This window comes from Camelina sativa, chromosome 3, assembly GCF_030686135.1.
Source record: "Camelina sativa cultivar CO46 ecotype springtype chromosome 3, ASM3068613v1".
Classification (NCBI taxonomy): Eukaryota; Viridiplantae; Streptophyta; class Magnoliopsida; order Brassicales; family Brassicaceae; genus Camelina; species Camelina sativa.
This window is the reverse complement of record NC_141882.1, coordinates 25,242,049-25,359,714: the sequence shown is the minus strand read 5'-3', so window position 1 is coordinate 25,359,714 and position 117,666 is coordinate 25,242,049. Positions and strand designations below refer to the sequence as shown.

The 117,666-nt window shown below is 36.9% G+C and overlaps 9 protein-coding genes and 7 pseudogenes across 13 annotated transcripts; 12 read left to right on the top strand and 4 right to left on the bottom strand.

Annotated features, from left to right (window-relative positions):
• Positions 1-2,837: 2,837 nt before the first annotated feature.
• Positions 2,838-7,088, bottom strand: LOC147947681 (receptor-like protein 7). Of its 4 annotated transcripts, none has more exons than XR_015594420.1 (3): positions 4,604-7,088; positions 3,357-3,822; positions 2,838-3,284 (listed from the first exon to the last, which is right to left on the bottom strand). XR_015594420.1 is itself a non-coding variant. In XM_087506778.1 (2 exons), the coding sequence occupies exons 1-2, from the start codon at positions 6,736-6,738 to the stop codon at positions 2,962-2,964; spliced, it is 3,705 nt and encodes a 1,234-aa protein (XP_087362904.1). In that variant the 5' UTR covers positions 6,739-7,088; the 3' UTR covers positions 2,838-2,961. The 4 variants fall into 4 exon arrangements, 2 of the variants coding, with proteins under 2 accessions (XP_087362904.1, XP_087362905.1); XR_015594421.1 differs by having other exon boundaries at positions 2,838-3,230; positions 4,604-6,933; XM_087506778.1 differs by having other exon boundaries at positions 3,357-7,088.
• Positions 7,089-10,471: 3,383 nt separating this feature from the next.
• Positions 10,472-13,723, bottom strand: LOC104777703 (transcription factor E2FC). Of its 2 annotated transcripts, none has more exons than XM_010502000.3 (13): positions 13,185-13,723; positions 12,719-12,905; positions 12,540-12,599; positions 12,352-12,437; positions 12,065-12,153; positions 11,922-11,976; positions 11,647-11,699; positions 11,507-11,557; positions 11,380-11,428; positions 11,233-11,298; positions 11,081-11,154; positions 10,877-10,991; positions 10,472-10,787 (listed from the first exon to the last, which is right to left on the bottom strand). In XM_010502000.3, the coding sequence occupies exons 1-13, from the start codon at positions 13,419-13,421 to the stop codon at positions 10,713-10,715; spliced, it is 1,197 nt and encodes a 398-aa protein (XP_010500302.1). In that variant the 5' UTR covers positions 13,422-13,723; the 3' UTR covers positions 10,472-10,712. The 2 variants fall into 2 exon arrangements, with proteins under 2 accessions (XP_010500302.1, XP_010500303.1); XM_010502001.3 differs by having other exon boundaries at positions 12,719-12,902; positions 13,185-13,605.
• A 7,965-nt stretch (positions 13,724-21,688) lies between these two features.
• Positions 21,689-24,417, top strand: LOC104742289 (uncharacterized). The gene is made up of 3 exons (XM_010463281.3): positions 21,689-22,517; positions 22,660-22,757; positions 23,589-24,417. The coding sequence occupies exons 1-3, from the start codon at positions 22,000-22,002 to the stop codon at positions 24,242-24,244; spliced, it is 1,272 nt and encodes a 423-aa protein (XP_010461583.2). The 5' UTR covers positions 21,689-21,999; the 3' UTR covers positions 24,245-24,417.
• A 9,580-nt stretch (positions 24,418-33,997) lies between these two features.
• LOC104779194 (uncharacterized) lies at positions 33,998-35,561 on the top strand. The gene is made up of 2 exons (XM_010503570.2): positions 33,998-34,592; positions 34,675-35,561. Exons 1-2 carry the CDS (start codon positions 33,998-34,000, stop codon positions 35,544-35,546), a joined length of 1,467 nt encoding a protein of 488 aa, XP_010501872.1. The 3' UTR covers positions 35,547-35,561.
• A 2,505-nt stretch (positions 35,562-38,066) lies between these two features.
• LOC104777699 (AP-2 complex subunit sigma) lies at positions 38,067-40,600 on the top strand. The gene is made up of 6 exons (XM_010501997.3): positions 38,067-38,519; positions 38,627-38,725; positions 38,821-38,871; positions 39,547-39,720; positions 40,143-40,202; positions 40,308-40,600. Exons 1-6 carry the CDS (start codon positions 38,517-38,519, stop codon positions 40,347-40,349), a joined length of 429 nt encoding a protein of 142 aa, XP_010500299.2. The 5' UTR covers positions 38,067-38,516; the 3' UTR covers positions 40,350-40,600.
• A 955-nt stretch (positions 40,601-41,555) lies between these two features.
• Positions 41,556-42,193, bottom strand: LOC104777698 (uncharacterized). Its single transcript, XM_010501996.3, has 2 exons — positions 42,115-42,193; positions 41,556-42,027 (listed from the first exon to the last, which is right to left on the bottom strand). The coding sequence occupies exon 2, from the start codon at positions 42,004-42,006 to the stop codon at positions 41,713-41,715; it is 294 nt and encodes a 97-aa protein (XP_010500298.2). The 5' UTR covers positions 42,007-42,027; positions 42,115-42,193; the 3' UTR covers positions 41,556-41,712.
• A 3,463-nt stretch (positions 42,194-45,656) lies between these two features.
• LOC104779193 (putative F-box protein At1g47790 pseudogene) lies at positions 45,657-46,813 on the top strand (annotated as a pseudogene).
• Positions 46,814-53,811: 6,998 nt separating this feature from the next.
• LOC104782777 (multiprotein-bridging factor 1a) lies at positions 53,812-55,067 on the bottom strand. Its single transcript, XM_010507802.2, has 4 exons — positions 54,966-55,067; positions 54,546-54,629; positions 54,206-54,288; positions 53,812-54,117 (listed from the first exon to the last, which is right to left on the bottom strand). Exons 3-4 carry the CDS (start codon positions 54,251-54,253, stop codon positions 53,998-54,000), a joined length of 168 nt encoding a protein of 55 aa, XP_010506104.2. The 5' UTR covers positions 54,254-54,288; positions 54,546-54,629; positions 54,966-55,067; the 3' UTR covers positions 53,812-53,997.
• Positions 55,068-55,512: 445 nt separating this feature from the next.
• On the top strand, positions 55,513-56,202 carry LOC147947680 (uncharacterized; annotated as a pseudogene).
• Positions 56,203-64,093: 7,891 nt separating this feature from the next.
• Positions 64,094-65,017, top strand: LOC109130731 (putative F-box protein At1g47765 pseudogene; annotated as a pseudogene).
• Positions 65,018-68,837: 3,820 nt separating this feature from the next.
• LOC104779191 (uncharacterized) lies at positions 68,838-72,610 on the top strand. Its single transcript, XM_087507392.1, has 5 exons — positions 68,838-68,986; positions 69,043-69,904; positions 70,037-70,264; positions 70,453-70,735; positions 70,845-72,610. The coding sequence occupies exons 1-5, from the start codon at positions 68,838-68,840 to the stop codon at positions 72,608-72,610; spliced, it is 3,288 nt and encodes a 1,095-aa protein (XP_087363518.1).
• Positions 72,611-72,706: 96 nt separating this feature from the next.
• Positions 72,707-73,249, top strand: LOC147947679 (uncharacterized). The gene has a single exon (XM_087507391.1). It carries the CDS (start codon positions 72,707-72,709, stop codon positions 73,247-73,249), a length of 543 nt encoding a protein of 180 aa, XP_087363517.1.
• Positions 73,250-91,494: 18,245 nt separating this feature from the next.
• On the top strand, positions 91,495-92,284 carry LOC147947678 (protein FAR1-RELATED SEQUENCE 5 pseudogene; annotated as a pseudogene).
• A 2,359-nt stretch (positions 92,285-94,643) lies between these two features.
• Positions 94,644-101,529, top strand: LOC109130730 (putative F-box protein At1g47765 pseudogene; annotated as a pseudogene).
• LOC147947677 (uncharacterized) lies at positions 97,051-98,780 on the top strand (annotated as a pseudogene).
• A 2,552-nt stretch (positions 101,530-104,081) lies between the features above and the next one.
• Positions 104,082-115,743, top strand: LOC109130728 (putative F-box protein At1g47765 pseudogene; annotated as a pseudogene).
• The last annotated feature ends 1,923 nt before the right edge of the window (positions 115,744-117,666 follow it).

The window sequence follows — 117,666 nt, the reverse complement described above, 5'->3', positions numbered from 1 at the left end:
GCAAAACAAAAAGTATTAGCAATTACTTCCTTTTATCCTTTAACTTGTTCTCGGTTAGTTATTCAATATTATTCAATTGCAAAAGTTATTTCCACATCACTTGATATTATCTTTACAATTTTCGAGTTTCAAATAACACCAATATTTTCAACTAACATCCTAAAAAAATATAATAAAATTTTGGCTCTTGTTTAAAATAAGTCTGGTTTGGACATTTAAATCTATGAATATGGTAATGGAGTTTGGTATGGTACCTGAAAAAAAAAATATCTTAACATTCTTTGAATACATTTTTGGATGATTCTAATTGTCGGATCGATTTTAATTCGAATAAAAAACAGATTGCACTAATCAGACCATCATTCATTATAATCTTAGTCGAAATTGATAACTTTCCTATTATTTTGATAACAAATATGAGCTTCTAATGGAATTCTACTATATTAGTTGATAACTACAAATATGAAACTAATTTTATAAAGTGTAAAAAATTACATTGTCATGCCATTAATCTTAACTCTTCAAGCAAATGTTTAATTTTTCAGTAAGAGTAAAAATATAATTTTAATATTAGACTAATAAAATATTTTAAATAATTATTAAAAAATATTATTTTTCACTCTAATTAATTATGGACAAAATTACTAATTAATCTTTCAAAATTGTAAACCAATAAAAGTTTTAAAAATTAATATTTTATATCTAAATATACGATATGGTTATTTTTAATAACTATAATTGGAAAATTTTGTTAAAATTATAAATTATGATTCTCCAATCATATTTAAAAGTTTTCATGTTTAAAATATAATAAAAGGTTTCATGTTTAAAATAAGTTTGATTTGGACATTTGAATGTACGAATATGTTAATAGAGTCTGGTATGGTATATTGGTATCTGAAAAAAAAATATCTTAACATTTTTAATACATGTTAATAGAATTGTCGGATCGGTTTAATTCAGAAAAAAAATCTGATTGCACTAATCGGATCATCATTCATTATTATCTTAGTCGAAATAGAAAACTATCATATTATTCCGATAACAAATATGAGCTTCTAATGAAATCATACTATATTAATTGAGAAGTACAAATATGACACTAACGTTATAGATTGTTAAAAGTTACATTGTCATGCCATTAGACTTAACTATTAAGGCAAATGTTTAATTTTTCAGTAATAAAAATATAATTTTAATATTAGACTTATAAAATATTGTAAATAATAATTAATTACCTAAAATATTATTTCTCTCTCTAAATAATTATGGACTAAAATTACTAATTAATTTTTAAAAATTGTAAACCAATCAAAATTTTAAAAATTAAGATTTTATATCTAAGTATACAATATTATTATTTTTAATAACTATATTTGAAAAAAAAAATATTTTAAGTTATGATTCTCCAGTCACCTTTTTTTTTAATTTCATTTACAAATTGTTTTGAATTATCATATAATACAAATTCCAATAATACGATAAAAAAAAAATATTGTCACAACCGAGGTTCGAACCCTGATCTTATACATGTGGACAGAAACCCTTACTACTCGATCCAGCTCAAAAATTGCAAGATTCAACAATGAGCGTCTTCAGATTTATCGAATTCCGAGAAAACACTTCCATTACCAGATCCACGAGTTAGATTCAAACAAAGAACAAAAATCATAGCCAGAGATTCATTGCTCAAGCTAACGGACTTGCAATCACATGAGAGAGCAAGCTTAATCACCAAATCGAATCCATTGAATATTGACGCCAGGAAAGAGAAAATCTCATCCTTAGCATCTAGAGATAACTGATGACGAGACTGAATTACGGCGTCGAACAGTGGTGGAGGAAGCTCAAGTGAGCGCTGTAGTTGAGGGAGGTAGCCAAAGATGAATTTTGTGCGAGTTCAATTCTTTTTGTTACGTCTAAGCTATAGTTATATGATTGAACAAAAAGTGTTGCATGGGATCCACCAAGTCCGAGATAGCAATGTCCAATTAGTCACGAATGCCATCAAACTTGATATGATCTCCAGCGTCATACATTCCTTTCGACAAGTCGATGTTTGTTTCATTTCCACAAAATCTTACTAGCGTTCCAGCTTGTAAATTAAATAAAAGAAGAGAAGATTAAACTCAGATAACTAATTTTAAACTTGGAACCCTCTGTGTTTTCTGACATGATGCTGACACAAGTTGCTACTAAATTTTGAACTATTGTCCAAATCAGATGGCTGGTAAATGATTCTGAGATTGATGTGAATCTGCTTAAGGAAAAAGATACGGAAGTTGTAGAACGAGTTTGAGGATTAAAAACGCAGCCATCATAAAGTCGTTGTGACGTGCCATGAACTAGAAGAACAAATTCAAAGGTGAACAGTATCAGCTTTACTAGAATGTGAAAGAGCCTAGATGTTCCCATTTCTCGTACTTCTTATGATCAAGTTTTGTGTTAATTAGCCTGGATGTTTTATACGTATATATTTTCACTTTATCCTAGAAACAGAAACACTTCTTTGGTTGCGACGAGTGACGACTGAGATCAAGAGCAAACAGGTAAATTTTCCCATGCTTCTCAACTTTTGTTCCGTGCCAATCACATTTTGCTTACAATATTTCAGCTTCATAAACTTGACTTCCTTTCTGCATTTGGATTCGTGTTCAAGTGGATTCAAATTGAAGCTCATTGCTCACTATACCACCTAGCTACAATCAGTTTAGGTGCATAATTATATCTAATCACAGACACAAAGACAAACAAAACCATGCACATCTATAGGAGATTTGAGTAAACGAAGTTGCTTATCAAACAACTTGTACATTTTAATATTGATGGGTCTGTCATTGAATTAATCTTTTTGCTAGTCTTTGGTTTAATAAAAGTTCAAAACATGTATTATACAAAACATGCGATACAACAAATTATTTATGAACATATATAACAACGATGCGATTAGGAAGAAATAATTTATTGATGAGTGACTTGACAAGTTCTGGTGCTCTGTTGCTTGGTTCGGCCAAAAATCTTCATGAACCACTCATGCTTGTACGAAGTCGTTATGTATCCCATCGCTAGCCCAAATACAACTCCTGGTCCAAAGCCTACACCTGCTGCTACCCAACTCAATGATTCTTCTTCTTCTTCTTCTTCTTTTGTCTCCACCAGTTCGGGTTGTGGTGGTGTTTTGATATCTCCACAAACATCCTTAAGGGAAGGACCATCAAGTCCGGGGTTTCCTTCATAAGAGGAGCAATTTTGTCGTTGAAATTGTGTGCCTTGTGGTATGGAACCTACAAGCTGGTTATGTGAAACGTTTATCCACTCGAGAGAAGAGAGAGTCCCAAGTTCAGAAGGAATCGTACCAGAAATATTGTTTTGGGATAGGTCAAGTGACTCAAGATTCGTCAAGTTTGCCAAAGAAGATGGGATGTGGCCCGTGAAATCATTGCTTGACATGTTGAGAATACGAAGCTCCTTCAGCAGACCAACAGAATCAGGAATTGTTCCATGGAGTTGATTTCCTGAAAAATCGATGGCTGTGAAGATTGTAAGGATACGTTCCATCTCCATTGACACTCCTTTAATCATCAACACAAGTGAAAAGTAGTAGCTTCCTGAACCACTCCGAATGTACTCTGGTTCTATATTATTATCTCTCATGGAGGACATGGCAGTCCAGTTCAAAAAGTAATCAGATGGCAATGTACCAAAGAAGTCATTATATGATACATCAATGATTTTCAACTGAGAAAACCCAAACCAAACCCCATCAGCGTTATGTAATGTGCCATGAAACTTGTTAGAGCGAATGACGAGAACTTGAAGCTTCTGCAAAGAACTCAAGTGGAAGGGAAATATGTCGTTGATTGTGTTGCTTGCCACATTTAAAACTTCCAAGGCTGAGCAACCAACAAGAGAAGCAGGAATTTTTCCCTCTAATCGGTTGTGACTGATGTCAATTGACGTTAAGCTCTTGGCGTTATGAAATATTTCAGGAAGAATGCCGTTGAGTCTGTTGTTACGGAGATTCAGATATGAAAGAGACCTCATGAGAGTCTCTAAACACCGAGGAATTGAGCCTTGGAGATTGTTGTCTGATAGATCAAGAACCTCTAGAGAGCTTAGTCCACATATTTGACTCTCACCCGAAATCATGTTTTGGGATAGGTCTAATGACTCCAGATTCGTCAGGTTTGCCAAAGAAGATGGGATGTGGCCTGTGAAAGCATTGCTTGACAAGTTGAGAATACGAAGCTCCTTCAGCAAACCAATGGAATCAGGAATTGTTCCATGGAGTTGATTTCCTGAAAAATCGATGGCTGTGAAGATTGTATGGATACGTTCCATCTCCATTGACACTCCTTTAATCATCAACACAAGTGAAAAGTAGTAGCTTCTTGAACCACTCCGAATGTACTCTGGTTCTATATTATCATCACTCTTGGAAGACATGGCAGTCCAGTTCAAAAAGTAATCAGATGGCAATGTACCAAAGAAGTCATTATATGATACATCAATGATTTTCAACTGAGGAAACCCAAACCAAACCCCATCAGCGTTATGTAATGTGCATTGAAACTTGTTAGAGCGGAGGACGAGAACTTGAAGCTTCTGCAAAGAATTCAAGTGAAAGGGAAACATGTCGTTGAATGTGTTGCTTCCCACGTTCAAAACTTCCAAGGCAGAGCAACCTCCAAGAGAAGCTGGTATTTTTCCCTCTAATCGGTTGTGACTGACGTCAAGTGTTATTAAGCTCTTGGCGTTCTGAAACATTTCAGGAAGAATGCCGCTGAGTCTGTTGTTAGGGAGATTTAGATCTGAAAGAGAACTCATCACCAGAGTCTCTAAGCACCAAGGAATTGAGCCGTTGAGGTTGTTGTTTGATAGATATAGAATCTCTAGAGAGCTTAGTCCACATACTGATCGAGGTATCTCCCCGGTGAAGTTATTCTTAGAACCCAAAAAATAATTGAGATGCTTTGAAGGTGGGATGAAGAGTGGTCCTTGAAAATCATTTGAGCTTAGATCAACCATAGTGATTTGACTCTCAGGAGAAACTTTTGAGGATCCATTAAAACCGCTGAGAGAGTTGTTAGAGAGATTCACATTGGACAACATCGGTAGTCTCCACAACCAGTCTGGTACTTGACCTTTGATTTTATTGTTGGAAAGATCTAGGTGTTCTAGATATCTTCCGTTTCTTATGAACTCAGGGAACTCAGTGATGTTGCAGCCTCGCAAGTCCAAATATGCCAAATTTGATGAAAAAACAGAATCAGAAGTGATGTTTGCGGTTGAAAGAGGGATGCCCGAGAGAGATAACATCTCCAGCTTCTTGAGAGGCGAGAAGACATTTAAGTCAACAACTCCTGGATCGACGACTTTGTTGTAATTTTTACTTCCAACATAAAAGTCTTCTAAATTAGGCAGCAGAGAGATATTCCCAATCCCAGTAAAGTCGTCGAATTCGTTATAACTCAAACGGATTGTGGTCAATGAGGGAATTTGGACTAGGGATGAAAGGACGGCTCCCGTAAAAGGATTATCATCAGCATAAAAAGACTCTAATTTGGAGAATTGGCTGATGATTGGTGGAAGGGAACCTGTGAACTGATTTGAATAGAGAGAGAGTGAACGTAGTTGGGTAAAATTGAGTATCGAAGCTGGCAAGTTTCCACTGAGCTTGTTATAACCAACATTAAAAGTAGTCAACTGTTTTAGATTGCCAATTGAAGATGGGAGTTCACCAACAAAACTATTAAAAGAGAGATCGAGATAAGAGAGATGAGAAAGGTTCCCAAGTGAAATCGGAATCTTCCCTGAGAACTGGGAAGAGGAAAGGGTCAAAGAAGTCAAATGTTTGAGGCTGATAATGGAGTCGGGTATGTGGCCCGAGAAGCCTGTTCTGGAAATGGTCAGCTCTAGCAAAGAGTTATATTCACGAAAAATAGGAAGATTGCCTCTCAGATTTATATTGTCGCTTAATCTAATGGACTGTAAGCTCGGTATCAGAAGAACACTACTTGGAAATTCACCAAAGAGGCTACAGTTGGTAAAATGTAATGATCTTAGAAATCGCATGTTTGAAAACTGCTGGGGGACTTCTGAAGAAATGTTTACATTGCTCATATCCAGTTCTCTAAGATTCCTCAAATTTTGAGCAAGTAGATGAAGAAAGGATCCATCAATGGATAAAAAAGAAAAATCTCTTGAAGATGAAAGATCGAGAGACACCAACTTGGTTAGCTGAAGAAGCCTGATTGGAATTTGGCCTGATAGTGAAGACTGGGAGAGATTAAGTCTTTTTAGCTGCATGAGTTTGTCAAATTCGGCTGGGATTGGCGAACCGGTGAAGTTGTTGTAAGCAAGGTTCAAATCTCGGAGATGACTCATTCTAAATAGACTGCTCTTGGATTTAAGCGGGCCATGGAGGTTGCTAAAACTAAGGTCTAGCCCGATCAGTTTGCCCGACTTAGCAGCACATGTGATACCATCCCAAGAGCAGCAATCACTTTTATTCACCCATGATTCTGTCTTCGGATAAGAAAACACATATGAATCGTGCCAAACAGGCTTCTGGATCAAAAACTCACTCTTGAACTCAAGAAGAGCATCCCTTTGGTCAGAATGACACAAGTGTTGTGTAGAAGAAACAAACATGTTTAGAAAACTTGAAACGAGAAAAAAAAAAGAGATGGAACGAAGAAGAAAGCTCATTTTCTGATTAGAGAAGAAAGCTTTCATATTTGTGAAAATGAAAAACTAATAGGAAGACTGTGATGGTAAATTAGTGTTGCATGTCACCACATACATATACAAAATCAAACACATGAAGCTTCCATTGACTTGATGGTTTGAAGTCTTTTTGATGAAAAAAGTTCCCTACTAAAAATCTTAATGAGTCCTTCCAAATCCAATAGACTTGACTTGAAAGAGCATAAACTCGTTCTTGGCCCCTAAAAATCATGTTATAAGAAATTAGAAACGAAGATCAAAAATCATTCTCAGTGAGCAAAGTAAAATTGGAGTTGAGGACAAGTAGAAAAATCAAAGTGCCGTGTAGCTTAAGCTAATCTTTCAACTTAAGATGGGACTCCGTTGGCATTTTTTCTATAAAATGCTTTCATTTATAGTTTTCTTCTATCCAATTCCAAACCTGAAACATACGTCAAAATTTGCATTGCCTTAATTTCTTTACTTTCAGTAGTATTTAATAAATAAAGACATAAACAAAATTTGTAGACTTGTCTATTACCACCAAACCCATACGTTACGTTTGATCTCTCACTGACTCTTCTTCTCTCAAATTTCTGTTTATACATGTGACAATTTCTTACATATTCTGATAGCAGTTGTTGACTATCTAATTTTGGATACAATATCTTTTAAATTTTTTTTTTCTGAGTATAGATTCGAACTGTATTATCCACAAATCAGGCGGTTCGGAATTGATGCTTTGTTTCTACTAAAATTGGAGTTTTGTAGTCTGAAAACAGATTAATTTCAAAGCTTTCGTTATAAACACAGATGTGTGTAGTGTGCAGATAGCTGCTGTCGATTGCATATGACATCCAAGGGGCAAGGGCCGTTAAGTATAATTATATATCTTACTAGAAGTAGACTCGCGCGATGCGCGAGATAACTTTATAATAATTTTTAACATATCTTAGATTTATTAAAATATTTAAAATTTTATATTTTGTGTTTCGATAATTTATTTTATGTTTGTTATTTGTTTTGTTTTTAAATAAGTATTCTCACTCACTTAAAATGAATGACTATTGATTAGTTAAGCATTAAACTGAAAATTTTGTTAATATGAAAGGCTACTTAAAAATATTTAGTCTGTATCTCATAATATATAGAGCTCTTCATGTTTGGATGCACAATCAAGACATACAAATATTTTTTACGTTGGAAAAAGAATATTGATTACGCAAAAAATAAAATGCGGCTTAGCATGGACATCAAAGCGAGACAATAGCTTGAATTTCTCGAATAACCTATTCTTGAGCCGAAACTCATGCTCTTGCTTCATTATCTGTGTAATTAATTTCATTAATTAGATAACTAAAGGTAGTAAAAATAATTCTGATATTTATGTATTACCAGCATGCTTCACACATGCTTAAAACTTTTATTATTATAATTTGAATGTTTTAGCAATAAAATATTTTAATCTTAATGAACTATACAAATGACTTCAAATGCATTTGTGTTCTAGAAGTATAATTCTTTCTGTTTCTTGATTAATTACATTTAGAAAAGAAAGTTCTCTGTTAGATATTTCTATATTTTTATCACGTACTTTATATCTATTGAACATACTAAATGCAAAACTGAATTTTAATTTAGAATTGAGTTAAAAAATGTTATTAATGTATAATGATATATTATTATATAAAATAAAACTTGCTTTTTGTGTTATACTTTTCTGTTTAAATATATATATATATATATGTGTTGTATTATACTCAAAATGACCAATGAAAAAGAGTAAAAACATACCATTGTATTATCGAGTTACTTTTTTTTAGTGTTAACTGCATAACCTAAGAGAACATAAAATAATTATTCACCAGATATCCTTTTTTTTTTAAATCATGTAATGGATGGAAGAAGAGATAACTCAAATCTTCCTACTTCTCCAAGACATTGTTTTTCTCTCTCGTTCCCTCTGTCTCTCTCTCTAGAATGCAACTGGGATTAGCTTAGGGTGATCTTTGGATCTTTCGACTTGATAAACATGTGGTAGAGGTGAGTCTTGTTAAATGTGTATTGATGAAACTTGCACACATGGTCAAATCTCATTGCCTTGCTCTGCTTGCAGGTAAGCACTATCATCACATCATCAACAATCGATCGGGCTAGGAAAAATTATGGAACATATGAGAAGAGAAAAAAAAGTACATACATAGTATAATCCAAACAATAATGTTGTGAAAAGAAATTCTGTTAATTATATTTTAAGAAAATAATTAAGACTAAATTGTGTAAGAAAATAAAAACTGTATTTGGAAGAATCACATGGCTTTGGAAACCCATATCATGATCACCTAGACGTCCAAATTTTCCTCGACCCTAAACACTAAACCATTGCAAAACCTTCCTCATCAGAAGTCATAACCTAAAAATAAAATAAACAACTATGGAAATGGTTATTGGAAACAAAGTTAATAAATACATACAAACACAGTTGTAACGTTAAGGAACAAATTTAAAGTAATATTATTCGAAACAATTAATATTTCTTTGAACTCATTTTCATGGATAATACATACAAACACACTTGTATAAAATATAGCATGGGTAATAAGTAGCATAAATATTGTGACTAAGATATAAAATCTATTAGGGTTTATGAATTATAATCAAAACTAAAATTTTTATATTAAAAATTTATCAAATGGATCAAAAGAAAAACAAATTACAACATTGATATACAAAATAGGCATTCGAAACAACATTTACCAACATTTACAAGTGAGAATGTGTTATGTACCTAAGACCTTCTTCATCTAACTCTTTCTAATAAATAACCACATTTCACATGTTCACTTCTATATATGCTCCAAAATTTGACTCAACTGATTTATTTCAAAACCTACAAATGTCACATAAAGGAAAAAGTTAAATATTACAAAATTTAGAAAATTATGTGAGAGGTAGAGTACGATGTTTGATGAAGACTTTGTCTAGTTATTTATAGATAAATTTGTAGTAGTATGAGAGGTTTTTCAGTTTTTTTTGGTCAAACATCATGGGAGTTATGGTTACATTCCAAAGAATAAATATACCATAGGTTTTGTCCGTGTTTTTTTCTTCTTCTTTTTTTGTAGAACAGTAATTGTCTTGCAATTAATACATTAAAGTGTATTTATATGATGAAAGATTTGTTTTTTTTTTAAATTTCAAACATCATGGGAGGTACATTTTAATGAATTAATATGCAATAAATTGTGTTAATGATTACTATTAAAGATATATAAAATATCATATTGTTTTATGTCTTGAAATTATTTTAGAATAAATTGATTTGATCCTTTGGCACAAAAACTGTGAAACAAATATTATACTTTTTTGTCAACAATAGTAAAGAATTTAATAACCATCACATTATATTTCTCCAAAATTATGATATTAATTTTTAAATCTTTAATTATCAGAATTTTTTTTTGTCCAAATTTATGATATTAATATTTAATTCTTTCTTATTTGCAAAATTATAATGTTATGGTAATTATATAAAATATTGATAAATGATACCTATGCGAAATTATAATGTTCTGTTAATTATATAAAATATTGATAAATGGTATCTATATATAATTACTAAAAGGACATTGCATAAATATCAATATATTTTTTAGTACAGAAATATTATTTAAATTTAGTGAATATGAAAAATAATGTATGTACTTTTGAGAAAATAAATTAAAAGAATTTAATAATTGATAAGTGAGGACATGTGTCGAAGTTAGGAGAAAACTTTCTCATATTATATAAGATGTTAGGGTACAAGCTTTTTCACATAATTGTTGTCACCCATTGAATGACATGAGAATGTTGCATCTTTTATTTTGAACAAGAGAGAAAACCAAAAAAAAACCTCTATTAGGAATCGGGCTCAAAAGGCGTAGTAAAACGTAACATGAAAATTTGTATCATTCATCGTCCTCCCAGTAATTGGAAATTGAGGTTTCAATATCACTTTGTTCTCAGCTGCTGAAGTTGCTCCATAAATCTGTGAGGCTCACCTCTGCATCTGACTCGAACCAGTAATCTGCTTTTAACTGGCAATACACAACCAAAACTCAAACTTAATCGCAACATACGAACATGAGACTGATACAAAACCCATATCAATGGATCTAATACTTACATCAGTATCTGAAGTTACTATTTTCAAGGAAGGAGTGTCCACTCCAAACGGAGCTTTTTGATCAGACTCATGACCCAACTTGTCACTTGTTTCCCCACTGTCTCCTTTGTATTTGCTGCGACCATGTTTGTTCCCAGTTATTAAACACTGATTGAAAAATATAGATAAAACCAGATACAAACAGTGGAATGTATAGCTAAGTACCTTAAAAGATAGACATCAATCGGCCCCATCCTACTCCTAATCACCATCCGGTATTGTCGTTGCGGAAATCTCATCTATCGTGAACAAACAACAGATGCTTCACTTTGGGAACACATTATACTAAAACTGTACACTAAATGAAAAAGGCTCACCTCATCAGGATCTGGAACTTCGATGTAACTAGCTGTAGGAGCTTTGATTGCTAGTAATGTCTGGTTCTGTATCAAGGACTAACGGTTTAGTATGTTAAATAACTGATAAAAACATAAGATGATTTTCAAGAACTAGTTGGGGAGGACCTGAAACCGTGGGAGACTCGTTATATCCTCCTCCGTCATAAACATGTACCTGATTATGTTCATCATTGATCTTAGCAAAGTTCGTGTGTAAATACAAAAGATGAGACTCAGATAAATGGACAGAAACCTTTTACAATATTCATCTTCCTCCAAGGATCTCAAAGCTTCTTGTCTTTCCCTGGAGATATATAACATGGTGATCTTAGAACCATGTTGGAAAGGAACAATCAAGTCTCTAAATCAGATACAAAACCACAAGCAACCAACCTTATAAGATCATCCAACCTGCTTTCCTCAGATTGCATACTTTCTACCTCTGACTGAAAATACATAAAGATGTTACTGGTTATTAGTGGGAAATTTGAAAATATGTGTGAGAACTAACTATAGTGTCAGACTGCCAAATTCCGAAAACGCAAGAACATATTATATCCACTACATATGCATATAAGAGATCAGACTTCTTTCTTGACAATGTGAACAATTATTCTGATGCCGTAAGTTCTACGATAAAGAAATATGTAATGCCCTTGTCTATAAACCTTAAGCCTGGAAATTTGATCTCCGAGGTCCTTCTGTCCAAGATTATCAGCACCCCTGCATCAATGGTCCAAAGCCAAGGTCAGAAGAACATAAGTCTAACAAGCTGCATTGTATCTAAGAAAGAAAGGATTTGTGTAATTACTTCCAGCGGATATGGTTCTTTGTAGTTTTCTCTATCAATCCAATTCCTTCAAGAACATTTGTAATATCATATATCCTTCTTTTTTGTACCTGTTAAGAGGAATCGCAGGCCCATAAGAGGAGATTCTAACAAACTGACGAAGATACCTAATGATTTGTGAATCAAACACTTTCAAGGCAAGAGTTACAAAGGTGAACTTTTTAGTCCACATATAAGCACATTCTTAATAAGATGTTGTGCAATTTGAAACACATTTTTAGCTCAATATAAAGATACATATTGCATACCTCCAAAACATCTGCACAATGGTTAAGGTCAAGTGTTCCATCCTCAGCTTCCTGAATCAACTTGACGAATTTCTTTGTCAACAACCCTACGAAACATAAGAAACAACGATACAATTAGAGTTGTAATCCGAACCTGATAAAAAGTAAACAGAACTAGATGTGACTGCGCTTTTTGCAGTAGTAGTTACCTAGAGAACTGTCATAACGGCAGTTGTTACTAGGTACAATTAGACCACCATTTTGTGCTTCTGCATACAAAAACCAATCACCACAATGCTAAATACAACACAGATTTATAACATCAACAAACAAAAGAAATCACATTCTGAGAATAAGCTGAAGAGAATTTTGATAAGAAAGCAGATACCGCCGCCGTTGGCCATCCGTTTCCCGGCCTTTGACTGTGTAGTAGTACCCTTTGACTTGTTGTATACACGTTTAACGTATTGAGGAGACTCTTGTTTCACTATTACTTTAGATTTATCATCAATGCTTTCTCCAGACATGTTTGCAATGGATCCAAGCTGAATACGATGATTCTTTATACTCTTCTGCTGCAAAAACAGATTTGACTCAATAGCATCATTACTTGATAGCTTAACAAAATCACCAAAACTCAAATCTTAAAATTCCCCCAAGTTTGTAGAATTCTAAATTTGAGATTAGAGATCCCAATTTTGGATTAAGTTTCCTTAACGAACAAAAGCTTCATTCAATTTTTTTTTCGCGAAATTTGGGATCAGGAAAAAAAAAACCTAGCTCTCTCTCTCTCTCAGATCAAGTTCGGAATCAAAAATCAAAGACGAAAAGTGTAGTAAACACAGGGAACTCACAACTTTCTGAGTGATATGAGAGTAAGAATCGTCCCAGTGAGATGGAATTAGCAGAGACTGTTGCGGAAGCGATTCGGAGACAGAGAAAGGCCGATTCGTGGAAGAAGGAGTGAGAGAAGAGTAACGAGGATCAGAGGAAGAGATGGATTGAAGTAATTCGAAGCGAAAAGGAGATCGGTGGTGGTGGTGATGGTAAGAGAGAGTCGGATCTTCGCCTGAGTTTGATGTCGCGGCCATGTAACGGCGGCGTATCTCTTGGTGGTTGGAGATTTGGGATTTTAAGCGATTTAGGGGAGTTTGAGAATCGGTGAATTTAGGTTTTGTTGGGGGGGGGGGGGGAGATGAAGGAAGAAGAAGAAGAAGAAGAAGAAGAAGAAGAAGAAGAAGAGGGAAGATGGAGAGAGAAGAGAGGAAACAGCGGGAAGAAGAGGAAGGGTATGATAGTCTTTTCGATGTATTAAAAAGGGGAATAAATAAAAATGGGATTATGTGAAAAGAGCGGTGGGCGAAAGAAGTTGGAGAGAGTTTCGAATTTTGCCTTAGCCGCCTAACCCTTCGTCCGCTTTCTTTATTTTTCATTTTTTTTTCTGACTTTTTGGTCTTGGGCTTTATTTGGGCTTTTATCTGCGTGAAAGTTTCATGTCTTTATGTATGGTTGGATCTGTGTAAGATGGTTTTGGTTGATAACATACCCTTACAAGAGAGTTAGCTACTTCGTCAAATATGCATTATATATCACTTATTCAAAAGAAGTCGTACTAAATTACCCATATGTGATGATGGTATAATACTATAATGAAACATAAGAAGATGCTAGTGACATCACATCATCATTCAGTTGTAATATTAATTAGGGTTTGGAGGTAGAAGAACAATTTTCGTATGGACTTTTTGTTAGATAATTGATGATACCTGATTACTGTTAGTTATCTAACTTGTATATTCAGTGTTGTTAGTTAGCTGATTAATTCGCTATAAAAATTTCTAATTGGTAAGTTTAATAGTTATTGTAAAATTAAAAATATCAAATTTCGGTGAAATAGTATGTTTCAAACCCCAAATTAAAATAGAACTTGAAGAAATATATAAGTTATGTCAGTTCAATGGCTATGTTCTCTATAACATATAATAAAATAAAAAAACTTAAGAGTTGTTTCCAAGTTTATTCAAGTTTCTTAAAACACCTAAACATCAATTTTAAGTTTTTTATATGAAGTCTTTGACAGTATTTAGTCGTCTCGAAATATTTTAATTTCTTTTGCCAAGAAAAAGTCAATGTTGCTCTCTTTGGTTTTTTTCATTTTCATGATTAAATTTGCGGTTGTAGAGGCCGGACTGTATGATCATTTCTCTCACATATTTTTGTTTATTTAAACAATTAAAGTGAGCATTGGCATAGTTAGGTTTGGGATATCAGATCATTATCAAACTAGGTTAGATGCAAAGTTGCAAGAACATGAATGGACAACGTACGGTTAAAAGGAACGCGGTTGTATAGGCGGTGGCGGAAGCGTTGGTTAATTCTCATCTCTTCCTCTTAGCAGTTCCATCCATGCTTTGAAACTTTTTTTTTTGCATATTCTCATATGTTTGTTAACCAAATGTATGTTTAATCTTCTCCTTTTTCACTTTTTAAAAACTGTATGACTGTGAGTCGTAGCTGTAATCTTTTACGTTATTTAAAGAGAAATTGGGCTGTATATAACCAAAAAAAATTCTATAATTTAAAAGCTAACTATACTAACCATATATTTACTATATACTCTATATAATATGTATTAATGACAGATTTTACCCCTTCACCATCTTATCTTCACCCATTACTAACACTACCTCCGGCCACCTTCTCCTCCGCCAACTTTCGGTCACTTCCTCCACCACCGACCTCAGGCCAATTCCTCCACCGCCGACCTCCGGCCAACTCCTCTTCCACCGACCTCTGGCTAACTTCTCCATCGCCGACCTCTGGCTAACTTCTCCGTCGCCGACCTCCGGCCAACTCCTCCAGCTACCAACCTCCGGCCAACTCTTCTACCGTCGACCTCCGACCAACACTTTTACCACCAACCTTCGGCCACCGACCTCCGACCAACTCCTTCGCCGACAACCGACCTCCGGTCACCTACTCCAGCCACCGCTTCCGACCAACAATCACCACTCTTTCTACTATACAAAACACTAAAGTGGTAATTTTGCTCTACCCTTATCTTGATTTCCTAATTTTTTTGAATATAATGTTATTTTCTTCTATGTTTTTTTTTTGGGTACTGAACTAATTCACCTTTATTTAAATTGCAAAATCCTTTTTCAAAAAAAAAACTAGGTAATTAGAAGAGCGTTATCTATTCTATTATAAAGTATATATCAAATATATGTTTATATGTTTATTTTGGGACCAAAAAAAGTGACACTCTGGGTGCTTTGACGAAAATCACAAACATGTGGTGTCGTCTAACTACCCAACTGACTGAATTTTATCATTGTAATTATAAAAAAATTGTTATTTACTTGGCCAAGTTGCCATTGTAATGATCTAGATCTTGTAATAGTATCAACAGAACAAAACCAAGTATTACAACAAAAATATCAATAGTAACGTGACTATCTTTTAATAGTAACGTAATAAATTGAGTTGTGGGACGAAAACAATCTATTTAAGTTATGAAAGTATCTCAAATCAACTTCCTTTAGTTAGATCTGAAACCTTATTGTAAAGCAAACAATGAAATAATATAAAACATACATTATATATCATTTTTGTCCAAATTGCATGTGAGAATTTTTTGAAAGAAACTGAAAGTATTTTATTAATTTTATTTATAATTAATACAACCTTTCCAGACATTATCCATATTTTAATTTAACCAGGGAGCAGGGAAAAAAATAATAAAGGGATCAAATTTTATGATTTTTGAGTGTGACAGACAAAAAATAGATTATCCATATATACTAAGTGAAAGTTTGTCTGGATTTCTTTTTGTTGTCCTAAATTGTAAGTGCAGTAACGCGAAATTTCAAGTCTTGTCTGCTGCCTTTTATTAAATTATTATGAATATATACAGTCATTAAACGTATTACCTACAATAAAATGGAGCACAGCATCTTCTTTTAATTAACCTCCCTGCAAGATCTTCACCTAGATTAGGAAAAAAAAAGATTAGAAAATCATACATTTTTTACCTCTCTCTCTACGTAAGCTATATTACCTTAAGTGACGAAGTTATGAGAATTGATTCTCAGTTTTTTTTTTATACATATAACTAAAGGATAATTGATTCTCAATTCTCTCGTTAAAATAAAATAAATGATTTCAACTTTAAATTTCATTAAAAAGCTTTTAGTTTATTTTTTATTATTGATTTATAGTTAAACTGGACTCAATATATAGTGGTTATTAGATAAATTTTGACGTGCGTACGTACGTATATGCTATATACCTTTTTTCTTCCGCAGCGTGGAACGAAGTAGACACATGTGTAAATGCATGTACATTAGTGGCCGGCATGTGTGCGTATTTGTTGTATAATATATTACAAAATAATGAGTATAGATACGTAAAAAGGGATCTATGGGGAGAGAGTAGATGACAAAGCGAATAAAGGTAAGACATGTGAGAGAAGAGGCCATGTTTTGCGGCAATATCACGAGGGCCACTACCTATGTGTAAACTTTATACTCTCGATGTGTCTATGTGCCGATCTCTTGGCTCCTCCTACTTGAACTTTAGCTTCTACCGCACCTTCTTCTCCGACTATCTTCTTATATATTCTACTTTTTTCTTTATCACCAAAGACTTTTCATCATTAACACTATGCATTTATGTTCCATTTTCATCTAATCGAGCCATGAATTCCTGCTCTGATATACATATTATCTAAAAACATTTCAAGTTTAATCTAGTGAACTAGAGCCATATATATTTTGAACCACTTAATCTTTCACTTTGATAAAGATTTTAATCATTTATTTTCCATGCCATATTTTCCATCTTGAAAATATTGATCAGTTATACAAAAATTGATACTAATAGTGCAATTTGTTATAATTAGATCACAAATGAGCATGCAAGATTTGTAGATAGTGAAATACTGGAACATTTTAAATTGTATCATTTATTTCCAAATTTTTATATCATTTCAGTTCTATGTGAAGTGAGAACCTAAATTTACACTATAACTGCAGTTCAGTCATATGAAATAATATATATTGGCACAATATACTCTCTTTTTGTGCTAAAAACAAAAAGCTAGCTGTTCTGGTAAAGTATACGTTTATCTTTTTGATTTTAATAAAAGTAACTTTAGATTCGTTCGCGAATAATGAATAGTCTCATACGATAAGGCTAATGCTGACTTGCATGGCTTCTCAATAAACTAAAGTGATGTTCCGTATATGTCCTTTTTTTTTTTTTCCGTATAGGCTTCTCTACTCTGGTCTCTTTGGCTTCATGTCGTTTTTTTACCTCTGTTAAACTTTGCTTTTAGCATAATTGTTTATATTTGAAATATTATACTAAAGATGAGCGACTTCAGACCAATTGCTCTCTACAACGTTAGTTATAAAATCATATCAAAGATTTTGGTTGCAAGGCCAAAGAAGCATCTGAACTCAATCATCTCCGAAGAACAGGCGGCTTTTTTTCCTGGCAGAATCATTACTAAAAATGTTCTAATTGTTCATGAACTCATTCATGCTCTTAAGGTTAAGCGAAGATGCTCAAACTCTTTCATGGCGATAAAGACTGATATCACTAAGGCCTATGATAGATTGGAATGGGATTTCTTACAGGAAACAATGCTCAAGTTTGGTTTTGATGTTAAATGGGTACAATGGATTATGACATGTGTACGTACCCCAACTTTCTCTGTTAACATCAATGGCAATCCACAAGGTTATATCCAACCAGAGAGAGGAATACGTCAAGGAGATCCGCTTTCACTTTATTTATTCATCATTTGTGCTGAGGTTTTAAGTCATTTGATGAAGAGGGCTGAACAACAAGGTGCCATTAAAGGAATCAAGATCAGTAATGCCAGTCCCCCAATAACACATTTACTTTTCGCAGATGACTCCCTGTTTTTCTGTCAGGCGAATATGAGCTCTTGTCTGGCTATTAAGGAGATACTTACTCAATATGAACGAGCTTCGGGTCAACAAGTCAATACTCGCAAATCGTCTCTAACATTTGGAAAAAGAGTAAGTGAACCAACAAAAACCCAGATCAGACATGTGTTGCAGATACATAACGAAGGTGGATGTGGCAAATATGTTGGTCTCTCTGAGCAATTTGGTCGTAAGAAGATATAACTCTTTCAGTACATCATTGAAAATGTCAAGGGAAAAACAAAAGGTTGGAATAACAAATTCCTCTCCCAGGGTAGTAAAGAAATACTCTTGAAAGCAATAGCTATGGCTATGCCAGTTTATACTATGAACTGCTTTAAGCTCCCAAAAGGAATTTGTGAAGATATAAAAAGGATCATTGCCCACTATTGGTGGAACTCACAACATCAAGGTTCTGCGACTCACTGGGTAGCATGGGATAGAATGAAATTTTCCAAGAAAGAAGGAGGACTTGGTTTCAGAGATATTGATAAGTTCAATGATGCTTTACTGGCTAAACAAGCATGGCGTATTCTCCTAAATCCAAGTAGTCTACTGGCACGAACTCTAAAACGAAGGTATTTTGCAAATTCTAGTATCATTGATGCCACAGGTGGTGTTCAACGTTCCTTTGGGTGGAAGTCATTACTCATTGGTAGAGATCTCCTCCAGAAAGGTTTGCAACATACTGTTGGTGATGGTTATCAACTCTCTACTTGGTATGATCCATGGTTAATAACTCTTCCTCCCCGCCCACCAAGGAAAGCTCAAGACAACCAGCCTGATGATATCCCCTCTGTAAATTACCTGCTACTCTCTGATGGAAGCGGATGGAATGAACATTTAGTACGTCGACGAATCCATCCTGAAGATATTAATCTGGTCCTCTCCATTAAAACAAGTGTTTGGCAGCCACATAATTATCTTGGCTGGCACTATACTGACAATGGCCTCTACACGGTGAAATCTGGCTATTGGTTGGCAACACATCTTCCGGATCAGAATCATGCTAGACCACCTGATGGCGATCCAATTTTGAAGAATGAAATTTGGAAAACAAGAACTCCTCCAAAATTTAAACATTTCTTATGGAGACTTTTATCAAGAGCCTTAGCAACTAATGCTGAGCTAAATAGGAGACACATCTCTGCAAACCACCTCTGCAAACGTTGCACCACGGAGATTGAGACAACAGAACATCTGTTCTTCTCATGCCCTCATGCACAACAGATATGGCGTGGATCGAATATCCCGATCAGATGTTTACTGGACCCAGGTACTATTGTTGACACGAAACTCAAAGCAATTTTTGATTACCACAAGTACCAGAGAATCTATGATAGGCTCGCACATTTACTATTTTGGATTCTTTGGAAGATATGGACAAGTCGTAACAAGCTCATATTCCAGAATAAGAATATCACTTGGCAACGGGACCTTCGAGAGGCCATACAAGAAACAGATGAATGGCTTGCAGTTGACTTTAAACAAAGCCAATATACCTCCAATGGTCAATTTAACCGAAGAGACTCTTCTTCTCTGAACTCATGGCAAAATCCCCCTTTAGGTTGGTTGAACTGTAACTATGATGGTAGTTTCATTGATAGAGACAGACAATCTACTGCAATATGGATTCTACGTGATGATCAAGGACGTTTTAAAGAAGCAGGACAGGTCACTGGATCTCCCGTATCATCAGCTCTTGAAGCAGAATGTAAAAGTCTAGTTTATGCCATCAAACAATGTTGGCTTAGTGGCTTTACAAAAGTCATTTTTGAAGGTGATTGTCAAATTTTGGCAACATGCTCAATGGTAACACCACAAGATTTGGTGTCTACAATTGGATTCAAGATATAATAGGTTGGGCTTCCCAATTTGATGTCTACAAATGGATTCCACGTTCTGCAAATCTACTTGCTGACAAGCTGGCTAAAGAACAACGACTTCAAACTCAAATGTCTAAGATTCATTTAGCTATTCTTCTATGTATTTCTTCAGCTTTCAATCCTTGTCCAAACATTTCTATTTAATAAATGCAGTTTTAAGTGTTAAAAAAAAATAAAAAAAAAATATTATACTAAAGTTTATTAATGTTGTTTTCGTCAATTTTGATTTTGAACATATTATATGTATTTAATTAAAATTAAAAATATAGATATAGCTAGAAATACTTTTATATATAGTTTATATTAGTGATTTACATTAATTTCAATATATTTTTAATACTCGATATCGAGCAAGTTTGGGAAATTCACATACTTGATGTATCACAATATAATTTTTATTACAAATTCTCTAAAAAAGCATGAAAACATCGTCTATTCACAACCAAAAAAGAAAATGAAAAATCAAAAGGGTAGTTATTCGTAAAATGGTAGCTCTTTCCATGCCTCCTGCCAAACATAATAGGTCGTGGTCCGGAAAGCTAAGTGAAACAGGATAGTTTCAAATGTTCCAAAGGGATGTATACATGAATTAGGGATTCAATTACCAAGTATCTGTCAATCGTAGTATGACACGTGAATTTTGGATCCCATTAAGATATTTTTAGGAGAGTCATCTCCCCCAATGGTCTTTTTTCTCGAAAACATCACATTATGTATATATAGCTCCTTTCCGAAATCTAAAATTTTGGTATTAATTAGTGGTATATATATATATATCTGGATCTAAAAGGGGTGTATTCAAACCATGATTTTGGAGAATTTGATAGGATTTAGGAAATTTAGAATTTTGATAGATTTTAGAGAAGTTCATATGATTTTCTGTAAAATTCTTTCAAATCCCACCTAAAACCATGAGATTTAGATTTCTATATTTTTAACTAAACAAATCCTCCAGAATCCTCCAGAATTCTAAAAATTATTAAAATCTTAATCCACAAAACTGTTTTGAATAACAGTGGATTTTAAAGTAAATTTTTAAATCATCAGTTCAATAACAATGAATTTTAATGGATTTTAAAGTAGATTTTTAAATCATCAGTTCAATAACAATGGATTTTAATAGACTTTTTAAAATCCATGATTGAATAACATAGAATATGTAAATTTCACACAAATCACTTAAAATGTCAAGTTAAATACATCCCCTAAAACTTATCTCTATAGTAATTAGATTATTTTAAAGTATTGTAACCGTATACTATCTTTGCATTAGTCCTAAAAACATGGAGGAACAAAAAGGCAAACAGAACGGTGGCCAACTCCACTACATAGCCTAATGCATACAATTTAAAATAATCGAGAATCATATATGTTTGTAGTTGATATCACCTACTCCAATAAAAATATATTAACTTTGTTATTTTATGAAGAGTGTGTATATCGCCATTACATACCAAAATCTAAATCTGGATCTGTGTCAACGTTTTGTATGGTTGGATGCCATGTAATAGAACTATATGAAACTATTATGTGCTTCTCAATATTTAATAAAGTGGGTACTGTAACTCTAAATTGAAGCGTACGTACGTTAAAAAAAAAGGTAGCCAAACTCCATATGTATGGATTAGTTATATTGGATTGTTTTGATCCCACTCGGTCACTTAAGTCTTCTCGGATCCCATTCCCACCAAAAACACAAACAAAACAACAAAGATTCCTTCTCTCCTATCCCTCACTTCTTGTATATTGTATATTCTATATATTGGAGAGAGTGTAATCTAGTTTTCAATTCTATTTTCGCTTTCTTCGATATTCTCTTTTTCGTCATGGCTCCTCTCCCTTTCATACCAGAAACAACCCACAAGCAAAGGCGCTTATCTTCAGACCCAAAGAAGAAGAACACAAAGAAGAAAACGTCGTCTCAACCGCCGCCTCAGACGCAAACGCAAAAGCTAAAGCAGAAGACGGTACCATCAACATCATCATCTTCGTCGTCGTCATGGAGCCAGATAAAGAACCTTTTGAGTTGCAAACAAATCGAAGGGCCACGAGTGCACGAACCATCAAAGATTACCTCATCATCTTGTGGCTCCTCTCTTTGTAAGTTTAGCGATGTTATTTACGGTAATGCTCGAGTGATCCACCGTTCAGATCATTCCCCGGAGAGTAGCAATCTAGGCCAAGATGCCCGGTTATTGACCCGAAAACCCGTTAACCGCGAATCGTCTTCGTCGGTTAGATCCAACGGTTGTGGCGCTTACTCGTCGTATTCAACTTCCAAAGCTATGCACTTCAGAAAACTATCCGGTTGCTATGAGTGCCACATGATTGTTGATCCAAGCAGGTTCAAAAAAAATTATTCTTACTACTTAATTCTGAATACCGCCTATGCAAATTTCTTGAACATTCTACATATATACCATCATGATTACAAAATGAAATAAAATAAGAGTGATTGGTTAATAACGATTTGTTTACATAATTAGGTATCCAATAGCACCAAGAATATGTGCATGTCCACAGTGTGGGGAGGTCTTCCCTAAGCTTGAATCATTGGAGATTCATCAAGCAGTTCGTCACGCTGGTATGCATATTGCATCCCCTTTTTAATTAATTTATCTCTTTTCATATAATGTTATTAATAAAGCCATAGTTCAGAATCCATTATAGGTCAAGAAGACTTAATAAAGTTATTTTAGTTGATAAAGAAGAAATATATAAAATTTCAATTTAACTCGAACATGTTTTTGGTTTAATCAAAGGCCTTTAATCAAAAATAAAATTTATTTATTTCCTCTTTTGGAATTATCTATTAATTAGTTGAGAAAAATTAAAAATATTAGTAAAAAATGGTCTGTCTTTTAGTTTACTCTTCTCGTAGTTGGGGCCATAAATCTGGCATGTCCTGTCGTTGTTTTTGGATATGTATGTACAGCAGCTTATGTTATATTCCAGATTCATTCATGGTACAAAGATTAGAATATTTTATATCAAAAACACATATTAGGCGACAAACAACATCACTAATCTATATCACTCTACGGGTTTTTATATATTAATTTCAACCATATATTAAAATTTCGTTTGAACGAGCTGGAAAGGAAAAACAGCCTAACATGAATTTTTTAGACCGAATCAAATTGAATTGAAATAAACCAAAGCCAAACCAGAACAGAATATATGAATAGGCTTTTACACCTTTATTAGATGAATTCTTAATTTTATCATATAGGAAATTTTAATTGACCATGTTATATTACAAATACAAAAAATTTGTAATGATTTTATATAATAAAATATGAATCTTGGATTCCTTTTACTTGTTGTGGTTGATTTAAGGATATATTCATCTCGATATCGACAAAAAAAACATATGTGAAGATGTCTTTTGTAATGTAGTTAAATTTGATAACAGTGTCGGAGTTGGGGCCAGAGGATTCAGGGCGAAACATAGTGGACATCATCTTCAAATCTAGCTGGTTACGTAAAGACAGTCCCATCTACAAGATCGAACGGATATTAAAAGTCCACAACACTCAGCGCACTATCCAACGGTTTGAAGATTGTCGCGACGTAGTTAAGTCTCATGCACATGCTTCCACCAGAAAAGAGCCACGATCAGCCGCCGACGGCAACGAGCTCCTCCGGTTCCATTGCACCACCGTTTCTTGCTCCCTCGGCTCCCGTGGCTCGACCTCCCTCTGCTCAGCTGTCCCTGGCTGCCGAGTTTGCACCATTATCCGCCACGGTTTCCACGCCAAAACTGTGCGTTTAGGCAACGGCGAAGGAAAGGAAGAGATCAAGGGCGTGAGGACCACTGCTAGTAGTGGAAGAGCACACGACGTATTGAGGTGCTTTGACCAGCGGAGGGCCATGCTTGTGTGCCGCGTGATTGCGGGAAGAGTGAGGCGTGTGCAGAGTGACGTGCTCGAAGATGAAAGTGGTTCTGGCTCGTATGATTCGGTCGCGGGGCCGGCTGGGGTCTACACAAGTCTCGACGACTTGGTTGTGTTTAATCCCAAGGCCATACTTTCCTGCTTTGTAGTTATCTACAAAGTCTCCGAGGCTTAAAAAGAATTGCACTTAACATGATTTTGGATTGGTAAGTTTTTTAGTGGGATGTGTGATGTAGTGGATTGTAATATTAAGACATCATGTTCGTTTGTAGAAGATTGTTCTTTTCCATTGGTACGTATACAATGTATATTTGTTGCCCCCCACTTCATGAAAAATAGTTTCTTTAATTCTCAGTGAAAGTTGAAAAACACAACAGTAAAGAAGTCACAAGAGTTTAAACTCTATTAAATAGATACATTTAAAAGCGAAGCGTTCTTATTTAATTCACCGAGTCGATTACAAGCAACAAGAGTTTGGACTCGAGCTTTAGTTCCTTTACAAGCATGGAAGGGTTTTCAAATAAAATGTTAATATTTTTAGTATCGTTATATAATTATATTTCAAGATTTTTTAATGAACTCCTGGTTGAGAACTGAAAGCTTAGATTCAAAGATTTTGAAGTCTTTGACGATGGTTTATTAGTCACGCAAGTTATAAGGAATCTTGAACTCTTTTTAACCACAAGAATCCAGCATATGTAACCATCTTCATATGTCATTTCCTCAAATTAGAGTCTCAAACGAAAGACCAATCAAACTTGTGTTACAAGAAAAATAGTATTTAGATGATGAAAAAAACAAAAAAATGTGCACAAACAAAGTCTTCACTAGCTCACCAACGTTCATATCGACAGTGCTCTACATGTATATGTAGGGGTACGTAATTTGCTTAATAATGTGTGTTGTATTTGCATTTTCCCCCAAAACTTTCGTATAGCACAATTTCCATCCAAAGTTCACCTTCTAACTATTTCGTACCTCTCTCGAATTTTCTATTATGTTTTTTTTTTTGCTAAACATGTAAATAGTCCTGGGCATTCGGATTTTAGGTTCGGATTGGATCGGATTTTTTAGATTTCGGATTTTTTGGATTGGGGTATATAAAATCTGTTTAGAATCCGGTTGTTTATCGTATCGGATCGGTTCGGATTTGTTCGGATTCGAATCGGTTTTCAATTTTTTTAAAATCCGAACTTAAACCGAAACCTTTATATATGTCATTTGGAAAGTAAAATCAATAAGTCGGAATAGCTCAGATGGTTATAGAGTGTGTTCCTCAACCTCAACGTCACTGGTAAGATTCCTCCTTCTGGTAATTTGTCTTTAAATTTTTATAAGCGATTTATTTATAGTTGATGGGCTTTTAACAGGTCCGAAAATAACACTAATAAAACCCAAATGTATAGAAAAATTAAATATGTATTCGGTTTAGCGGATAACCGATCGGATTTTTGTTCGGATCAGTTTATATCCAAAATCCGATTCATGATCAAGACAGAAACCGATTGGTTTTTACACAGTATCCGAATCCGATCAAAATTGGGTTTTTCGGACGGGTTCGGATCGGTTTAATCCGATTCGGTTTATTTGCCCAGGGCTACATGTAAATATCATTAATATGAAATTTGAGGTTTTTTACAAAAGTAGCATTTCCTGGAGTCTCTTGACTTGATGATGTCGCTGATCTCACAATTGACAAACTTAAAAATGACATGCAGAGATAGTCTGATGGAGTTGTGCAAGATGTTGTTCCGTTGACGCCAAAGATTACAAAACCACCACTTGGGCATGTAGAGATCAAGCAACAAACAGGCTCACAATGTATGAAGCCCAACAAGCAAAGTACGAAGCCCAACTCACCTAAACAAGAATCCAAAGCTCTACAACGGTCACCTGCAAAAGATAAGAAGGTGTTAGCAGAGAAACATAGTACGACAGTGACATTGCACAATAGGTTTGAGGAGTTGGGACCAGATGATGATGATAATGCCACGTGTATGAGAAGAATCTAGAATCTAGGTTTAACACAATTGCATCATGTAACTCTATATAAGAGTAAACCCTTGTAACCATTTAGCTTCAAGTATTGAAATAATAAGAAAACAATCTTTCCTACTCTCTGTTACTTTCTTCATGGTATCAGAGCCATGGACGGAACCATGAACCCTATACTTCTCTTTCACTACACATCTCAAACTGTGTAACCATCAAGCTCACTGAGCAAAACTATATAATCTGGAATTCACAGTTTGAATCTTTCTTGCGAACACAACCTCTACTCGGGTTTGTTAACGGAGCTGTCAAACCGCCACAAGAAACAATCCCCATCCGCAACAACAACAATGGCAACACAGAAGAAGTTTCTAACCCAGACTTTGAAAGCTGGTCCAGATCCGATCAAGTTGTCAAAACATGGTTGCTTGGATCTATGAGCGAGAATGTCCTGAGGCTGGTAGTTGGCTGCTCCACTGCACAAGAGGTATGGAACACTCTGGTTTCTCACTTCAATTGTACATCTTCGTCTAGGTTGTTTGAATTACAAAGGCGTCTTCAGAATGCTAAAAAGTTAGAAAAGAGCATGTCTGATTATCTTAGAGGAATTAAAGACATTTGTGATCAACTTGCATCTATTGGAGATCATGTTAGTGAAAAGATGAAAATTTATGCTGCTTTAAGAGGTTTAGGCCGTGAATATGAACCCATATCACAGTCATCGAGGATTCTATGGATAGAAAGCCTGAACCTAGCTATGAGAATGTAATATCTCGACTTACTGGCTATGATGATAGACTCCAAGGCTACTCTGTTTCACCCGATGTCTCACTGCACCTAGCTTTTACCACCACCACAAGGTCATCAAGCTACCAACACCAAGGTTGCGGTAACAGAGGCAGAGGAAGGAGAGGATACTCAACCAGAGGTCGAGGTTTTCATCAACAATTCACCTCCTCAGGATCATCTCCATCAGCTGCACACACAAATGAGAAACCTGTCTGTCAAATCTGCAACAAACGAGGTCATAATGCCTTTGAATGCTGGTATCGGTTTGAATTGGTGTTTCAGCAATCTGCTCGCCCTGCAATCAATGCTGCTGCATTCTCTGCCCTTCACATCACAGATGTTACTGAGACAATAGTTGGTATCCAGACTCCGCTGCAACTGCACACATCACCAGCTCCACTCAACGTCTACAAAAGGCTCAACCTTGTCACGGCACTGATATGGTGATGGCAAGTGATGGAAACTTTCTTCCCATCACACACGTAGGCTCTGCAAACCTTCCCTCCACATCAGGTAATATCCCTCTCAATGATATGCTAGTTTGTCCTGAAATAGCAAAGTCCTTGTTGTCAGTCTCAAAACTAACCAAAGATTATCCTTGTAAAGTGTCTTTTGATTCTGACGATGTTGTTATAAAGGACAAAGCAACACGAAAAGTTTTGACAAAGGGAAGGGAAACTGATGGTCTGTACAAACTGGATGACCCAAAACATAAGATGTTCTACTCCACAAGACAGATCAAGACGAGTGATGAGGTTTGGCATAAGAGGTTAGGGCATCCAAATCAGCAGGTTCTTCAGCTTTTATCTACAAATAAGGCAATCCAACGAAATAAAAGTACCAATAAGGTGTGTGATTCATGTCAGCTTGGGAAAAGTTCAAAGTTGCCATTTATTTCTTCTACTTTTATTGCTTCAAGACCCTTAGATATAATGCATTGTGATCTCTGGAGTCCTTCTCCTGTATCTTCTGTTCAAGGATTCAGATTTTATGTAGTGTTCATTGATAACTACTCAAGATACTGTTGGCTTTATCCTTTAAAAAGAAAATCTAATTTCTACTCAATCTTCATCAAGTATTAGCTATTTGTTGAAAACCTTCTACAAACAAAAATATGAACTTTTCAATCAGATGGTGGTGGAGAATTCATGAGTCAGAAATTTCTTACCCAATTGGAGAACTTTGGTATCCAACACTTTGTTTCGTGTCCTCATACTCCTCAGCAGAATGGCATAGCAGAGAGGAAGCAGAGACAATTAACTGAAATGGCTCTCACACTACTGTTTCAAAGTGCCACTCTACAAAGCTTTTGGGTAAAAGCTTTCTTTACATCCAACTTTCTCAGCAATCTCTTGCCTACCAGTGCTCTTGAAGGCAACAAAAGTCCGTATAAAGCTCTCTTCTCAAAACCACCAGAATATTCAGCCTTCCGAACCTTTGGTTGTGCTTGCTTCCCAACTTTGAGGTCATATGCTCACAATAAGTTTGATCCACAATCACTCAAGTGTGTTTTTCTTGGATACACTGAGAAATATAAAGGTTACAGATGCTTCTATCCTCCAACAGGTAGTGTCTATATTAGCCGCCATGTTATTTTTGATGAAGCAAGCTTTCCTTTTACAAGCACATATAGTTACCTTCAAAAATCCTCACCTACATCGCAATATGGAGCATGGATCAAACAACTTTCAGATGTCTCTGCAACTTGTGCTCCCATTGCAGAATCACAGCAAGCTCCTTCACCATCAATCATTTCGGACACAACGATCAGCAACAATGCCATTTCAGATGAAGCATCAACACAAAGCATGCCTGAATCTCCAAATGAAACTGGTGATGAGAGTTCTGAGTGTACGGCAAGCTTAGACCTTGTTCCTATAGGTGATGTGACCATGGATGGAGCTAATAAGGAGCAGCTTGTAGCTGAGCTTGAACATGAGGAACTTGTAGCTGAGCTTGAACCCGAAGAGCTTGTAGCGGATGAACCATTGCTTGTACCTGAAGGACCAATGACTAGAGCAAAATCTAAGAAGCTAAGGAATGCACTAAATGGGCTTATTCAAAAGCTTATGGCCAAAGAGAGCATGGGAAAAACTACTGGGGATGATACCTATCAAGTCCAGCCCACTTTGAACCTAATTCAAGTCCAAGAAAACCCAAAATAATCACTTTGTTTTGTGGTAAAAAAAAAGTGACGAAAATATAGTTCAACTCACCTTGGGAAAGATACCTTGGGAAGACAAACTTCAAAGAGTTGAATCTTCATTCAACTATCTATCTTTATTGTGTTTTAGTTTCAAGAATAATACTTGGCTTTGTGACCAAGTTTTCTATCTCTATATAAACTCATGTAATCTCATTTCAGAATAATCAATCAATTTTCCTTTTCATTTTAGAGTTTATCTCTTTGTTCTTTGTCTAGAACATTTCTTTGTTTCTTGGTGTGTAATATCCAAGCAACAACCTCCTCTTGCTGGACTAGTGAGTCATATCTAGCAGCGTTTGGAGTTGGAAATATCAGCAGCCTTCCGCAACTGCTGTGCGACCCCTCAATCCATCAAATATCCCTTGTTGCACCTTGCACCTTGGCGAGTTTCTATCATTTCTAATCCGGCTGAGTGATCCTCGAATTTTGGGCGTATCAATAGGCAACAATCTCAATCGCCAGTCTCAACTTTGCACAGCTCTGCAACCAATGCTGACATCTGCACGACTGAAGCTGCAAGTGAATCTTCTTCGAGCATTTCAACACACCCAATGACGACACGATCAAAATCTGGTATTACCAAACCGAATCCTCGTTATGCACTGCTCATACACAAAGTCTCTTATCCAAAACCTGCAATGGTAACTGCTACTTAAAAAGATCATTATTGGACAGCAGCAATGAATGAGGAAATGAGTGATTGCAAAGAAGCAAACACATTCTCATTAGTCCCTCAAACACCGCATATGCATGTTTTAGGCTCCAAATGGGTTTTCGAGTCAAACTCAATGCAGATGGTTTTATAGACAAGTTCAAGGCCAGACTCGTTGCCCAAAGATTCAAACAGGAAGAAGGCATTGATTATCTTGAAACTTGTAGTCCAGTAGTTAGAACAGCAACAATGAGAGCTGTTCTTCATTTTGCAGCAGTTATGAACTGGGAAATTAAACAAATGGATGTTAAAAATGATTTCTCCATGGAGATCCCAGTGAAGTTGTGTACATGAAGCAACCTGCTGGGTTTATTGACAAAGATCATCGAAATCATGTTTGTCTTCTCCATAAATCTCTATAAGGCCTCAAACAGGCTCCAAGGGCTTGGTTTGATAAATTCAGCAACTTTCTGCTCAACTTTGGCTTCACTTGCAGTCTGAGAGATTTTTCTTTGTTTGTTTGCTTTAAAGGTACAAACATTATTATGTTGTTACTCTACGTTGATGATATGGCTATTACAGGAAACTCCTCCACACTTCTCTCCACTCTTCTTGACGAACTCAACAAGCAATTCAGAATGAAGGATCTTGGCAAGCTCCACTACATTCGTGGTATTCAGATTCAATACCATGAAAATGGTTTGTTCTTGTCTCAACAGAAATATGATGTGGATCTTTTGGCTACAACTTCTATGTCTACATGTGCTCCTGTTGCCACACCACTTCCTCAACACCTGAACAAAGTTCCTAAGCAGAATGTTCTGTTCGAAAATCCTAAATATTTCAGAAGCTTGGCAGGTCGACTGCAATATCTAACATTGACGAGACCAGACATGCAATTCTCTGTCAATTATGTATGTCAGAAGATGCATGAACCTTCACTCTCTGATTTCCATCTTCTGAAACGGATCCTAAGGTACATCAAGGGCACCACTACAATGGGAGTCTCCTTTGCTCGGCACACAGATTCTAAGCTTCGCGTGTTTAGTGACAGTGACTACTCAGGATGTCCATCAACTAGCAGGTCCACTGGTGGCTTCTGCACTTTTCTTGGCCGTAATATGATCTCTTGGTCATCAAAGAAACAACAAACAATGTCCAAAAGCTCCACCGAAGCTGAATACAGAGCCATATCTGAAATCACTTGGATCGTCAACCTGCTTCATGACTTAGGCATTCACCAACCTGCAACACCGGAGCTCAATTGTGATAATATTTCAGCAGTTTACCTCACTACCAATCCGAGTTTTCATGCTCGCACCAAACTCTTCGCCACACACTACCAATATGTTCGTGAGCAAGTCGCTTTTAGGAATTTGATAGTCAATCACATTCCTGCACATCACCAACTGGCTGATATATTCACCAAATCCCTTCCACAACGGTCATTCGAGTATTTCCGATCCAAAATTGTCGTTGGTGTACCACCCACTCCAAGTTTGCGGGGGAGTGTAGAGATCAAGCAACAAAACGATAACGTTTTGTTAACAGGCTCACAATGTATGAAGCCCAACAATCAAAGTACGAAGCCCAACTCACCTAAACAAGAATCCAAAGCTCTGCAACGGTCACCTGCAAAAGACAAGAAGGTGTTAGCAGAGAAACATAGTACGACAGTGACATTGCACAATAGGTTTGAGGAGTTGGGACCAGATGATGAAGATGATGCCACGTGTATGAGAACAATCTAGAATCTAGGTTTAACACAATTGCATCATGTAACTCTATATAAGAGTAAACCCTTGTAACATTTAGCTTCAAGTATTGAAATAATAAGAAAACAATCTTTCCTACTTTCTGTTACTTTCTTCAGGGCAGTTCAGTAGAAGAATTGTTCTGTATAGTTACGGAAAAATTTGTAGGTAACAATATGAACATGTTTTACTAGTGGTTGTCGTCCTCAGCAGCATTGGGGCATATGGAGAAGAGCAACGCATCCATGAAAGGAGTTCCAGACAAGAGGAGAAAAGCCTCTAACACACGGGCAGATCCTCTTAAATACCAGTTTCCAGACCTGGGCAGAGAATTCACAGACTAGAAGTATGTGGTCCCTAGTCTCAGAGGCAATAAAACAGAGGCAACAGACATCCGACTGAATCTGTCCCCAAGATTTCAGTTTGTGCCTAGTGGGAAGGCGGTTCAAGGTACTTACCCACATGTTCAAAGCATATTTAGGCACTGCACTTTTAAACCATACCAAGGGAGCCCAGTCTTTCTTTGAATCACGAGGCCTGAGAGCTTCCCTTGTCCCAGCTGTTGAAAAACCTTGACATAAAACCTTGTGCATATTGTAAGTTTTGTTGATGTTTGCGTGTTTAAGGTAAATGATGGAGTGGGAACATTAGCTGGAGCAAGGTATTGGGATGAGGATGTGATGGTCGGTGTGATTCTTGGCACTGGGACCAATGCTTGTTATGTAGAGCAGAAGCGTGTCATTCCTAAACTCCAAAGCAAATCTTCTTCTGGAACAACGGTATTATTTGATTGTTATATATGTACATAGGTTTATTGTAGTTCTCATTCTTAAATCTGTTTTACATTGGAGTTTAGATCATTAACACGGAGTGGGGAGGGTTCTCTAAGATTCTCCCGCGGACTATTTTTGATCGAGAGATGGATGAGAAAAGCCTGAATCCTGGTGAACATGTACTAGAATCTTATCCTTTCTCTAACATCATTATGTTTTTTTTGTTTTTGTTTTTTTTTGTTAATGTATGCATGGTGTCGTAAGTTTTACAATTGTTTACTGTTTGTGTGTGGATGAAGTTATATGAGAAGATGATCTCAGGGATGTACCTTGGTGAAATTGTAAGGAGGGTTTTGCTCCAAATGTGTGAAACTACTGACTTGTTCGGACCATTCGTTCCTGTCAAACTCTCCACTCCCTTTGCACTCAGGTACTTCTCTCTCACTATCTTTCTCCAACTCCATATTTGGTTGTGGTGTCAAGACTCAAGAGTAAGTAGGTAGGAATGTGCAGTTCGGTTTTGGCTCAGTTTTTTGGTTATATCGGTTTTGTAGAAAGTAAAACCAAATAAAAACCACTAGTAATTCGGTTTTGTTCGGTTTGATGCAATTTCGGTTTCAAATTCTCTTGCATTTAGATATCAAAAACGACTACTGTATATATTTTTTAAAACTTTATTTTATTTTGGTTTATTCATTTTTAGTTTGAATAGATGATGCAAGAATCGGTTTTGGTTAAGTTTCGATCTTGGTTCAGTGAAGATTTCGGTTTGTTCAATTTTAAACGTGGAAAACCAATATGATCATAAACACATTTGGATACAAACATTTCAGTCCACCTTTGCTTTATATGCTTATCCCTAGTTTCAGTGGCCTAAAATCATATACTGTATCTCTCAAAGTGGCCGTGGGTAAGGCCTTTGAAACTTGATTAGCTAAGGAAATGTTGATAAATTTCTAAATGAATTATTATTGTGTATATTTTGTATAGGACCGAGCATCTATGCAAAATACAAGAGGACAAAACTGATGATCTTCAAATTGTTGGATCAGTCCTATACGACATTCTAGAGGTACGTAGGTTGTTCAAATAAAAAGAAACTTAATCACATCCATAAATTGGAAAACCATACCAACCTGATCAAGCTATTGGAAATAGGTGGAAGCGAGTCTAGAGGCGAGGAGGAGAGTGGTGGAAGTGTGTGACACAGTTATAAAACGCGGAGGGCGTCTAGCAGGAGCTGGTATAGTAGCACTCCTGCAGAAGATTGAAAAAGATACCAAAAGGATGGGTTCAGGTAAAAGAACTGTTGTGGCTATGGACGGTGCACTATACGAGAAGTACCCGCAGTATCGAGAGTATATGCAAGATGCACTAGTCGAGCTTCTTGGCCATAAGCTTGCAAGTTACGTTGCGATCAAACACACCAAAGACGTGTCTGGGCTCGGTGCTGCTCTTTTGGCTGCTACTAACTCCATTTACTAGTACTTCATGAATATAAACTTTGTTTGTCTGTACATTATATTACATATCAATAAGATCATTACGAGAAGCAGCGAACAAGAAGAAGGTAGAACTATAGAAAAATCATTCTGGTCATTTTTAAATAAATTTGTTTTACACGAACTAATAATTTTGGACCAAAATATTTCTTTACTGCTAAATGAAACACGCTAGATGAAGTAGAAGTTCTGATATGTATTGCATCGATCTCTTTCTCTTCTTCTCTCTCGATCTCTCCCTAAACCCTAAATCTTTTGCAATGGAACCAAAACTGAGTGGTGGTGGTGTACCGGAAGAGGTGCTTCAGCCGCTGCTGATTGCTTCGGATTCATCCTCCTACTCTCTAGAAGACTGCTTGAAGTTTCTTCTAGAGTCTTCCAAGACGGATTCAGGGCGCTCCGATCTCGCTTCGAAGGCTATCCTTCCTTATATCTTACGTCTTCTTCCTTCCCGCCATTATCTGAATCTATCTCTCAAGATCCTCCGCAACCTCTGCGCCGGCGAGGTTTCCAATCAAAACTCTTTCGTCGACCACGGCGGTTCTGCTATCATCTCCGACTTGCTTGCAGAGAAAACCAAAACCACGGAGGAGGATCTTGAGACTGTTCGTCTCGGGTTGCAGGTTCTAGCCAACGTTGTATTGTTCGGAGAAGAGAAACGTCAGAGAGATGTGTGGTTTCCGTTTTTCCCTGAGAGGTTCTTCTCAATCGCTAAGATTAGAAGGCTTGAGACATGTGATCCTCTCTGTATGATTTTGTATGCTTGCTTTGATGGATGCTCTGATCTTGCTTCTCAGCTTTGTATTAGTGTTGGCCTCACCATCGTTGCTGAAACTATACGGACTTCATCTTGCGGTAATGATTTGTTTGTTTATCTCTGATTTAAGCAAATATAAATTGAGGTCTTGTCTGATTCAAATTGTCATTGTTTTTGTAGGGTCTATGGATGATTATTATTGGCTCAAGTTACTTGTTTCGAGAATCTATGTTGAAGACCATTGTTTCCCTCAGCTCTTCTCCAAGTTATACAAAGTTGTTGATACGGTTCTTGGTCACAAGGATGAGACGTTCACATCAGAGCAAGCCTTTCTTCTGAGGATGGTGTCTGATATTGCAAATGAGCGGATAGGACAAGTGTCAATCCCCAAGGATACAACTTGTTCCATTCTTGGATTATTCAAGAAATCTCTTGACGTTTTTGATTTTGCTTCTTCTAGCGAAAGGTCCGAGCTTCCTACGGGTTCAACTATAGTAGACGTAATGGGTTACTCTCTCGTGATAATAAGAGATGCTTGCGCTGGAGGTAGCCTTGAAGAACTCAACAAGGAAAACAAAGGTTCAGTTGATACTGTCGAGTTGCTCTTGTCCTCTGGAATGATACATCTCCTCCTTGATCTGCTTCGTAGACTTGATCCTCCTACAACAATAAAGAGGGCTCAACACCAGAGTCCTAGTTCTTCTTCTTCTTCTTCATTAAACCCTTGTCCATACAGAGGATTCAGGAGAGATATTGTGTCTGTGATTGGGAACTGTGCGTACAGAAGGAGAGAGGTGCAAGATGAGATCAGGGAGAGAGATGGGCTCTTCCTAATGTTGCTGCAGTGCGTGACGGATGATGACAACCCTTTCTTGAGAGAATGGGGTTTGTGGTGTGTGAGAAATCTGCTGGAAGGGAACCTAGAGAACCAGCAAGTTGTTGCTGAGTTGGAGATTCAAGGATCTGCGGATGTGCCTCAACTCCGTGAAATTGGTCTCAGAGTTGAAATTGATCCTAAAACATCCAGGCCTAGGCTTGTCAATGACACCTGAAGCTTCACTGCCATGGCTCATGTAATATGATAACTTTTATTCTAGTTAGAATTAGGATTATGTGGTTTCTTTCTTCACTAAGTATTAGCTGATGTAATTCTTTTCCATTTCAATAAATCTCTTATTCTTGATTCTTTCTTTTTGTGAATCTGTATCTGTTATTTCTTCTATACTCACCAATGATGCTAGTCTCGTTTTCTACAGGGTTCAGAATCTTATCTACTCAAAGAAGATGTATTCCCTTGCATATTTGGTTCTATTGACACTGGTTGAGAGACTTGTCTATGGTATGCAGTTTTTTTTACATGATAAGAAGATTAGATGTATCTAGAAAGAAGACCATTTTCACTTTACTTGTTTGTGGTTGCAGCTGAGGGTGCTCAGAACCGACTCGAGTTCACCGTTGTAAGATCATTTAACTGGATTGGACCTAGGATGGATTTCATCTCTGGCATTGATGGTCTTAGCAAGGGTGTCCCTCGGGTCCTAGCGTGCTTCAGAAATGTGAGTATACAGACTCATTCCTATTAACCACCTCTCAAGCTTGTAGATTGGCGAAAGTGACACAGATAACCTTTATCTACATCAGAGAGCCTGTCCGTTTGATCATTGTGAATTTCCTCAAAGAAGTTGCATCTTTAATAGCCATTATTCTTTTGCATTGGTCACGATATTCATTTTTGTGTGAATTGATGATATAAGAATCGGTTTTGGTTATGTTTTGATTTGGGTTCAGTTTGTTCCATTTTAAACTTGAAAAGTCAATATGGTCAATAAACCCATTTGAATACAAACATTTTAGTTCAGCTTTGGTTTATCCCTATCCTAAAATCACATACTGTATCTCAAAGTGGCCGTGGCTACGGCCTTTGAAACTTATTTAGCTAAGAAAATGATGATAAATTCCTAAAATGAATTATTATTGTGTAAATTTTGTATAGGACTAAGCTTCTATGCAAAATACAAGAGGACAAAACTGATGATCTTCAAATTGTTGGATCAGTCCTATACGACATTTTAGAGGTAGGAGAGTGGTGGAAGTGTGTGACACAGTAGTGAATTGTGGAGGGCGTCTAGCAGGAGCTAGTATAGTTACAATTCTGGAGAAGATTGAAGAAGATACCAAAATGATGGGTTCAGGTAAAAGAACTGTTGTGGCTATGGACGGTGCACTCTATGAGAAGTACCCGCAATATCGACAGTATATGCAAGATGCACTGGTCGAGCTTCGCCGCCAGAAGCTTGCAAGTTACGGTGCGATCAAATATACCAAAGACTTTTCTGGGGCACGGTGCTGCTCTTTTGGCTGTGCTACCAACGCCATGTACTAGTACTTCAGAGTATAGATAGAGAGACTTGGTCCATTTGTTTATGTACATTATATCTTATTATATAAAGTTTGATGTCAAAATTATTAATTAACAATATCGCGACATGTGTCAATTGTATCATTCAGATGTTGACATATGTCAATTTTAAATTTATTAAAACTATAAAAAATAAAAATGTAAAAATTCAAAATCTACCATAAAAACGTTTTATATAAAAGTAAAATAGAGAAAAGAAAAGCTAATTTTATTTAAATTATTTAAAAATTTTAAAATTTAGAAAAAATCACTATAAGAAAATTATATATATATATATATCATAAAATTTGAAACTATAATATTGTTTACTTATTTTTATTTTAAAAGAAAAAATATAACTTTTTATATAAGAAAAAAAATGACACTTGTCTCCCAAAAAATGACACTTGGAAGAGCTCTGTTTTAGACATTTGGCCCCCAACAAAAAGGTTCGCTCCTCACCAACGCAATACCACCAGCCCAATCATGAATGCACATTGGTTGCTTTCCAGGAACCATCAATCTGACAACGAGGTGAAGAAACATGGACATTTGAATACGAAGATGGAGCTGACATGACTATCGTAAAAGAGAGCGCCTATTGTCAGGCTAAATTATCGTCCAAAGTCTGAGTAATTATATCATTCGCATCTATCTCTTAATCTTGATTTTTTTATGGCCTTCCAGATTGCCCATAAAATTCATGGTAATTGAAAAAGTTGATCAGGATCACCCTGTTGAGAGGCGTCCCTCCAGAAAACAAAATCCAAATTCGAGTACACCGACTCATATGGTAAACCCTTTTGACAAGACCAGAGTCAGAGATAAATCACAAACTTCACGTGAACGAGGACATTCAAAATAAAAATGTGATTAATAGTTTAACCGTAGAGACGCATCTTTTACATCAAATATCACATTGGACACCTCGGTGTATCTATTTACTTACTAAAAATATTTACTTTATATTTTTTTGATAAAGTTAATTTTATTTTAAAAATTATAAATCCGCACATCGGGCAGGTCCTAATCTAGTTATATATATATCAGTAAGATTGTTACGAGCAGCAGCGAATTAAAAGTAAAAAAAAATCATTTTGTTATTTTTATATGAATTTTTGGACACGAATTAATTTCAGAATTTGTTCACATTCACACAACAGAATTATTAATCGAGCTTGGTTCATATGTATCCCCTAGAGACCCCTACTGTGTGAACAAATTAAAAAGTCTAATTATGTATCATCAATATTGTTAAAATGAAACACTGTAGCTGAAGCAGAAGTCTGAATTGATTCATTTCATTCTATAAATTTGTTGACAAGTTGATTAAATTTGTGTTGTTCCAAAAAAAAAAAGTTAATTAAAATTTTAAATTAAAGAATTTTTAATTTCACAAATATTTTCTAGCTCTCTGAGCTCTCTGAGCTGATTTTTCTGGTTAAATCAATAATTTTCATAAAAACTTGGTTTTATTTATTTGACTGGAGAGTTTGGCTTAAGAACTTGTTTCGAAGGTACCCGTGAAAATTCAAAGTGAGATCTGAAAGAAGAAAAAATCCAAAGACGTTTCGTCTCCTCTGATCGATCACGATTCCTCCTGAATTCTCCATTCCCAGAGAAAATGGTACTGCTTCCTTCTCTGTCTCTTCTCCATTTTGCTTTCTTTATATGTTCATCTCTAACGCCTCAATTTTGATCAATCTCTCTCTCTTTCTCTCTCAATTTGTCCAGATCCGATTCATATTACTGCAGAACAGACAAGGTAAGACTCGTCTTGCCAAATACTATGTTCCTCTCGAAGAATCCGAGAAGCACAAGGTCGAATACGAGGTAAGCAATTTCAAATCCTCTCTTATCCTCTTATTATGTTCCCAATTAACTCCAAAGCTCGTTTCTGATTCTTAATTTTGTTTCCTCCCCACCAGGTTCATAGGTTAGTGGTGAATCGTGACGCGAAATTCACCAACTTCGTTGAGGTTTGTGTTTTGTTGTAACGACGAGGATTGGGGCTCTTCAGAAACTATCTTGCCTTATAGAAATTGTGAAATTGTCCTCAATTTAGGCATTGAAGCAGAGAACTCGAAATAAGCCTCAATGAGACATGAAAATGTGATTAAGAACCAACAGTAGGGCTATTAATACTAGCACAGTATAGGCAGTAAGCTAATTTGATTATTTGAAGAGCATTACCTTGTCAATTGTGGTATGAGTCGTTGTTTGAGATGTTGATAGAAGCTCTGAGGTAGAACCCTACTCATCCAAGATCTTTATAGAGAAGTAGATATGTGTCTTATGAGACATGAAAATGTGATTAAGAAACCAACATTGTGAAAATGCATATAAATCCTGATTCAGGTTTTGTATAATGAGTTTTAGGGCTGTTGATACTAGCACATTATGATTATTTGAAGAGCATTGATATGTCGAACCAGCGAATTTTCTTCAATTGGGGTATTAGTTGTTGTTTGAGATGTTGATAGAAGCTGAGGTAGAACCCAACTCATCAAGATCCTTATGGAGAAGTAGATATGAGAATGTTGTTAAGAAAGCAATACATTTTGGAATGCATTTTTTTTGTTGTCAGTGGCTATTATTGTGAATCTGTCATGTGGGAAAATGATAAGACTGTTCTGCAACTATTTTTTTTTCAGTTTAGAACACACAAGGTGATATACAGGCGTTATGCTGGATTGTTTTTCTCCGTGTGCGTGGATATAACCGACAATGAGTTGGCTTACCTGGAGAGTATCCATTTGTTTGTGGAGATATTGGACCATTTCTTCAGCAATGTCTGTGAGCTAGATTTGGTGTTTAATTTCCACAAGGTAACAAACCTCCTTTGTTGTTATTACCCTTTATATATTTAGTTTCTCAAACTGCTTCATTGGATCCTTTCACTCTTATAGTTAGCATATGATGCTGTGCAACCACTGGTTTCGACTAGGCCTGGGATTTTAGTGAATTCAATGTTTAAGGGTGTTCTGAAAATTTTCACCCATGCAGCTTCTAAGGGCCTATCAGTGAAGCTTGTGTTTTCCAAAATCAAAAGCTAGTTTTGTTCTCTTCTTATTGTATTTTTCCGAATTCTAAGCTGACCATAATGGCCTTTAGATTAATATATGTACGTAGCATCCTCAAAAGCATTCTCCATTTGTGTCTATTTATGTGGATGCTTCTATGTGTCTAGATTTGATCTGTGTTTATACTCAAATTATTGCTACTAATTCCGTATGATTTCAATTAAAAGGTGTATTTGATACTCGATGAATTCATTCTTGCTGGGGAGCTCCAAGAAACAAGCAAAAGGGTGTGTATTTTTGTTTCAAGCTTTCCTCTTGCACTGAGATGTATCAGACATTCCCTTGCTTAACCGCTAAACTTTTAAATGTTGGGAACAAATATTTTCTTGCAGGCGATCATCGAAAGGATGTCAGAACTCGAGAAGTTGGAGTGATGATGCTTAATGCGTGCTTGTCCATCTGTTTTTTTTCTTTCTTTCTTGGCGTGTCTGGAAGATTAGCGATGCTTTGGTGAGTTGAAGACAAATGGTGGTGTTAAGATTGTGAATGATATTGAATGATTCTGCTGAGATCGTTTGTTCATCCAAAAATTGTTATCTGTGATTTTCTTTTCAACTAGTGAGGTTACTTTTCTATATCGCAGGGCAGACATTGAATTCTGTATAAAATGTTTGTTTCGCAGAAATTTTATCACGCATATAGTATCTGAGAAGATACCAAACTTAGTTGATAGTAACTGTGAAATTATCAACGAAATAGAAAGACAAATACTGAGAAATGTGAACAGTGTCAAACTTTCTTTGGTGAATTGATTCTCAACACAACTTTAAAGATCCTCGGCAATCTATTCACTGGCCCGTATCTTTGGCCTTTGCTGTTATACAAATCCATCTCTGACCTCCATTGGTGGGATTCATCAAGTCATAGAAAGTAGAAACACAGGAACACGAGAACTTTTCTAACCAACCTAACTCTTCAACTCTAAGAAAGAAGTTAGCTGCCAAGCTCATCTTTACGGGGAGACACTTTGTAAGTTCCTACATTATTCAAACCAGGGCTTATCAGTGTCATGTATCTTTTCTTACCAACCAACTCCCCAACTCTAGTAAGTTACACATACTGAGCTGGCAAACGCAATTTTACGAAGAGAGACATTACTAGTTCCTGAATCAATCAAACAGATACAGAAACACGAAGATAAACACAGGGCTTATGAGTCATATATCTAATGCGATGCCCCTAATACCATGGTTCTGTTAAGTCTATTGAGGCAAGCAATTTCCTCTAGTTCTCCAAAGTTCTTCCAGTCTCACTGAAGTTCCCAAGCTCTCCAATAACTCAATGAACTCTCAATGTCTTTGCTCTTCGCAACGCAGGCACCATCTTCCAGTAAGAATCAGTAACCTCATTCTATATTTCTACCTAAGTCCTCATATTATTCTTAGATAAACAAAATTGTGCACAAACATCAAGCTTGACAAAGGTTCAAGGTCTACCACTTAATTGTAACACTAACCAATATCTATACACAAGACTCACAGGCCATATGTGTCATCTATGTTTCTTGTATAATGCCTACATCGTTCGATGGATTCCTCTTCTCAAGCAATAACAATTACCATTTCTAAAATCCAACTAGCAAGATCCAAAGCCTCATAATTCTTCTTAGACAACCCAAAACTGTTACACAAATAGTAAATTTTGACATAGGTTCAAGATCTACTACTTAATTGTAATATCACATCCATAGGAAAAAGAAAAATAAGACAAGAAAACGAGTGATGAATAAAAAGGAAGTCAAATCTTGGTCTTCTTGGGTTTCACAGGACATACTACAGGAGAAGCATCATCATCATCACCTTCTTCTTCATCATCAGACAAGATTTGGTCGGGGACATCATCATCTGGAACATTATGCTTTGTGATAAAATCCTTGAGTATCTTCATACTTTCCACTTTCATCGAAATCAATTGGTCCAATACAGTATCACCCTTGTTTGATGAATCAATGGTGTAGCTCTCTGTCCCAAGCTTGAACTCGGCTTTAACAAGATTCTTCACATGGACTGAAACGTGACTTTCAATCTCCATATCGACCCTGAAATTAAAAAACTAAAGAAGAGGAAAGGAATCAAAATTTACAGCGTGGTAGTAGGCGCAGAACCCTAATATTGAATTTTAGTTGAGCTTCTTCGGTACCTGAAAAGTCAATTTTGGTGGAAGAAGAAGAGCGAAAGGACGATGATGATAGCCTACATAAATTACTGGTACTCGGACTTCAGTTATTTCGGTGAATTCGGTTTGGTTAATTCGGTTTTTTAGTTTTTTTGAGTTTTGAAAATCTTACCGAATTGAACCGAAATATATTTCAGTTCGGTTATTTTGGTTTCTCGGTTAATTCGGTTTTAAATTTTCAAAACAGAAATTTTATTAAAAACATGAAAAATCGAATTTTTCGATTATTTAGAGATAATCTCGGTATTTTTGGTTTTATTTCAAATATTTCAGTTTTTTCGGTTTTGGTTTTTCCGGGTGATTGGGTTATTTTAGGTATAAATTTCGGTTTTGTTAGATTTTTTCCTAAAAAATAAAAAAATAACTGTTAAGTGTTTTTCCGGTTTCGGTTTTTCAGGTTGCGGTTTTTCTGGGTGATTCGGTTCAGTTATTTTGGTTCGTTTTAAAATCCGAGGGCTATAAATTACCCTAAGAACTGTTAAGTGTTTTTCTTGTCCATAATTAATTGTAAAAATAAATTTTATAATAATTTAAAATCTATTATATACTGTATTTTTTTGGTAGACAAAAATCTATTATATTTTTACAAAATTGAATATTTATAAAAAATTTAAAATTAATTCAAAAAATCAAATAATCGTTTGAAATTAAATAAGAAAATATATATTATTAAGTCAATAGCTCTTCTTCCAATTTTTGTATTTGAGCAACTTAAATAAGTACCATTTCTATCGGAGATCTTTTGTACAAGATGGACAAAATATAAAAATGAAAAAACAATGAGAGAGAGAAAAAGTTGTGTCTTCGCAAGATATTGAGACACTGATCAAAGCAAGAGTTCTCTAGCTGTCTCAGTTTTAGTAGTGTGGAGTAATTAATTTAATCAAATAATAAAGTAACAATATAAATAATATAAATTTATTTAAAAAGATTTTTTGCAAACAACATCACCCATGTGGATGCTCTAAGAAGCTCAAGTTTTGATGAGTAGTAGTTGTTCAGTTAGTTTGTAAATTACATGCACCAATTTATGATTTATGTTTAGATTTTAATTCTACTAATATCCATTATAAATAAGATCTTTTACATTCAAAAATTAGAAAAGACTTTTTTACTATTAACATTCTCTGTAAAATATTAGTAAAAAAATAGATTAAGGTCTGAACTCTCAAGGTTTAAAATAGGTCTGAAAGTATGAACCTCTCTCATTCACATCCTCCTTATTAGCCAATCAAAAATTTGCCATATAAACTATATAAATAAAATAAAATAATTAATATTATCTAAATAGTTAAAGAAATTGAAGTAAATTAACATTTGTACTTTAATAAATAAATAAAAATCTAAATATGAATTTTAAATTCATAAACCTAACATTAGTTATATTTTTTTAATTATAAAATCTAAACCTTAACCAATCTATTATAAATCCAAACCAAAATATTTTTTTTATTTAATTATAAAATCTAAATCCTAACCATTCTTTTGTAAACCTAAATCGACATATATATATATTTTTATTGTAAAATCTAAACCATAATACTTTTAAAAAAATCCAAACTGATGTATATATTTTTGATTAATTGAAACCTTTTTTTAATTTTGTAAGTCTAGGAAAGGGATCGACGTCGCAAAACCTTGATTTGATGTTATTTGAGTTTAAAGAAGGAGGATCGACGAAAAGCACAAATATTGTTTTAAATTTTACATATGTTCATATTTTTTTTCTGCAAGTAGGGATTTTGATTTGAAAAGTTTCAATATGTGTGGATCTAAAACCGAATAAGTATATCGATGAAATTATCAATAATTTAGTGCATGTGTTGACTATGCTGGTCTTCATGAATTGCAAAAATTTTATGAGAAAATAAATGATTTTGGTCTTGGAGTTTAATGTGTTAACAAGTTGTGTGGTAGTCTAAAAAAAATGTTTTCAGTGAAAATTGTGAAGAAGTTGACGAGGAAGAAGAAGAAGAAGAGTATAACGAAAAACCGGACAGTAAAAATAACGATGACAATTACCATAAAATTGACAATGAAAATGACAAGAAAGAATATGAAAAATAAGAAAACATTGAATAAAAACACGAACTTATAGGTTATTGCGATCAATTAAATAAGAAAAACGAGATGAATTCATGATTATAAAATTGTTTCGTTTTTCTGGTGGTCAATGAAATGGTTAAGGATATGTTTGATCCGCCTCGCTTGAACGTCGAGTTAAATTCATAATTTTTTTAATCAGATTTGATTTTATAACTGAAATTTAATTTTTTCTTTGCTAATAACTTAATTTTTTTATAAGATAATATTTCATTACCGTCATCAATCATATATAATTTCATCAAAATATATCAAATAAACCCACAAGTAGTGTGGGTTCAAAACCTAGTACTTTAAAAAAAAATCCAAACTGATGTATATATTTTTGTTTAATTCTAAAAATGAAACTCAAACTTTTATTAGAAACTCAAACCAATATATAAACTCATTAATAAAAACACTACAGAATTTGTTTTTTTAATTAGTTTTATTTTTAAATATAATATTAAATGGCAGATTTTGATGGCTATCAAAGAAAGGGTGAATGAGAGATCTTTGGATCTAAAAAAAATTCTTAAAGTATAGATGGAAAGTTTTATTTTTTGACTTTTTTGACTAATCTCTTTTAAAATCAATAATAAGTGCTGCCGAAAGAATTAGCAGAATACAGTAAAACCTCTATAAATTAATAATGTTGGGACTAAGACATTTTATTAATTTATAGTGATATTAATTTATCTATAAATTAATAATTATTATTTTATAGTGTACATTAATAATTATTAATTTATAGATATATTTTTAATTGTTTATTTTTTAAAAAATTATGAATTGGAACAACTATAGCAAAATAAGATTAAACTTTCGGATGTTATAAATTTTATGGTTTAGGAATTGAACTTGTAATATATAGAAAGCACTATTTACAATAAATTACAAATATTATAGACAAATTGACTTATACACATGAGACACATAAATTCAAATTTATGAATAATAATATCAATTCTCCTATTTTAATAATCTGTCAAATTATCAAATTGTAAATGATGCATATCTAAAAATTAAAACTTTAAATTTAATTATTTGTATGACATGTTATAAAATATTTTAGAGATATCATTATAGGTTGAAAATACAACATTACAATTGTTCTATAGAATTAAGCTTTAGGAGAAACATACACTATTATATCAGTATATATATATATATATATAAATTTACATAATTATTAATTTATGATATTATTGGGACCATATTTTATAAGGAGATTTCGAAAAATTATTATCTTATTATTTTATCGAATATTGTTAATTTTTATACTGGCCCGACTTGGGACCAGCAAAATTTATTAATTTATTGTGTTTATTAATTTATAGAGTATTAATTTATAGAGGTTTTACTGTATATAATGACAAGAAATAGTCTAAGGAACACGGCCTAACAAATTAGGGTTTCGACACATAAAAAAATGGAGCAACCAAAAGAGAAGAGGAGAAAAGGCGGCTACCGAAAAAGAAGAAGGCAATTGAAACTGACGTTGCCCTTTCCTGCTGATCTAAACTTAGAAATACTCTTAAGGCTGCCTGCGAGATCTGTTTTGAGATTCCGTTGCGTGTCGAAGCTTTGGTCATCAATCACCACCGATTCATATTTCATCAACTCCTACAAAACTCGCTTCTCAACACTGCGGCCGAGTCTTCTTGTCTGCTTCATAGCAAATGGCAAGCTGTTTGTTTCCTCAATTGCTCAAGATAATCAGAATTCCAAAGAGTCTTCTTACTCTTTTTCTCAGCCTATTTATCGTTACCATATGAAATTCCCACAAGGATCTTGTTACTTCCACCCTACGGAATCTGTACATGGCTTGATCTGTTTTCAAGTATCAGCATCGCCTGTAATTTGAAACCCTAGCAAGAGACAGTTACTAACCTTTCCAAAACCCGATGAGAACTGGTCTCATATAACAATGTTCTTAGGATATGATCCAGTCGAAGGTAAACACAAAGTAATGTGCATACCTTATTCAAGAAGTTCTGAAGTGTGTCGGGTGTTAACATTGGGATCAGCTCAAGAATCCTGGAGAACGGTCAAAACCAACCATAATTATTATTGGGACTACAATACTTTTGGACGATGCATCAAGGGGGTTATATATTACATAGCGGATATATATCATAAGGGTGTTTGGGTTATAATAAGCTTTGATGTCAGATTCGAAAGATTTGGTATGATAGATTTACCAAGGGATATTTATAGGGACATGCTGATTAGTTATGAGGGGAGGTTAGCTGTTGTTGAGAATAAAGGAATCGACTGGAAGAGCAAATTGTGGATTTTGGAGGATGCAGGGAAACAGAAATGGTCAAGAAAAGAATTTCTTGTACCTTTTAGGTACCATCATCATCAAAACGGTGTCGAACTAAAACTAAAAGGTTTTACTTATACTGGTGAGCTTATTTATGTCCCATCCACGTTTCACAAATCAGATTACATTTTATTTTGTGATCCAGTGAGAGAGAGCTTTAGAAGATTCCAATTCAAAGGAATCGCAGATGACGAATCCGGTAATGGAGTTGGAAACGGATATGTGCTCCATTCTTTCCCGAATCATCTTTGAGAGTATCATCTCTTTGTAACAATTTGCTGATTTTTGGTTTGTTTTGTTTTTCCTTTGAAACAGTGACATTAATTTATGCAACTTTATGATTTTTTTAACATCGTTATAATTCTTTCATATAACGATGATAGGAAGCATAGCACAAAACCAAGAAAAAGATCAATTACCAATAGGTAACAAAATTGACTGCTGTAGAACTAATGAGCACCATGGTCCAGGATGAACCATTTCTTGCTATGAACGATTGATCCTTGGTGGCACTATCATCTATGAGGTTGCCTTTGCGATTTCCAGCCACGGTTGTATGTTCTAACCTCCATTCCTCAATCCTCATACGTCTCCAAGATCCTTTGAGTGTCGAAAAAAAAAAAGGAAAGTGCCATGGGTGAGAGATCCCCTGAACCACTTGAGGTTGCTCAATTCAAAGGGATGTGCGGCGGACCAATTCAAAGACAACCTTGGTTTGATTCAGGTTGCTCAGCCCTTTAACTGTCCAGTTATGATAATCTCCTATATATTAACATAAAAGCACAATTGCAAAAAAACTGACGTGTCAGAACTCAAGACCCTTTTTATCAAACTATTCTCAAAATACCAACTTAATTACAATTTTCTGCCATTGTATTTTATATTAATTTTTATAATTTAAATCTCTAAAAATACCTGATAGGGTTTAATAATATCACTTTTAGGAATATAATAAATCATAAATTTAATACCTGATTGGGTTTAATAATAAAATTATTAGGGTCAAATTAATCATATATTTTATACCGCATATATAGAGGATTGTTAACATAAAATCCATATATAATGATGTAAATCTTTTTAATAATATAGTTTTTTGGGTCTAATGATTTATATATTACGAATATTAAAATTTCAGTATATTGATTTTGTAAAAAAAAACAAACAAGGTCACAACACATTACATAACAGATTATGTGCCTGTTTTAATCAACTAATGGTTAATAGAAAACTGTTATTAAAAATTACTAGGATTTATAGTTCAGGATTTACTAGAATTTATCAGAATTTAGATCTATTAATATTAAAAATTTAATATTTAAACAAAATATAACAATTATTCGTTTTTAGTTTTAGATAACAAAAAAAAGTATAAGGAAAAAAAATTATCACCTGAGTAACTTGATTAATGCCCTATATTTTAGGAGCAAATAAATCTTACCGGTGAAATAAATTTAATATTTATTAAACATATGGCTGGATCACTGCAATTATAGTTGGCGAATCAAACAAATATCCTTGATTATAGTTGTTTACAAGATTATAAATAATTATAGTTGTTTACAAGATATGACCTGTTACTATGATTAGCTCCTACAAAAGTAATTTCAGTTTCAAAATGAATTTACCACATTGATAAATATAAAACAGAATTACTCTAACCGAAAAGGAATCATAAATACCACACTTAATCCTTGATTTTACGTTAAAAAGTTAGAATCAAATCAAATAATCCGAAATCAACTATAACACAAATATAGAAGGTCTTAATATATTTACAGAAACCATTCAACTTGATTTGCGTAATCATATCTCCCAAAAAATCCAAAATCAAATACATAATCATATTCTTTCTAATTTGCTTAATTGGAGGGGTTTTGAAAAAACTAAAAAATAAAATCCTAATAGAAATTATTACCCTTATATATTCGTTCTTCCAATCACCATCAAAACCACTGGTTCACCACGCAAACAAAATCACAGTTTACAAGCATTCTATCTTTTAATCTATCATGGCTTCTTTCAATAATGTTTGTGACTTGAAACCTTTTCAAAATATGTGAAAGATCAAGGTGAAGATCATCCGACTGTCCGACTGTGGAAACAATACTCAGCTACCATGGGTAAAACAATTGAAATGATCTTGATATATGCTATTATTAATAATGAGATTGTTTTAAAATTCCCCACTTATATATACTAAACTTTTTATAGTGTTTGAAATTAGAGATTGTTTTAAAATTCCCCACTTATATTATTTCCATTGTTTATATATAGCATAAAACTTTTGTGTTTGTCATCTATTCTATTGCAATACATATGTTTACTGTTTACATTATAAAATTTCTATTTTTTATAATATTTGTATTTTTATTATACCAAATCTTTAAAGAGGGAAAAAATTCAAGCTACGATCGAGAAATTGGCAAAACAAATAATTCAAACAAATTATATAGCAAATACCAAAAATTTTGTTATATAATTTGTTTTTTATTTTTTTTTGACAAAAAAAATACTAAACTTATAAAATGATTTTCAGTAGCATAATCCCGCGTGAGGCGCGGGTCCTCTACCTAGTTTAGCTTTTATTTAAGAAGACTCAGCCAATGAATAGACTCGCCTACTATGCAATATAACCTGGTTCATAACCAGTTGGTCTAAGTTCTTTATAATATAAAGTTGAAAGAAGTTATAAAAAAATATGAACTGCTCCAAGATTACGCATATACCTTAGTGATCAACACGACACAAAAGCCATTAAATTTTAGATGCAATATACCCAACCCTATGATCACTTCGCCACAAATTTAAACATTACATGAGCTCTTTGCTCATGTGCCAGAACATAATAACTCTGGGTACGTAATCATCAACGACTTTGATAATCATTAATTAGTTGCTTCACATGTTTTTTATTTTGGTGTTATTTTACGCATGTTCTGCATATGTATCTCATTTTACAGAATCCCTAGTTATATGTAAATAAAGATCAATATGTTGTTTACTCAGTATAATACAAAAACAGTCTTTAAACAAACTGGATGATGCATAAGGGGAGACATGCAAAATTAGAAGACATCACCCGAAAAGTCCCACTTACCAAAACTATAATCTCCTATCTCCCTCTCTATTCTTCATGCTCCTATTTCATTTAAGCTAATATGAAAATCCTATTTTACCCTTTAATTTATTTTACTCGATTGAATTGATTTAGTTTCTCATTATTTAAATATTGAATTAACAAAAAAAAAATTAAAATGCGAAACAGAAAAAAAACAATCGAGTGAGCTTGCTGCTCAACGTCGTTGATTCCGCCGCTGGCGATTCTTCGTCGGAGCTCTCTATTACCGCCATGTCATCACATTTTTGAGTCGAATCAAGCTCTCCTTCATAATGCAAGTGCATTCTTCAACAAACATAAGAATAATTGAATTAGATTATGTTTTGGAATTTTAAAATTTAGATTGGATTTTGCTTGATATGCTTAGCAAATTGGTTTTTTTCACCATGGTTTATGGACCGACTAAGCTATTAGTTGATAAGAAATGGATCTTACGGTTGAATTGCAGTGAATTGTAGAGATTAGAACAAGCTCCTAGATTCGATTTTGAGTTATCGCGATTGGTAAAACTGGTAATACTAGTAAACCTGGTAAAATTGGTAAAACTAATTAATATAGTACAACCAATAAAACTAGTAGTATTACTAATTTATTTATTTTTGAATTTGTTTGGCATGATACAATGTACGAAAAAGTCAACATACATTTGAAGTGTGGAGGTCGCATGTACAATATAATAGACAAGAGTGATATAAAATTGTAAAACTGGCTGGTAGGATTCTAAATACAGAGATTTTCTCGATTAGAAGGCACAACAAGATGCACACATGCTCAAGCACTCCAATGGTTGTTATTTGGAGATTCTTTTAATTTTTGTGTTTGATTCATGTAGTACTACTTGCTCATGTCACAATAATCATGAAAATTAATTTAAAGTCTAGTACTGTTTGATTTTTCATTCAAAAGATGTGTCTAAACTGGGAAAACTGGTTAAACTAAACTAAATGGTAAAACTGGAATAATTGGTAAAAACTGGTAAAACTGTATTAAAAATGAAAATAATCGAATTAAGAATTGATAAAAAAAACTTACAATGAATGTTTATATGTTAACTAAGGATGAATAATGTTTAACTGTTTCTATAATGAATAATTATAATTTTGAATTGTTATGAAAGAGGCTAAACAATTGTTTCCTTATACATTTAAGATCACTTTGTAAATAATAACCAAGTTAGAATGACAAAGTTATGAAATTGAAGTTTTATAACATATGAATGCATAAGAAACTCATAATTATAGGTTGATAGAGTTTAATGAACTGTAAAACTAAAAAAAATAATTATAAGATTAGGTAAAACTAATTTAATTGAACAAAACTTAAAAGTAGAACTATGGGCAATATTGGGGATACTGATAACTTGGTATAACTATAGTGTGAACACACTTTTCTTGCACACGTGGCTACCCACATGTTTATTTTCTTCTCTTCTCGTCCTCGTCTTTTCCATCCACTCATTATCTTCTCTTTTCTCTTATTATTTTCACTCTCTTCTCTCTCTATTCATTCCAGTCCTTCTCATTCTCGATCAATCTCCAAGTTTGCTCTTTTTTCATTTCTCTTGTCAAAAGATAGAAGCTTTTGAGACGGACTAATACTATGCTGATCATTTGTTTTGTATGAATTCTCTATGTACTCGTCCTTTGTTGTGTATGAATTCTTCATCCAAAATCAAAACGAGACAATTTATTTTTACCAAATTTTACCAAGTTTTCCAAAATCAAAACGAGAAAACTTATTTTTACCAAGTTTTACCAAGTTCTCCAAAATCAAAACAAGTCAAATTACTTTTACCAAGTTTTACCAAGTTCTCCAAAATCAAAACAAGTCAAATTACTTTTACCAAGTTCTCCAAAATAAAAAGATACATCTTTTACAATGAATCAAAATCAAAATGAGTCAACTACAAATACACCATTTACAACAAACTTCTTTAATGTGACACCTTGTAGACACCTTAATCTTCTTGTTATACTCCACCGGCAGAAAGTACATTCTCAGAGGTTGTAGTGCTATCAATTCATCATCAAATTCCTGTAACACACAGTTTTATCAAATATTACCAACTTATACCCAGAGATATAGTTCTACCTATATATACCAGTTTTTCGAAAAATATGGTTCTACCTAGTTATACTAGTTTTCCAATAAACATAGTTCTACCTAGTTATACCTTTTTATCCCTTCTTTCGACTTCCTCACCATCTCCATCACCAACCGGAGTGAGAGACACCCTCTCATCTTCGATCTCCTTATCTTCTTCATTCATTCGGAGTTCCTCCGATTCAACATGTGTGGAGGTGGCCGCCCAATCCAAACCTTCTTCGTTTTGAGTATTTAGAACAAAATTTCTTTTCTTATGTCTCGTCCATTTTATCTTTGCTATAATTTTGAGAAATCCTTATTTTTGAGGAAAGATCGATAACGGAACCCTAATTTTTCAAGAACATAGGGGAATAGAGTTGAGAAGTTCTCGAGGGGAATAATCCTGAGAAAAGAAGATTGCATTGCCAAAAAAAAACTAAGGAAAATAGAAATCGGGTTGTAGACCCATTGGATTTATGGGTGGGAGAAAACACTCAGGTATTTTATGTATTTTTTGATTTATTCTTAGGATAAGACTGTAATTTTGTTTGTTTTCGATTTAAAAATAATTCAAAAAGAAAATGATTTTAGAAGGGGGAGTTTTGAGATTTTCATATCAGTTTTAGGGACTTCTGAGACGATTTCTCCAAAATTAGACTACAAACTTGAGTCAATTGCAATGTTAGACCCCTCTTTTTCTCTCTCCAACATCTGCCACTTTCTCCCTAATAAATCTTTGTCCATTTATTGTATTCACAGAAATGCCATTATTTCTGATTTAGTTGAATTTCTTGCGAAAATGTTTATTACATCCATATCCTCAACTTCTTCTTTTATTTACGGTTGTGCATCAATTTTCCAACAACCATGAACAACCAAATTTGAAGCTGTTAAAGCTTCAACAACCTGAATTTGTAAGCTTAAATAACACCCAATGCTATGAGAACTTCATTTTCTTCCATCTCCTCTCCATTTTAATCCAAGAAAATTTGCAAGTGCATTCATCTTGTTATATGTCATGATTCTTGGATAGTGATTAAATTGGTGCTGGGTTTCTTCCGTGGTGACTAAAGACGACGTCCTCGGTGCTTGACATTGTGAAACAACCACCGATAAGGTTATTTTCCGGTAGATTTCGTGATTTTCCTTGATTTTTTTGCGAAATTAGACTTCATTTGTTAGTTTAACCGTCATAATATCATGTAAAGTCTACTATGTGGTCAATTTTGCAATTAAAAATTTATCGAGTTTTGAGCTCGTAGACTGAAATTTCAGTCTCCTTAATTTTATTTGAAAACAAAAATATATGGTTCATACTGCATTATAATCTTTCTGTCGGATACTTCGTTTGCAGTCTACTAAGGTGTATTTTTGCAATTGACCAAATTCTTGACTTTTTAGTTATGACTGCCGAACGAAGTCTTCTTCCAATAATAAAAGAATAAACTTTTATAGTGGCTATTTTTGAATTTGACCAAAATATAAAAACATTGACCGTAATATTATTGATATAAAATTAAGTAGTTGACTGCAAAGAAGTCTACTAGTTAAAAAATTAAAATGTTGGTCAACCCCAAAAATAACCACGACAGACTGCAAACGAAGTCAACATTCCTGGAAACTTCGTACGTAGTCTACTTGGCGAAAGCCAAACTTGGTCAATTGCAAAACTAACCACAACGAAGTTTACTTTTTCTTTCCTTTAGTCTGAGGACAAGCGAGAGAAGTGTACAAGGACTGTTTACTGTACTAACATTGGCAAAATGGTAAAACTTATCGAATTTAGTCTGGTGATTTTCTAATCGCTTGTTTCCATTCATGAATTTTGATTATAGTATTTATCCCTCATTTATGAACATTATTTGTATGCTATGAGTCTTTGCGTGTATTTTCAGGCAGAAAGTGCAGTTTGATCAAACGACTCGGTTTCAAGACCTTGGATTAAGAAGAAAGGACAGTTGATTTCCTTAACCGGTTTGCTGGGGCTGTCTACTGTACTTTATTTGTTTATAAGTTCAAGTTAAATCAACAATAAGCAGTTCAATTGTGTGATGAAAAGACCTTCCAACTTATTTATACTGATATGAGTTTATGAGATGAGTGATTCCATCAACCAAAGAAACATTCAAACGGTTTTGCTTTCTTACATCAGAAAAGATTCATCTTAGCAGAGTAACGGCATTAGAGCAAAGCATTGGTTCTTGTTACTTACTACATCATTAGGACTTGTTCACTTCTTTCCACGAAGCTTAGCTCCAAGTGCTCTCTCCAACTTAGAAAGGAATTGTTGGTTCGGTATTGCTTTGCCAGACTCACACTCTTGAATCACTTGTGGCTTCGCATTGATGATCTACACAAAGAGTTTAGCTCTGTCATGAACCAAGTTACATACAAGGGGTAATAGCAAGAGACATATAGAGAGATAAGGATAAAAAAACCTGAGCAAGTTGGAACTGGGTTAGCTTCGTATCTGTTCGAGCTTGCATAATGGCTTTCTTTAGCTCAGTGGGCACACGTTCATCTGGATTTCACAATTTCATAAATCAATACATGAAGCTCTATCATCAAGATAAAACATCAATACATAAAAGGTTACTCATAGCTAAAACTCAGGTAATACAACAGAAAGAACAAAACTCTACGATTCTAACTCATGCCAGGACAAACATAAAACCTCATTTTCCCAGATTACAGAGCCTGAGACTACCACTATCTAATCTATATAGCCATTAGGAAAATCAATTCACCAAAAGCAAATGATTAAAAAATAATACTTACGAGTAAGGTTCTCGGTGTCATCATCAAGCCTTTTGGTGTTGAGAGATGTGCCACTTGATGCAGCCTTGTTGGTTCCAGCATTGGCTAAATCCAAACAAGACACTCAAAATCAAATGTTAGATGGAAGCCATAACTGGAAATCGCACATAGTTAAGCTATTGAACTAATATGAACAACAACTAAACCAGCAATACAAAGACATCGGAAATTTCAATTGAAAATCACAATAACCCGAAGGCGTTGAAAGCTAGTTACATCTATTGAAGCTTAATCAAGAACCAAAACCGCAACTCAAAGGCTCCAATAGCAAAATTAAGGAAATAATCTAGAGAGAGACCTTAGCAAGCTCTAAGATAACATCAAAACCAGAACTAAGACAATGAATCAACCAGGTGGAGAGAGAAGAAAGAAGAATCGAACATTTTCTGAAGGTCTCGATATCGGCGCCGGATCGACGAGCGGCGTTAACAGTTTTCTCGTCACGCTTGGCGGCGGAGTTAGGGGATTTCTTACGGATACGACGGGCTCCCAATCCTGAGTAAGAAAATGGCGTTAACAGTTTTCTCGTCACGCTTGGCGGCGGAGAGAGAGAGATAGAGTGAGAAGAAAATTCTAACAATCAACAAAGCCTCTGACAATCATTAATACACTAAGGCCATCTCCAACCATACCATCATTTTCATTTTAGTGCTGAAATAACACTATATTTGGTGTATTTTTAATACTAAATAAAATTTCATCTCCAACCACAACACCAAATATTACACTAAAAATATTATTCTATATTATTATATTACTAAAATAAAGATATTCTGAATTATATAATAATTTTAATTTATTAATTAATATAAAATTACAAAGGATAAAATAAAAATAATAAAAACAAATTACATCATATTAATTTTCAGAATTAATATACTCTTTCATTTTTTTCTTGTCAATATTTGACTAGTTAAACCAAGCGAAGATGTTACTAACTCAATATGAAACATACAAAAGGGGATTCAAATTCGATCATGTCTGGCCTATCCTTAAAGGCATTGAGAAGTTTGCCAATAAGAACACTAAGACGAACACTTCATTCCAAGAAGAAGGTCGTGATGTTTTGTCATCTTCATCGTTTTCAATCAATACCGAGTCATCGCCTTCCCCTAGTATGAATTCAATTGATCTAAATATGGATAATGAAGAAACCACTTTTCATTCTTCAAGACCTATGTGTTTGAAAAAAGCAAAGAGGAAACAACATTCTGAAGAACAGTTTAAACAAATTTTGGAGCAAAATGATAAACTTATCAAAGCTATTACGAAAAGCTCTTCTGAAAGAAATGAAATTCAAAGGCAAAAGATCGAGGTTGCAAGAATGAAAGAAGAAAATAAAATATTATTTGCTGATTTGAATTCTATAAGTGATCCAGCCTCTCGTGCTTATATTGAAAACGAAAGAAGAAGAATTTTGGGGAAAAGAGCACAAACAAACCAACATGAAGAAGATGGTGAAGGTTCTCAATATCATAGATCACAATATCGTGCATCACATTATCAAGAAGGTTAGTCTCATGGAAAACAAGTTCAAGGAGATGGAGATCAAGGTGAAGATCAAAGATCACCAAATGATCAAGATGATTATACCCCATATTACAATTATCTTAAGTGAAGATGTTTTTTCTGGTTTTTATTTTGTAATTTTGTGTTTTCCATGTTTTTTGAATTTTATGTATTTTTAATGGTTAGTTGAATTTTATTATATATATTATCAATCAAATTACTAATTAGTTTTAATATTTTCTACTAATTAATAATTTATATTATGAAGATTAAAAACTACAAAACTGTTTTGGTATATTACATTTTATTACAAACTTAACTAGATTCTTAAATAATAATACTAAACTTATATTTAATTTACTATAACTAAGTTATTTTAAATTAGAATAACATTAAAAAAAACAATATTATAGTGTTTGGCGTCGCTACAGTAAAACACCAAATATAGTGGTGTACTGTGCAACAAAAAGGAATCACACTATTATAGTGTAAAATATACAGTCTGGTTGGAGACAAAAAATAATCACTTTCACCCTATTATACAGTTTTGCCGTCCCATTGGACTTGGCCTAAGGAGCAAAAGCTTACAAGTTACAATTTATAGATCTGAAAATTTCAATTAGGGATCGGAGTACCAATAGCTTATTGTAAGGCAAGATCTCAAAAAGAGAGACATAGAAGAAGACAAAGAAAAGAAGAAGACATTACCCGTCTAAAACTGGACATCTAAAAGATTGATCTCTACACCATGTTTGACAAAGAGAAGAGATGTAGATGAAGAAGATAAAGAAGAAAGGTGATTATGATGATGATTTGATGAGAGATAGAGAATTTTTCGGTTCTAGAATCGCTTATCGCCGCCAGAGAGAGAGAGGGGCAGAAAATGGAAGAGGAAGAAATGAAAGTGATTAGGGTTAGGGTTAGTAAAAATTAGGTATGTATAACTCGGTTAATTAAAACCGATCGGATATGCCGCCGAACCGAACTGAATTACCAAATTAATTTCGCCAATCGGTTTGTTGATCCTCTCAAAAGCTGCCGAAAACCGAACATCTCGGTTTACTCGGTTCGGTTCTTTCGGTTCTGACCGAACGCCCAAAAATTAATAGTTGATGTCATAACAAAGTCAACCACCAATAGTCTATAGAGAAGTCTACATAATCAAACCCTAAATAAAATAATTTTAACCTAATCAACATTTTCTCCCTTAATTTGACTCGTTTATATATAAGTTTATTTTATTTCAATGCAGTAAGTCTATGTGGTTATTATTTGGTCAATAGGTTTTATTAAATTATTTTTTATAATCTCTATTATTATTTGTAAAGTCGTTTAACTAATAAACCTTTGTTTTGTAAAAAATTATAAGGATATGCCATTGGAGTTATGACCAAATAATAGATTCTCATTAAGGGTAAAAACATCATTTACCTATATTTTAGTCGAATAAACGCGCGGGTTACCAGGTCGGATCTTATTTTTATTTTTTTCCTCTAGTTTTACAGTATTCCGTTCCGCCTTACTCTCAGAAACAAGTTGTGGGCAAGTGGTCGAAAGGAAGGGATTTAAGTCTGGGGTCTCAAGTTCGATCACCTAGATGCAGCTTTACGTATATTTATTTTATAAACATTTCTAAGTTAATTTTTATTTTATTCTATTTAATAGAAAAAAGAAATCCCTACTATTAAAAGAAAATAATTCCCAAATACAGTAAAACCTCTATAAATTAATAAGGTCGGGACCATGAAATTTTACTAATTTATAGAGGTATTAATTTATGAAGATATTCGTTCATTTTCATAACTTTGAAATTTTCTATAACAAAATAAAATAATTTTGTTATCATTCACATTTTTAAAGAATTTTCTTAATTTATAATCTTGCCTATCGTAATAGGATGAATGTCAATTATTTACTACATTATCTAGGTAAATATTATAAATGTTAGAAGTTTAGAGTATAGAAGAAATTACTACTGCTATCCTTTATCGTAATGATAAAATCGAAGAAAATACTGCGGTACATTCTTTTTTTTTTGCGCAAAAATAATTATATTGAATTAACCAAAGTATTTGCTTAATTCAATACTGCGGTACATTTAAAACCAGTTATATGTAAAGAAAAAATTATTGCATCTAGGACTCTCCATAATTTTTGGATGATATTTGAGAAGACACCAACTAAAAAGATTAGAGATAAGCTCCAATAAAAATGCAAAGTCAAGAATAGACAAACAAAAAAAATCATATTTCATTAAATTTTCTTACATATATATATATATATATTAGTTTATTTGATTATTAATTTATGATATTGATGGAATCATATTTTTACATAGGATTTCTAAAAAAAATATTATCTTATTATTTTATTGAAATGTGTCAATTTTTACACCATCCTAATTTGAGACCGGAAGAATTTATTAATTTATAGCGAGTATTAATTTAAAGAGTATTAATTTATAAAGGTTCTAGTGTATTATTATCGATATCTTTAAGGATATTGTATAAAATATAATTACACTATTATAGGATTTATTCATTTAAGATTTTCCAAAAAAATCGCAATGCTAATTAAATTTGTTTCCTCTTTTTGTGCTACTGGATCGATTCGTTTAAGCGATTTCTTTCACATTTTCATAAGATAATCAATTATTCTAATTATTTACTAAAAATAGCAAAACGTTATGTAATCGTTGATAGTATAAATCTTGCATCCAATCAATTCAATAATTAACTCATATAAAAAATATTTTCACAATCCCGGTGATCTTGTGTATTTTAGTGTTAAAAATATTCTTTTGTAAATCAAAAAAACAAGTCCACCCCAAATTTTAAAATCTATATATACCCTCCCACTACTAGATCTCTCATTACCGGATCACATTCATGATTGTAAGCCTTCTTAATATTTTTAGCCTTTTTAATATTCATGTAGATATTTTTATTTCCAACATTGGTTTTTTTCCTCTGAGGTTATCATGATGTGGGTACATGACCATGAAATCATTCTTTATTAAATTTATAAGGTGTGACTAATTTTATGATCTAGATTTTTTTTCTAATTAATGGAAAAATATGTGACTAATCTTATAAGATTTGCAGATGTTTCGATTGCTTCATTGACCAACATATCGTTGTTTAAATGGCTTCATGTACCTATTCAACGTGATTTTCCATCTTTTTCTTTGGTAAAAGATTACTGCACTCTCTTAATATACTTTACTTATTAGACAATCACAAATGTAACAATTGATATAATTCCACGTAATTAATCTTTGCAAGAATCAAAATAGTACACTACATAGAAACAAGAATAGTCATTCCTTTGATCTGTCACTAAGGCCAAGATTGGTGAAGAGAGAGACGGGTCAGTTCATTTTTCAAACTTATTATACTGAGAAAAAATAATTATTATTATAATGAGATTTGTATTTTTTTTTCTCTTGTGCGGGAAAAACCTCAAAGTAATGTGGGACAACCTTCAAATGAAGAAGATGATGGCACGTGAGCATATGAGATTATGTAGATCTTTTGGAGGCACTACGTTTTATTTTAGATTTATCAATTATATCCCATATTTATTTATATCTTTAACAACAAAATATAAATAATTTAGATATGCAGAAATAGGATATCTAAAACAAAATTTAACATGTTTTTTTTCCATTGTTTCCTATTTTTCTGTTATGTGATTGATTCCTATAATTGAGTTTTAGATATACAATTTCAGTTTCTTTTGAGATATTTTCTCCTCAAAAATCTCTATTATTTTTCTTTGTTAAGTTTGTGATATTAAATCTTAATTATTTTATTATAATAATATTGTAATCAGCATTTCTTAAAAGTAATATTAAATAGGATTTCTTTATTTTTTATTATCTTCAAATAATTATTAAACATTAATTTAAAAATATTACGAGTTTCCAAAATAAATTTTATACTAAACAAATTTTAAAGATATTTTAAAATTAACCCGATTATTCATTTTCATCTGCAATCTCATTTTTTAATTATTAAAAAGAGTTACTTTAATTCTTTTTTTTAAACGAATATACAAGACCTCCATAAAACTCAAAAATTAATTTACTGTAAAACAATCGGCCAAAATATCTCTACCTTTGTAAAGAAACATTTAAATTGTAAATTAAAGGAAAATCAAATCGCTTGTGGAAATAACCATAGAGTTACATTACTCTTCCAAAATATGGTTTTGTTTAACCAAAATTTACAAACATATAATCTTAACAATATTAAAACAGAAAACAGTTTTTTTTGATGAAAAAAAAACACATGTCTTCTATAAAAATCCTTTGAATTTTGTGAAAAGCATTGACAAAGAAATTTCGAATGTTTTGGATAAATTCACCAAAAAAAAAAAAAAACCCCTTTTCTGTTTTATGGTATAAGATTAAGACCTTAAATGGTAGCAGTTTTTAACATTGTTTTTGTTTTCCAAAATCCATTAATTTATCCAATCAAGATTATAGAAATAGAAAAGGAAACTTTCAATAAAAATAAGCAAACGAGATAATACCACTGATATTAAAAATATTTTAATATATCTTTTAGCTATTTAATGATAATTCTACTTTTTTATTCTGAAATTAATAATAACAAAAATTCACATTTAATGAAAATTTTGCTAATTAAGTACATATACTTTAAGATACAATAATTAGATTTTGAGAAAAGTCAAGTATATTTATGGTATTTTCGAGAAATAGTATATGTAAACTGAAACATGTAAATTCGAATGATGAAAAACAATATATTGAATTTTTTTTTAAAGGATATAGATTTTAGATAAAAGTACGAAATCAAAAAAAAAAATAGGTAGATAAATTCAAGTGTCAAGATTTCACTGATTTAGATAAGGATTGACTATGCGACATGTAATTAATGACTTTGGAATGGACACTTTGAAAATTTTTGTATTTTTGAAAAATCATTATATAGTTTTTGGATAATTTCAACTAACTAAAAAAAATATTTAATGGAGAAATCAGATATCCCGTCTAAATTTCTTACCCAATCTCTTTTAGTAAATATTGTTTAGCGAGTAATTATTTAAAAGAGAACGAACATAAAACAAAAAATTCTGATGGATACGGGATGAGACGGGTCGAGAGGGGATTGGACAGGACTGGACGTGATTCTTTTTCCGAAGTAAATACGTATAGGTTTAATTTTTAAAAAAATTTACATGAAAATAACGCATTTGTGCTATAACACCCAAGTTAATATAATTATTAGTCATTTTACGAATTTAAAATTTGTATGAAATATTTTGTTCCGTGCTGTAGCACGGGTTACTACCTTGAGACGGGTATATTGAGAATTTTGGATATTTTTGAAAATATTTTGAGAGTTTTTGAGAATTATAATTTCTACTAACAATATAAATTAAACATACAAATGGAGAATACATGTATTTCATCTAAATTTCTTAGCCAAAATTTATTAATAGCATTATTATGTTGATAATTATTTAAAATAAAATGGTTATGGGACATAAAATTTCTAATGGAATGGATCGGGACGGGATGGAATGGGACTGGACGAGATTTAACACCCTCTAACAAAATTACTTTAATATTTTCAACAAACACGAGCTGTCTTTGATTATTATGGATGGATCGCAAAAATAGTATATTTTCCAGCTGATGAAGATGATGATCATGTTTATTTTTGGTACAGGTTGCGGTATTTTACATTTACACCACAATATTCACAAAACACCATAAAAGATTTGCCAACTAATTTTTATGGAAAAATACTACTATTATACAATTAAAATTTTCCAACCGAAAAGAGTTTATTATTTGACTAAATATATGTTTTATGAGTGTTTTTTTGGAGTAATTTAATTTACTAATTAAGAACATATACTTTAAAGATAATAATTAAATTTTGAGAAAATTCCAGTATATGTGAACTGAAACGGGTAAATTCGAATAATGAAAAATAATATATTGAATACTTTTTTTGAAAAAGGGAACATAATTTTTAGATTAAAGTACAAAATCAAAAATATAGGTAGATAAAATCAAGTATCAAGCTTTCACTAATTTGGATAAAGATTGATTATACGACACTTTGTAAATTTTGCTATTTTTGAAAAAAATTATATAGTTTTTGAAAATTTTATTTTTTGATAATCTCAACTAACTAAATAAATTAAATCAACGGAGCACTCTGGTATCTCGTCTAAATTTCTTACCCAGTCTCTTTTAATAGATATAGGCTAACGAGTAATTATTTAAAAGAGAACGAAAATAAGACAAAAAATTCTGATGGATACGGGACGAGACGGAAAGAGACTGGATGAGACAAGACGAGATTAGATAGGATGAAACGGGACAAAAGGAGATGAGTTAGCAAAAGAGAGGATTGGACGAGACTGGGAAATGAAAGGATGAGACGAAACCTTAAATGAGAGGATGGGACGGGAATTTGTTTTTAATTTAAATGAAAACTAACGCACATGTGCTATAGCACCTGTGGTAATATAATTTTAATCATTTTATGAATTCAAAATTTTTATGAAAATATTTTGTCCCGTGCTGTAGCACGGGTTACTACCTAGTTTTTAATTAAAATTAAACTATAATTAAGGAGTAGAGATATTGTTATGTCTTCTAGTTAACGTTAATTTGCAGTCGACCTTAAAGAAATCTATTGCAGACTTCCTCCGGGTTACATCTGTCATTTCGGCTTCTGTTTTTTTGTTTGGACGTTAGGGAGTTAACTGTAATTTCGGTACCCTTAGTGGTAATGTATCTCAAATATTGAATGCAATTGTCCCATGCATAAGATCCAAAAAGGAGCCTTTAGTGTCTTTAATCATATACCTTTTTTTAGTCATTATACCCAAAACAAAAAAGATATGTCAATTTTTTGTTCTACTTTGCCTATATTGTATTAAATTACAATACAAAATCTAGTGCAACTATTGAGTTGTTCAATTTCAAATACGTCTAATCTATTAAAAATTAAAATGGACATACATTTTTTTTCTTTTTCTAATCTGTGAAGAGAGTTCATAAGAAAATAACTGATACAGGTTTTTGGTCTCTAGGATCGCTGATCAACATTACATCCTTTATTCTTTGATATATGCAACCAACATGAATATATATAAATATCTTTGGAAGTAAACAAACATAATAAATGTAATAAGTCTCCATAGAAATCAAATGAGAAAAACAAGTGTAACAGCCGTGGGACTTCATCTAGTGACTATATAATAGCAAAGCGAACCAAACATAATGGGGGTGGTTTAGAACGAGATACACACAAAATACCACACATAAAACAGGGTACCACATAGCCACACATCGCAACCAACAATGGCACCCACAATTGCTAGAAGGCCACCAGTCATCCCCAAAAAATCGACCATACTCTTAGTTAGCGTCAATAAAAGCATCCCAATTTTCTTCTTTCTTACCGAATCAACCAATTCCGATCCTCAACCTTGGATTCATTCCCTTCCGCACAAAACCAAGAAATCAGCAAACTCGGTATGCTCATATCCAGCTTCGGATATGAGCATACATCGTCCAGTTTCAACAAATAGCTAATCCTACTTCGATATTCATCACTCCATCATCTTTCCTCTCTTTTTAACATGATTTCATGAAGAGTACAGTACATCTCTTCTATAACTCCTGCATAAATTCAAAATTAAACATTGTTGTCCTTTTGACTGTCCATCTTCACATCGTTCTCCACCATTTCACGTTCTAGCTTCTTGACCATATCCTTGAGCTGACCGTGAGACTAATCATCGAGTTTGATCAACACAAGCTAACCTCCCCTCATAAGTCATGAACACATCCTTAGTAATATTCTCTGATGGTAATTGCATCATATTGAATTGTTCATATCTTGAAATCCATTTTTTCTTTCTTTATTTTTTTTTCTAAAAAAATCACCAATAATCTCTTTGAATCTCACCAAATCAGAGTTTTTGTTTCCTTTCTTAAAGATAAAATATCTAACAATTCCACCAAATATCCTAAAAACTCTTTCTATAGATGAAGCAACAAAAAGAAAAGAAGAGAAACGGCTCCAAATTAACTTGGTCCTTTCCTACGGATCTAATCTCAGAGATACTTTTAAGGCTGCCTGAGAAATCTATTGCGAGGATTCGTTGCGTGTCAAAGCTTTGGTTATCAATCACCACCACCGATCCATATTTCATCAAGTTGTTCGAAACTCGGTACCCACGGCCGTGTGTTTTGGTTTGCTACATTGAACAAGACAAGTTGTTTGTTTCCTCGATTCCGCAACATCAACATTCACTTCGGAAGTCTAAAAGGTTTTATTACTCTCGTCCTGAGCCTATTGATCTTTATCATTTCAAATTCCCATTAAATTATAACTTTCACTTACCCCCTACGGAATCTGTCCAAGGCTTGTTCTGCTTTCAAGAATCAGCAACCCCGATAGTTTGTAACCCTAGCACGAGAGAGATCTTACCTTTACCCAAACCTAGAATGACCTGGAAGAATATAACAGTTTTTAGGATACGATCCGGTTGGAGGTAAACACAAAGTAATGTGCATGCCTTATAGAAGAAGTTCTGATGTGTGTCGTGTGTTAACATTGGGATCTGCTAAAAAATTATGGAAAACAGTCAAAACTGAATATATGCATCGTTCTGACTGTGATACTTATGGGAGGTGCATCAAGGGAGTTGTATATTATATAGCCTATGTTTATCGTACCAGTGTTTGGGTTATAATGAGCTTTGATGTCAGATCTGAAAAGTTTGGTATGATTCAATTACCATCGGATGTGGATGTTCATAAGTTTCCTCTCATAGCTTATGAGGGGAGTTTAGCATTTGTTAGAACAGAAGATATTAAACCCGAAAATGGAAATCATGAACATATTATTCGAGAAGATATTAAATAAATGTTAATATTGGTTTAGAAAGTTTAGTATTGACCAATGTATAAATATATATAGTTTACATTTATCCTTATCTTAGTTTAGGAAACTCATCTCTATATAAGAGAATGTATCTTGTACAATTACAATCATGAGAGTCTAATATAATTCTTCCTTTTAACACATTATGTGTCTTTACTCTCATCAAATCTATCATGGTATCAGAGCCAAAATCCTTGATGTGGTTTATGGTTCCGTTACGTTAGCTTTCCCAAAGAAAAAAAAAATTATGTTTCTTCTCTTCTTTTATTTTGACCTTCCTCCATCGCTTCTTCTTTTAACGTTGGAGTTTTTCTTTCTTTTTGTTCTAATTGTGAGTTGGTAATGAGATTTATCCAAACTTCATCGACTATTTAAAAAAAAAAAAAAAAAAAATCTGGAATTTGGGCTTCACACACACGTGAGTGTGTTGTCTTGTGTGGACATGATTTGGCTGGTGGTGGTGACTATGAAGATCAACCAAGACGTACGGTGGTGTTCGGCCTGTTGGCCAAGTGAAAAAAAAAAAAAGAAAGAAACGTGTTTATCTCTTATATAAGAGATTTGGGCATAATAACATGTGGTTTCTTTGTTTTACTTTGACGGAGCTAGGCGATGACTTCGACGGATACAATGCTGATCCGGCGATGATGAATTCGAATTCGACCACAACTACACATGTTTCTTCATGAACAAGAAGTTCAAAGAACGATCCAAATTTGTGTTTTTTTTTAAATCGATGGAGAATGACTCTATGACTAAGTATAAACACCATTGATGACTCTACGGCCGAGTATGCCGTTGATAACCCTACGACCAGGTATAAACGTCGATGACCTAACGGCTGGGTATTGTAGCCGCTTTGACCCTACGACCGGGTATAAACGTCAATGATGACCCGACAGCCGGGTATAAAGCCGTTATTTTGAAGACTTGTCCAATCTCACCCGTGTTACCACGCATGAACTTGCCGGGGCTATTGGGATATGGAGAACCGGAAATCGACCGAGATCGACGGTCGAAATGACAAACCCAAGAATATGTAAATTGTGAAAATTGAGAAGACTCTAGAATATATAGTTTAGGAATATTTACATTTATCTAAATATATTATTTACATTTACATTATTTTAGTTTAGGAAATCTCTTGTGTATATAAGAGAACATAAGTTGTAACATTAGAATCACGAGAGTCTAATATAATTCTTACTTTAACGGTCTTTACTCTCATCAAATCTATGAGATTACGGAGGGTGGTGAAAAAATTACATTGTCCACTTTAGAAGATGCAGAGAAACGCAAGTGGTCGAACAAAGGCTTTATTGCATCTTTTCTGCCCTTAGGTGTAATTAGTTTGCATTATTTGAAAGTAAAAGGTTGCACTCATGCTGGTGAGTTTATTTACGTATCAACTTACAATAAGATTATTGTATTTTATGATCCGGTGAAAAACAGCTGTAAAATATTCCAAATTATTGGAGATAGAGGCGTCCGGATGTATCTGTACGATGCTTCCCCGAATCACGTTGAGAGTCAAATCACTTTTTTAAAAAATTTCTTGGGTGAGTGTCCTTTACTTACGATAGTTTTGGTAGACTTTGACTTTCTCCTTCCTTTGACTTTCTCTCCCAAAAACACGATCTATTTGTTTCACCTCTCACCTTCGCCGATCTCGACGTCGGTCCCCTCCGCCTTTCATAGGCAAACAAAAAACCAAAAGAAAACCTCTTCGCGGTATCCCCAATTCCTCTTCGTCGAAGTGTATCCCGCCTAAATCTCCGAATTCAGCTGGGGCTACAACGTCATCCAATCCATCAAATCAGTTGCCTGAATCTCCCAAGATCCCAGCCAACAACAACATGACCGATTCCTGCTAAACAGTTCCACCGGTTACTGTTGTGGTAGCAATTGAAAACCCTAGATCTGAAGTTTCAGGAGAAATTCCTGCTGCTACAGGTTCCAAGACCATCGTACCAGCATCTGAAACGACTATTGTCTCCTCTACTAGGGTCAAAGGTTCTCCTGCCGACTGATACTAGGATTTTTGTGTCTCCTAGTAGGTTCAATTAACCTTATGTGTTGTAGTACTTAAGGTGTCAATCCAAATGGGAAACTTACTATCACTCAAGACGCAATCAAGATTTCACAAGTCAAGCCAATTCAAAGAGGGTGTTTTTGTCTAACAATCCTACAATAATCATAATGCAAAACGGAAATGTGTTCTAGGACTAGGAACGAGAATGTATGACAGGAAGCGAAAATGAATGAAAACAGAAAACGAGTCTAAGCATGAACTAAAAGGAAAGACACGAAACAGTCTCAGGAATGTAATAAAAATCAGGAAGAAAGAGGTCCTAAGGATGGGAGTAATTGATGTCGGTGAGGTCTCCTAGTCTACAGAATGTTTAACATGCCACAAGCAATATATCCCTAGACAACGAACATCACAACTTAGCTAATCCAATCTCTCGGTAAAAGCTACTCAGACTCAACCACTTCCATACCCAACTCTCGCTAGAGAAACATGGTTGAGCAGGCATGACATACAAGTTCGTTCATGTCAACAAACATCCTAGACAACTAATCTCTTAGGCTAGGAACGTAAGTCTCTGGCACTAGTTGGTCAGACATTTCATCAAACACCTTTTGGGTGTGGAAATGTCTCGAACCTAGTTCCAATTGATCAGAGAGAAACTAGCATTTCTAACACTAGTCCAGAAGGGAATCATAAAATCAAAGCTTAAACACTCTGCATCCTAAGATCCTCCACCTAATCTATCCCATCCTCAAGGACTACTACACTACTCAGATCCGAAAATCATTATCCAAGATACAAACATAGAAAACATTGAACCAAGCATAATAAGATAGATAAAAATAAGAAGAAAAACTTTTGAGAAGGAATCAAGTACAAAAACTGAATAAACTCGGAGATGTCGGATTACAAGTCTGAGAACGTTTTTAGGTGGCTAGGTTAACCATAAGAACAAACACAAAAATGAGGTAAAAGATAAGATGTCCTAAGCCAAGACTTAACAAAATGTATATATAGTAAAAACGTGTGAATACCTAAAACTTAAAACGACAAGAGAGAGCGTCGGTTCGGGAGTCTCCTAAAGCGTGTCAGACGGAGTGTCTTCCTGGCATGCGTGATTTTGTCCGTGTGCGTCCAGTGACTCGATTGGTGTGAGTAGGAGTGGGTCGAGCCGTGCGAGTGAAAATGGCTCGAGCATGGTCGGTGAAAGTGGTTCGAGCTGGGGGAATACGCATCTACTAAAACGATGATAACTCTTGAACCACACCTCCGATTGGCTTGAAATAAACGGCATTGGAAAGATGGCTCGAGTGATGGCTCGATTGAGTGGTCCGATTGGTGCCCTGAGAGTGGCTCGATTGCGTAGGTCGAGAGTGGCTCGATTGTGGAGGTTGAGAGTGGCTCGATCGTGGCAGTTGAGAGTGGCTCGATTGTGTGCGTCTCCGACGTCTCCTAAACACCTGAAATACTTCGAAATGCACAATGCATGCAATGGTGATGCAAAAACTTCCTAAACATGCAAAGTGTATAAAAGAGGTTCTAAAATGATGCAAAATGGCTAGTTATCCTAGCTAAATGTATGACAAATGCATGCTAAGGAGATGCAAAATATAGACATATCATTGACTCCCTCAAAGCCACGTCGGTCCCGATAGTGCATATTGATGCCTCTCCAAGCCATCAGAGGAATCCCCTTGGAATGATCTGGTTAAAGGCCCTTCTGAGCCGCTGGAAAAGAAAGGTACTCCCTACACTCTCGATTCAGGGGAGATGTGTATTACTATCCCCAACTCAGTCATCGAGAAAAACAAGAAACCTGGGACTCCTTTATCCTTGGTCAATTCTATGAGAACCTCCTCAACGGGGTGCAGTCCATGCCATTGTGAATGGCATTTGGAGCAAAACGAAGAGACATCACGGTATCCAAGATGTAACGAAACTCCTTCCTCTTTCGTGTCCCATGTCCCAATGTCAGGCGCCGTATTCTGTGTCAACCTCTCTGGCAGGTTGATGGGCAGACAATGTTTGTTGCCAAGTGGTCTCCGGATATAACACCCAAGAAGCCGAAATTAGCCAAGGTCCCAATATGGCTTGACTTCCATGGAGTACCGTTGGAATTCTTCAATAGAGATGGGTTGCAATACGTTGCGGGTCTAGTTGGACATCCGATCTGTCTGCACCCACAAACTGAGAAACTTGTCAACATTGAAGTTGCCAAAGTGTACACCATTATAGACCCTCGTAAGCCACTTCCTAAGGCAGTTAATGTTCAGTTTGAGTCTGGCCAGATTAGAAGAATCAAAGTTTCCAGTCCCTGGCTACCTTCACTTTGTAGTCATTGTAAGAAGATTGGCCACACTGTTAACCGATGCACAAAAGATCCACCAACCTGCGTTGAGTGTGGCTCTGTAAAACATTCTGCTGACTCCTGTCCGCGATCAGGGCATAACAAGAGGAATGGAAAAGCTCCAGTTCAGAGTCAATTGCCTATCGTGGAATCAGTCTCTCGGGTACCTAGTAGGTTCCCACAGCAAAATGATACAATCTGGCAACCAGTTAAGGCATCCAAGCATCCAAAGCGTGATACTCAGTTGGTTGGTGAATCTAGTAAGGATTTGGCCATTTCTAACAATACCTCGGTTGGTTTTCAAGCTTCTCCATCAAAGCAGCAACTAGCTGTTGAAGTGGGGAAGATATGCGTTGATCTTTCGGATAACTTGTTTACTACTTTGAGGCACAATGTGGAAAACAGGGATAGCCACTTGGATGAATCTGAACCTGACAACGTCTCTGAGGATGATGATAATCCAGAGGCTAAGTCTGATTGGTTCTTAAGGGTAATATCCAAAAGAATGATGAAGAAAAAGGATGGTCGAGTCAGGGCTGGAGGCCCTCAAATCCTCTAAGCCAATATCCCCTTAATGAATATTTTTTGTCGTAATGTAAGAGGATTTAATGATCCTGTAAAGCGGAGAAGTTTTAGGAATTGGATTAAGGTTTATAAACCTTGTTTTGGTGGGATTATAGAAACCCGCGTCTACCCTGAGAAGGCGAGTCATATCCTTTCGAGCAGTCTTCCAGGGTGGCTTTCGGCAGATAATTATGAATTTTCACCACTTGGGAAGATTTGGGTTGTGTGGCACCCTTCTGTAAATGTCACAATCTTATCAAAGTCCCTGGAGATGATCACTTGTTTGGTAAAACTCCCTTTTGTGTGGTTTATGCGTCGTCAACCTGTAGTGAGGAAAGGAAAACTTTATGGTTGGAGATTCAACTTCTAGCGAGTTCTTCTGCAGTGGAGAACAGGCCCTGGTTAGTTACAGGGGATTTTAACCAAACTTTGGTGGACTGCTCTATCGTTTGACTGTTCAAAGATGTTGAAAAGGGTGATCTCAAAATGTTGAAAAGGGTGATCTCAGACTTCAGCAGAGAAAACTACTCGGATTTGGAAAAAAGGACTAGTGAAGCTTTTGCATCACTCCAAAACTGCCAACAAGCTCTATTAGCAACCCCGTCAACTCACTTGGATTTGTTGGAAAAAGAAGCACATAAGCTATGGTTCACCTTGGCTGATGCAGAGGAGTCATACTTTCGTCAAAAGTCCAGAATATGCTGGTTGGAGGAAGGAGATAAAAAGTCCAGCTTCTTTCACCGGGCTGTCCTGTCTCGTCAATCACTAAATCAAATTTTATTCCTTCTTGATGAAAACGATCAGATTGTGGACTCCAAAATCGGCATTCAAAAATTGGCAGTTGATTTTTTTCAAATCTCTACTAGGTGATAAAGGACCAACACAGCCTCCTATGGTTGAGGAACTCGAGGATATTGTACCCCAAAGATGCTCGCAATCAGCAATCCATGTCCTCTCATCACCTTTCACTCCGGAGGAGATCAAGAATGGATTTTTCTCTCTTCCGAAAAACAAGGCTCCGGGTCCAGATGGATATAGTGCGGAGTTCTTCACAGCTCATTGGGACACTGTTGGTCTGGATATGGTAGAAGCTATAATGGAATTCTATAAATCTGGTCAGCTCCTTAAGCAGTGGAACGCTACCCGTCTAACCTTGGTCCCAAAAACGCCTAATGCTTCAAGGATGTCTGAATTTAGACCTATTGCCTGCTGCAATTCCATATACAAGGTAATCTCGAAGCTCCTTGCCAATCGCCTCAAAACTGTCTTACCTGATCTTATAGCAAATTCGCAATCTGCTTTCATCCCAGGTAGACTGTTGGTTGAAAATGTGTTTTTAGCAACTGAACTGGTTCAAGGATATAATCAGAAAAATATCTCTGCAAGAGGCATGTTGAAGGTGGATTTGAAGAAAGCCTTTAATTCGGTTGACTGGCAGTTCATCATCAATGTACTAAGGACCATGGCATTCCCAGAACACTTTGTCAAGCTCATCACTGAATGCATAACGTCTCCTACCTTTTCGGTTTGTGTCAATGGTGAGAGTTGTGGTTATTTTAAAGGGGCTAAGGGGTTGAGACAAGGAGAGTCTATCTCCCCTTACTTGTTCACGATTGCAATGGACGTCTTCACACAAATGCTGACTAGTAAATTCAACACCAACCACATTGGCTTCCATCCCCAAGCGTCGAATCCTCAAGTGCCTCTCCTGGCTTTTGCTGACGACATAATGATTTTCTTTGATGGTAAAAAGACTTCTCTGGAGAACATCTCAACAATGTTGCAGCAGTTCTCGATTTTATCTGGCCTTTCAATGAACAAAGACAAGACAAATCTCTACTTAGCAGGAGTGAACCAGGATGAAACCTCACAGTTTCATTCGCTTGGTTTCAACCTTGGTTCACTCCCTATTCACTACCTTGGTTTACCCTTGATACATAGAAAGCTCCGGATCTCAGAGTATCGACCTCTAATAGACAAAATAACAGGCAAATTTTCCTCTTGGACTGCGAGGGCCCTCTCTTTTCCAGGCAGAAAAGAATTGATATCTTCTGTTATCTATGGAATTATCAATTTATGGGCATCAGCTTTTATTCTCCCCAAGGGATGTGTGAAGATAATTGAGAGTCTATGCACCAGGTTCTTGTGTTGTGGGGATATTTCTAAAAAGACACATGCAAAAGTCGCTTGGTCATCCTTATGTTTACCTAAAGAAAAAGGTGGCCTAGGATTTCGTAGCATAAACCGATGGAACAAAACTCTCTGTCTTAAGCTCATATGGCGACTGCTAACTGCCGGAGACTCCCTTTGGGCGGATTGGCTACGAAACAACAAGATCAAAGACGAAGTTTTCTGGCAAATTGATGCAGTGAAGCAAACCTCCTGGATTTGTCGAACAATCCTCCACCTGCGTTCTCTGGCCCTCATTTTTCTTAGATGTCATGTGGGTAATGGGCAGACAACAAGCTTTTGGAACAACTCGTGGACTCCATTTGGACATTTGTTGGATTATATGGGGACAACGGGACCTTCTCAAACGGGTGTACCTCTCAGGGGAACTGTGGCACAAGCATGCTCACCCAATGGATGGATCATCAGACCTACGAGATCGCTGCAAGCTGAAGCCCTTTAGATTCATCTCACAACCGTACCGTTACCAACGCTATGTTCAGAGCCAGACACTTTCACTTAGAAAATTGAGGATACGGAGCTTGACCACTTCAGCACAATGAAGACCTGGGAAGTCATACGCCCAAGACAACTTCCACAATCCTGGACCAATCAAGTCTGGTACAAAGGAGCAATTCCAAGGCACGCGTTCATGATGTGGCTGATGCATCTTGACAGATTACCAACTCGAACAAGACTGGCAAATTGGGGAATGCAAATCGAAACAACTTGTTGTGTTTGTGGTAGGTTTCCAGAAGACATAGACCACTTATTCCTCCACTGTGACCTTAGCGAAGACCTGTGGACAGAGGCAACAAGGCATCTGGGATATAGGCCTTTTGTCTTTCACACTTGGAATGCTCTTACCGCTTGGTTAGATGGCAACGACTCCACATCCTCCTTAACTCTGAGGCGTCTAGTCGCACATGCACTCCTTTACACTATATGGTTTGAGAGGAATGCAAGACTACACAACAACAAGGCAACTAGTCCACAAGTTCTCTTCAAGCTCCTCGACAGGCAGATCCGAGATGCCATCATTGCAAAGAAGCACCGCAAAAACTTTAAAGATCTTCTTCAAGATTGGCTGACATTTCTGTAATTTCCCTTTCATATAAAGGGTATAAACAGTTAACCCTCTGTTTTTATTTTTTTTTGGGCAGGGGTTAGCTCTTTGTTTCCCACGCTATTGTAATTTCTACAATCCTTTTTCAGTAATGAAAATTCACATAATTACAAACAAAAAAAAAAAAAATTCTTGGGTTTTTTTTTCTACCTTTTAGAATAACACTTTATGTATGCAAGTTTATGATTTTTTTCTTATTTTTTTTTCTAATTCCTTTTTTATCCCGTTTCGTTACCAGTTCTTTGTTATTTAAAAGCGTAAGATTATAAAACATGAACTGCGCAAGGCAAATATATATATGATCTTGCTTGAAGTTTAAAGGATCCTAATATGGTCGATGGCCATGTCACATGTGAATACCTGCCCCGACTCAATAAAATTTAGAGTCTTAGGGTCCAGTGTTTTCATAACGAACTAGTGTTGATCATGCTTCACTTGAGATGAAGAAGTAATAAATTACAGAACTGAGTATTTTGATAGCTTAACTGAATAATCGCTTCAATCCTTAAGATTAAAGTTTTCAAGCCTAGTCTTTTGATAAGATGGACTCCCCTGAGCCTACTCTTTTAGTAAGAGATTATCTTGCACCTTTTGGTTGGTTTAATGAAAGTTTGAGAATCGTTTTCAAACGAAAAGGTTTCGCAGCATGCATGAGTCATGCTGGTGAGTTTATTTACGTATCATTCACGATTCAAAAGATGGGTATATTTTATTTTGTGTTCCAGTGAAAGTAGCTGTAGAAGATTCGAACAGACATGAATTTGCTCTGTGCTTTCCCAGATCACGTTGGAAGTCAAAGGAAATTAATTGAATTGACGAGAAAAATAGTACTCCCTCTCTTTCATATTAAGTGCCGTTTAAGGATTTCTCACACATATTAAGAAAATCATTAAATTTTCTATTTTACCCCTTATTAATATATTATACAATTTTTCTACTGGTCAATACGTTAAATTATTAGAGATAAAATTTGAAAATTTACCAAACATCTACATTGAAAATACAAAGTGACATTTATTTTGAAACAACATTTTTAATCCAAAATAACACTTAATATGAAACAGAGGGAGTAGCAAATTAGGGGTTGTGCTCATGCCTTTTTGAATTGTATTAAATTTTACTGCAATTAGACATTTCAAATTAATTAATACACAAATATTTCCAAAGTCTTTGGATAATTGGATGACACTAAATAATGAAGGATTTAATTCTCATTGAGTAACACCAATTTCCAAAATCACTTAGTTATGATTTACAAATATCAGATATACAACTAAATTTTAATCCGATGTACACCGCAAAATACTTTTTTAAAAATAATTATGAAGAAAAATATATGTTGTATTTTTTAATATGTTTTGATTAATATTTAGATTAGATAAATCTAAATGGATTATATTTTTGTGTGTGGTACCAGTTAAGATTGGCGTAACATCTTTTATTAACTCATTTGATATCAGACTATAATATTTTGTGTATTTTAGTAAATCAGCCCGTAAAAATATATAATCATATTTATGTAAACTCTAACCCAATTCATAACATGCTCTGCAATTTTTTTATCAAGTGAAAAAGTATCTAAATTATTTAAACTATTAGGATCAGACCCGCAATAATATATATGATATATGCGACCTATAAATTTTAGTATAATCAATTACAGTAAATCAAATATTTGTGTGATGAGTTTGGAAAAATAGTAGAAGAAAAACCAATCCCGGGTATGAATCCGCTCTGAGAGCAATATAGCGAGTCGACCCGAGCAACATCTGGCGCCCCTACCATCCTCAGGGACGCCCAGTGGGACCGATCTATCAGAAATACGAGGGATGCTCGCGATTTTGATCGATAAGACTCAAAATCAAGACGCGACGAATCGAGCCCTCATGAGCCGGATTGAGCGGCATGAACAAGAGCTCGCCCTTTGCGGAAATCACGACCTCCATCGAGAAACAGCGTACCCTTCAGAAAAAATCTCAAATGAATCCGTAGAAATAGCGCTGCCTCGAACCCGTCTCAATTTCGAAACCGTCCACGTCATCCCGCCCGGGCTCGGACACTACCCGTCTTCGCGACCTCGGAGAATCCGCGAGCTCCAAGCTCCACGAATTTCAACAAACCAACGAGCTCACGACCTGCTGACCAGCCCTCGGTCGGGCATGTCAGCTCAACGGCACGCGGTGCCAGCAATTCAAACGCCCCGACGAATCCTCCAGTAAGAACAAACCTAGATTCAACCGAGGAGTTCGTGGGTGGAATGCCTCGTCATAGGGTGGTTGACAGCTTTGGTCCTCCGGGCTCTCCGAGGAACGATGCATTCAACGCCCAATTCCTTGCCGAATACATGAATAAGGCGAGTGCCGAGATGGCCCAAATCCGCTCAAAGGTCCACCTGGCCACGAGCGCTGCACCGGACACGATCGCGTTATCGCAGAAACAAGGCGCATCCCGTTTACCGTTCGAATCGCGAAAGTTTGCCTTCGGGATGTGGGTAAGTTACGCCTGCCCGAGTATGCGGGCACGTCAGACCCCGGGGCACATCTCCGAGCTTTCAGATTAGCGATAACCAAGGCTTACCTCACCGACGACGAATGTGAGGCTGGCTACTGTCGATATTTCGCCAAAAACTTATTCGGACCAGCCCTGGAGTGGTTCGCGTCCTTGGAGTCAAACTCCATTGATTCCTTTGACCAACTCGCAGCCGTGTTTCTAAAGCAATACTCGATTTTCTTCCAAGCTAAGGTGACCGAATCCGACCTATGGCTCTTGGTTCAAGGAAAGGACGAATCACTTCGTGAATACGTAACTCGCTTCACGGCAGTCAAAGCCAGAATATCGAATTTGAACGACGAGGTCGCCGTAGCGGCACTCCGGCATGGCCTTTGGTATACATCAAAGTTCCAAGAGGAATTCACAGTACGGCAACCTCCCTCCCTCGATGACGCCCTCCACAGATCAATCAACTTCGCCAGGGCCGAGGAAGAGCGAGCTGCCATGGCCGAGCTTCATAAATCGGCCAAAGCACCTTTCAACCCCTCCAAAAAACCTTTTCGGAGGGATCCGATAGAGCCCAACCAACACGCCTTCGCAGTGGATTCCACATCAAGACTCAAAAACTCTAATTTTGACCCTGAAAAGTTCTGCAAATACCACAAGATACGAGGTCACTCGACTGAGGAATGCAGAACCGTGGGTCGCCTCATGGCAAGGAGGCACGAGGCAGGAGAGCTCGGCGAAATCAACCTCGAAAAGGAGGGCGAGAAAGCCAGGGAAGCTAACGCAAACGCGAAGGATGTCATTGCGAAACGAGAGAGAACTGATGAGGCCGAGGGGTCATCACCCCCTCCAGCCCCGAAAAAACGTATCGACCTCGTCTTCAAAGATCTCCCCCTATGCCGCACGTCACCCAGGTCGGTGTATACGCCACCCCCAGCTCCTTGAAAGCTCGCGAGCTGTTGACCTCGTATATCCCGATGTTTTGGCAATTCTGACCAGACCCACCGGGTTGACTATATCACCGGGGGATCTGCCCTGTGTCGCTTCGGGTCGAGAGTTACCACTGGGAAAGAAAGCCACGTTCTGTGCCCGACTACGAAATCACTTTCTGGGAGAGCAAAACCGCCAACTTGGACAAACCTCATGACGACGCTTTGATCTTCAGGCTAGACGTTGGAGGATTCGAGCTGTCACGCATAATGATAGATACCGGGAGCTCGGTCGATCTCCTGTTCTACGACGCCTTCAAACGAATGGGCTATCCCGACTCCGAATTAAAGGGAGGCAAAACCCCACTCACAGGATTTTCCGGGGACACAACTCTGGCCAAAGGTACCGCCCAGTTAATCGTAGAGGCAAGGGGAGAACGCTGTTTGGTCGACTTCGTAGTCGTCGACCGCCCCGCTCCTTTCAATGCTATCCTCGGTAGACCGTGGCTCTATGGGATGAAGGCCGTCTCATCCACTTACCATCAATGCGTGAAATTCCCAACCCGAAGCAGAATTGCAACCCTTTATGGAAGCCAATGCGCTTCTAGACAATGTTATAGAGGCGGAAAGGACCCGGTCACCCGCGGTCCATCAATGACCAAGGTCGACCAAATCTCTATCATGGAAGGTCATCCCGACAGATGCGTCGGAATTGGAGCCGACCTGAACGCCAACACAAGGGCCGAATTGATCCAGTTTTTGGGGCAAAATTGTTCGACCTTTGCCTGGTCCTCGTCGGACATGAAGGGATTTGACATAAGCGTCACCTCACACCAACTGAATGTCGACCCCACTTAGAAGCCGATAAAGCAAAAGCGTCGTAAGCTCGGCCCCGAAAGGGCTAAAGCAGTAAACGACAAAGTGGATCGACTGTTGAAAATTGGTTCCATCCGCGAGGTCCAGTACACCGAGTGGCTGGACAACCCCGTCATTGTCAAAAAGAAAAACGGGAAGTGGCGAATTTGCATCGATTTCAAGGATCTCAACAAGGCCTGCCCAAAGGACAATTACCCCCTCCCGCATATCGACCGGCTGGTTGAAGCAACCGCTGGTCACGAGACCTTATCCTTTATGGACGCTATTTCAGGGTACAACCAGATCCTTATGGACCCTGCTGACCAGGAAAAAACCGCCCTCATAACCGATAAGGGTACTTGTTGCTATAAAGTGATGCCCTTCAGGCTCAAGAACGCCGGAGCAACGTACCAACGCCTGGTTAACAAAATGTTCGTCCAACACCTCAGAAAAACTATGGAGGTTTACATCGACGACATGCACGTCAAATCGACACGCGAACAAGATCACGTCTCCCAACTCAAAGAGTGTTTTAAAATTTTAAACCAATACGGGATGAAACTCAACCCGACCAAATGCCATTCGGTGTTGCGTCCGGTGAGTTCTTAGGATACCTGATCACCGAGCGCGGGATCGAAACGAATCCAAAGCAGATCACTACCTTCCTCGAAATGCCCTCAGGATAAAAGCCGTGGGAGTAAAAGAGCTCGCCGCGTTCAGCGACTCGCAGCTCGTCACCAGCCAGTTTCATGGAAACTACGACACGAATAGCGAACGGATGGACGCATATCTTTGGGTCGTCCAATCTTTGGCAGAACAGTTCTCGTCATTTGAACTCACCAAAATTCCACGTGGAGAGAACTTAGCGGCCGATGCCCTGGCCGCACTCGCTTCCACCTCCAACCCCTTGGACAAGCGGGTCATACCCGTGGAAGGGATAAACGAGCCCAGCATCCCCATTCCTGTCAAACCTCGGAGCGTACACCAGGTCGAGAGAGGCATTGGACCCGACGAGGGAAATCTCAAACAAACACCTGAGCAGGATGACGAGCTCCTAGATGAGCACATACCGGGAGATGAACACGATGCAGGACCGATGACGGATTGGCGAGTCCCAGATCGCAGATCTGGTGGCAGGCACGAAAGCTCAAAGCGCAAAGTGCGCGTTTCTGCCTCATCGGCGAGGAGCTATACAAGCGGTGTATCTCTGGACCGTATCTTAGATGCGTTCACAGAAGCGAGATCAAAAACAACATGAAAGAGGTTCACGAGGGACCCTGTGGAAATCACTCTGGAGGTCGATCATTAGCCCTCAGGATAAAACGGAAAGGGTATTTCTGGCCGACCATGCTCGCGTATTGCGACTCGCATGCCAAAAGCTGCGACAGATGTCAATGCCATGCACCCATGATCAATCAGCCCGCCGAGTTGATGAGCTTGGTTTCCACCCCTTATCCCTTCATGCGATGGTCGATGAATGTCATCGGCCCCCTTGACCAGTCGGGAAAACGACGCGTGAAACACTTACTGGTCGTAACTGACTATTTTACCAAGTGGATTGAGGTGGAATCCTATCAGTCAATTACCGGGGATCACGTGAAAGATTTCCTCTGGAAGAACGTGGTATGTCGTCATGGCATCCCTTACGAGATCGTAACAGATAACGGAACCAACTTGGTGTCATCCATAGTGCAAAAGTTTTGCGACCACGGTCTTAAACGACGGTTAGGCGCAACAAAGTCCGACTGGGACGCCCAGCTTCCCAAAGTCCTGTGGGAACTCGAACCAACCCGTGTGGGAGCACGAGTGAGACCGTCTTCTCCCTAGCTTACGGAATTGAAGCTGTTGTACCAGCAGAAATCTCTGTATGTATTATCCGCCGAGTTGTCTCCCCCGAAAACGAGGCTATAAACAACGAGGCATTGCTCGATAGCCTCCCCATTATCGATGAAAAGAGAGAGCAAGCCCTCATGCGAGCTCAAAATTATCAGAACTCTAGAGCCCGCTTCTATAACTCCAAAGTCCGACCCCGAAATTTCATTATAGGAGACCGCGTACTAAGCAAAGTCTTCGATCACAAGAAATAGAAGAAAGCGGGAAAGATGGGAACGAAATGGGAAGGTCCCTACAGGATCTCTGTGATCATTCGCAACGGAGTGTATCGCCTTGTTGACGAAAGTGACAGAAAGGCCGAGCCCTGACCTTGGAACATCATGAATTTAAAGAAGTACTTCCAGTAGGTACTGATAATAATCAAACTAAGACTGGCTTGATCCCCTTACGTGGTACGTAGGCAACTTGACTTCCTGAGTGCAGCCCCTATTATTTTCCTATTCCCTCTTAAACAAGGGCATAAGTATAGCAAAAGAAACGGTAATAACAATAAGCAGCTACTCCCGATAGAGTTCAAACCCCTCATTACAACCTATACTACGTCAATAACAGTTGCATTACTCAACTCCAAATGACCACCTCGATCGCATCAGATCGAGTAAAATAGCCCCCGGGCACTTCACGCGAATCTTAAGATGATCTCTCTACTCTAAAAACTTCTCACACATCGTCTCGCAAATCGAGAACCCAACCGCATTATGCTAAATATATATCATACCGTCGTTTAATAACTTTACGTGAACTTAGCATCATCTCTCAGCCCGATATGATTCACTCTAGGTACCCCGAGCACTTCCGCGCTCGATGACTAATTCATTTTTAGTTCATCATATACGCCGGTTAAATCCATTTTTTGTGTTATCAACGTGTCTTGCGAAAAGACATCGAACACTATTGTTAATATACATAACAAAAGAAAGACTTACGAATATTTTTTCCAAAAAAGAACAAAGGTAAAAGGATTTAAAAGCCTTTCGAGGCCACTTAAGTCAAGTCTTGGATAAAAGCCCTCCCGGGCAAACCGAATCAAAAGCAAACCAAAATAAAAAAGAGAGTAAACATACGAAGAAACACACTCCGATAAAGCATCCTCTTCCCCCATGCCCGCCTCCAGATCAGGTGTACCCTTGGCATTGCTACCGTGTTCGTCCAAACCGCGAGGAACCCCAGTCCCCGCGTCAATCTCCATCGGGGCGATTGAATCCTCTGACACCTAAGGGAGGTCGAGTTTGCTCACGGAGAAGTCCGAAACTGCTAGAGAGTCAGACCAGATGGTAAGTGCCGCCTTCTGACTCTCCAGGGTCTTGAGCTCATCTTCCACCGCGATCCTACCTTCACTGATCTGTTTCATCAGAAGCAGGTTGGACTCTATCTCTGCGAGATCTCCGTCAACTTCGGATTTCTGCTTTTTCAGCTCCCACTTGCTCTTCACATCCTCATCTTTGCCTCGTAGACCGCCTTCCGGGTCGTCTCAGCATGCAACCGCCCCGCCTCCGCCGCTTTCTCCTTTAGCCACCTGTTCTCCTTCAGGAGGAGGTCGCGATCTCCCGCGGCCTTCGCTTGAGCGACCTTAGCCGAAGTAAGCTCAGCCTCAACTTTCGCCAACTTCTCCTGAGAAGCCCTTAGGGAGACGATCTCGTGGTCGAGGGAATCAACCCTGCCAACGGCAACGGCCTCCCTTTCCTGGGAGCTTTCAGGGCGGTCGTTAGCTCGTGGATCACCCTTGATGTATTTTCGAGCTCGGCTGATTGGGGGACATCCTTCAGCCTTCGCTCATAGAGGGTGACCAGCTTGTTAGTAGCGGCCACGGACTAAGAAAAAAAAAAGGGGGGGGAATATGGGTCAGAACATAATCTCCCCTAGCGAGAAATCTGGTTTATAAACCAACAGGTCGTTTAGCGGGTTTACCTGCGCCTGGGAGGCCATAGCGGTAATGTACGCCTCCCGCTCCGTGAGATCCTTCACCAAACGAACCTGACAATGGGCAGTCTTCAGATGCCTGAACAAGGTGGCCATGCATAGGTGGTCGTCCACTGAGGGAGAGTTGCGGGAGTGGGCGAAATGCCAGTGGAAGGGACGGCTCGTCGACGATCTGTTTCCAGACGCGGTTTGCTCTCCTCCTGGATGTTCGTTCCGGTCACCCACAAGGCGGCTTCCCCTGCTCTTGCGGTTTTGGTCCTCGCCAGTTTGCGGGCCCTCTGTGCGAGCTCTCTTTTAGGAGGCGCCGGCTTGCTGTGAGTAGCCCTCGAGCTGACTAGCATCACCTCCCGAGGTGGGGCAGAAGGTCCAGCCGGGGTGGCCACAGCTTGGTTTACTTCCTCACTTCCCGTTTGTACGGGTTCAGGGCGAGCGGATCGAAGAGCGGAAGCCAGAGCAGCGTCCACATCCCCTGCGTAAACTCGGCGGGAGGGCTGGGCTTGCTCCCTCAATTCGCGGAGTGTTGGTTTCCTGGTCATAGCGAGTAGCGTGGTTGAGGAGGACGACGGGCTCGATATGCGAGGACGGGTTGGAGTACCTACAAAGATTTGCGCATCAATTAAAATTCGAGACAGTACAAATATAAACAAAAGGAATAAATATCGTTAACCCTAAAGTCAACAAATATTGAATTGCATGCGAAGTCATCATACCTTGGCGAGGAGGGAGATGCTCGGATCTGTTACTTCTTGGACGATCGGCGGGAATCGGTTGGCTCGGGATCCCCGGGGGAACGGTAGGAACAAGAGCTTGAATCACTGGGGCGTTGAGTGTTGTAATGATGCGGGCTCGTGAGAACGAACTCCACCGTACTTCGCCTCCTCGTAGTCTCTTAGTCAGTGCCTGGACCGCCTGAGTATTCGGGTGATCTCCGGAGTCTGCAATATGAAACTTTTCAGAGTTAGTTGTCATTAGAAGGCATCATCAATAAGACAATAAACACAGTTCAACAAAGCGGCCATAGGTCATTCTGACCGACGCAAACGGCCCATTGAGTAGGCAGGTGGGCAAAGTTGAAATCTTCCACCGACGCCGGAGAGACGCGGAAGTAGAAATACTGCTCTCTCCACCGGTCATCTTTGCCTGGATGATTTCCCGGTCATGGCGGCGGCATGTGTAGAACGTCCCGGGAAAACCAGAGTTATGTTTGATATGACACAACCGTAGGATATCGTCGACTCCAAGTTCGAGTCCAACTTCACAACCCCTTGTGTAGAGTCCGATCACGTGTCGAACGAAGTTTGGACACATCTGGGGAAACGCCATTCAAAGACATTGGAGAATCCGAAGGATGATCCCGGGAATGGGGAATACTAACCAGCATCGTTCGAAGTATGTTGTGTATGCAAAACAGTAACCCGGGGGAACGGTCTCTGGGGTATAAGGGTCGCCGGGAGGAAGCATCATCTCGACGTTCGGAGGAACGCCGTGTTTCTAGCGGAGATCCGCGAGGTGCTTGTCGGAAGTAATTGCGGGAAGATGGTTTCCCCAGAGTTCAAGAGGAGCCATTTAAAAAAAAAAAATAATAAGCAGGAAAAGGAAGAACGACTATGGATTCGATCAGTTTTGGCTGTGCGGGCTAGAGCGATTCTAGAAACTTAAAGAGAGAAACCCTAAAAAAAAATTCGAAACAGTAAAGACGGAGAGAAAATTACCTTGAAGTAGTGGATGAGTGCGCGGTTATGACGAGACGTGTGACTTATGACTTATAAGTCATAATTGTCTCGATGCTCGAAATCCCACGTATCTCTCTCTCTCTCTCTAATCTGAGCCGTCCAAACCTTTCGCCTCCACCGTTGGGTCTAAGGAGAGAGAACGTAATCATTACCAAAATCTCGGAAGCCAAGATCCAGCGCGTCTTCCCCGAGAAGGATCGTGAAATCGAAACGACGAAAGATTCCCTGAATAGTCGCCTTTAACTCATCTTTGTTCGGAGTAAAAGGCTGGGGGGCAATTGTTGGTGTAGGGTTTAAACGATCCCAAGGCCAACGGAAAAAGCCCAACATGGGCTGATTGTCTGCCGCGGAAGTGGGCCTGTCGCAAGCCCAAAAAGAGGATCCCGCAGGAGAAGGAACGTCGAGGTCAATCTCCGGAGGAAATCGTGGGATAAGGGCCGAGATCGTCGGAGGAAATGGAGAAGACAGTTCGAAGGCCGGATTAGTTTATATATGGGAGGATAGAGATAGGAAAGAGATATGTGTAATCTTTAAGCTACGACCAACGAAAAAGTTTAATAGAAAAGTCCAGTTCGTAATTCTTCTTAGTTCACTTCGATTTAAACCGAAAGTCCGCCCAGATTCTATCTCTCACTCGAATCAATTTATTTGTTGTTTCTCCTTTCAACACATAGGATTTCAAAAAAATGTATTATCTTATTATTTTATCGAATTGTGTCATTTTTTACACCGGTCCAACTCGGGACCGGAAAATTTTATTAATTTATATCGAGTATTAATTTAAAGAGTATTAATCTATAGAGGTTCTACTGTATTCTCTTGAAGTAATATACATATCTCTATGTTTTTATACGAGATAGACAACTATAGTATGATGTCAATCTCTATATTAGTAAAAGAGAATTACAAATTATTTTCGGGTCGGGTTATAACTAGAAATTAACCCGAAATTAAGTACTTCGGATATGGTGCCGGCTATATCCGAAATCTCCGCATGGGTCATCCAAATTCGACATCTTCATTCTTACTCTTCGACCGAAATTCGATTATTTATTCGACTATTAATCCTCGAACCAAATCCAGTAAACATTAATCCTACAATTTAGGCACAAAAACAATAATGAGATATGGCATATTAATTAATCCTAAAATTTAGGCAACCAAAAAAATAATGAGATATGGCATATTAATCAACATAATTCAAACATCACTCTAGATATCATATCGGAACCAAATATATTTTGTTCCTATATTTTAGTCTACCAAATTAGTAGACTAATTACTACTAACTAATTAATTTCCAAACAAGGAATCGCATATACATTCTTCTACAATCTCATAACTATAATAAATATATATGATTTCCGGATTTTCTGTAACCCTAATTGATCTCCAAAATTGATCTCCACAAAACTGGAACGAAACTAATTGTCTAAAATTCCGGAAATTTGATTACCGACTTAATTTTGATAATGTATTATGAGAATAAATTTACCTATAATTACTCATTACTCATACACATAAACTTCATACCTTCCAACAAAGTTTTCCACCACATCCCACTTAAGCTTACGCAATGGCTGCCAACTTAGCAATAACTGATCTTGCATCCATCAAGCCTTTCAAGACTGTTTGGAAGATCCAAGTCAAAATCGTCCATAGCTGGCAGCAGTATACCACCTACTCTGGTAAGACCCTGGAAATGGTCCTAGCTGATGTCTCGGTAAGCTTAACAAAAATACACATAAACTCCGTACCTTCATGTTTAAAATATTTCAAATAAAATGAGTCACTTACTATGAACATGTTTTCTTTTTCCGTTTAGGGTACTTTGATCCATGCAACTGTCAAGAAATAACAGCTACATAAGTTCCAGCGTATGATCATGCCTGGTCAGTGGAGAATCATTGAAAATTTTCATTAATTAACTAAGGCTACTGGAAAATTCAGGGTCACAAAGCATGCTTACCGTATGTCTTTGTTGAACACTTCCATAATTGTGTCATGTGCGTCATTGTCTGAGTCCATCTACTTGGACTTGGTTTATTTCCAAACTATTCTCAAAGAGCCATCCTTGAATGAGAACCTTTTGATTGGTTAGTATTCTCAGACAATTATGTTATATATATACGTTTATATATGAGATTGTATTGAAATAAAAATTTTGATTGCCAGTGGTAAATGTTTTCCATTACAGATGTGATTGGCCAAGTTGTAAATGTTGGTGAAATGAAAACCAATGAATTGAATGATAAGTTCAAGAAGAAGCTTGAGTTTGAACTCAGAGACACTAGATAATATACTATTCACAATGGCTATTGTAATTTTATACCGAATATTATGAATACAACTCTTGGAATGATTTTAAATATACAGAGATGAACGTTTAGCATGTACACTATGGGGTAAGTTTGCTGAAAACATGTTAGCTGCCTGTGAAAATAATCGTCAAATGAAATTGATATGTTTGCTGTGTTTTTGCCAAGGTTAATTCTTTCAAAGGTATCTAGAAATTAGACATCATTAATTACTATTATTAAACCTATATTTACGTTTACAGACTAACAAATGTGTGTATTTCATAAGGTCAAAGATCTATCTCGAATAAAACTCCTTTTTCGTTTTGATGGTCATAACAGCTTGAAACTCCTTTGATTATACTATTATGTGCGTTTTGATGATCATAACAGCTTGAAACTCCTTTTTCGTTTTCTAAAAGGACCACAATGTGATGAAGATCTGAGGACTTATGATGGTGTTGTATATGACTCATACAAGGACGTATGTGTGGCCAGGGGATTACTACAAGAATGATTATTATTTATGTTCCAGTACTTTTAAAAAATTTCTGAATTTTTCTGCTTTATCAGTTTTAAGTTGTTTAGTATTTTCATTTGCTAAATGAAAATGATAATAAACAAGGTTATGTTTCTTTCATAATTAAGGTTGGCAATCATTTTTTCTATGTTTATATATGCAACAACCAATCAAACATATGCATATGAATTTTTTTAAATGAATATGTATATAAAATTTTTCCTCGCGCTGTAGCGCGGGTCAGATCCTAATTATATATAACAATAGATAATTCACATTTTTAAGATATTTACTAGTTTTATGCTATTGCATTTAACTTTTATTCTTTCTTCAGGCGCCTCTTAATTAACCTTTGATCTTATCTTTGACCACATGCGCTTAATCCATATTTGCTATATCAAAGTTAAATAATGCTTCGTCGAGAAATCCAAATCAGATCTCAGATTGTAACTCTCTCGTAGTATCAACGACGCCAGGAATAATGAATACAGGAATGGATGTTAATCACGGTAATCGATCTCATCCACATCTGTTGAAACGAGAAACAACAAATAAATTGATTCGAGTGAGAGATAGAATCTGGGCGGATTTTCGGTTTAAATCGAAGTGTACTAAGAAAAATTACGAATTGGACTTTTTTATTAGACTTTTTCGTTGATCGTAGCTTAAAGATTACACATATCTCTTTCCTATCTCTATCCTCCCATATATAAACTAATCCGGCCTTCGAACTGTCTTCTCCATTTCCTCCAACGATCTCGGCCCGTATCCCACGATTTCTTCCGGAGATTGACCTCGACGTTCCTTCTCCTGCCGGATCCTCTTTCTGGGCTTGCGACAAGCCCACTTCCGCGGCAGACAATCAGCCCATGTTGGGCTTTTTCCGTTGGCCTTGGAATCGTTGAAACCCAACACCAACAACATCCAAAATAGATTTTCCAAAATTTGATGGAAGTGGAATGAAGGATAGTTGTTTAAGGTCAAAGAGTTCTTTAGCCTTGATTACACGCCTCATGATATGAAAGTTAAGATGGCTTCCATTACTTTTGATAGCCATGCGGCGATGTGGCATCAAGGGTTGATGCAACCTCCTTGTGATCTGAACATATTGTATGATTGGAATATATACAAGATAATAATAATTATAAAAAATAAAATAATAACAGTTACCTCTCCCTGTTTCCAGCAGTAAAAGAACCCATCAACTGGGATAGCGAAAAGGAAGAGGACTGTAAAGAATATGATAGAAGGAAAAGAGGTGAGTTTATGTAACATGGTTTTGGCATGGCTAGCGATTAGTTTCTTTTCATAGGCAAATGAAGCAGCCATTAGAGTTGTTAAAGTTTGTTTGTTTGTGCTTTAGAATAATTGTGTCGAGCTTGATGATTTATAATGCTTTATTGTGTGAGTTATCAGAGAAATTAATCTTCGGGAGGAACTTTAGAAGATCTTGTACATGAGAACATGCTTGTAATATTCTCAGTTTTAAGGAGTGTGGTCGTACAAGAGATGAGATCTTAAATTTTTCGAATCACCTCGTTGGAACTGGAAGCATATTAATAGCCATTAATGATTTAAATTGTTTCATATCAACAGTATAGTTATTATCAAATATTAGATTCAGTATCTTACCTTAATTGTAGGATGCTTTTATTTTAAAATAATTTAGATATAATATATAAGGTATTTTGTTAATGATTATATTTTTCACATAAATGCAAACTTTTTCGTTTGTAAAAGTTTTTGCTAAATTTTATTAGATATACTAGAATTTATACCCGCGCGCGGGATTTTAATTTAATTTATTAATCAATATAAGTTGTTGAGCACAAATATAATTATTCAAATTTTTGAGTATAAATCTATATAAACACTAAATTTACTTTATTAAGTGATATATTGTTGAAGATAATATTTATTTGTTATATCTATTTGCGTGAGATTTTATTTAAATTTTTTCTTAATAAGAATCATTGAATAAATATAATTATTCAAGACTAAAAGATAAATCTGTATAAAAACTGTACTTATTTTACTAATCTATATATATATGTCATATATTGTCTAGTGTTGAAATAATGTTTTTCTGACAAATGAACAATATATCACATGATAACAAAAAATGACTTAAGAATCTCACTAAAAAGGTAAAAAATATTGTCGACAATCTTCTGACCTTTTATCCTTAGAAGAGTTCATTCTATAATTATATCCCATGAAAACATCTTTTTAAAAGTTCTAACGTCGAATGTCGATTGTTGACCTAATTATAGAGACCATTTCAACATATTGATATCCCACATTATATGCAAATATACAAATTTTGATGAACAATTTTAGTGCTATGTCGCTACAATGGGGTTGTCCAAGTGCATCATCTGCCATAATAGAATTTCGACCAAGTCAAGAATGTCTAAAGGGAGAAACATTTAAACCTGACAATGAATATCCTTTCACTAAAAAACATGTTAACACTAAAATTGATTTTTTTAAGATGTTCATTTTTTCTATATTTTCTGGCCATTGATTTTGTTTTTTTAGATAGATTATCTTTTCCAAATTATTTTTCATAGTTTTTCCAAAAAAATATGTGACCCTTACAATATCTTTATTTTAGATTAAAACTTTTAAATTGAGTTAAGTAATAATTTTTTTTTTGTCTTCATTGAATCGACAAGACCAATCTCTACTACGCAGCGTAACACGACTTAGTAGAGTCGAACTCTGGTGGTTCGGTCGCAGAAGTGGTGCTGTAACCACTTGACTAAAGATATTTCCATTTTATTTTATTTTTTATAAGTGAAATTTAAAAAAAAATATTTGTAGTATATGTTTCTTAGAAACTAATGTTCTACTTCAATTTTATTTTTCTGTTTAGTTTTTTATAAATACAATTACATAAATTATTTTTTTACTCCGCCATGCATTAAAATCTTACTTCCATTCTAAAACTCATTAACCCATTATAAATTTTGGAATATGATCATTTTTTGGTTATAATTTGAATAATAACACTATTACTATAACAAATTCATAGTCTTATTTTAAATATTTTAAAATTTTCATTTATTTTATTTAATTCGTTTTTATATAGTTATTATTTTTATTATTTACTAAAAAATTTATGTTATTGTTTATACTATTTTAAAATTTAATTAATTTTATTTAATTCGTTTTTATTTATTTTTAATTATTATTAATTATAAATAATAAATAAGCAATTAATGATTATTTAAAATAGTATTTTTTAATGCGAAAACAAAAAAAAATATTGATTAGGTGGATGATGATGTGGAGGAAGGAGAAGAGAGAAAAGTTAACTTTATATATATATATATATATATATATATATATATTAGAACAATTCTTAGATTCACTCCTTGGGGTGAACCCATCTCATTAACCCCACCTTGATAACCAATCAATTAGCCATGTCATCTTAATAAAATAATTCATATTATTTAAATAAACCAAAACAATTTAAATTAATTATGGAAACCACTAACTAATTGTCTCATGTACGAAAAGGAAAAAATACTTAAATGAATAACTTTAAATCTCATATATTAAGTCAATTAACCCTAGTTTTCACATGAAGAAAGAGATTTGTTTTTTTTACTACGAACCAAAGTCCAACCATTAAGAACAAAAGAATAAATCTTGCCCTCTTCCCATCCTCACGTGTCACGTCCACCTGGTATAGGTGTCTTCTCTCTCAAATTTCTATTTATCTATATGTATAATTCTTGAATATACATTTTTCGATGAATTATGCTCCTAATTCTCTTCTTCGTCATCATTAGTTCTTTGTAGTGTGTATTTTCTTTTCTTCGTCATCATAATTATAATTATGCTCGAACATATTTTATTAAAATAAAAAAAAAAGCCTTTGAGAGGCAGAAACACTCTCTTCCCTCTTCTAAAGAAAACTCTAGCCGTTTTTTTTAGATCTGAGGGAGAGGACCCTTCCGACTGCCGTTTTCTCTCTGGCGTTGCGATTTCCTCTCCTTCCATCCTAGTAGATTAGCTATATGGTTTTCATGTCAAGTGGTCGATGTTAGCATCGAAGGTTCAATGGTGAGTAGGCTCTCTTCTCCGTCAGCGGCGGTGTGGTGTGTATCCATGCAGATGTAGCTGTGGATCTGGTCAGGCGGAAGAGGAGCTTTGTAGTCGAGCCCCGGTTTGAAGACGTCGGATGGTTAGCTTCAGAGTTCCTCACGGCTCAACCGTCCTCCTAGAATCTGCGGTTATGGCGGAAGTCGGTAAGGATATGGTGGGTTTTGCTGTGTGACGAGGTGGTTAACGGTAGGTCTCTTTTGGATCTTTGATGGTGGTCGTGGGCTCCATGTTCAGAAGTTTTGTCTGAGCCATCAATCTTCTGCCTCGCCGCGATTAGCTTCCACCCGTCCGGATTGAAGGGTTTCTGCTCTGGGAAATTGGGGAGTCCGGATCTGGAAGAGAAGGGTTAGCTGTCAATATGTCAGGTTGCTAGGTGGGGATCTGACATCGTCGATCTGGTTTGTCAGAGGGATTAACTTTCTGGGAGGTTTGTAGGTCAAGTGGTCCACCGGAGGAAAGAGGTCGATGGTGGAAACCGGGTTTTTTCCGCCGTCGATCTTCGATTCTTTGGTGGTGTCGCTAGGCCGTGGACCTTGAACCCCGCCGGATTTAAGGTTTGATCTCTCTGCTTTCCGTGAGATCACACAGGATCTGAGCTTCATGACTGGATCCAACAACTCTTCTTTTTCCGTTTTGTATTTGGATCAGAAATGTGTAAAGCCTCGGTCCAGCCCGTTAGGATTTTTAAATGAATATTAATTATTATTAAAAAAAAAATATGCTCGAACATCATTATTTTTATATTTTTGTTGTGTGATCGTTTATTTTCGTTTAATTGACAAAATTAATATGATATACTAACAAATTTACAACATATCATACAAATTACTGTAGGTTACGATGGAGAACAGTCATGAAGTTGTTCATGATGATCAATATGAATCTAGTATGCAAGTCTCACCCTTAGGTGAACCCAGTTGTCTTAGTCAAAAACAGTTTGAGTTTAAGGCAGAAAAATATGATTCAGTAAGTGATGACGACAAATTTGAGGAAGAAGAAGAAGATGACATAGCCAACAAAGAAGACTATGTTGAAACTGAAGAGATTTCTACTTTAGAACCAAACACAAAAAATGAGAAGAAGGATGAGCTGTGTATTGGAATGGAGTTTAGTTCTGATGAATCTGCGCATAAAGCTTATGAAAAGTTTGGAGGATTACATGGTTTTGATGTTAGAAAACAACAGAGGAAGATAAAAAAATAATAAGGTGGTGAGGCTTCTTTATGTTTGCTCGAAAGAGGGGTTTAGGAAGGAAACCAAGAAAAAAACAAGTTATTCACAACGAATTACTCGATGTGGTTGTAAAGCTCATATGGCTTGCTACCTTACATAAAAATTTAAGATTGTATCTTTCAAGCAGAGTCACAACCATGATTTAGTGGAGACGCCTATGAAGCATTTTATGAAAGGAAACCGGATGTTCTCTGTCGCTCAAACACAACATGCTGATGATGCTGAGATGTCAGGAATTTCAGCAAAAACAACCGTCGAAATGATGAGGGACGAGAAAATTTGGGTTTTTTGGAGAAAGATTATCGAAATTACATTTACCGAAAGCGAATGGAAAAAATGGTAAAAGGAGATGCTGGAGCAGTTTTAGAATACTTTCAAAAGAAGAAAGAGGATAATTCATCTTTTTTATATTCAATGCAACTTGATGAAGACGATATGATCACGAATATCTTCTGGGCAGATGATTGGTCTATAAGTGATTACAATCTTTTTGGAGATTTTGTTTGCATTGACACAACTTATAAGACCAATGAATATGATAGACCATTTGCTCCATTTCTAGGGGTCAATCATCATAAGCAAACTGTTGTGTTTGGTGTTACTTTACTATATGATGAAACCACAGAGTCATATAAGTGGCTTTTGAGACTTTTCTCAGAGCAATGTCTGGAAAACAACCAAAAACAATTCTTACTGATCAGTCTGCAGCAATGGCGAATGCAATAGAAAAGGTGTTCTCTAAAATAAAGCATAGGTTATGTGTTTGGCATATTTACCAAAATGCTGCAAAGAAGTTGAGTCATGTATTTCATTGACCAGGACAATTTGCCACAGACTTTGGAAATTGTGTATATGACCACGATGAGGAAGAAGACTGGTTATTGGCATGGAGTTATATGCTTGAGAAGCATAATTTGACAGAAAATAAATGGTTGAAGAATGTGTTTGATGTGAGAGAAAAATGGGCAATGGTATATGGATGTCATACTTTTACAGCAGATATGGTGAGCACGTAGAATTGCATCCGTTGCTGCTGAACATGTAGAATTGACGATGTGTGCAAATGAAGCTGCATGTCAGTTGCTTAAAAAGTTAAAGGAAAAGAAAAAGGAACTTGTGAAAGCTAATGCATGGATGCTATCAACTTCACATGTTGAACATGTGGAAGGAGAAGAAGACGAGAAAACTTCAAACGTAAGTGGAATTAAAAGAAAAGCTACTGTTGGACGACCAAAGAAACAAAACAGTCGAACCTCATGGTCGGTATTTGAATGCTCTTGAAACAAAATAACGTGGTACGTGGTAAATGAATGCCCTTGTTCTTCATCTCTCCACCTTTTTCTCATTTTTCTCATTTTTTTATTTTTATTTTATTCTTCACATCTTCCTTCAAGTATGTGGGATGGGACTATAAAATTGGGATCTAAATTTTTTTTATTAATTTTTTAATACAATAATATTATGCAATTTAATTAGTTTTTTTTTTTAAAAGTAAACCAATCAGATTGTGACATAGAAGGGACAGAAGAATGTCTCCGTGGATCACCTACGAGACCTTGTGTCTCTTTAATTCCTCAGCTTTTTAATATTTTTTTGTTTTTTTATTAAAAGACATCCCCACACGATGTGGGATGGGAATGCTCTAAGGGAAATTGATCTAAAAAATAAATCAAAATAGGTAAATAAATGATAGAGCCTCTCATTTAGTAAGCTGAATAGTGTATTAGAGACTGTAAATGTGTCATGTCTCAGATTGGAAACGGGAGGAGAACCTAGAAATAAACATCATCAAACCAACGGGAGATCTACAAATTCGAATTCAGGAGAGAGATATAAACCTGTGAGATCATCGGTGATTATGACGAGAGAAGGGTTGATAAGAGACAGAGCAGGACCCACAATGTTTTTGAAAATCAATTGCTCTTTCGGGATGATGAACGCTGAAATGGAGATCGGACAACTGAACAACCCAAATCAATTCTTGCCCATTTCTCGCTGCAATCACTCATCTATCAATAATGTGTACATGGGACGACCTATATCTCAACTCTCGACATTACACCCAATGCACATCTCACCGTTGGATTTGTCAATGACTAGTTTAACTGGTTGTGGACCTTGTGGTCATGATCCTTCACTTGATTTTGATTTTCTTCCAGGAAGTTCTATGTATGTTAGTCATAATAATCTGCAATCTCAGCGTAACTTGGCTATATCAGACATGGATAAGCCTCTGATGACCGACATTGCTTTGACTGCATTGGAAGAGTTGCTTAGGTTTCTTCACACAAATGAACCTCTGTGGACAAAAACAAATGGCTACATTTGAAACAAGTCTTCTGGCTACACAAATGACATTTTTAATCGAGAACATTTTCATCAAGATCAAGTAACAGAGGGAAGAACCATAAGTTTTGAGTCGAGGCATCTAGGTCTTCTGGAGTTGTTTTCATGAATGCCATGGCACTTGTCGACATGTTCATGGAGTGGGTAAGTAGCTGATACATCTCCAACATTATGTTTATCACCATTGGTTCCAGCATTTTCGATTAAGTTTCCCCCTTTTTTGCAGGTCAAGTGTGCATAACTCTTTCCCTCGATCATTGCAGCATCTAAAACACTTGCAGTGATTTCTTCAGGAATGGGAGGTACCCATGAGAGTGCATTACATCTGGTAAATTGATAGTAACTCTCCTTGTTTTGTGATGCATCAAAAAGGATTCAGATTTCCTCGTATATTTACTTTTTTGAAATGCATCATAAATTTATAAAATGCAATAATTTCCTATTTTTATAAAATCTGATATGTTTAAACATTTATACTAATTATCTTCTACTGAAAAAAATCTTATTTTCAAAAAAATATTTTTTCAAAAATAAGAACCCCTTAAAGAGTTCTACCATTGGAGGGTAAAATTTGAATTAGGATTCTAGAAATTCTTTTTTTTATATAAAAAGTACACAATATATTGTTAAAAAAAAAGAGAGATTCACAAGGCACAAGACACCATTACACCCAAGATCGAGTCCCGCTCCCTACGAATGTAGGGATTTGGCTAATGGGCTGGCCAGTTGTGGCCCAATAGTTGACAAAAAAAATATATAATAAAATAAGAGTCTCAAAATTAAAATTACCATTGGACTTGCCCTTAGGGTCGGGCCAGGTGAATATATCGAAGATTAAGAGAATATTGAAAATTGGTATTATTAGGAGAATTAAATCCACGATTTAGAATCATCCAAAAATGAATTATGTTTAGATTCTTAATTACATTAAATCATTATTAAGAAAAATAAAAAATAACCTAAAGCCTATGGTGTATATATATACAGAAAAGGTCCTAAGTCTATTAATTAGGGTTTTGACTACTAAAGATGGAGAGAAAAGTCTCCAAAATACCAAAATTAACTTGGTACTTTCCTATAGATCTAACCTCATAGATACTCTTAAGGCTGCCTGAGAAATCTATTGCGAGGATTCGTTGCGTGTCGAAGCTTTGGTTATCAATCACCACGGATCCGTATTTCATCAATTCATTCGAGTCTCGGTACCCACGACCGTGTCTTTTAACCATCTTCATTGAAAACGACAAGTTGTTTGTTTCCTCGATTCCGCAACATCACCATACACTTCAGAATTCTAAAAGGTCTTACTCTAGCTCTCAGCCTATTGATATTTATCATTTCAAATTCCCATTAGATAATATCTACCCCCTACGGAATCTGTACAAGGCTTGTTCTTCTTTCAAGAATCAGCAACGCCAATAGTTTGTAACCCTAGCACGAGACAGGTCTTAACTTTACCCAAACCTAGAATGAGCTGGAAGGATCTTGATGTGATCATGGATGGAGCTAGGGAGGAGGAGCTTTTAGCTGAGATTGAACCCGAGGAACTTGTAGCTGAGCTTGAACCCGAGGAGCTTGTAGCGGAGGAATCATTGCTTGTACCTGAAGGACCAATGACTAGAGCAAAAGCTAAGAGGCTAAGAAATGCACTAAATGGGCTTACTCAAGAGCTTATGGCCAAAGAGAGCATGGGAAGAACTATTGAGGATGATACCTATCAAGTCCAGCCCACTTTAAGCCTAGTTCAAGTCCAAGAAAGCCCAAAATAATCACTTTGTTTTGTGGTCAAAGAGGAGTGACGAAGCTGTTAGGAACTAAGTTAGGCACTAAGCTGTTGTTTTCAACTACTTGTCATTCTCAAACTGACGGACAAACCGAGGTAGTGAATAGAACTTTGTCTACTCTTTTGCGTGCTATCATTAAAAAGAACATCAAATCTTGGGAAGAATGGTTGCCTCATGTTGTGTTTGCATATAACCATTCAGTTCATTCTGCGACTAAGTATTCTTCTTTCCAAATTGTCTATGGTTTCAATCCTCTAACGCCTTTGGATCTAATCCCTTTGCCTTTGAGTGAAAGAGTTAGTATGGATGGGAAAAAGAAAGCTGAACTTGTTAAGCAGATTCATGAGAAAGCCCGACTCAATATTGAAGCAAAGACAAAGCAATATGAGAAGCAAGCAAACAAAGGAAGACGTCAATTGGTGTTTAAAGAGGGAGATCTAGTGTGGATACACTTGAGAAAATAACGTTTCCCAGCAGAAAGAGAGGCTAAGTTAATGCCACGGGTCGATGTTCCATTCAAAGTCTTGACAAAAATCAGTGACAATGCTTACAAACTCGACTTACAAGGTAAGTACAAAGTGAGTTCAATTTTTAATGTTGCTGATTTGGCTCCATTTGTGGCAAATGATCCAGATTAGCGGTCAAATCCTTTTCAAGAGGCGGGGGATGATGTGATCATGGATGGAGCTAGGGAGGAGGAGCTTTTAGCTGAGCTTAACCCGAGGAACTTGTAGTTGAGCTTGAACCCGAGGAGCTTGTAGCGGAGAAATCATTGTTTGTACCTGAAGGACCAAAAATATTGAGAGAAACACTTTTGTGTGAGGATTTTTTATCTGCTAACTTTTGGTGTTTAAGTTTTCAGGAAACCATGGAAAGTGATGGAGAACGAGATCGGCCAGGGAATTATGTCGCTGGGATATCTAACTTGCAAATGAGAGCATTGAATGACACTATTACTAACCTTATGAACACAGGTCTAGAAGAACTACACCAGAGGCTCGACGAGATTCAGAACAGCCAACAAACCCGTTCTAAATCAGCAGCCAGGAGAGAACGTTCAAGGAGGACTTACCAGCCCGAAGAGGAAATTGAAGAAGAGGAGTTCAATGAAGAAGATGATCGATCAATCAACCGACCTAGACGAAGTCATAGAAACTGTGATCAAGGTGATGTTAATTCTTTTGGTACAAGAAATGACAATTTAGGTGGTTTAAAACTTAAAATTCCATCCTTTGAAGGTAAAAATGATCCGGATGTAAAAACTTAAAATGATCTAGAATGGGAAAGGAAAATAGAGTTAGTGTTCCAATGTCAAATTTCTCTGAACTCAAGAAGGTTAGGTTAGCAGAACCTGAGTTTATAGGCTATGCTATTAACTGGTATGATCAAGTTTTGACTCACATGAGAAGGACAGAGGAAGACCAATAGCTTCATGGGATGAGCTCACTACCTTGATGAGGAAACGGTTTGTGCCGGCTCATTACCACATAGATCTCCACCAAAAACTCAGACGCTTGCTTCAAGGAACCAAATCTGTGGAGGACTATTTCCAGGAAATGAAAAGCTTAATGATCAAGGCAGACGTAGATGAAACCTTAGAAGCTACCATGGCCAGATTCCTTGCAGGCCTCAATCCGGACATTCATGACAGAATGGAGCTTCAAGAATATGAAAGCTTGGAGGGAATGTTGCACAAGGCGATTCTAATCGAACAACAAACCAAGAGGAAGGGTTTTGCTAAACCTTCTTTTGCTCCAAAACCAAGTTATCAAGATAAAGGTAAGTCTTCAACTTCATCAAATTCAGTTTTTAAGACTAATGCTCCTACTCGTCTTGATAAAGGAAAGGCAGTCGAGACCAACAATCCGGCAAGGGATATTCGGTGTTTCAAATGTCAAGGACTTGGACATTATGCCAACAAATGTCCGAATCAAAAGGTAATGATCCTCCTAGACAACTGTGAAGTGGAGTCTGAGGACGATAAAGAAAAAGAGGAAGATCTCGGACCAATCTTTGACGAAGAGGAAGAGCAGTTTGAATATCCAACTCAAGGGACACTTCTGGTCACTAGGAGATCATTAAGCGTTCAACCTAAGTCCAATGACCAAGAACAAAGGGAGAATCTCTTTCACTCTAGATGTTTCGTTAAAGATAAAGTTTGTTCTTTGATCATTGACGGTGGAAGCTGTACTAACGTTGCTAGTGAAACTCTTGTTAGGAAGCTTGGACTTGAGACAAGACCTCATCCGCGACCTTTTAAACTGGAATGGTTGAATGAAACGGGCGAACAGTACGTCAGGGAGCAAGTCACGGTTCCTCTTACCATCATGCCGAAACGGGCCGATATGAAGATGAGATCATGTGCAATGTCCTTCCCATGGATGCAAGCCATATTCTTCTAGGACGACCTTGGCAGTTTGACATGAGGACTATACATGATGGCTACACCAACCGACATTCCTTTGAGCATAAAAGAAAGAACATCACTCTGGTTCCTTTAACTCCGTTGGCCCATCAAGACCAGGTCCAGTTGAAAAAAAGCCGAGACAAAGAAATTAAACCAGCAAAACCTGAGGTATCTCCTAAGAACTTTAACTTCTTTGTCAAAGAGAGTCAAGTAAGGAAATCTTTGTACTCTCAACATCCATTGTTTTTGTTTGTGTATAAAGAAACACTAATAGCATTTTATGACCTTGCACCGGAGCTCCCGAGTGATTTGATAGATGTTTTGCATGAATTCTCAGATATCTTTCCAGAAGAAAACCCTAACGGTTTGCCGCCAATAAGAGGTATAGAACACCAAATTGATTTCGTCCCAGGTGCGTCACTTCCAAACCGGCCGGCTTATCGAACCAATCCATTTGAAACAAAGGAAATTCAAAAGCAGATTGGAGAAATTCTTGAAAAATGTTACATCAGGGAGAGCCTAAGCCCATGTGTTGTACCTGTTCTCCTTGTGCCTAAGAAGGATGGCTCTTGGCGCATGTGTGTAGACTGCCGTGCCATCAACAATATTACGGTAAAGTATAGGCATCCAATCCCTAGGCTTGATGACATGCTAGATGAATTGCATGGTTCTTCTGTTTTCTCAAAAATAGATTTGAAAAGTGGATATCACCAAATTCGCATGAAAGAAAGTGATGAATGGAAGACTGCATTCAAAACTAAGCTAGGATTGTATGAGTGGCTTGTCATGCCTTTTGGCCTTACTAATGCACCTAGTACATTCATGCGTTTGATGAATCATATCTTGCGATCTTTTATTGGTCATTTTGTTATTGTCTACTTTGATGACATTCTTATCTATAGCAAGAACCGTAAGGAACATTATTTGCAAATCTTAAGAAGTGCTCTTTTGGAACAGATCACGTGGTTTTCTTAGGTTTTATTGTAGGTGCTGATGGACTCAGGGTGGATGAAGAAAAGATCAAGGCCATCCGTGATTGGCCTAGCCCCAAAACTGTTGGAGAGGTAAGGAGCTTTCATGGGCTAGCTGGGTTTTGCCGGAGGTTTGTTCAGAACTTCAGCACAATAGCAGCACAATTGAAAATGACAAGTTGTTTGTTTCCTCGATTCCGCAACATCATCATACACTTCAGAATTCTAAAAGGTCTTACTCTAGCTCTCAGCCTATTGATCTTTATCATTTCAAATTCCCATTAGATAATATTTTACCCCCTACGGAATCTGTCCAAGGCTTGTTCTGCTTTCAAGAATCAGCAACGCCAATAGTTTGTAACCCTAGCACGAGACAGGTCTTAACTTTACCCAAACCTAGAATGAGCTGGAAGGATCTTGATGTGATCATGGATGGAGCTAGGGAGGAGGAGCTTTTAGCTAAGCTTGAACCCGAGGAACTTGTAGTTGGGCTTGAACCCGAGGAGCTTGTAGCGGAGGAATCATTGGTTGTACCTGAAGGACCAATGACTAGAGCAAAAGCTAAGATGCTAAGAAATGCACTAAATGGGCTTACGACCAAAGAGAGCATGGGAAGAACTATTGGGGATGATACCTATCAAGTCCAGCCCACTTTGAGCCTAGTTCAAGTCCAATAAAGCCCAAAATAATCACTTTGTTTTGTGGTCAAAGAGGAGTGACGAAGCTGTTAGGAACTAAGTTAGGAACTATGCTGTTGTTTTCAATTACTTGTCATTCTCAAACTGATGGACAAACCGAGGTGGTGAATAGAACTTTGTCTACTCTTTTGCGTGCTATCATTAAAAAGAACATCAAATCTTGGGAAGAATGTTTGCCTCATGTTGAGTTTGCATATAACCATTCAGTTCATTCTTCTACTAAGTATTCTCCTTTCCAAATTGTCTATGGTTTCAATCCTCTAACGCCTTTGGATCGAATCCCTTTGCCTTTGAGTGAAAGAGTTAGTATGGATGGGAAAAAGAAAGCTGAACTTGTTAAGCAGATTCATGAGAAAGCCCGACTCAATATTGAAGCAAAGACAAAGCAATATGAGAAGCAAGCAAACAAAGGAAGACGTCAATTGGTTTTTAAACAGGGAGATCTAGTGTGGATACACTTGAGAAAAGAACGTTTCCCAGCAGAAAGAGAGTCTAAGTTAATGCCACGGGTCAATGGTCCATTCAAAGTCTTGACAAAAATCAGTGACAATGCTTACAAACTCGACTTGCAAGATAAGTACAAAGTGAGTTCAATTTTTAATGTTGCTGATTTGGCTCCATTTGTGGCAGATGATCCAGATTTGCGGTCAAATCCTTTTCAAGAGGAGGGGAATGATGTAATCATGGATGGAGCTAGGGAGGAGGAGCTTTTAGCTGAGCTTGAACCCGAGGAACTTGTAGCTGAGCATGAACCCGAGGAGCTTGTAGCAGAGGAATCATTGCTTTTACCTGAAGGACCAATGACTAGAGCAAAACCTAAGAGGCTAAAAAATGCACTAAATGTGCTTATTTAAGAGCTTATGGCCAAAGAGAGCATGGGAAGAACTATTGAGGATGATACCTATCAAGTCCAGCCCACTTTGAGCCTAATTCAAGTCCAAGAAAGCCCAAAATAATCATTTTGTTTTGTGGTCAAAGAGGAGTGACGAAAATTGAGTTCAACTCAACTTAGGAAGGACACCTTGGGAAGACAAAGTTCAAGAGTTGAATCTTCATTAAACTATCTATCTTTATTGTGTTTTAGTTTCAAGAATAATACTTGGCTTTGTGACCAAGTTTTCTATCTCTATATAAACTCATGTAATCTCATTTGAGAATCATCAACCAATTTTCCTTTTCATTTTAGAGTCTATCTCTTTGTTCTTTGTCTAGAACATTTCTTTGTTTCTTGGTGTGTAATATCCAAACAACAGCCTCCTTCTGCTGGACTAGAGTGTCATATCTAGCAGTGATTGGAGTTGGGAATATCAGCAGTCTTCCGCAACTGCTGTGCGACCCCTCAATCGATCAAATCTCCCTTGTTGCACCTTGCACCTTGGCGAGTTTCTATCCTTTTTAGTCCGGCTGAGTGATCCTCGAATTTTGGGCGTATCAGATCTAACAGTTTTTTTAGGATACGATCCGGTTGGAGGTAAACACAAAGTAATGTGCATACCTTACGGAAGAAGTTCTGATGTGTGTCGTGTGTTAACATTGGGATCTGCTCACAAAACTGAACCTATACATCGTTCTCGCTGTCATACCTATGGGCGATGCATCAAGGGGGTTATATATTATATAGTTTATTGTACCCGTGTTTGGGTTCTAATGAGCTTTGATGTCAGATCTGAAACGTTTGGTATGATTCAATTACCATCGGATGTGGATGTTCGTAAGTGTCCTCTCATAGCTTATGAGGGGAGTTTAGCTTTTGTTAGAACAGAGAGCTTGAGTAATGGTGGTGATAAAATTACATGTTGCATTTTGGAAGATGTAGAGAAACACAAGTGGTCGAGTAAAGGCTTTATTGCATCTATGGGGCACATAGGTGTGTTTGTGAAAGTAAAAGGTTGCACTCAGTCTGGTGAGTTTATTTTCGTATACTCCACGTCTCGATATACTGATTTTATTTTATTGTATGATCCTGTGAAAAAAAGCTGTAAAAGAGTCACACTTGAAGGAATCGCAGAAGACAAATTTAGGCGCAATAATGGAGTTACAAACGGACAAATTTAGGAATCACGTTTCGAGTCGAATGACTTTGTAACAACTTTTTTCGTTTTTTTCTTCCTTTTAGAATAACATTTATTTTATTGCAAGTTCATTATTTTGATTCTGTCCCGTTACGTTACTAGTTCTTTGTTATGAACTGCGCAAGCCTCACCTATGTGCCCATAGATGCAAGAAAACCTTTATTTCACTATTTACCCATAGATACAAACTATTTCACTAATAATCCAATAAAAATACAAAAACAATATTTATTATGGGTAAAATAAATTAGTATATAATATACAAGCCGGCTGACATTTTAATTTTTATAGAAAAATCTTCAAAAATATAAAATTTATTCTTAGAAAAATCAAATCAAATGATAATTAGAAATAGAGTTATTTGGAAAAATAGAAACTTTTCAAAACATAATTGTAAAATTAGTACAATCACTATTTACAATTAGCAAATTCCACATTTTTTACTGTTTTATACTGTTCACATGACCTTTCAACCCTCATCAACATTTTATATTTATAACAACGCCATTGAGTCTTTGATTTTTTTTTAATATATGCTCCCTACAATCTTAAAAACAAAATGCTGGGTAATTAAAGTTGATTTTTGAAAATTTTAAAAATGTATAAAAATCTCTGTTTTATTTTCTTTATAATTTGATATATTTTTTGTTTGATAATGTTAAATATTTTTTACAAATTTTGTATCCGTACACATTAATAAGTATACAGAAGTATGTAAACATTATTAAGTGTACAGATGATGTACACATTATTAAGTGTACAAATGTAATTTGTGTAATTTGTTTAATTCTTAGGGTTTAAGATATTTGTATCACAATGGTTTTGTTCAAATTACATATGTACAATTAATATTGTGTGTTTGTAAACTTAATAAAGTGTATAGACATCTGTACACTAAATAAAGTGTACGGATACATAAGATGTATATAATATATATAAAAATTATGAAATAAAATTCTTATCAAATTATAAAGAAAAAATATAGATTTTTTTTGTATCTAAAAAAATTTCTAAAAAAAATTATATTAACAATTATTTGAATAATTATGATTGAAAGAAAAAAAAAACTTTATTTCACACTCACACACACATACTCCTTTTGGTAATCTTCTAATCTCTCCTATCTCATATAGATCTTGAAAGGAGATTTCAGTGGTCTTGAAGAAACGAAACAAAGGAGTTTCGTAATTATCTCTAAAAATATTTTGTTATTTGTACAAGGTATAAAAATAGGTAGGTTAATATAGTTGCTAGAGTTACAAGACCGCCTAACATATAGATCTTTACAAGTGGATGTTTTTTATATATATAGAGTTATTTGGAAAAATAGACACTTTTCAAAACATAATTGTAAAATTAGTACAATCACTATTTACAATTAGCAAATTCTACATTTTTTACTGTTTTATACTGTTCACATGACCTTTCAACCCTCATCAACATTTTATATTTACAACAATGCCATTTAGTCTTTGATTTTTTTTTTTAATATATGCTCCCTACAATCTTAAAAACAAAATGCTGGGTAATTAAAATTGATTTTTGAAAATTTTAAAAATATATAAAAATCTCTGTTTTTATTTTCTTTATAATTTGATATATTTTTTGTTTGATAATTTTATTTGATAATGTTAAATATTTTTTACAAATTTTGTATCCGTACACATTAATAAGTATACAGATGTATGTAAACATTATTAAGTGTAGAGATGTCCGTACACATTATTAAGTGTACATATGTACGTACACATTATTAAGTGTACAGATGTAATTTGTGTAATTTGTTTAATTCTTAGGGTTTAAGATATTTGTAGCACAATGGTTTTGTTCAAATTACATATGTACACTTAATATTGTGTGTTTGTAAACTTAATAAAGTGTATAGACATTTGTACACTAAATAAAGTGTACGGATACATAAGATGTATATAATATATAGAAAAATTATGAAATAAAATTCTTATCAAATTGTAAAGAAAAAATATATATTTTTTTGTATCTAAAAAAAATTATATTAACAATTATTTGAATAATTATGATTGAAAGAAAAAAAAACTTTATTTCACACCCACACACACATACCCCTTTTTGTAATCTTCTCATCTAAGCCTATGTCCCACAATCTCTCCTATCTCACACATTCTCTATTACACAACACCTAGTTTTCCAATTTTGAATAGTAAATGTATTAGTTTGCCAATTAAGTTTCCAAAATGTACTAATATGCAAACAAACCCTTAGAAATAAGGTAGAGTTTTCGCCATTCAGTTTGGAACACTTTTTGGGTTCAACTCATATACTCACCTCCGGATATTTTAACCAATAAAAATATGCCATGTTACAATATACTTAAGGGATTTATTTTTTTAGAAAATATTAAATCTAAAAAGGTAAAAATAAACAAACAACGAATAAAAGAAAAATCATTAATAAACATAACACTGCGTTAACATCGCAGTCTTTTCTTTTTAGGTTTTTGACGAAAAACTATAATGGCCACTGATACATATACCTTACCTTCTCTTTTTAATCAGCATGAACCTCTCCAATTCGCACCCTCCACCCTCTTTTGTGTGTGTATGTATTCAGAGGAAGAAACGTGAAGAGAAGGTAAAGGTATGACAATGGCCATTATAGTTGTTCGTCAAAACCCTAAAAAGAAAAGACTGCGACGCCGTTAACGCATTGTTACGTTTATTAATGATTTTTTATTTTTTATTTATTTTAGTTTTAGTTTTTTCTTAAAAATAAATCCCTTAAGTATATTGTGACGTGGCAAATTTTTATTGTCTTAAATATATATGGGGAGGTGAATGAATGGGTTCACAAGAATTGTTCTTCTAATAATCCCATAGAAATATCAACCATTTTTTCTTTCCGTTAATATTGAAACTATTTTCGTATTGTGTAAATTCTTTTATAAAGTGAAAAAACAAAAAAAAAAACTAGCAAGAGTTATAGGAAAAGGTGGAAATCAATGCAAAGCTGAACAAATTAGCGTTTTCACCAAAGATGGAGCAACAAAAAGAGAAGATAAAAGTCTCCAAAAGACAAATTAAAGAACACAATCAACATTGTCGTTTCCTCTGGATCTGTTGCGAGGTTTAGTTGCGTGTCGAAGCTTTGGTTATCAATCACCACGGATCCGTATTTCATCAGCTTGTTCGAAATAAGGTATCCACGTATTGTACCAACGATTCGTCATCTCGGATAATAGGCAGAGGGTTTGGGCCGGGCACGCTAAACGGGCCAAGGGTGTAGCACTGGTCGGCCCATCAGGTCCAGACAGTAGAAGAAAGCGCGGAGAGGCGTCATATTAGCCAGCTCGAGCTGCGAGCTCGGTCAAAGATTCCAGCATTCAAGTGGATTAATTAGGACGCGAGAATCGTGTAAAATTAACTACGCATTAATTGGGTAATTAATTGGTCTGTATAAATATGTAAGGGGGGAGTCTTTGTGGGACATCGAACATTTTTTCTCTCAGGCAGTAATATACAATTTTAGCATTCAAACACTCTCTTTCAGTTCAGAACTCTTAACGGTGATAAGCTCCTCCACACATAAATCACTCTGAGAGGAGAGAACTCCTCTCAGTTCCCACATTTGGCGCTAGAGAGAGGGGGGTTATCACCTATACTCTTATTAGTTCCGACTTCATATCCGAACCCACTTCATCCAAACACCGCTATGGCTACCGACTCTTCCAATCAGATAACTTTGGCGGCTATCCAGAAACTTTTGCAGGACTTGTCTGAGAAGTCCGACCGCCAGCAAGCAACCTTGGCTACTCTCATCGAGCGTTTTGACAGCCTGGAGGGACATGTCTCCATCCGTTTGGAGACAATCATTACGTCAGTAGCCGACAGCCTCTCACCGCACATACGCCGATCTGGTCGATCTCCTGTCTTTCGATCAAAACCCTCACCGACGTGCTCTGGAAATACTTTCCCACCCCAGCTAAGTACTTAAGCAGCGCCACCGCTGGTCGGCAATAGCCACACTCCGGTTCAGCTCGATATTGCTGGATCCTCCGAAGTCCCAGTTCGTCTCCCTTCCCCTGTGGGCGGAAACACTTCGACTCCTGGTTACGTCACCAATCCCGAGATCTTCCGCATGCAGAGCAAAATCCGGGACATGCGGTCTGTGATGCACAGTGCAACCACTTCAGCTCCGGATATTTTCCGAGTGATCGAGGAGTCAAAGAGAACTCCTTTCTCCGACCAAGTAGCCCGAGTCCGCATCAAAGATACTGGTAAAATTAAGTTCTCGAGCTACGAGGGAAAGGGAGATCCGACCAGTCATCTTAAGACTTTCTTGTTAACAGCTAGCCGCGTGGACCTCGAACCTCATGAAGTAGACGCTGGATACTGCAAGTTGTTCGCAGAGACGTTTTGCGGGCCGGCTTTACTTTGGTTCGCATCTCTAGCAGCCGGCTCCATAAACAACTTCACGGACCTGTTGACCTCTTTCATTAAGCAGTATTCTAGCTTAATCTAAACCGCGGTAACAGACGCTCAGCTTTGGAACTTGAGTCAAAATGCCAGAGAGTCTCTCCGGTCTTATATAACAAAGTTCAAGGAAATCCAGGTTCAGAAATCCAGGTTCAGATCCCAGGACTCTCGGACTCGACTGCTTTGGTTGCGCTAAAAATGGCCTCTGGCATGAATCTCGTTTCCGCGAAGAGCTAACCGTAAATCGGTTCCCAACCATTCAGGACGCCTTACACCAGGCTTCAAACTGGATAATTTCAGAGGAAGACAAGGTCGCCGCTGCACTAAAACATAAAGTTCCACCTGCAGGCAAACCTCGATTCGAAGAACCCGCTAAAAAGACTCTACCTACGACTCCGAAGTCCGGACCTGGCACATTCGCAGTCAATCAATCTCCCAAGAAGAATTCTCCAAAGAGTTTGCCATCCAAACCTCCATTTTCACCACGCTCCAAGAGTGGAGTACTCCCAAGTAACAAATGGGTCCGAGATGAGGACACGTACTGCGAGCTCCACAAAACCAATAGCCACTCCACTCGTGACTGCAAGAAATTGATGCACCTTCTCGGAGAAAAGTACGTGGCAGGAGAGATGCCGAATGTAACAATCGAGGAGTTGGAGTAGAAGACAACCCCCGAGATAGACGAAGACGCTCCACCTTCGAAGAAACCGAAACAATCAGATGGGAATGAAGCCCCCAAGAAAAGAATAGACGTCATAATGGGGGGTCGCGCCTTTTTCGAAACTCCATCACTGCAATCAAAGACCATCAGCGGAAGCTCACGAGCCCTCAGCCGAAGCGAGCTAAGGTCAAAACAAGTTACCTACCTGAAGTCATTTTCTTCGAGAAGGAAACCGAGGAACTAGACACTCCGCACGATGATGCACTCGTCATATCACTAGATGTGGCGAACCACAAAGTGTGCCGGATCCTAATAGATACTGGGAGTTCTGTAGATTTGATATTCCTCGAGACGCTTGCTAGAATGGGTATCGGGAGAGAGCACATTGTGGGACCACCCTCACCTTTGGTTTCGTTCACGAGCGAGACATTGATGTCATTGGGCACAATAACACTACCGGTGTCCACTCAAGGAGTGGTAAAAATGGTGGAATTTACGGTCTTTGACCGACCTGTGGCCTAAAACGTTATTATGGGAACACCTTGGCTCTATCAGATGAAGGCAGTAGCCTCGACGTACCATCAGTGCGTCAAATTTCCAACCCCGCAAGGAGTTCGAGAGATTCTAGGGAGCCAAAGGACGGCAAGGAGATGCTACCTCGCGAGTCACAAGCTCCTGGTTCAATAGCAACCACAGCTCGAGGTCCCGAAGAACCCAGTTCGGAAGCAATTAAAAGGCGACCTCACTGAGCCGATTTTCATCAACGATAAGTTTCCAGATCAGGAAATCAAGATCGGAGCTGGGTTGGATGACGAGCTCCGCGCCAGTTTGGTAACCTTTCTGAAAGAAAATATGGCCACCTTTGCGTGGTCCGTAGATGAAATGCCCGGTATCAGTCCGGAGGTAATCTCGCACGAGCTAAACGTTGACCCAACATTCAGACCTATAAAGCAAAAGCAAAGAAAACTGGGTCCTGAGCGAGCTGAAATCGTTAACAAGGAGGTGGAACGTTTACATAAAGCGGGGCAGATACGCGAAGTAAAGTACCCTGAATGGCTCGCGAACACAGTGGTAGTCAAGAAAAAGAATGGAAAATCACGAGTTTGCGTCGATTTTACCGACTTGAATAAGGCTTACCCTAAGGACAGCTTTCCACTTCCGCATATAAACAGGCTAGTTGAGTCCACTTCGGGCCACGAGCTGATGTCTTTCATGGATGCCTTCTCCGGTTACAATCAAATCCTTATGAACCCGGATGACTAGGAAAAGACCGCATTCATTACGGACCGTGGGATTTACTGTTACAAGGTGATGCCTTTTGGGTTAAAGAACGCCGGAGCAACCTACCAGAGACTAGTAAACCGAATGTTCGAGCACCAGCTCGGAAAAACCATGGAAGTCTACATTGACGACATGTTGGTAAAGTCTATGGAAGCTAGCTCGCATCTCGCAGATTTGAAAGTTTGCTTCGACATCTTGAACCAGTTCGGGATGCAGCTTAACCCCACAAAGTGCACCTTTGCAGTCCCATCGGGGAAGTTTCTGGGATACATCGTTACAGAACGAGGAATTGAAGCAAACCCGAGGCAAATTAACGCTTTCTTGTCAATGAGTTCTCCTAGGACTTTACGCGAAGTGCAAAGTCTTAACGGACGGATCGCCGCCCTCAACCGCTTCATCTCCTGGTCTACAGACAATTGCCTCCCGTTCTACCAGTTTTTGAGGAAAGGGGGGAAGAACTTCTTATGGGATACGAAGTGCGAAGAAGCATTCGCTCAGCTGAAAGCTTACCTGTCTGAACCTCCGTTCTTGGCTAAACCTGAGTCCAGAGAGCCACTTTTCCTTTACGTAGCTGTTTCGGACAGCGCAGTAAGTGGAGTCTTGGTTCGGGAAGAAAGGGGGGAGCAGCGACCAATTTTCTATGTCAGTAAGTAATTTACTGGGGCAGAGTCCAGGTATCATATGATGGAAAAATTGGCCTTAGCAGTAGTTACTTCGGCAAGAAAACTGCGACCTTACTTTCAGTCCCATATAATCGTAATCCTAACGACGCAACCACTTCGGACGGTGTTGCATAGTCCAAGCCATTATGGGAGATTAGCTAAATGGTATGTCGAGCTGAGTGAATACGACATCGAGTTCCGGACACGAACATGTGCTAAGGCGCAAGTGCTGGCAGATTTCCTGATCAAACTCCCACTAGCCTCTACGGTCAATGACAATATCGAGGTCCCATGGACATTGCATGTAGATGGAGCATCTTCAAGATCAGGAGCAGGAATTGGGGTCCGTCTCACTTCTCCTACTGGAGAAGTAATCGAGCAGTCATTTCGCTTGGCATTCAATGCATCAAACAATGAAGCCGAATATGAGTCCTTCCTCGCTGGCTTATGCCTCATAGTAGAGATTGATGTCCGAAAGCTCCGAGCTTTTTGCGATTCGCAGATGGACACCAACCAGTTCCTAGGAGAGTACGAGACTAAGGATGGTCGTATGGAGGCTTATTTGTCCACAGCTCGGGAATTAGTAACTAAGTTCGACGATTTTGAAATCACTAAGATCCCACGAAGTGAAAACTCCGTTGCGGACGTCTTAGCAGCTCTGGCATCAACTTCGGATCCTGCAATGACAAGAATTATCCCCGTCGAAGTCATCGAGTTTCCTATTATTCGACTCGAGAGCTCGAACGTAGTCACCCGGGCAGCTCGCAAGGCAGCTTTGGAGGCAGCTCGCAAGGCAGCTTCGGATTCTTTGCCACATAAGGACTCAGCTCCCGTCACCCCTACTGTGATGGATATTCATTCGCCTCCGGTCGAGCAAGAAACAAATCAAACTCCGGAATCATCGAGCTCACCAGTCGACGACCAAGCCGTTATACCGCACTCCACTTCGAGCAGTACGAGCACTAACAATTGGGGGGCAGGAGACTGGCGGAGCCCGATCTGGGCTTACTTGGAAAAAGGGGAACTTTCAGCCGACAAATGGGCAACCAGGAAACTCAAAATTGTCAGTGCACGGTATTGCATCCACAACAGAGTACTCCTACGCCGAAGTGTAGTTGGTCCCTATCTAACATGTGTTGCTGGTAAAGAGCCCCTGATGCTGATGCAACCTGTTCACGACGATCCCAATGGGAATCACTCTGGAGGACGGACTCTGGCCTTCAAAATCAAAAGGCAAGGCTATTTCTAGCCTACTGTGGTCACAGATTGCGAAAAATTTTCTCGAACTTGTGAGAAATGTCAAAAGCATGCCCCATCAATCCATCAACCTACCGAGCTCCTATCGTCGGTGTCCGCACCTTACCCGTTCATGAGGTGGTCCATGGACATCATTGCCCTTTACATCGGGGACCAGGAGGAGTTCAGTACATGCTCGCTCTTACTGACTATTTCTCCAAGTGGGTAGAAGCAGCGGCCTACGCGAAAGTAACGAGTGAAGAAGTAGAGCAGTTCGTGCTAAAAAGCATAATCTATCGCTACGGCATCCCTCACGAAATTGTCACCAACAATGGTCCGCATTTCATCTCCTCGCAGTTCGAAGGGTTTTGCGCGAAATTGAAGAAACGGCTCGATTCTCGCAAAGGGCGCTGGCCGGACGAGCTGTGGGGGTGTTCTTTGGGCAATCCGAACAACACCCCGCCGGACCACTAATGAAACACCTTTTTCCCTCGTTTACGGAGTCGATGCCGTAGTCCCAGCCGACATAGAGGTTCCTGGAGTCCATACCTCGCTAAACCCACTCCGAGCCGAGGAGAATGAGGAATTTTTACAGGATACCCTCGATACAATCAATGAGCGTCGGGATCAGACCTCAGTTCGGATCCAGAACTACCAGAACGCAGTAGCCCGGTATTATAATTCTAAAATCCGAGGCAGGCCCTTGGTGGTTGGCAACCTAGTGCTTCGAAAGGTCTACGAGAACACTGAGGAGCTCAATGCAGGGAAGCTGGGAATCAACTGGGAAGGACCATACATAATTACTCGCGAAGTCCGAAATGGAGTTTATCAGCTCGAGGATTTAAAGGGAAAACCAGTTCCGAGGTCCTGGAACTCTTTACATATTAAACTCTTTTACAGTTAATTTTATTGTATCGATCTACGTTTAACTTAATCCCGATAAGGGTACGTAGGCAGCCCGCTTCGGGTCCAGTTATCCATATTAATAAAATCAAAAGTTTCTGAAAATTTTTATTAATAATGGTTCAAACCAAAAAAAAAAAAAAAAATTGAGTTTTGACTTCGTAAATCGAAATCGATTAAAGCCAAGGTTCAACTTCGCGAATTCTAAACCGAAGTACTCACTTCGTACCCAGCTTTACTTATCAAATTAAAGATGAGGTTTAATTTCGCGAACTCTAGTCTAAACCAGAGTACTCACTTCGTACCCAGCTTTACTTATCAAATTAAAGCTGAGGTTTAATTTCGCGAACTCTAGTCTAAACCGAAGTACTCACTTCGTACCCAGCTTTACTTATCAAATTTAAGCTGAGGTTTAATTTCGCGAACTCTAGTCTAAATCGAAGTACTCACACTTCGTACCCAGCTTTACTTATCAAATTAAAGCTGAGGTTTAATTTCGCGAACTCTAGTCTAAACCGAAGTATTCATTTCGTATTCAGCTTTAAAGTTGAGATTTAATTTCGTAAATTCTAATTAGAACCGAAGTTCACACTTCGTACTCAGTTTTATTTTTTATTAGAAGCTGAGGTTAAATTTCACGAACTCTAATCAAAACCGCAGTCCTCACTTCGTACTTATTTTTGCTCGTATCAGTTAAAACCAAAGTTCGCAAAAGGTAAAAATTCTTTGTCCCAAAATACGCGAGTACAAAGTGGTCACCACGACCAATAAACTCCGAATTAAGTTCAAAAAGAAAAACAACAAACGGGGGGCAACTTGTGCCAAAATAACCCCAGGATAAAAACTATTGAGTAGGGAGAGGAGGATCTGATGCCGCTTCGGAAAGGACCAAGCTCATCTCTGCAAGCTCCGCCTCCGACCTGGTATTCGCCAAGAAATCGCCCTACTCATCGATTATGACGCTCAAAGGATGTTCGTCGCACAAAAGCTCGGGCGTATCCGTCAAAAGGTCTGAAAATGCAGAAAGGGCGAAGTCACGGGGAGTTACCTGCGAAACCTTTTTGTCAGCCTCCTCCTCATCAGCTCTCAGAAGTCCGAGCTCAGCTTCCATATCTTGGATCTCTCCCCTAGAGATCTCCTCGATCAGCATCCGGTTAGCCCTGATCTCAGCAGCTCGGATCTTGGCCGGAGCTAGCTTCTCCCTCTCCTCGAAAGTGATCCTCACTTCCTCAACCAAGGGGTGAAGAGCTCGCCTCATTGCCTATCTCTCCTCCCTCTGTACCCTTTCAATTTCGCAGTTGTTGCCAGCCTCCAGAAGTTGATTACAGAGCTCGATTTCGTGCAGCCTGTTCTTCGCCGCCTTCGCATCTTCGGCAGCCTCAAAGTAAAGGTCCCCCGCCTTCTTCAATTTGTCTCGGAGGTCCTCATTGGCAACCCTGAGGTCAAGCACCTCTACCTCAGCTCTCTTCAGCTTCCAGGTCGGCGATTCTCTCTTTAACAAGGCTCACCTCGGAAGATGAGGGGGAAGCAAACAGTTGATCCTCGTAAGATGCCACCGAGGAGTTAAACTCGATCATCAGCTGGGAAAGTCACAGCTTGTTAAAAGCGGTGAAGGTGGTAAAGTAAAAAAAAAACCTCCGAAAGGGTATATGCATCACTAACCTCGCCAATCTTGTTCGCGAAGCGGAAGAAGTTTGCGCGGTTTAGTTCGGACATGTCGGCAAACGCCGGAATCCGAACTCCAGGCCGAGTATAGCTCCTCATCAGGACAGCTGGGGACGCAGGGGGAGCTGAAATATTTGAGCAATGTTATTTTACTCAGTAACCATCTGAAAAACAAAATTGAAACACTTCGGGCTAACGTTACCTCGGGGGGAAGAACGCAGTTCCTTCGAGGGTAACCTCCTGGAGGAGCCTCCGGATTCTTTTGAAGGGGGCACTTCCCTAGATCTCCTCTCCGAGGAGGGACCCCCATCTTTTGAGCCGGACCTACTCCGGTCGTCCCCCGACGAACCAGTCCGGGCTCGGCTCTTCTCACGGGAAGATGAGGAAGTCTCGGGTTCCTTCCTCTTTTTGGATGAGTCAGTTCGCTGGGAGCTGACTTCACCAGAAGGCTTCCTTGCTGACGGGGGGGAGGAGCTGCGATCTCCTGTGGATCGTCACTAGAATCAGCTATGACAATCACGGGGTTCAGACGGATCGGTCGAAGGTCCAGAGGCACCTACGAGGAGCTCGGAAGGGCCAGCAGGGGACGCGGGAGTCCTGCCTACCTCAGAGGCGGACGAACTGGACTTCTTGGTAGGAAGGCGAGCTTTGCCCTCGGCAAGAGCCGCCGCCATGTTTAGCTTCGCCTCCTTCTCAGCAAGTCGGCAAGCCCTTTCTTCTCTATAATTCATCTCTGAAGTGCTTATGGGGTCGGAGCAAACGAGAGAATGTCCTCTGAGCCTCACCGTGGACTCCCTAATCCTTTCACACGAAAAGGAATCCCAGGCGATCTGGCCCTGGCTGCAGAACCTCGAGAAAATCTCGCAAAATGTAGGGAAAAACAACCCGCGCTCGAAGTAATCTGAGATAGAAACGACAAAGGGTAAGAGGCAAAATATATATATATATATATATATATATATTGAGGTTGTACCTAACAAGGAACACCATTCTACCAATTTTCGAAGTCCACTTCGACACGTGCGAACTCAAGAGGTGACCAAAGGTGAGTTCGTTAACCGGGAAAAAGAAGTAAGACTTCCGCCATTTCTCGTCCTTCTCGGGAAGGTCATCAAAGACCTTCAGCTCGGAGAGCGGACTTACGTAAAGCGTACCCTTGGTACGACCTGTTTTCACCGTGTAAACCTGAAGAAAGTCGGCCAAGGATAGCTTGTAATCGAACTCCTCCCCCAGAGTCTGGAGACACATGACGATTCGAACGAAGTTCGGGCATATCTGGGGGAGAGCGAAGCCCAGTTCGAACATCATCTTTACGATGAGTTCGGGAAGGGAGAACGATAGTCCGCACGCAGAGAAAAATATCTCGAACGCGCAACAGTAGCCCGGAAGAAGATTCTCCGGGGACTCATGAGCTTCCGGGAACCTGATCTCGATCTTAGGCGGAATTCTGGTAGATCCTCTAAACTCAGCTATATTCTCCGCAGAGAGAATTGACGGCTGATGGGGACCATAAACGCCCGAAATCAAAGGTTTCACGGTTTTACCCGATGAGGATATCGGAGGAGACATGTTTTCCGGGTAAAAGTAGTGAGAATTAGAGGGGGGTCGAAGAACTTTCCGGCGAAAGCAAAGAAACTAACAGAAGAAAAGAGAGAAAAGTGCAGGACAAAACGAAAGCAAACTGAGAATTAAGAGTAGGAGGGAGAAGTTGGGTGAGTTTACCTTTATACACGGAACCAGCGAGTAATGATTACCTGGGGAAGCGAAAGGTCTCAGACCGCTTTTCCTCTCTCTTATAGCTTACACGCTACTCGGTGGGCCCCAGGGCTTGTTTGGGAAGGAAAATCTCATCATCACCACGATCAAATCGTTGGGATATGGGGAATATTCAGTTTCCCAAAATCGATCGCTTGGAGATCAAAAGTCCCCCGAACTGCTCAGCTCGGAAGACTTGGGGGGCAACTGTTGTACCCACGATTCGTCATCTCGGATAACAGGCAGAGGGCCTGGGCCGGGCACGCTAAACGGGCCAAGGGTGTAGCACTGGTCGGCCCATCAGGCCCAGAGAGAAGAAGAGAGCGCGGAGAGTCGTCATATTAGTCAGCTCGCAGCTCGAGCTCGGTCAAAGATTCCAGCATTCAAGTGGATTAATTAAGACGCGAGAATCGTGTAAAATTAATTACGCATTAATTGGGTAATTAATTGGTCTGTATAAATATGTAAGGGGGGGAGTCTTTGTGGGGCATCGAACATTTTTTCTCTCAAGCAGTAATATACAATTTTAGCATTCAAACACTCTCTTTCAGTTTGGAACTCTTAACAGTGATATGCTCCTCCACACATAAATCACTCTGAGAGGAGAAAACTCCTCTCAGTTCCCACACCACGGCCGAGTCTTTTGTTATGCTTCACTGAATATGACAAGTTGTTTGTGTTCCTTGATTCCACAATATCATCATTCACTTCAGGGCTCGAACAAGTCTTACTCTTGTTCTCAACGTCTTGATCTTTATCAATTTAAATTCCCATTATATCCTAACGTACCTCCTACGGAATCTGTCCAAGGCTTGTTTTGCTTTCAACAATCAGCAACCCCGATAGTTTGTAACCCTAGCACGAGACAGATCTTAACTTTATCCAAACCTAGAATGAGCTGGGAGAATCTAACCATCTTTTTAGGATACGATCTGGTTGAATCTAAACACAAAGTAATGTGCATGCCTTTTAGAAGAAGCTCTCATGTGTGTCGGGTGTTAACATTGGGATCTGCTCAAGCAAAATGGAGAACAGTCAAAACTAAACCTACACATCGTTCTGACAGTCATACTTCTGGACGATGCATCAAGGGGGGTTATATATTATATAGCCTATGTTCATCGTACCAGTGTTTGGGTTATAATGAGCTTTGATGTCAGATTTGAAAAGAATGGTATGATTCAGTTACCATCAGATGTTATGATGAATCGGATCATAGCTTACGAAGGGAGGATAGCTTTTGTTAGAAGAGAGACTAAGAATGATGTTAAAATGACATTGCGCATTCTGGAAGATCCGGAGAAACGCAAGTAGTCGAGCAAAGGCTTTCTTGCACCTGTTTGGTACAGAGATGAGAGTTTGAATACTTGTTTGTAAGAGGTATCACTCATGCTGGTGAGTTTATTTATGTACCTGATACGTATCACAAGCCGTCTTATATTTTATTTTGTGATCCGGTGAGGAGCAGCTTCAGAAGATTCGAACTTGGAGGAATCAAGGAAGACAAAGGTGTGGTCAATACTTTATATTTTCACAAGCTCCACACTTTCCCGAATCACGTTGAGAATCTAATGTCTCTGTAACAAATTTCTTGCGGTTTTTCTTTTCCTTGGCATTATGACACTTATCTTATGCAAGTTTATGATTTCTGTCCTCATTTTTTTTTCCTTACTTTAATTAGGGTAAATTATGCAGTAGCCATAGAGTGAGTTTTTTATTCACTTTAGGTCAAAGTGAAAAGTGTTTTTCATGTGTTAGCCACCTCCATAATTTTGGACAACTAAACTCTTGAAGCAAACAAACTAAATAAAGTCTTTAGTTAAGCTAGGATTATTCTCATTTTTGTGACTAAATAGAATAAAATCTGTTTGTTACAGTAAAAAAATAAAAAATAAAATAAGTCATTAATGTGTTTTGCTAGTACTGTGTTTTGATGTACGGTTCTTTGCAACTGTGTACGTACACAAGTCATTAATGTTGTGTACGTACATATACAATGTTATTGGAAACATAATTATACTGTTGATTATATATAAACTTCAGAATTATAATTATTCAGAAATAGTACAAACATTCCGAACATTCATTAATGTACGTAAAGTTTTTTTATTCAATGTGTATGTCCATACGTGCTCAGTAATGTACGTAATGTTCTGAGTACATACGTACATTAAGGAAAAATAAGGCTTATGATTTGCGCTATGGTATGGTGTACGTAAATAATGTTCTTTTATTCAATGTGTACGTCCATAAGTGTGTTTTTAATAGAGGGTATAACTGTATTTTTGCAGTCATTTTCAACATGTGTATCCTCTGCAACCCAAATATTGCAGCCATTGTTCACAGTTTCTCATAAGCCTTATTTTCCTTTACATTTTAATATTTTTTACACCTAAATCTTGTAAATCTAGCTTATATTAGCATTTTTAAATTTAAGAACTAAAATTTTTGAGTTTTTAAAGTGTTTGGAATTATTTTTGAGTTTTACTCACCCAATCTGAAATTTTTTCTTCTTCTGCTTCTCGTTGGAGTTCTAATCGAAAACTATAGTTGCCAGAGTTCAAACACAGTTTTGTTTCACCGAAATTTATTATTCTAGTTCTTTTGGTGAAGGAAGATGATGAACTTCACACTTTGTTTTTTTTTTCTTTTCTTCGTTTCGTACACTAAACTAAATCTTTAAAATTATTTCAATTATGTTTTTCTTTTTTAATTAACCAAACACTGTATCGTTTGGGTAATGACATCAAATTATAATTGTCTAGTTAGAGGGTATTTTTGTTCTTTTATTTGGGGTGGCTATTTCGTGAGAAGTTATATTGACTTTGTTAATTCACGAAAGAAAATGTTTTTTTGGTGTGATTGGTGAAAATTTCTTCTTTAATTATTATTTGGATTACTTTTGTGGTGCTAAAATTCTGAAAATTGAGTAATTTTGGCAATTTTCATTTTTAAAGTTCAAACCATGCATGGTAATTCAAAAACTTCCCCCTACTGTTGTAAACTAGACATTCAGAAGAATAATGATAGTTTTCAAATATACACATTTAACCAAAGGAAAATAAAAAAGGGAACAAAAGAAAAACTCTCTCAGGCACATTTCCCTAGACAGCTAAAAGAAGCAAAACCTTTTTGAAAAAAATAGATCTCAACTACTTTTAGTTTCTTATTCTAGTAACTTGAGGCCTTGGAGACAACTTTCGGCGTCCTTTGGCCGGCTGTTTGCCGACATCTTGGTGAGTCCGGCGAAGGAGTCGCCCCTCACAACAATCCCCACCTCATCCAAATACACCAATCTGAATCTTGGAAAGCTTTACTTACAAGGGTGGGTCAAAAGTACAAAGCAAAGATGAAGTTAGCCATGCTCCACCATGATCTTACCCCACCTGAAGTACAAGCTTTCAATGTGGTAATCTCTTCTCTCTCTCTTATTTAAGTCTCCTATACTAAATAAGTTTGAACCCTCTCACCTTAGTGTGAAGATTCATATCTAGTGTGGGTTTTTG

Coding starts and splice junctions, on each gene's coding strand:
- LOC147947679 (XM_087507391.1), top strand. CDS start 72,707: ATGAAGACCTGGGAAGTCATACGCCCAAGACAACTTCCACAATCCTGG.
- LOC104777699 (XM_010501997.3), top strand. Junction 38,872..39,546: donor AATTCACCAACTTCGTTGAG/GTTTGTGTTTTG, acceptor TTTTTTTTTCAG/TTTAGAACACACAAGGTGAT. Junction 39,721..40,142: donor TGGTGTTTAATTTCCACAAG/GTAACAAACCTC, acceptor TTCAATTAAAAG/GTGTATTTGATACTCGATGA.
- LOC104777698 (XM_010501996.3), bottom strand. CDS start 42,006: ATGGAGATTGAAAGTCACGTTTCAGTCCATGTGAAGAATCTTGTTAAA.
- LOC104742289 (XM_010463281.3), top strand. CDS start 22,000: ATGGCTCCTCTCCCTTTCATACCAGAAACAACCCACAAGCAAAGGCGC. Junction 22,518..22,659: donor ATGATTGTTGATCCAAGCAG/GTTCAAAAAAAA, acceptor TTACATAATTAG/GTATCCAATAGCACCAAGAA. Junction 22,758..23,588: donor TCAAGCAGTTCGTCACGCTG/GTATGCATATTG, acceptor ATTTGATAACAG/TGTCGGAGTTGGGGCCAGAG.
- LOC147947681 (XM_087506778.1), bottom strand. CDS start 6,738: ATGAAAGCTTTCTTCTCTAATCAGAAAATGAGCTTTCTTCTTCGTTCC. Junction 3,285..3,356: donor ATCCCAAAACAATATTTCTG/GTACGATTCCTT, acceptor ACCAGCTTGTAG/GTTCCATACCACAAGGCACA.
- LOC104777703 (XM_010502000.3), bottom strand. CDS start 13,421: ATGGCCGCGACATCAAACTCAGGCGAAGATCCGACTCTCTCTTACCAT. Junction 11,700..11,921: donor ATCAAATTTCCAGGCTTAAG/GTTTATAGACAA, acceptor ATGTATTTTCAG/TCAGAGGTAGAAAGTATGCA. Junction 11,155..11,232: donor AAGTTCCAGATCCTGATGAG/GTGAGCCTTTTT, acceptor TGTTCACGATAG/ATGAGATTTCCGCAACGACA.
- LOC104779191 (XM_087507392.1), top strand. CDS start 68,838: ATGTGTATTACTATCCCCAACTCAGTCATCGAGAAAAACAAGAAACCT. Junction 68,987..69,042: donor CAAAACGAAGAGACATCACG/GTATCCAAGATG, acceptor TCCCAATGTCAG/GCGCCGTATTCTGTGTCAAC. Junction 70,265..70,452: donor TGGAGATGATCACTTGTTTG/GTAAAACTCCCT, acceptor GATGTTGAAAAG/GGTGATCTCAAAATGTTGAA.
- LOC104779194 (XM_010503570.2), top strand. CDS start 33,998: ATGGAACCAAAACTGAGTGGTGGTGGTGTACCGGAAGAGGTGCTTCAG. Junction 34,593..34,674: donor TATACGGACTTCATCTTGCG/GTAATGATTTGT, acceptor TTGTTTTTGTAG/GGTCTATGGATGATTATTAT.
- LOC104782777 (XM_010507802.2), bottom strand. CDS start 54,253: ATGCAAGCTCGAACAGATACGAAGCTAACCCAGTTCCAACTTGCTCAG. Junction 54,118..54,205: donor CCCAGTTCCAACTTGCTCAG/GTTTTTTTATCC, acceptor CTCTTTGTGTAG/ATCATCAATGCGAAGCCACA.